The sequence below is a fragment of the Protopterus annectens genome, chromosome 2.part1, assembly GCF_019279795.1.
Source record: "Protopterus annectens isolate FY-2018-M chromosome 2.part1, PAN1.0, whole genome shotgun sequence".
Classification (NCBI taxonomy): Eukaryota; Metazoa; Chordata; order Ceratodontiformes; family Protopteridae; genus Protopterus; species Protopterus annectens.
The window spans coordinates 1,075,093,832-1,075,238,010 of record NC_056729.1 but is presented as its reverse complement, the minus strand read 5'-3'; positions in this window follow the sequence as shown (position 1 = coordinate 1,075,238,010).

The window sequence follows — 144,179 nt, the reverse complement described above, 5'->3', positions numbered from 1 at the left end:
GATCTAAATCCACTAAGGAGGTAACTCCATTATTATCAATGTCTGTTCCCTTCCCCAAAACAGGGGAGGCAAAGACTTTGTGGTCAATGACATAACCAAATATGTCATCAGTAAGTTACAATGGGTATTCTCTCTCTCCACTAGCATAGTCTTAGGATTTTCCAGCTACAACTTAAAAACTGAATCACTAGAAACCATTTGGGACAGTCTGATTGATTGACCTTTCATCAAACTGGGTTTTCGTTTGAAGGAATGATGGCTGATAAAATGTGAATAAGAGATGCTAAAAGTAAACTTCTTATACAGTGAGGAAGAAAAAAACATTTTCTTCAGCAATAACAACATCTAAGTAGTGATATAAGCTTTGTAAATGTAAATTTCTAAAAAGTTGGTGTTACTCCTAGATAACTAATAAATCATTTTGCCTTTTTATCTGGTCCAGACCACAGGATAGAAAAGTCTTCCAGGTAGTGTAAGTAAAGCTTACAATAAGGAACAAAAAGTTTGTCAGTAAATACAAATTTTTCTTCACATGCTTTCATCACTGAATTTGCAAAAATGGGGTGGGTCTTAGATCCTTGTGTTAAAGTAGTTTTAATGTGTTTTTTCTTTAAATTTGGTCATTTCCTAATGGCATGTTTTTTTTTTTTTTAACTGCCGTGAACAATTATTTTTTGTTATGAAGAAGTCCTTTAAGTTGTACTGGAAAAAAACATTCAACCTTTTTGTGGATCACTAAACAATATTTTACCTCATCTTCAACTGATTTGGTTTTCATTTTATCCACTGCACATTTTTTTGGTTACAATATGTTGTAATCAATTCCCATGCTATACACATAATGCTAGCAGCAGTGTACATATCCAGCTCTGAACTTTCATATAAAGGTTAAGCAGTTCTGGCTTGCTGAAATAGTTAAGGAAACATGAAAAATTAGGCCAGTATAAACAAATAGTATATAAATGACATTTAATATCTATTTAGCTGCACCAAATTTGCATTGCTAATACTACATGCCTAGAGGTGTCATTGGGATGATCCTATTGAAACACCTGGAAATGTTGCTAGTGTTTAATGAGTTTTAAACTAATAAGATATAATATGCAATTGTGGGCATAAAAAAACAGACTAATTAAGGTGTACATTAAAATGTTATCGATATAATATGTATAAATTGTGAAATAAGTCAAGTCACTGAACAAAATATGGAAGACCTACTGTGATTTCAGTACACTGAGTTACTACAATAGAAGAAAATAAAGTGAAAAAGCTCCTGCAGAGACCATACCAAGCAATAACTGTTTACTAATATAAAGATACATTTTTAAGAAAGACATTTTTTAAAAAAAGAATGTATTTTTCTTTGTTGGCTGAGTTAGTCCCAGTAGGCTCATAGCCTCTTTGAGACCCAAGATGGTATTTATGCTACTAAGGGAAATTTGGCCAGGAAATACAAGAATTTCCCTACTCTTTTTGATAGGCCTTTTACGTGCACCTGAGCTAACACCAACTCAAGCAGATGAGACCTTGATTTATTGTCTCATCAGAAGGACAACACACTCAGGAGTGCAGCACCACATCTTGTGCCATGCTGCAGTGTCAATAATCCACCTATCTAGTGAGTGAAGTAGACAAAATGAAGCACAGTAAATAAACCATCTTAAATAGGATAATATAAGTTGCATCACAGTTATAATTCAGTTTACTCTAGAGATAAGATTTTTGAAACTGCCTTAATTGTGTGTTTCTCAGAAATGCACACACGTTAGAATGGAATTTATTCCAATGCTTTTCTATGGCAGCCCAACATCTAGGATTACAAAATGTGCCTTTGGAAGGGCTAGCAGACTCTCACTTCGTTATGTGAGCTTACTTAGAAGGTCTCCATTTCTATGGTGTCAGACAAGGAATGACAATTCAACGATGGAGGAGTTTGCATCTGTGAGAACTGATGATCAAAACCTAAGCAGTGTAGATCAAGTAGGAAGGAATGATAATGGCTGTTCCACGGTGACATTGGGTGACACAGAAAATCTTGTAGTGCACTTCCTCTTCTCTCCGTTATGTTAAAGGGATGGCAATGACCCTGAAAACAGGTATAATTAAGGAATCCAAAATGGCTGCCACACTGTAAGAAGCTTCTGTTTTGGGATCTTCAAGTAGAACTCTGATAAATATATTCAGACAGGAAAATCATGCTAATTATGGTCAACTCCTCATGAAGTGTAAATAAACTCTTTCCCTAGTTCACAAAAACTTATGCCACCTAAGGTTATAAGAGAAAAGTGGGCTTTATTGAATAGAGATTCTATGATTAAGAGTATAAGAAATATGTTACCTAGAAGTAACTATTTCAGGACCATGTATAGTTCTTGATATTAAGAGTTTTGCTATAGTATTAAATTGTGTGTGAGTCTATCTGCATACATTGTGTATGAGCATGTGTCAATGTGATTGTGTTTTCATCTATTTCCATCTTGTTTTGAAATGAGAGCGAGAATATCAGGTTTTTGTAGATTTGATATTTGACATACAAAGAACATAACTAATTTTAATATTGATTGATTGATTTATTTATTTAATTATCTACTTATTGACATTTGATTACCAGGAAAGTCCAACTGGGTAGAAGCCCATTTTCAGTGGAGGCCCTGGGAGAAAAGCTCCAAATTATTACAAAACATTGTAAGAACAATATTTCTATGATCTTCAAAAAGTATTCCTGTTTTAGAAAAACAAAATGTCAGATGATTGCATTCAATAGTGGTAAACACCAATTTCACTATTTAATATGAACGTCTTTTTGTTTGTTGGGGTACTATTTGAGGTGACTGATATCTGAAATGGAATGTGATGTGGTTATTCAGGCTCTGTGCTTCGTTAAAGAGAAATTAAGGTAAATATGGCAGTAGCAGCACTCTTTGGAAGCCATTTGGAAAGAAGGTAGAATAAACCCATAACATCACTAATCGCTGGAATTTACTTAAAATAATAAGGCTTTAAACTAATATACATTTTAAAAGACAGGGTTTTACAAGATGTATAGACAAGATATAAATCTGAAACTTAGGATAAGAATTTATTGGGAAGCAGAATAAGGGCCAGATTCCAAAAATGTTGTTCTCATTGTAAGTCGGCCCTGATTATGAAGACCTTTTCACAGTATAAGTGATTCAGAGCCAGATCCAGCACTAGGTGACCAATCCAGTTGCCTAGGGCCCACTGGCTGGGAGGAGGCCCACACTGCCTGGGAAGGGATCCTCTGACCAGGGGATTAATTGTTTTAATTAAAACAAAAAACTTGCATCCATTCATACACACCTGTTGCATCTGTGAGACCTGTTTACATCTTTGTCTTTTCATTTGCATGACTTATTGCTTAAGTCTTCATCTTCCATGCATGTAGAATATGAATACGAGTTTGGACTGTGGAGCATGGATGGAAAGAAGAGGTGCGTGTGTGTGTGTGTGTGTGTGTGTGTGTGTGTGTGTGTGTGTGTGTGTGTGTGTGTGTGTTTGTGTGTGTGCGTGTGCTCACATGTGAGTGCGTGTGAGTATTTGAATACAAGAAGATGCTTCGACTGAGGAGCATGGACGGACAAGTAAGAGGCAGCAGTGTGTGTGTGTGTGTGTGTGTGTGTGTGTGTGTGTGTGTGTGTGTGTGTGTGTGTGTGTGTGTATGTGTGTGTGTGTGTGTGTGTGTGTGTGTGTGTGTGTGTGTGTGTGTGTGTGTGTGTGTGTGTAAGAGGTAGATAGGTAGGTGTATGTGTGTGTGTGTGTGTGTGTGTGTGTGTGTGTGTGTGTGTGTGTGTGTTTATGGGTGTGTGTGTGTGTGTGTGTGTGTGTGTGTGTGTGTGTGTGTGTGTGTGTGTGTGTGTATGTGTGTAAGAGGTAGGTAAGTAGCATACCTGTCAACTGTCCACATTTTTGCCTCATGTTTTTGGTCTGTCCCTCATAAATTTTGTGATTTTCTGGAAAATCATTGAGGAATGAAGTTACTAAATAATGACAGACATTTGAGCTTCATAGGATCATAGGAGGCTACTAGGCTAATGGCCCTGGGGCCCTTTCAAGCCTAGGCAAGAGTTTATCTCTGAAAAAGAAACTTCAGTCAGCACCTGTCGCCCCTGTTAGTGAGGGTAAAGGTGGAAGCCCTGGGACAAATTTATGGTTTCCCATCCATTCATTAAGATTGTGTTTGAAGAGGGTCAGTGAGGTACCCTGTTTGACATGTATGGGAAGTCTGTTCCTGGTATGGGACAGCCTTTGGGAAGCAAACCTTTTCTCTCCACCAGAGTTTATTGATGTTGCATATTAAATTTAGGCCTATCGAGCAGGTAATGTGCAAGAAGTTAGACTTACAGTTATGGAGCATCTCTAGTAGGGCAGGGTCCGATATTGCCTTGTATGAGTGACACAGATCACCTCTGAGCGTTCTGTAGGATACCAAGTAGAGTGATAGTGATTTAAGCCTGTCTGCATAGGATACGTGTTGGATGCCATGGATTCTCTTTGTGAGGTATTTCTTTGGCCTTTCCAGTTGGTTCAGGTGTTTGGAAAGGTACAAATCAAATGGGTCATTATACTCAATTATAAGTCTAATAAGGGAGGAGTACAGAGAGGTAATAACCTCCTTTTTTTGGATGCAATCCCAATACTTATAAGATGAAAGAAGTAAAAGGCTTTTCTGACACCGCCGCCACATGATGGTCGAATGTGGGATTGTTGTCAACCTGAGTACCTAAGTCTCTCACCACAGGTTGTGTGCTTACGAGGTTGCAGTTGATGTGGTAATCAGTAGGGGCTATGTTTTTGATGAATAGTACAACAATACATTTTTTTGCTTTTAACTTAAGGCCATGACTTTGGCATCAGTTATTTGTAGCTGTGAGACCCTCTTGCAGTATGTTAACATCAATTGGGGAGTCAATGACAGCACCCAACTGACAGTAATCTGCAAACTTGGTCAGCCACAGGCCCTTTGTCTTTGCCTGGACCACTGAGAAGTATATCCCAAACAGTAGGGGTCCCAGGACAGATTCCTGGGGAACACCACTATTGACAGGTCTGCTGACAGAGGTGGCAGAGCCTATTCTGACCTTGTGGGTCCTATCTGTGAGCCATTTGGCCACCCATCTGACTAGACAGGAATTAACACCAAGTTGTGTTAGCTTTTTGATGATGTCTGAGTGGGGGATTGTGTCAAACGCTTTGCCAGGTCAATGTAAGCTGCATGTACTAACATTCCATCATCCAGGGCCTTGGTGACAACCTCAAAGAAGTCAACTAGGTTCAATAGGCAAGATCTGCCCCTGACAAATCCTTGTTTATGAGCTCCATAATAATACGTTCCATGACTTTACAGATCAGACTTGTCAAACTGATGGGGCAGTAGTTCCCCGGGTCAGTATTAGCACCACCTTTGTGCAAAGGGATGACAATGGCAGTTCTCCACTCTAATGGAATGAAGCCTGTAATTAGGCTGTGGTTGAATAGGGTGCTTAATGGTGAAGCTAGTTCTTGCTGGAGATGGTGCGGAATATAGCCCAGGATACTATCAGGTCCCATGGAAGCTGTGTTCTTTGCCTTGGATAGGGCCTTTAGCACTTGATCTACAGAAATGTGAGGTATGGGATAAGTATCAAGGATGTCGACTGGGCCTTGGGGGGGTGATAAGGGGGTGAAGTTTGTGCTGAACTCTCAGCCAGCAGGTTGGCTAAGTCAGCAGGATCAGTGTAAGTTGTACCATTAAGTACTAGTTTGGAACAAACTTGGATTTTGCCATGGAGGTTCCTAACATAACGGAAGAAGGACTTGTGGTTTCCCTTTGTTTTGGAGGCTAGTTTCAACTCATAATTGGTTTTGGAGATTTTCAGTAGTGATCTAATTTGTTTGTTGAGGCAGGGGAGGGTGTTTTTCCAATTCAGACTTCATATCCTTGAGAAAAATGCATACTAACACAGATCTTGTTATTCTAACAACTTTCTAAGTTAATGAGCGAGATATTTAAAATCTGTCCCTATTTTTGGGCCTTTGTCCCCCATAATTTTAGTTTTTTGTCCTGGTTTCTTGCACTAAGAGGTCGAGAGGTACAGTAGGTAGGTATGTGTGTGCAATGCCATAGTTAGAGATAGCAGGAGGTTCGTTATTTGCTCAGGTTCAAACCCTGCACCTTAGTTACAGGACGGAAGAGCCTGAATCCTCTACCCCACCTACCAAGCTGTGTTTTCAAGCAATTGAGTTTCTAATGCATTTTTTAGTTCCAACTTTACCACCCCTCTCATTCCCAACCATCCCCAAAAAATACCCTGAAACATAACCACTTGAACTATAACTAGGGAGCATGTACTGGCTGTGCTCTCTAAAGCCAAGAACAAGGCCTCATTGGGTCCCAATAACATCCCAGGTTACTCCTGAACAGTCTAAAATGCAACTTATAAGGATCCTTGAAGTCATATCTAACTATAGTCTTAAAACAGGCTTTGTGCCACATGAATGGAAGACTGTGATGGTCATCCCGTCATTAAGGAACAACCTTCAACAGATCATGGAAACTACAGACCCATTAGTCTGACTAGTCTTGGAATGAATTATCATGAAAATTGCCACCAGGGAAGCAGGATACCTGCAGACACTAGATCCATCTTAGTTTGCCTTTGTCAAAGGAAGGTCAGACTTACTGAATCTGCTGGACTACATTGAAAAGGTCACTAAGGCAATGGATGAGGGGAAAATGGTGCATACCCCCTACCTAGATGTGGCTAAAGCATTCAATACAGTACCCCACTCAGGGATTGTCGACAAACGTATGGAACTAGGCATAAAACCCTTTATAATATACTGGATAGCAAGCTGATCCACTGAGAGTACTCAGGAGGTAAGAATCAGTGAGGTCACCTCCACAAAGAGGCCAGTCACCAGTGGAGTCCCCATGGCTCTGTGTTAGGCAACTGCTCTTTGGCATCTACTTCTCGGATGTGAAAGCCAATGTCAAAGGCCTCTGGCTAGCCAAGTTCACAGATAATTGCAAACTGGGAGTGATCACTGAGCACACTTGGTGCCAAAGAGATGACTTAGAACTGAATTACAAGAAGTATACTATAGTATATTATGGGGAGCTGCCGGCCATCTTGGGTAACCATATCATAAATAAAATACCTCTACAAGTTGATTTACTAGTCAGGAATCTGGGAACTCATGCGGATTGTAATTAGCCTTTCACCAACACGTGTCCAAAGTAGTAAGAAAACCCTTCTATGTTGCTCAACGTATAAGCAAAGGCATGGCATCTAAGTCCAGAGAGGTCATCATACCACTGAACCAGCCTTTATCAGACCCATCATAGAGTATAATGCTGCCTTTGGTATGTACCTTACCAGATATATGCAGCAAATGGAATGCACTCAAAAGTTCCTAATAAAAAGAATACAGGGAGTATATACAATGTCCTAAACTAATCTCCTCAAAGCTCTCTCTTTACTAAATATCACATAGACTTCTGGCATACAAAGCATTCCTCGATCCTGTTTTGATGAACCTTTTGCACATCCACAAAATGAACAGGATTAGAACTACTAGATTACAAGACTTAAGTTTTACTTGAGACATAAATATGACATAGATAGATCTGTTTCTCAGAGAATTTCCTATTCTCTGTAAAAGGCTTCCCCATCCATATGAAGCAGAGTTCCTTCCTATGCCTGTTTATTTACAACTTGGAACAATGGATGAGATAATGGAAATTTACTCCTGGTCTGACAGCTATGTCTCTGATGGACAGAGGTAGTCAGTAAATCACCCCCTATATTAATCAAATTTGTAGGTCACATTTAGGTTGCACGGCTAGTCTTATAAGGACCCTAATGGTTGTTAGCCTATTATATACCTATGAACCTATGAATAGAGAGTAGTCAATACTCCCTCAGAAATTCCACCAGCACTTCTCTGCCTAGGTCTACATTTTCTTTGACATTAAAATCCTTCTCAAAAAATACTACCACCTGCCATGAGTAATCTGATAGAACAGGTTAGAGACTTAACCACACTAGGAACTTTTAAGAAGCAAACAAAAATTGCTGATGAAATAAAAAAAGTCTAACTATTTTCATAAGGCAAAAACCTGTGTTTTCTAGCCTAACTTCTTTGCTTATGACATGAAGTAGCTCATGTTGTGACACTGCTTATGACTGGAAATCTTTACATTTAGTCTACTTCATTGTACATAAGCATGTAATTCCCTTATATTGTTTTATAACATCTGCTATTATACGTTGTCAACATTATATCTAACTCTAAACTGTCTAATCTAGATTTCTTTGGTGTGACTTTTAGCATTCTGTTTTGAATGTCATATAGAGTCCTCACACCAGCGTACCTTCTTAGTTAACAAATGAAAAATAAGACAAGTGAGTAGACAAACTGATCGATAAATAAATCTCCAAGTACAAGCCCGCCCACACAGAAACACACAGCATTACAGTGTCTCTACAATAACTCCTCACACACACATATTTTAGCAACAAGATACAATGCATCTCTCTCTCTCTCTCTCTTTTTTGTTTAGCTTTATCTCCCATAGCACATGTGCACCATTACCCCATCTTGGCCAAATAGACCATTTGTTCTCCCTTCACTGGAAGTGAGAAGCTTGAATGAAGCTGTCATTTAAGCAGCCATCAGAGGGTTTCTAATATTAGCCCTAATACCTTTGCACATATTCAGTAACGCACTCTAGGGTTTGTTGTATAATGGGCATATGCCATTCACTGACATAAGTAACCATAACCCCTCCAAATGGTCTAGCTCCACTCACAGAGGCAGAACTCCCATGTGGTCACTTGTCTTAGCCAGTGACTCTGTCATGAGCTCATGCACCCCAACACCCCTCACCCCTTCCAGAGAGACAAGCAGGGATGCAGCATACTTCCTCCTTTCCTAACACCAGCTTCAGTAGCTGCCAGGGCTACTAATCCAACTTTGGTCACCAGTATCATACTCAGAGAATTATCTTTCTCAGGCAGTACAGTTGCCAGGTGGAATGTAATTGTTTTGTCCGTATTCCCACTCCATCACAGTGCAGTCCGTTGGAGGCGATTAGTTTACAGTTTTGCCCACCCGTTATACTCAGTTCTGACACAAACATATGAATGCATAGCTCTACCCTACCCTGTTTTTCAGACCCAAGCACAACTTCATTAATATACATAATCCCCACCCACCCATTGTTGTTCTTGCAATGGGAAGTCTGTGAACAGCAATATGAAAGTGTCCCTGAAGTAATTATAATGTGGCTTGGATCGGGGCACAACCAAATTGATATGTATCTACATCTGTTTCTCTGAGCATCACCTTGCAAACACTACTGAGCTCCACAGTAACCTTCATCCACTCCACGAAAAGGAGCAAGTCATATGACAAATCACTTATCTGTATGAGTGATTAATAAAACTATAATTTAGCATACCACTATAACATTACTAGAGTTGCATGGTATATTGCATATCATAATTCTGCACAGGGGAGACTGAACCTGTTATCTTGTCTTCTTTACACAACAAGGAAAAGATGCATGATACCTTCAGTATTGCAGCATGACAGTTTCTGACACATAACATCCATTGCCCATCCCCCACAGTCACTGTTTGCAGGTAGAAGCTAAAATCACATTGGTGCTTGCAAACATTTGTTTTCAAGCAGTTGACTTCTCCCTGTGTCTGATACCATTTCTGTAAACTAAAAGGACCAATAGCAGAGGCATAATTTGCATTTCTGTGCTGATGGCTTCCATGTAATGACCAACTATGGCAAATAAGATTTGATTTGCAAATTCAAGACATACTGTGTATCTCAGTCAAAATCTCTCACTGTTTTTTTTTTTTTTTTTGATGTGCATGGTAAAACAGCTTATAACATTTGGAATACTAATGAATTCAGCCAAATTAAATACTGACTGAAGAATGTTAAAAACAAAGTTTGCTAAATCCATGCAACACACACAAATTCACATTCATCAATAAACATCTGTGAAAAGTTTGACATAGGCTTAAGCCTACTCACCTCCATCACTAACCACTGATTGAAAGCTGTCATAACACCAGTTTTCAGAAAGCTGCTGCATGCATTTTCTTTAACATTCATTTAAACCTTAATATCCGAACAGATACTGATGCAAATGATGATTTCCTAAAACATATGTACCTTGTATTTATGAGGCTAGGACCTTAGCCATTATGGCAACACACTCCTTGGCTCATGGGTCATTTGAAACTGCAGGGCTGCTATAGCTAAATATGTATGCAATAAACTAAACATTCAGTCTTTTTTCCCTATTCTGTGCTGAAGTCCTCCTTTTTTACCTCAAGCACTTCACCTGGGCCATTTATTTTGATGTCCCCCTACTTCTCTATTAACAATACTTCATAAGTTATACTCTTGGATTCTTCTAGGTAGCAGTATTGTCTGTACTTCTTCCCACATGTATCTTCTTAGACTCAGTGATGTACACCATGTCCATAACAATCTGAGTCTATATCATGAGCCTTTTTTTCTAATTCCTTCTCTTTTCCTTCCTTCCTGTCTTTCTTCCCTCCCTTTCCTCATTAAGTTCTTAGATTTCTCAGACTTCCCTCATAGTCTAAGCCTTTTTTGTCTTCTTGTCATTTTAGTTAGCCTTTTTTGTTCTCCTCCATTCAACCTAAATTAATCCCAGAACTGCACACAGTAGTCCAAGTGGGGCATTGCTGTGTTTAATGGAAAACTGGTCAATCCTTGCCTCTCTGTAATTTAATCATCTTGCTGTATAAAACAATATGCTCTGCCTTTATCACCATTTCTAAAAATTGTTCTCTGTGTTACATCCTGGGATAATGGGAACACCTGGACTCCTGTTATTCATTGTCTCAGACTGAGCCCTCCCAGTATTGATTCTTTGTTCCTATCTGCATTATCGTGTAGCTTGTAGCATTAAGTTGTAGGATCCATCTTCATACAGCATTGGATTCTTATCTAATTACTTCCTCAGATTCCCTTCATCTGACACCAGTGCGTCCATGTTTTGTTGTCTATGAATACGCTCATTTCATTTTCAGTGTATGTTGTAAATATAGAAATGATAAACCAAGTATGAAGACCACCACGATAATGCAGCAAACACTTTTCTTTATTTAAACAAGAACATAAAAAAGGATGAGCGCTTTCACGTACGAACTGTACGCTTCTTCAGATCTAATGAATTGTAAAAATCTTCATCCTTATATATCAAAACTAAGTGATAATTATTGCCATCAATTATTCACTTGATCAATTAAGTTTCAAAAACTAATTACAAAACCAAAATGTGATAGTGAAATGTGAACACAATTTTTAAAATAAAATAAACATGACAGTCTCAAAAGATATATGAATAGGAAATCTCAGCACTTATTTCAGAAGGCACATTACGTTATGATATACATCTATTACTATAAAAAGTAAGACATTCATGTATATCTGCTCTAACTAAAACTAAAGTGCATTGTTATAAAAACACATTCAAAGATCAAACTATCATGTTCAGTTGCATTTCGTAAAATAAAATAAAATCTTTCTGTAAGTTTCTATCTGTATTCAGACATTTATAACATACTACGAGTGAAACAAAATTGAAAAATATATATATACCACTTATCGAAACAGAAAACAAGCAAATGTGAACATTCATGAAAATATATTAATAAAGACAACTACCCATCTCTATAAAAAATGTGTACTGATAAAATCAACTCATCTAAAACGCATCTATGTCAGAGCGATGTATGTTAGGGACACTTAAAAATAGGACATGTAAGTATGGAGATCATTTAAGTAAAATATATATATAATGAAACTAATCTCATAATGATATAATTCAATATAGAAAATATTAAAATCAATCTTTGAAAAATCATTTTTAATATTATCATTCTTGTTAAAAATCTTAATGAAGGACGGAGGTCAAGGACTAAAATGTTATGTATCCTATTGTATATTGTGTTAGATTAGATGTCAAGAAATTCTTATGGTATTTCTGATACTTACTTTATGTCACAATTAATCAATGAAAAAATATATATATATGTGAAAATAAATATGGGGGTGTGAAATCAGAAGTACATAAATATGTATGTGTATATAAATATGAAAATATATTAGGAATAGATACAACGAATAACTTATGTGAATATTTATACTTTTTTAAAAAAACCTTGTGAAGGAATCTTGATATATCTCATCTGTTATGTCATTATATGAATGTGATCTTATAATAAATATAGGTATATAAATATGTATAAAATCTTTTTATAAAATTCTTGATTTATATATGTTATCTAATAAAATAAATAAAAAATATATATGTATATTAATTATTAAAAACTTTTTATAAAAACTTCCTCATATAATATATAGCAGTATTATCAAAAAATTTTATTTCATATATCTATAGTTTACTAAAAATAAAATCCGAAGACCAAAATCCCATTCCAATATGTATGGTATAGATAGCAGCAGTGTTTATATATGTATAACCTTATAAAAATGTTATGAAAGTTGTTATGTATAAACAACATATATATGTTATATAACAATTAATGAACAATAAAAAATTTGAAACATATGTATAATCAGAGGATATATATATATATATATATATATATATCTGTATGAAAAAGATGATATATTATGTTTATATCTCTCATGTAGCATATAGGAAAATCTAAAAGAGTCCAAAAACTCAAACTACTAACAAGATGTATATTATATATATATTATATTTCATTGTTAAAGTTAGAGTTAATGTAGGTGAACTATGATGTCTGAAAGCATTCAATTCTATTTTATTTCAAACTTCTCTTTTTAAGTGTTGATCTAATGCTGATATATTGATTCAGGCCTGGGGCATAGTGTGCTTTAAAACGAATAATCCATTCTAATTCTATATTTTCTAATTCATTAAACGTGTCTCCCTTCCTTTTATTTAAATGGACCAGCTGTAATGTTCTGAATTTAAAACCATGTCCAGGATTGTTAATGATATGTTTAGCTAAAGCATTCTTTTGGTCATTCTTCCTAATATCATATATGTGATTGTATATCCGTTCTTTCAAGGATCTAGTTGTCATTCCTATGTAGAATGCCTCACAATCCTGACAATTTGCTAAATATATCAGATTGGAGCTAGTGCAGCTGGATCTAAAATTCGGTTTAAATACAATTTAAATTTTTTATGTTCTCGTTTAAATAAAGAAAAGTGTTTGCTGCATTATCGTGGTGGTCTTCATACTTGGTTTATCTACTGCGTTTATCTGGTTTTAGTGGTGAAGACCTTTGGGAGCTAGCCGAGGTTGTGTATACTCAAATATAGAAATGAAACAGAAAAGCTGCTGGTGTTGACCCTGTGGGGACCTCATTAGTCAATGGCCTCATTTGAGATATTTGATGGCAGTATTTTCCACTAACTCTCTCTCCATCTTTACATTTTGTTCTCTACTCTGTTCTAGTGCTTACTGTCACAATTTACATTTCTCTTGCTAGTGTATTATATGTGACCACGGGATCTAATTTTGAGATACATGCCCCGGGATTCATGAAGCTCGGCGCAAGGCCGGCGTAAGGCCTGCGCCGGCGGTGCATGGAATATCCGGCGCAGTAGCGCCACATACATATTAATGAGAGTGCACCGGAATCACAGACACGTGCGTAGTGTACGTGAGCGAGCCCAGGTAGGATGCGTCTGGAGGCGTGTCTAAGCCGGCAGGAGGTGAGCAACCTAATGTGCTGACAGCCACGGTCCGCCCACAATAGTAATGGCAGCAGCCAGGTCCCGTGCAGAATGAAACGCACGTACAGTACGCAACATAGTCCACGTTCCAAATTAACGGAGAAGCAAATAGAAGCCACCAAGGCATAAGTGTACCCGTCAAGGAGCAAAGGATACGCATAAGACCGCCTCCGTCCGCAATGCACTGTCAGTGTTTACACTCAGAGAAGGTGTACAGCCGCATGTCAGCGCCGCACCGACATAGGAGCAGCGACTAAGGTCACCACCTGTCCCACTTTGTTTGGGGCAGTCTCTCCTTGGTCAGTTGTGTCCCGGAAAAACGTGTAAGAAATGGCTGATGTGCTACGGTGTAGGACACAATGATATCCCGTATGTAATGTAATGGTAGCATGAATTGTTTATTTCTGTAACAGAAATACCGAAATGACACAATAAACAGAATAAGCAAGGAAATTGCCACAATAATAAGCAAATTATTTAGGCAAACAAGTGAATTTCTATGCTATATAGTGACCGTTTGTATGTGTCGGCCTGTAAAGGCAGATGTGAGTCCCGGAAATATCCCAGATCGGAAAATGGAAAAGGTGGAAACCCCAGCAGCGACATGGGCATGGTCACCAGGGTTACCTGCTGTCCCAAAGTGCCATGGACAGTCCCTGATTGGACAGTCGTGTCCCTGCAACAATCGTAAAATGGAAAATGACCTGCGATCCTGCCACGCAAATTCCGCAATATACATGTAAATAGTAGCATAAAACATATACATTACGGTATGGAACACAGACATGGCATAAGAAAATAAATAAGGAACCCAAACGCTAACAGAATAGGCTCATAGTATGGCAAACAAGTGAAGTTCTGTCTACTGCACTAGCCCTGGGTATGTGTAGTCCTGCAAATTCCGAAGTGTCCACATAACATGCCCCACTATGGGCATTGGAAAAGGTGCCAACCATAATGGTCACAAGCAGTAGTGACAGTACATAGGCGGGTAGCTGTGCCGACATAACAACAGTAAGGAAGCAAGATACCCCAAACACAGGCAAACATGTGCATAGCAACATATCCCAGACCCAGCAACATCTCTGTTGCATACACTGGATGGTGTATGATGAAGTGTAATATCCAGAAGCAGAACCCATGCATTCGGATGTACTACACAATAGCCTCATTGTACATGTCAGTCACACCCATGTATACCCCAGCACCCAAACCTGCTAGCATCCGTGTGCAGCTATACAACCACACACAATGTGCATACCTGAACTGTGGTAAGATGTTTGTGTTAGGCAATGCCACGCAGGCAAATCATTACCCCACATGTCAGCAACCCACCGCAGGTACAGATATGTAAATGGCTGCATGTGAATGTGTCAGCAGAATGTGTACATCCGGCATGTAGTATGTACCGTCCAAACCATCTAGGTTTGCATACGACACGGTGCACATAAGTGTACACATGTGGACAAGTCGGGTCGTTGGACCACCGCGGCGATTATCATTGCAGTGAAGTCGATCACATATAGCGGAACAGGTGCCTAACACACAGGACATCCTAACAGGGTGCTACAGGCAAAGAAGGGGAAACTGGGACATCACATGTGGAGATTAGCGTGCCTGGACGGACAAATACACACGGTCAAGGTAAAGGATGGAACAACATGCATATGGCTGGATGGATGTTGTTCGTAAAATATATAGAAACACATATGAAGTTCCAGTTTACACTCGAAATACTATATAATGTATTGAATTGTACCGTACAATATGGCAGCAGAACTAAGCCTGCATGTAATTGGTGAAGCTAAGCTGTACTGTGATGGAATTCTGAACCTGGCAGTAAGCAGGACAGCAGGCTCATGTCTGTCAGCATTAATTATGTGCTGGGTTACAGAACAATAAATGTATGTACATGCATAACAGCACTCCTTCCCCAGAGGAGGATGGCCTTGTGAGCTCAATGGAAGATAGCAGTACAACTCCCTACCAGACAGACAAAGCAACGTATCAAGAAATTAACTGTCCACTGTATCGTAACAGTCTAGGGTCCTTGAAACAGCTACAATCACAAAAGGATACTGTAATGTACAAGGTGCCTTGCAAGGCTGTGTTATTCCCATGAGAAAACAATTTAAGTTCCCATGATGTACACAGTCTGGGGTTGTTGTTCGATAATAAAGTGGCAATACCTCCCAATCGTGACCTCTGGGTATGGTATGAAAGTGGTTGTTAACCTGCAACATTGGATGTATAGCATTGGTTTCTGGTGTCGGAAGACATGGTTCCTGTAGCACAACACAGTATGGGTAGTCAAGCACACATACACGATTGCTGAACACACAGCATCAGTGAAACCCAATGCTCACAAGGACACAGTCCGACAAGCTCTACACTTTACATATGCACAGTGGTGTCCAGTGTAGGACCCAAAAATTGTGGAAAGAACCAAATTATGTCTTATTTCAATGCGTACCTGAAATCAGTGTCGTCACAGGTACACATATGCACCAAGAGTGTTTAATGTTGCTGATAGCTATGCATGTAATGCAGCACAGATGCACAGCAATACCCAGGGTACCGGGTCCATAGAACTGCGCCCACATCACAGTCCCGCACACGACGGATGTGTAATGGGTACTGTCAATTGTTGCAGTCAAGGGATTCTGGGTATGTAGACTCTGTGCTCGGTGTTGTTCGCAGGCAATCCTTTCTCCGCCCGTGGGAGGGATGTGTCGTATCACCTGCCTTACTCTCCGCTAATAATGCAAACCATACTCCGGAGAATGCTAAATGTAGGTGTGTAATGTGTACAGCCCTATACTACTGTCCAGTAGGCAATTGTCATGGATGGACACCCGTATGGCCAGAATGGCACCCACAACTGCAAACCGGGTAAATGACATAGCCGCGGGAAGGCATAACACAGGAAATACACATAGGGACTACAGTTGACATTCCACATACAAAGCAGGACCGTCGTGCCAACACCGGCGTACAGCACTGAATCTGCCAGCAACAGACTGAGGAGCACCCGCTACCGTAGCGTAACAGATGTGCGACCTGTGGAACACATACTAATGGCACACACACAACGTCAAGTAGGATATGTAAACTATGGCTTTCCCACCTATGAAGACAACACAATTTTTAAAATAAAATAAACATGACAGTCTCAAAAGATATATGAATAGGAAATCTCAGCACTTATTTCAGAAGGCACATTACGTTATGATATACATCTATTACTATAAAAAGTAAGACATTCATGTATATCTGCTCTAACTAAAACTAAAGTGCATTGTTATAAAAACACATTCAAAGATCAAACTATCATGTTCAGTTGCATTTCGTAAAATAAAATAAAATCTTTCTGTAAGTTTCTATCTGTATTCAGACATTTATAACATACTACGAGTGAAACAAAATTGAAAAATATATATATACCACTTATCGAAACAGAAAACAAGCAAATGTGAACATTCATGAAAATATATTAATAAAGACAACTACCCATCTCTATAAAAAATGTGTACTGATAAAATCAACTCATCTAAAACGCATCTATGTCAGAGCGATGTATGTTAGGGACACTTAAAAATAGGACATGTAAGTATGGAGATCATTTAAGTAAAATATATATATAATGAAACTAATCTCATAATGATATAATTCAATATAGAAAATATTAAAATCAATCTTTGAAAATCATTTTAATATTATCATTCTTGTTAAAAATCTTAATGAAGGACGGAGGTCAAGGACTAAAATGTTATGTATCCTATTGTATATTGTGTTAGATTAGATGTCAAGAAATTCTTATGGTATTTCTGATACTTACTTTATGTCACAATTAATCAATGAAAAAATATATATATATGTGAAAATAAATATGGGGGTGTGAAATCAGAAGTACATAAATATGTATGTGTATATAAATATGAAAATATATTAGGAATAGATACAACGAATAACTTATGTGAATATTTATACTTTTTTAAAAAAACCTTGTGAAGGAATCTTGATATATCTCATCTGTTATGTCATTATATGAATGTGATCTTATAATAAATATAGGTATATAAATATGTATAAAATCTTTTTATAAAATTCTTGATTTATATATGTTATCTAATAAAATAAATAAAAAATATATATGTATATTAATTATTAAAAACTTTTTATAAAAACTTCCTCATATAATATATAGCAGTATTATCAAAAAATTTTATTTCATATATCTATAGTTTACTAAAAATAAAATCCGAAGACCAAAATCCCATTCCAATATGTATGGTATAGATAGCAGCAGTGTTTATATATGTATAACCTTATAAAAATGTTATGAAAGTTGTTATGTATAAACAACATATATATGTTATATAACAATTAATGAACAATAAAAAATTTGAAACATATGTATAATCAGAGGATATATATATATATATATATATATATATATATATCTGTATGAAAAAGATGATATATTATGTTTATATCTCTCATGTAGCATATAGGAAAATCTAAAGAGTCCAAAAAACTCAAACTACTAACAAGATGTATATTATATATATATTATATTTCATTGTTAAAGTTAGAGTTAATGTAGGTGAACTATGATGTCTGAAAGCATTCAATTCTATTTTATTTCAAACTTCTCTTTTTAAGTGTTGATCTAATGCTGATATATTGATTCAGGCCTGGGGCATAGTGTGCTTTAAAACGAATAATCCATTCTAATTCTATATTTTCTAATTCATTAAACGTGTCTCCCTTCCTTTTATTTAAATGGACCAGCTGTAATGTTCTGAATTTAAAACCATGTCCAGGATTGTTAATGATATGTTTAGCTAAAGCATTCTTTTGGTCATTCTTCCTAATATCATATATGTGATTGTATATCCGTTCTTTCAAGGATCTAGTTGTCATTCCTATGTAGAATGCCTCACAATCCTGACAATTTGCTAAATATATCAGATTGGAGCTAGTGCAGCTGGATCTAAAATTCGGTTTAAATACAATTTAAATTTTTTATGTTCTCGCTTAAATAAAGAAAAGTGTTTGCTGCATTATCGTGGTGGTCTTCATACTTGGTTTATCTACTGCTTATCTGGTTTTAGTGGTGAAGACCTTTGGGGGCTAGCCGAGGTTGTGTATACTCAAATATAGAAATGAAACAGAAAAGCTGCTGGTGTTGACCCTGTGGGGACCTCATTAGTCAATGGCCTCATTTGAGATATTTGATGGCAGTATTTTCCACTAACTCTCTCTCCATCTTTACATTTTGTTCTCTACTCTGTTCTAGTGCTTACTGTCACAATTTACATTTCTCTTGCTAGTGTATTATATGTGACCACGGATCTAATTTTGAGATACATGCCCCGGGATTCATGAAGCTCGGCGCAAGGCCGGCGTAAGGCCTGCGCCCGGTGCATGGAATATCCGCCAGTAGCGCCACATACATATTAATGAGAGTGCACCGAATCACAGACACGTGCGTAGTGTACGTGAGCGAGCCCAGGTAGGATGCGCCTGGAGGCGGTCTAAGCCGGCAGGAGGTGAGCAACCTAATGTGCTGACAGCCACGGTCCGCCCACAATAGTAATGGCAGCAGCCAGGTCCGTGCAGAATGAAACGCACGCAGTACGCAACATAGTCCCCGTTCCAAATTAACGGAGAAGCAAATAGAAGCCACCAAGGCATAAGTGTACCCGTTCAAGGAGCAAAGGATACGCATAAGACCGCCTCCGTCCCGCAATGCACTGTCAGTGTTTACACTCAGAGAAGGTGTACAGCCGCATGTCAGCGCGCCGCACCGACATAGGAGCAGCGACTAAGGTCACCACCTGTCCCACTTTGTTTGGGGCAGTCTCTCCATGGACAGTTGTGTCCCGAAAAAACGTATTAGAAATGGCTGATGTGCTACGAGTGTAGGACACAATGATATCCCGTATGTAATGTAATGGTAGCATGAATTGTTTATTTCTGTAACAGAAATACCGAAATGACACAATAAACAGAATAAGCAAGGAAATTGCCACAATAATAAGCAAATTATTTAGGCAAACAAGTGAATTTCTATGCTATATAGTGACCGCATGTATGTGTCGGCCTGTAAAGGCAGATGTGAGTCCCGGAAATATCCCAGATCGGAAAATGGAAAAGGTGGAAACCCCAGCAGCGACATGGGCATGGTCACCAGGGTTACCTGCTGTCCCAAAGTGCCATGGACAGTCCCTGATTGGACAGTCGTGTCCCTGCAACAATCGTAAAATGGAAAATGACCTGCGATCCCCTGACGCAAATTCCCGCAATATACATGTAAATAGTAGCATAAAACATATACATTACGGTATGGAACACAGACATGGCATAAGAAAATAAATAAGGAACCCAAACGCTAACAGAATAGGCTCATAGTATGGCAAACAAGTGAAGTTCTGTCTACTGCACTAGCCCTGGGTATGTGTAGTCCTGCAAATTTCGAAGTGTCCACATAACATGCCCCACTATGGGCATTGGAAAAGGTGCCAACCATAATGGTCACAAGCAGTAGTGACAGTACATAGGCGGGTAGCTGTGCCGACATAACAACAGTAAGGAAGCAAGATACCCCAAACACAGGCAAACATGTGCATAGCAACATATCCCAGACCCAGCAACATCTCTGTTGCATACACTGGATGGTGTATGATGAAGTGTAATATCCAGAAGCAGAACCCATGCATTCGGATGTACTACACAATAGCCTCATTGTACATGTCAGTCACACCCATGTATACCCCAGCACCCAAACCTGCTAGCATCCGTGTGCAGCTATACAACCACACACAATGTGCATACCTGAACTGTGGTAAGATGTTTGTGTTAGGCAATGCCACGCAGGCAAATACGTACCCACATGTCAGCAACCCACCGCAGGTACAGATATGTAAATGGCTGCATGTGAATGTGTCAGCAGAATGTGTACATCCGCATGTAGTATGTACCCGTCCAAACCATCTAGGTTTGCATACGACACGGTGCACATAAGTGTACACATGTGGACAAGTCGGGTCGTTGGACCACCGCAGCGACGATTATCATTGCAGTGAAGTCGATCACATATAGCGGAACAGGTGCCTAACACACAGGACATCCTAACAGGGTGCTACAGGCAAAGAAGGGGAAACTGGGACATCACATGTGGAGATTAGCGTGCCTGGACGGACAAATACACACGGTCAAGGTAAAGGATGGAACAACATGCATATGGCTGGATGGATGTTGTTCGTAAAATATATAGAAACACATATGAAGTTCCAGTTTACACTCGAAATACTATATAATGTATTGAATTGTACCGTACAATATGGCAGCAGAACTAAGCCTGCATGTAATTGGTGAAGCTAAGCTGTACTGTGATGGAATTCTGAACCTGGCAGTAAGCAGGACAGCAGGCTCATGTCTGTCAGCATTAATTATGTGCTGGGTTACAGAACAATAAATGTATGTACATGCATAACAGCACTCCTTCCCAGAGGAGGATGGCCTTGTGAGCTCAATGGAAGATAGCAGTACAACTCCCTACCAGACAGACAAAGCAACGTATCAAGAAATTAACTGTCCACTGTATCGTAACAGTCTAGGGTCCTTGAAACAGCTACAATCACAAAAGGATACTGTAATGTACAAGGTGCCTTGCAAGGCTGTGTTATTCCCATGAGAAAACAATTTAAGTTCCCATGATGTACACAGTCTGGGGTTGTTGTTCCGATAATAAAGTGGCAATACCTCCCAATCGTGACCTCTGGGTATGGTATGAAAGTGGTTGTTAACCTGCAACATTGGATGTATAGCATTGGTTTCTGGTGTCGGAAGACATGGTTCCTGTAGCACAACACAGTATGGGTAGTCAAGCACACATACACGATTGCTGAACACACAGCATCAGTGAAACCCAATGCTCACAAGGACACAGTCCGACAAGCTCTACACTTTACATATGCACAGTGGTGTCCAGTGTAGGACCCAAAAATTGTGGAAAGAACCCAATTATGTCTTATTTCAATGCGTACCTGAAATCACTGTCGTGAGAGGTACACATATGCACCGCAAGAGTGTTTAATGTTGCTGATATCTGTGCATGTAATGCAGCACAGATGCACAGCAATACCCAGGGTACCGGTCCATAGAACTGCCCACATCACAGTCCCGCACACATGACGGATGTGTAATGGGTACTGTCAATTGTTGCAGTCAAGGGATTCTGGGTATGTAGACTCTGTGCTCGGTGTTGTTTCGCAGGCAATCCTTTCTCCGCCCGTGGGAGGGATGTGCGTATCACCTGCCTTACTCTCCGCTAATAATGCAAACCATACTCCGGAGAATGCTAAATGTAGGTGTGTAATGTGTACAGCCCTATACTACTGTCCAGTAGGCAATTGTCATGGATGGACACCATGGCCAGAATGGCACCCACAACTGCAAACCCGGTAAATGACATAGCCGGGAAGGCATAACACAGGAAATACACATAGGGACTACAGTTGACATTCCACATACAAAGCAGGACCGTGCCAACACCGCGTACACAGCACTGAATCTGCCAGCAACAGACTGAGGAGCACCCGCCACCGACAGCGGAACAGATGCGACCTGTGGAACACATACTAATGGCACACACACAACGTCAAGTAGGATATGTAAACTATGGCTTTCCCACCTATGAAGACAACATGGTGAAATGAATGCATAGGTAAGCAACATGTTCTGGTGGTGTTATAGTGGAAATACAGTGACGGATATGTCCCATTGGGACGTCTGCGGTTTAAATGGAGCATTTGCTAACCAGCATCTTTGGATGTATGTAATTTGTCCACAGTAGTAAATCACCTGGTTATGTAGCACCATGTGGAATGGGTAGTCCAACAGACATCCGCGATTTCTGAACACACAGTATCAGTGAAACCCACTGCTCACAAGGACACAGTCCGACAAGCTCTACACTTTACATATGCACAGTGGTGTCCAATGTAGGACCCAAAATTTGTCTAAAGACAAATGCTGCCTTATTTCAACACTTAAGTGAACTCATTGTCGCCACAGGTACACATATGCACCGCAAGCGTGTTTAATGTTGCTGATAGCTGTCCATGTAATGCAGCACAGATGCACAGAAATACCCAGGGTACCGGGTCCATAGAACTGCATCCACATCACACTTCCGCACACATGACGGATGTGTAATGGGTACTGTCAATTGTTGCAGTCAAGGGATTCTGGGTATGTAGACTCTGTGCTCGGTGTTGTTTCGCAGGCAATCCTTTCTCCGCCCTGTGGGAGGGATGTGCGTAGCACCTGCCTTACTCTCCGCTAATAATGCAAACCATACTCCGGAGAATGCTAAATGTAGGTGTGGAATGTGTACAGCCCTATACTAGTGTCCAGTAGGCAATTGTCATGGATGGACACCCGTATGGCCAGGATGGCACCCACAACTGCAAACCCGGGTAAATGACATAGCCGCTGTAAGGCATAACACAGGAAATACACATAGGGACTACAGTTGACATTCCACATACAAAGCCGGACTGTCGTGCCAACACCGGCGTACACAGCACTCAGTCTGCCAGCAACAGACTGAGGAGCACCCGCTACCGTACAGCGTAACAGATGTGCGACCTGTGGAACACATACTAATGGCACACACACAACGTCAAGTAGGATATGTAAACTATGGCTTTCCCACCTATGAAGACAACATGGTGAAATGAATGCATAGGTAAGCAACATGTTCTGGTGGTGTTATAGTGGAAATACAGTGACGGATATGTCCCATTGGGACGTCTGCGGTTTAAATGGAGCATTTGCTAACCAGCATCTTTGGATGTATGTAATTTGTCCACAGTAGTAAATCACCTGGTTATGTAGCACCATGTGGAATGGGTAGTCCAACAGACATCCGCGATTTCTGAACACACAGTATCAGTGAAACCCACTGCTCACAAGGACACAGTCCGACAAGCTCTACACTTTACATATGCACAGTGGTGTCCAATGTAGGACCCAAAATTTGTCTAAAGACAGGAATGCTGCCTTCTTTCAACACTTAAGTGAACTCATTGTCGTCACAGGTACACATATGCACCGCAAGCGTGTTTAATGTTGCTGATAGCTGTCCATGTAATGCAGCACAGATGCACAGAAATACCCAGGGTACCGGGTCCATAGCACTGCATCCACATCACACTTCCGCACACATGACGGATGTGTAATGGGTACTGTCAATTGTTGCGTCAAGGGATTCTGGGTATGTAGACTCTGTGCTCGGTGTTGTTTCGCAGGCAATCCTTCCCCCGCCCTGTGGGAGGGATGTGTGCGTAGCACCTGCCTTACTCTCCGCTAATAATGCAAACCATACTCCGGAGAATGCTAAATGTAGGTGTGGAATGTGTACAGCCCTATACTAGTGTCCAGTAGGCAATTGTCATGGATGGACACCCGTATGGCCAGGATGGCACCCACAACTGCAAACCCGGTAAATGACATAGCCGCGGTAAGGCATGACACAGGAAATACACATAGGGACCACAGTTGACATTCCACATACAGAGCCGGACTGTCGTGCCAACACCGGCGACACAGCACTCAGTCTGCCAGCAACAGACTGAGGAGCACCCGCTACGTGCAAGCGGAACAGATGTACGACCTGTGGAACACATACTAATGGCACACACACAACGTCAAGTAGGATATGTAAGCTATGGCATTCCCACCTATGAAGACAACATGGTTAAATGAATGCATAGGTAAGCAACATGTTCCGGTGGTGTTATATTGGAAATACAGTGACGGATATGTCCCATTGGGATGTCTGCGGTTTATATGAAGCAGTTGGTAACCAGCATCTTTGGATGTATGTCATTTGTTCACAGTACTAAATCAGCTGGTTATGTAGCACCATGTGGAATGGGTAGTCAAACAGACATCCGCGATTGCTGAACACACAGCATCAGTGAAACCCAATGCTCACAAGGACACAGTCCGACAAGCTCTACACTTTACATATGCACAGTGGTGTCCAGTGTAGGACCCAAAAATTGTGGAAAGAACCAAATTATGTCTTATTTCAATGCGTACCTGAAATCAGTGTCGTCACAGGTACACATATGCACCGCAAGAGTGTTTAATGTTGCTGATAGCTGTGCATGTAATGCAGCACAGATGCACAGCAATACCCAGGGTACCGGGTCCATAGAACTGCATCCACATCACAGTCCCGCACACATGACGGATGTGTAATGGGTACTGTCAATTGTTGCAGTCAAGGGATTCTGGGTATGTAGACTCTGTGCTCGGTGTTGTTTCGCAGGCAATCCTTTCTCCCGCCCTGTGGGAGGGATGCGTATCACCTGCCTTACTCTCCGCTAATAATGCAAACCATACTCCGGAGAATGCTAAATGTAGGTGTGTAATGTGTACAGCCCTATACTACTGTCCAGTAGGCAATTGTCATGGATGGACACCCGTATGGCCAGAATGGCACCCACAACTGCAAACCCGGGTAAATGACATAGCCGGGAAGGCATAACACAGGAAATACACATAGGGACTACAGTTGACATTCCACATACAAAGCAGGACCGTCGTGCCAACACCGGCGTACACAGCACTGAATCTGCCAGCAACAGACTGAGGAGCACCCGCTACCGTACAGCGTAACAGATGTGCGACCTGTGGAACACATACTAATGGCACACACACAACGTCAAGTAGGATATGTAAACTATGGCTTTCCCACCTATGAAGACAACATGGTGAAATGAATGCATAGGTAAGCAACATGTTCTGGTGGTGTTATAGTGGAAATACAGTGACGGATATGTCCCATTGGGACGTCTGCGGTTTAAATGGAGCATTTGCTAACCAGCATCTTTGGATGTATGTAATTTGTCCACAGTAGTAAATCACCTGGTTATGTAGCACCATGTGGAATGGGTAGTCCAACAGACATCCGCGATTTCTGAACACACAGTATCAGTGAAACCCACTGCTCACAAGGACACAGTCCGACAAGCTCTACACTTTACATATGCACAGTGGTGTCCAATGTAGGACCCAAAAATTTGTCTAAAGACAGGAATGCTGCCTTCTTTCAACACTTAAGTGAACTCATTGTCGTCACAGGTACACATATGCACCGCAAGCGTGTTTAATGTTGCTGATAGCTGTCCATGTAATGCAGCACAGATGCACAGAAATACCCAGGGTACCGGGTCCATAGCACTGCATCCACATCACACTTCCGCACACATGACGGATGTGTAATGGGTACTGTCAATTGTTGCGGTCAAGGGATTCTGGGTATGTAGACTCTGTGCTCGGTGTTGTTTCGCAGGCAATCCTTCCTCCTGCCCTGTGGGAGGGATGTGCGTAGCACCTGCCTTACTCTCCGCTAATAATGCAAACCATACTCCGGAGAATGCTAAATGTAGGTGTGGAATGTGTACAGCCCTATACTAGTGTCCAGTAGGCAATTGTCATGGATGGACACACGTATGGCCAGGATGGCACCCACAACTGCAAACCCGGCTAAATGACATAGCCGCGGTAAGGCATGACACAGGAAATACACATAGGGACCACAGTTGACATTCCACATACAGAGCCGGACTGTCGTGCCAACACCGGCGTACAGCACTCAGTCTGCCAGCAACAGACTGAGGAGCACCCGCCACCGACAGCGGAACAGATGTACGACCTGTGGAACACATACTAATGGCACACACACAACGCCAAGTAGGATATGTAAGCTATGGCATTCCCACCTATGAAGACAACATGGTTAAATGAATGCATAGGTAAGCAACATGTTCCGTGGTGTTATATTGGAAATACAGTGACGGATATGTCCCATTGGGATGTCTGCGGTTTATATGAAGCAGTTGGTAACCAGCATCTTTGGATGTATGTCATTTGTTCACAGTACTAAATCAGCTGGTTATGTAGCACCATGTGGAATGGGTAGTCAAACAGACATCCGCGATTCCTGAACACACAGTATCAGTGAAATCCACTGCTCACAAGGACACAGTCCGACAAGCTCTACACTTTACATATGCACAGTGGTGTCCATTGTAGGACCCAAAAATTGTCTAAAGACAGCTCTTCCGCCTTATTTAATCACCTAACGGAACTCATTGTAGTCACAGGTACACATATGCACCGCAAGCGTGTTTAATGTTGCTGATAGCTGTCCATGTAATGCAGCACAGATGCACAGAAATACCCAGGGTACCGGTCCATAGAACTGCATCCACATCACACTTCCGCACACATGACGGATGTGTAATGGGTACTGTCAATTGTTGCGGTCAAGGGATTCTGGGTATGTAGACTCTGTGCTCGGTGTTGTTTCGCAGGCAATCCTTCCTCCCGCCCTGTGGGAGGGATGTGCGTAGCACCTGCCTTACTCTCCGCTAATAATGCAAACCATACTCCGGAGAATGCTAAATGTAGGTGTGGAATGTGTACAGCCCTATACTAGTGTCCAGTAGGCAATTGTCATGGATGGACACCCGTATGGCCAGGATGGCACCCACAACTGCAAACCCGGTAAATGACATAGCCGCGTAAGGCATGACACAGGAAATACACATAGGGACCACAGTTGACATTCCACATACAAAGCCGGACTGTCGTGCCAACACCGGCGTACAGCACTCAGTCTGCCAGCAACAGACTGAGGAGCACCCGCCACCGCACAGCGGAACAGATGTGCGACCTGTGGAACACATACTAATGGCACACACACGTCACGTAGGATGTGTAAACTATGGCATTCCCACCTACGAAGACAACATGGTTAAATGAATGCATAGGTAAGCAACATGTTCCGTGGTGTTATATTGGAAATATAGTGACGGATATGTCCCATTGGGATGTCTGAGGTTTATATGAAGCAGTTGGTAACCAGCATCTTTGGATGTATGTCATTTGTTCACAGTACTAACTCAGCTGGTTATGTAGCACCATGTGGAATGGGTAGTCAAACAGACATCCGCGATTGGGGAACATACACCAGCAGTGAAAAGCACTGGGCAGGTGGAAACAGTCCAGCAACATCTAACTTGACATATGCACATCGGTGTCCATTGTAGGACCCAAAAATTCTGTTCAGAGAATGCCTGCTAGCTTCCTGCATTACTCATGTGACCTAATTGTCGTCACCACGTCACAGGTACACATAGGCATGCAAGCGTGTTCAATGTTGATGATAGCTGTCCATGAACTGCAGCACACATGCACAGAAATACCCAGGGTATCGGGTCCATTCAGCTGCCTCTACATCACACTGCAGCACACATGAAGGATGTGTAATGGGTACTGTCCACTGTTGCAGTCAAGGGAGTCTGGGTATGTAGAATCTGGCCTCGGTGTTGTTTCGCAGGCAATCCTTTGTCCCGCCCGTGGAGGGACGTGCGTAGCACATGCGTCACTCTCCGCTAATAATGCACACCATACTCCGGGAATGCAAATGCAGGTGTGAAATGTGTACAGCCCTATACCAGTGTATAGTAGGCAATTCACATGGATGGACATGCGTATGACTAAGATGGCACACATAAATGCAGACCCGTGGAATTACACTGCCGTAGTAAGGCATTACACAAGTCATACACATAGGGACTACAGTTGACATTCCCCATACAAGAAACACAGACAACCAGCCGATGAAGTCCAAAGCAAAGACGAGGTACTGTAGGGACCGTCAGTGACCAACCAGAGCACACCAAGAATTAAAGGCAGTCACCATAGTCTATTGAGCCCACTTCGTCTGCTTCATAAGCAGACTTATTCAGACTACATACAATGCAGTCCAACCTACTACATTTACAAGCATTAATTGGTTGGTACATTAGATGTGCTAGGTACTAATTACATGCCTTAAAGGCAGACAAGCGAACAAACCTTACTTGGGTTACACATCCCACACAGTGAGGACATCAGACATTGCTTGAAGGTACAGTCTTCATCGGAAAATGGAAATATATGTACATATATGTAACATGAACCAACATAAAATGTTTTCCAAATGTCTGACTGTGTAAGCTACATATATATGTCCTACGGATTGTGCCAATATATTAACAGAACTGCAGACACCTAGTAATATGAATGAACCATAATATATACACATAAACCGTATGATTATGACTACTGTAAAATAGACCAACGAAATGTAAAGATTCACAATGTGCTAATGTAACATTCATTTAGAAGGTTACTTAAATAAATCAATCCAGACATCCATGTGTAAATACTAACAGAAGGCCAGCGAGGTGCTTGCCCTCACATGTACTGGGATGTCGTTCCACAGCATAGTGAGTGTCTGGGTGATGAATCCGTCCCAACAACACGCTCGATTAATGACAGTGTCAAGGTGTACGCCAGCTGCCCTTGTGGTTCTGAGGATCTACCTTATTTACGTGAAGCATAGTCATCAGATCTGGTTCGACCTAGCCGTGCATGCCAGGCACGGGTCACCTCTGGGCAAGTGGTATGCAACTGTATACAGCTGGAATTCTTTCAGTCGGTCAGTATAACACATATACCTGAGACCCTGCATCCGCTTGTCGAAGAACTGTTGGTGCCTTTCCAGCTGCTGCAGGTGTTGGGTCAGATACATTCTGAACGGGCATTGTACCCAATCATAGGTCTATTGAGTGATGAGTACAAGGGGACAATGACCTCCCTGATCTAGATGTGAATCCCTTCATGATGATGTGGGCAATGTGGAAGGTCTACCTAACTATGTTAGCAACATGTGTGTCTAACGAACGGTTAACAACAACACGTGTCCCCAGATCACTGGTAACCCCTCCGTGCTCAGTGGACTGCCACCTATATGGTAGCTCGGGTAACCTTGTTCATCCCGAAGGGTATGCCTATGCATTTCCTGGCATTTAGCTGTAGGACATGTCTCTGGTACCACTTATCCACATCTGTGAGGCACTCCTGAAGGATATCTGTGTCAGATGTGTGTCTGACTTTGGCATCCGGTTTGCAGTCGATGCAAACATTGTCACCCATAACCCCTGTGTATGCGTGTACATTGGAAACGTAGATGCTGGAAATAGTGGACCCAGGACTGAGCCCCATGGGACACCACCTGTGACTGGCTGTGAGTATGACATGGCGCCAGCAACTATGGCCATGTGTGTTCTGTGACTTAGCCCGCTTGCAACCCATATGGCGATGTATGGATTTACATTCAAGATGACGGGTTTATCAAGTATACCCGAGGGGGTATTGTGTCAAGGCCTCTGCCGGGTTGAGGTAGGCTGTATGGACTGCTTTACCCTCAGCAATGGCCTTGGTGACTGATTCTACAAAGTGAAACACATGTAAAGGGCATGATCTGACTATGACCAAGCTAAACTGGGTTGTATCCAAAGTATGCGGGTCCCCTATGTCTTTATCTCTGTGTCCCATTATGATCCATCTCCATGGCTTTGCAGATAAGGCTTGTCAAACTAATGGTATGGTAATAACCAGGGTCAGTGGAGGCACCATCTATGTGGAGTGTGACTACAGTCGCCCTGTGCTACTACTCAGGTACGTATCCTGAGGTGAGGCTAGGATTACACAGCTGTCCAAGTGTGGGTTAAATTCCCCATAGAGTTCCTGGAGTGCACAGCTGGGACACCATGTGGACCCATGGATGCTGTGTTGACTGCCTTGGGGCTGGATGTGGGTAATGCTGGACATACCCACGGCAGACGCGTGCCGTTCGAGTCCGATGCCCAAGGGACCACACACATAGCCGCCTTAGGCATAGGCCAAGTAGGTAGCCGCCTAGGGTGTTGCTCTACCGGGCACCTTTCCAGACTCTATTTGGTGTAGGTAGACCAGGAGGGGGTAGCGGTGACGATCGGTGGCAACTTCTGCCTAGGTCACCACTCACCCTAAGGCCACTCTTCCCGTGGGTAATACAGCAGTACCCACACCCAGACGCGGGTCATCGCTAGGGTCATTGCTAGTATGGCACATCATCTACGTAAGGAAGGAAGCCATATATCCCCAGACATAATGGCACAGCATAATGCCTGTTCGCCGGCCAAAGGCAGACATACGCCACCCGCCGGTGCGGACGCATCGCGCGAGATGTCCGTTAACAATGCCGACAATGTGTCACTTTGTGAAACAAACTCCACAGAGACATTCAATAATAGACAATGACGGACAACCCGATGTCCTCGTGTCGAGCTGTTCAACCTGTTACGCCATGTTAAATGTGTGTAGCACAGCGGAACCGGGCCAAACAAAGCAACGGACATGTCTGTGGCTCAGTGAAAGTCGTCACGCAATGTTAAACCCTTGTAATATTGCGACACAGGCCATACATACGGAGGGTTAGTAATGGAAGTAGGATAGTTCGATCAGACCGTGTGCAATTAGTATAACGAGATCTACAACGGATACACCGCCAATCGAGCACACGGTTAAGACTAATTGGGGCCGTGACATGGTACCATGGACACGGACAAACGTGCCCATGTGACTCATCTAACATTCAGACAGGGTCAGGGCGGTCCCGCACAGTGGGCTGCCAAGACCAAACCCAAAGCACCACAGCAACACCCTGACAATCAAGGCCTGTATGCATATGGGATATAAGCAGCTGTCATCTGAACAGCCCTGTGGTGACGACATATGCATCCTGGGCCATGAGCGAGGGGAATTAGGAATGTTCAACATGCAGTACCGCACCTTTCCCAGCAGGAGAATGGATGCCTGTGACGTATGCGTGTGCGGGGGTGATATGTAAATGTACATAGGTACCAAGGGTATGCATATTAATGACAACGAACAGCTAACGTGCACTGGTCACAGTAGAGTCAAACGTGACTGCAGTCACGCTGGAATTATGACTATAGAACATATAGATGTGCACGCACGTAAAGCGCCCATGCTGCAAAGACTGTTACATATATAAAGCTGTAAGTGCTTTCTGCACACCTCCGTCAACCGCATCAGACATATGCTACCCGAATAGTCACAAGTAACGCAAAACACGTAACCACACAGACACTGTAAACCTATATAAACGGACTACGTATATGCATGTGCGCTGCGCGTAACCCACAATCCGGACATGCGAGTGTATGCGTGTGTGATCCAGTGGAACCAGGGAAGGTTACGGATGTCTCCTCCACACGTTTACATTCATAATTGTCAAATATATGCTTAAATAGTACTTATTGATTCCATGCTTTGTTATCGTAATGCTACTATTATACACATCGATATACAATAACCTGATCAACACACTACATTCTAAGGTGCACTCTCACCAATTATCAACTATGTGTCCGGATACTGATTGTATTTACCAATATTGTAGATATATTAACACATTGTTGCCGTATTATTGTTTCCATGAAGTAAGGCATGCAACACTGATATGTATATGTCACGTTATAATCAAGACTTGGAGCACTGTCCACCTAACTATGAGCAGGTTTATTGATTATTTCGCTTTAAACCGACTCTGAAGGAAGTGTATTAGGGACGGCTATGTCATGAACTGCATCCGACGGTGCCCCATGTTAGTAGTTGAGAGAGCTCAGTATCCTTTCACTGTGGAGTCTATCGTTTGACAGTGTCTGTTTCTGCCGATATATGTTCCATAATGTCGTTTATGAAGATGGGCAGGACGCAAGGTTTGCTGTATTTACGCATACTGGCACGTGGATATAGATAGGCCATGTCATACAAACGATGGGTAGTCAAGCAGACATCCACGACTGGGGAACATACAGCGGCAGTCAATACCACTGGCCAGATGGGGACAGTCAAACACGTTCTACACTTTACAAATGCACATCGGTGTCCATTGTAGGACTCCAAAAATTCTGACTGTTTTGCCAGTATGCGCCAAGATCAGCCAATCCGAGTACAAACCGTGACTACGGCACAGCTAGACATATGCACCACCAGCGTGTTCAAGGTTGATGATACCTGCCCATGACATGCAGGACATATGAACAGAGGTCCCCAGACTGCCGTGTCCATACATGTGCGCCCATATCCCAGTTCCGCACACATGAAGGATGTGTCATGCGTACCGTGGGGGGTTGCAGCCCTGGTATCCTGGGTATGCAAAATGGGGCTCGGTGTTGTTTGGCTGATAATCCGTTGTCCCGCCCCGTGGGAGGGCTGCGGGTACAGGACGTGCCTTAGTCCCCAGTAAGGATGCAAAGCACCCATAGGGTAATGCTAAAGGCATGTGTGAAATGTGTTCAGCCCTACATCAGTGTCCAGTAGGCATTTCCCAAGGATGGACAAACGTACGGACAAGATGGCACCCATAATAGCAAGCCTGGTGGAATCACACAGCCGTAGTAGGGCATGACACAGGACATAAAGATGGAAACAGCAGTACATACACCCCGTAGACATCCATCCTGCCATGCGAATCCCAGCGTAGACAGCAGCGAAGGTGCTATGCAGTATGTGGGGATCACCCGCCCACTCTGCGGAACATACCTGCGACCTGTGGAACACATATTAATGGCACACCAACAACGCCAACTAGGAAGGTCATACTATCGCTAAAATATGGAGTTCACACACATAACCGACATACTGTCATGAATAAATAGGTTCTACATGTACCGGCTGTGTTATACTGACAATACAGTGGCGGATAGTTCACAATGGTACCTGTGAGGATTATGTAAAGCAGTTGCCAACCTGCAGGACTACAGTAACACCCTATGGGTAAATTGTGGAAGGACACGGGTTACGTAGCACTACATAATATGGGTAGGCGGACAGACATCCGGGAATGGGGAACATACGGCGGCAGTCAAACCCACTGGCCGAATGGACACAGTCCAACATGTCCTAAACTTTACATATGCACATCGGTGTCCATTGCAGGACCCAAAAATTACTCCTTAAGTGAGTGTGAGCAACATAGTGTGAACCGGAAGAGGTGACAGCCGTGACTACGGCACAGGTAGATATATGCACCACAGGTGTCTTCAAGGGTGATGACAGCCGTCCATGAAATGCAGGACATATGAATAGGACTCCCCAGGCTGCTGCATCCATACACGTATGTCCACATCCCATTTCCGCACACATGAAGGGTGTGCAAGGGGTACTGTCGACGGTTGCAGACATGGGATCGTGGGTATGCAAATATGGGTGTCGGTGTGGATTGGCAGATGATTCATCGCCCGCCCCTGCAGCGGACGTGGCCATGGCATATGCGTTACTCCGCAATACTAATACCGATCATCCACCGGAAATGGAGAATGCAGCTGTGAAATGTTGACAGCCCGATACTAGTGTCCAGTAGGCAGTTCCCATGGATGGACAAACGTACGACCAAGATGGCACCCATAGCTGCAAACCTGGGGGAATCCCACAGCTGTTGCAAGGCATAACCCAGGGAATACAGATACGGTGTACAGTACACACTCCCCATTCAAAGAAACACCGCTGGGCAGATACCGGCGTACACAACACTCCATGTGCCAGCACATCTATGGGGATCACACGCCCATACAGTGGAGCAGATGGGTCACCTGTGTAAAGATACCAATGGCACAATCTCCACGTCTGCTGGGAATGACATAGGATGGTCAAACTATGGCGTTGACACCAAAGAAAGTGAATTAATAGGATTGATGTCAATACACCATGGCAAACACCCAATGAACAGGGAAGACTTGTTGGCACCCTATGGCCACAAACCATGTCACACATAGGTAGATGGAACAGTCAACATAAACATTTCGTCCACGACAGGTCGCATATGGTATCCAAAGGTACTTCATAGACATGTATGCGCTATCACCCGTTGGCCCCGTGAGACTTACACATAACATGGAAGTATCCAGGCTTTAAATGTCCACCCTTACACTTCCATTTGTCACTTTCTATGCGAGCAATGGAGATGTAGCCACAGCATAGAAAGCAGAGACGTACTGCTAACGAAATACACACATGTCAACATCACTGAAAGCATACTATGAACACACGTATTACATGATATTGTACTATGAAACACAAACAAACCGGAAACCTGCAGCAAGAATAGTCCCCGTAGTTCGACACAACACAAGTCTTCGTAACATTTGAACAGTTCATTAAAACATGCAACGTTTTCGTTGTTTCCACAACGTGTGCAGGAAATATGCTGTCTAAGAATGTTCACAAACAACAATGTGAGTCTTAACATGATTTTAAATATCACACTGTTGATTGTGAACACTTTAACAATTTGCTTATTCAGTTGTATGGTCGAAAGCAACGGAAACACACACACACACACGGAAGGGACGGGAGATGAACCTACACCTATTTACATGAACTCAGTACAGTATGAATCATTTACACAACGCGCTACCGAGTTAACTGACGTGAGCGCTGTCAGAGGCATACATGTAGGCTGCTGACGCCACCCGCAAGACAATATTTGGAAATAGCCAAGGCATGTGTTGCGGAGCGTCTAAAAGCATAATCAGTCGCAGAGGCAGCTGGAAACACACACACACACACACACGGAAGGGACGGGGAACGAACCTACGACTATCTACATGAACACACTACTGTATGAAGCATTTACAGAACGCGCTACCGAGTTTGCTAAACAGAGCGCTGTCACAGGCATACTTGTAGGCTGCTGACGTCACCCGCAAGACAATAGTTGGCAATAGCCAAGGCATGTGTTGCGGAGCGTCTAAAAGCATAATCAGTCGCAGAGGCAGCTGGAAACACACACACACACACACACACACGGAAGGGACGGGGGACGAACCTACGACTATCTACATGAACACACTACTGTATGAAGCATTTACAGAACGCGCTACCGAAGTTTGCTAAACAGAGCGCTGTCACAGGCATACTTGTAGGCTGCTGACATCACCCACAAGACAATAGTTGGCAATAGCCAAGGCATGTGTTGCGGAGCGTCTAAAAGCATAATCAGTCGCAGAGGCAGCTGGAAACACACACACACACACACGGAAGGGACGGGGGACGAACCTACGACTATCTACATGAACACACTACTGTATGAAGCATTTACAGAACGCTACCGAAGTTTGCTAAACAGAGCGCTGTCACAGGCATACTTGTAGGCTGCTGACACCCGCAAGACAATAGTTGGCAATAGCCAAGGCATGTGTTGCGGAGCGCCTACAAGCATAATCAGTCGCAGAGGCAGCTGGAAACACACACACACACACACACACGGAAGGGACGGGGACGAACCTACGACTATCTACATGAACACACTACTGTATGAAGCATTTACAGAACGCGCTACCGAAGTTTGCTAAACAGACCGCTGCCACAGCCATACTTGTAGGCTGCTGACATCACCAAGACAATAGTTGGCAATAGCCAAGGCATGTGTTGCGGAGCGTCTAAAAGCATAATCAGTCGCAGAGGCAGCTGGAAACACACACACACACGGAAGGGACGGGGGACGAACCTACGACTATCTACATGAACACACTACTGTATGAAGCATTTACAGAATGCGCTACCGAGTTTGCTAAACAGAGCGCTGTCACAGGCATACTTGTAGGCTGCTGACGTCACCCGCAAGACAATAGTTGGAAATAGCCAAGGCATGTGTTGCGGAGCGTCTAAAAGCATAATCAGTCGCAGAGGCAGCTGGAAACACACACACAGACACACACAGAAAGAACGGGGGACGAACCTACGACTATCTACATGAACACACTACTGTATGAAGCATTTACAGAACGCTGCCACCGAAGTTTGCTAAACAGAGCGCTGTCACAGGCATACTTGTAGGCTGCTGACATCACCCGCAAGACAATAGTTGGCAATAGCCAAGGCATGTGTTGCGGAGCATCTAAAAGCATAATCAGTCGCAGAGGCAGCTGGAAACACACACACACACAGACACACGGAAGGGACGGGGACGAACCTACGACTATCTACATGAACACACTACTGTATGAAGTATTTACAGAACGCTACCGAAGTTTGCTAAACAGAGCGCTGTCACAGGCATACTTGTAGGCTGCTGACGCCAGCCGAAGACAATAGTTGGCAATAGCCAAGGCATGTGTTTGAGAGCGCCTAAAAGCATAATCAGTCGCAGACGCAGCTGGAAACACACAGACACACAGAGACACACACACGGAAGGGACGGGGAACGAACCTACGACTATCTACATGAACACACTACTGTATGAATCATTTACAGAATGCGCTACCGAGTTTGCTAAACAGAGCGCTGTCACAGGCATACTTGTAGGCTGCTGACGCCAGCCGAAGACAATAGTTGGCAATAGCCAAGGCATGTGTTGCGGAGCGTCTAAAAGCATAATCAGTCGCAGACGCAGCTGGAAACACACACACACACAGAGACACACACACACGGAAGGGACGGGGAACGAACCTACGACTATCTACATGAACACACTACTGTATGAAGCATTTACAGAACGCGCTACCGAGTTTGCTGAACAGAGCGCTGTCACAGGCATACTTGTAGGCTGCTGACGTCACCCGCAAGACAATAGTTGGCAATAGCCAAGGCATGTGTTGCGGAGCGTCTAAAAGCATAATCAGTCGCAGAGGCAGCTGGAAACACACACACACACACACACACACACACACACACACACACGGAAGGGACGGGGGACGAACCTACGCCTATCTACATGAACACACTACAGTATGAAGCATTTACAGAACGCGCTACCGAAGTTTACTGAGCAGAGCGCTGTCAGGAGGCATACCCCACGTGAGTGGTATCATTTGCAGAGGCAATGCGCCCGATCGGGTGTTCGACAGAGTGCAGTCACGCAGTCTGTTACCATCCTGTCGCCGTACACTAACACGTTAGTGCTGCAGTCGAGAATAACAAGTAACTACTGATCAGTACATCACTGCATACTGGGCATGCTCAGACACTTAGACTCGCACAGGGCAGACATGCATACACATGTTGCGACGGCATGGGTGGCGAATGTCGACCGTCGTGTGTGTCCAGCCACACAACAGAAACCTGGCCATGCCACAGACGTGGCGCTCGTAGGGGATACAGGCATGCACCCGGGTATAACTGCAGACGGCGGTGTGCACTGTGCTGTGTGTCTATCTACACAGCTGCCTACTGGGCATGCTCAGACACTTAGAGTCGGCACAGATCAGACATGCATACACATGGTGCGACGGCATGGGTGGCGGAATGCGGACCATCCTGTGTGTCCAGCCACACAACAGTAACCCGGTCATGCCACAGACGTTGTTGTTGCTGCGGGGAATATTTAGGTGCAATTAACCATGTGTAGGACTGGCCTACAGTTTGTTGCATGCTACAGACAACCCTCCCAAACACAAGATACCTTCACAGATGTCCTGAGGACACTGGTGAGTGGGCATGCTCTCACAACAGCACCGTATTGGGTGACATGAACCACCCATACATAGCCTGGGAACATTACCCATGGCACAACACAGTACGCCAGCAGTCCCAGGTGTTCACACACCTGGCCACTGTTAAACAGCCATGCACCATACATACCAGGGGGAGGATGTCTGACAGTTCTGCCCATCACGCATGGTGAGGATATGCCCCACACAGGATGTACAGCCCTCAATGGTGATGCAAGACCGTATAGTGGATCCACTGGTCATCCACTCACTGTAACCAACACCAGCATGGGGGACCTCAGTGATGACCTCTCCACAGAAAAACACACACATCATATGACCAGTGTGGTACCCTACAAGTCCTCCATGCCAATGTTGAACAGAGGCCAGACCGGCAAACGCCTAACGAATGCCTTCCCGACCACTCCACATGCATGTCTGCAACAGGCAAACATGATGACATCAGGACCTTGTCCACCACAGGTAGGCACATGGTGTGGTGGACCGCAGCCACTGACTACCTGTACATCAACAGTTGGAGCTACTACATGGCAGGGCAATGACAGTACCAGGGAAACCATCACCCATTCATACTGGCGTCACCATACGGCCCCACATACCATCATCCAGGTCCGCTCGTGGGAGTGGTACTGCAGAGGGCACATGAGACAACCACAGGGCCTTCCCTAACTGTGGTAAGGACATGGTTGGGGGCACACAGACTTGCCTGGAAATGGTCCAGAATGGTACAACAGTCACTGCACCCACAGACATTGTCTGCATACCACAGGACATGTTCCATGCATACATCCCCCCCCCAACAGGGAACATATCCATCCCACCAGAGTGTATCCTCCCAAACATGTCATATGGCCTGGAGTGATCCCATATCTCTATGGCGCTTGACACGTCAGCACTGGGCACCGATGGTGTCCCTGGCTGTGTGCTACCCATCCACTTTGAGGCCCACAGCCCACACATGCGGCCACTGTGTCATGTTAGCCTTACTATGGGCTATGTCCCCAATGGATGCCATATGGCATCTGTGGTCCCACTATGCCAGGGTAGTGCTCCTATGGACTGTCAACAGCCACACCCTATACGCTTGACAAGTGTTGTCTGCAAAGCTGTGTGGAGGTCCATACAGGTGGTCATGGTTACAGATAGCGTGTACAGCCAATACCGAACATACCCACAACTACATAGTCAAGGGCGGATCCTGCCTCCCGAACCTGCTCGTCCAGTCTGGAGTGTTCACCAAGGCCATTGATGGGGATACGTGGGTTTGCACACAGTACCATGACCTGGTGGGAGCGATCAGAGCACACTACACATGGGACCCATGGAAAGGCTCGCCAGCATACATGTGGGGACATATGTCACCCGATGCTTCTCACACAGGTTGGAGGTCACACCACACAGGGTTGGTGCTCAAGGTGCCTTGTCACACTCATATCTGGACCCAGTGGAGGCCCACAGGGCTCACTCCTGTGCCCCTGCCATATGGCATCCGACCTTCCAATGTGCATGCAATCATAGGGGATTGTAGCAGACAAGGTATGCAGATGACTACGCACCGCCAACATACCCAACACCCCATGTTACACCTAACATCCACCTAGGGCGCCATAGACATGGATGACTGGTGCCAGAGCCATGGCCTGCTACCAAATGCCAGAGAAGGTGCAGCCCTACCCAGTGTGAAGAACATGTTCGTCCCAATGTCACATGTAGGTGGTACGCCATTAAAGATGGTGGACATGTTCAGGGAAATGGCTACCACACCTGTCGGCAACCTCTGTCAACACACACAATGGCAATGTGGGTGTGAAGACATTCCATTGTGGCCTCCTGGTCTGGATGGAATGGCAACCACATCAGGGGTGTTCATTGTACCCTGTACACATCACACACCAGTGCAATGACTGCGCATAATGGCACATGTGGCCTGTAGCTAACCTGACGCCTGCAGCACTCGGAAGGACCGCAAACGCTCCACAAGACGGGATGACGGTGCTAGGACATGTGTCACAAGGTGCACGCCAAGGGGACACCGGCTGTGGATCTTCACAGCACAGCTGCTCCGTGGTGATCTGTGCCTGACATACACGGCCATGTCTGACCTGGGTGACATGGGCACATTCCACCTCCCAGGCCCCATGCAAACACGGGCCCAGAAGCGACTGTCAGACACCTCAACTCAAAGATGAGTGGGACGTGCTGGGGGAACAGGGTAACGGCCAGACACACCCTACAACACGGGAAGGAGTGCCAGGCCATGTGAAGGAAAGGCCCTGACTGCCTTTGTCCAGGACTGCTAATGACGTGTGGATGTGTGACGATAGTTATGCGCCAGTCAACCTCTGTGTGTCACTGCTAGACCAGGGACTGGGGACTGATGGATATGGCATCCCCATCCTGAGGGGTGTTAGATGCCACACACAGTCATGCTAGGTCCAGACATGTCGCAGGGCACATAACCTGTCACGTTCATGGGCGCCTATGTACCTATGTAGGGTCCATGCCGGATGTGGGTAACTGTGCTATGCTGATTTTGCCAGACATGCCTGTGGGTACCCACGACTACACGGGGAACTAATTACAGTGCTCCCAGTAGGCACGTGCAAGTACAGCATCAGTATCATACGGGTTAACTGCACCGACATGGTGCTACACATGTAACCACCACACATACTGTGTACACATATCGATGAATGCTGCACCTGTCCTGCATGGTATGTCTGCTGCATGATGTCCGTGCACAACACACATCACATACACACCTGTCACCAGCCATACACACACACCACAACATACACAGCACGCATCTATGCGCATACAGGTATCACATACACCTCTCACTATCGTGTCCACCCTGTGCATCATAATATGTTAGCTTAACCGCATTGCTGGTGTGGCTCACAGTTATGCGGCAGAGACTTAATCATATGCACAGGGTGATATGTGCCACATGCATGGGCTGTACCAATGGATGACATCATGTGTGTGTGTAAGGGCCAGTGCATTGAGTGGGCATGACTATGTAGATTGCATGTGGGTGTGGTGGAGCCCTACAGTTGTGTCTGCTGTGTGTGGGTGTGTGTGTACACAGTTCAGTCATCTGTGATGCCTACACGGGTATGCTTGGCAGCCCCTGACTGTACAGTGCAGGTGTTACGGCTCACTGTGTCTGCCGGGCGGCGACCCGCGCCTGCCTGGGGTCGCACGGGCACGACCGGGTGGAGGTACAGACTGTCCACTCTCCGATGTCACATGTCCGCTGGAAACGTGCCCACGACGGGGCCGTCCAGGGCCACGTCCACGTGGCCTGCTCTGTCCTGGTGTGGATGGTGTAGTAGCAGCTGCAGTGCTACTGCTACCATCACTGTCTGTGTGGGCATGGGAGGTGGCACGCACACGCTGACCTGCAGCAGGTGGTGTTGCTGGCACACGCCCACGTGCCCTATGCCTTGCCCCTACCTGGTGTTCCTGCACGGACTGCGCACGCTCAAGGATGGCCAAGCCTCAGTCGATGAGACCAGCCATATCACCCAATCTCCTATCCAGAACATTGGCAAGATGCTGTTGTGCATTTGCCAATGCCTGGATGCTGTCATTTAGGGTACGGATTGCGGACCTCTGCAGCCTCTGCCCGTCCTGGTTCTGCCGTTCGGCATGTGCCTGCGCCGCCATTACAGTCTGGAACATGCGTCTGGTTATAGCAGCTGCTGCACCCTGTACGGCAGGTGTATGTCTAGCGGTGCTCCCCCTACGGGCAGCACCTGCCACATGCCTGCGTGGCACTGCACCAGTCCTTACACTGGCAACATCGTGTGTACCCACACCTTCTGCAGCCACCACACATTCCTGCTCGGGGACAACAGACGCTGTCTGACCGTCATCTATGGGCAACGGTGTTGGGGTATGTGTCGGCATCTGAACCGTGTGCAGGGATGAAAGGGACGTATGTGTGATGTTCTCCAGTGGCACAGACTCTGCCTGTGACGACCCTGCCTGTGCCTCATGCACATGCTCATCACCACTAGTATCTGTGGGGACACTAGCATCAGATTGACTGCAGGAGGGGAACGCACCTACAGCACCTGTCAATACAAAGACATACCATCGGTTACAATACAGACACACACAGACACACACACACACACACACACACACACACACACACACACACACACACACACACACACACACACACACACACACACACACACACACACACACACACACACACAGCATGCATGTGATAATGCAGGTGGCATGCAGCATTCACACAACACAGACCAGTGAATGCAGACCAGACATTCATAGTGGCAGTATGTACACTGCCCTGGTGGGGACAGTACAACAGGCAGGTGTCATTTAGTAGGCATGCAGTACACACATTCATGGTAGTTTGCATGCATCAGCGTGATACACCGTGTGGCCGCGGGCACGTTGAGAGTACACATGGCTGCCAACACTATGTAATGTACACCGCAAACATGTGCGGTATCATGTGGACATGTGAAGATGGTGTCCCACCGCATGCACCACATCACGATGGCTGTCATGGTGCAGTGTTATGTGTACAGTGTACAGATACAATGTATGTGTAACAGTGATGTCTGTGCAGGTACGTTTGCTGTGAGCTGTGTGCATAGCTGTACGGTGTGTGGTGCGGGCTCTGTGCAACTGCACAGTAGCAGGACACAGCTATGTGTCTGTGCGATGCGTGACCTGGACGCATTACATTGCCATGTCTGTAAGTCAGTTCAGCTGCTCAGCAGTACATATATGGTGGACATTGGAGGCACCTGTAGTAGCTGTGGAGAGGAATTTCATGTCACTGGTGTACTACATCAGATGTCCAGGGGGTCCACTACATTGATGAACCCACTATGTGTGTACAGGGTGCAATGGTGAGTACCCACTGTGGATGTGCTGTGTGGCAACATGCCTGTAGGTATCAACCATGGCCTTGTCTGTCTGACTCATTGACAATTGTGTGTGGTAGACATTGTGCACACGGCCCTGTGGTGGCCCATGTGACATACACCCATACTAGTGTGACGTGTCACATTCTCTACGGATATGCTGACAGTGTGTATGTCTACTATGTTGTGCATAGGTCATATCATGGTGTGGCAATGCTGCAGCCAGACATCCAGGAGCATGGGACATGGCATGCGCCATGTCACAACGTGTGCACCCGATGCAGGGGCATGGGTCACATTGGTAACACCTGTGCTCTGGCCAGATCACAGCTCACTCTGTGGTACTGTGTCCATACTGCACTGGCATACCAATGCATACTACACATGCAGCCATTGTGTAACACCTACACCATTGTATGCATAGCTGAATGCACGTAACACACCAATTGGTTGTGTGGTGTCATACCACTCTACGGTAACGGGTGTATCTACTGTACATGGGTGTGTATGTCGGGTGGTGCGAGCTGTATACCGTGACGGGGGCACACACAGGTGAGCATGTCATGCCTAGACACATGGGGAATATCAATACAGCAGAACATGCGCTTGACTGGCAACAGACTTACCTGCAACAGACCCTTGTCCTTGCGACACGCCAGACGTACCTGTAAAGGCATTACACAAAGGTATACACATTAGCCATTACTATCTCCACGGTCAGCACTGTGCATGACACATCATGCATGTGTGGTTGCATGTGCTATGCACATGTCTGCTAACACAACATAGCATACAATGGTTTGCATCTTGTGTGGCCATATACCTGGCATGTATTGCTATATCATGTGTTGTACTATGACACCCACACCCACGACGCCTATCATACAAACATGCAACACTGACTTACCATGCGGCTCCAGGCTCATAGCGCGGGAGACACCCACCTCCACGATGGACGCAAGTGGTTCTGCGTGTTGTTCTGTGGGTGTCCCCAGACTGGCCAGGAGCTCCTCCGTAGCTGTGAGTGGGGGCTGTGTTGGTGGCCCACCACCTGTCCCACGTTGTTGCCTGGCGATTGCAGCAGCACGCTGTCTTGCATGCCGGATCAGGTCTGTGCAGTGCCTGCGGATTTGTTGGTAGCTGCGGTTGGTTCCGCCCACGCTGTTCACCCTCCTGCACAACTCCTCCCACATCTCCTGCCGTTCTTGTGCCTGCTGTGGCACATGGCTAAACAGGGCGTTGTAGTTACTCTGGAGGTATGGTATGATGACCTCCTCCTCCTGTCGGCTAAATGGTGGAAGCCGGAAACGTGGCATTATCTGGAAGACATGATGATGGTGGCAGGTCACATTCACACTGCTGTGCTGGCATACTGTTGGAAATACATTGCTATGACATGTACGACATCTGCACAGTGATCTGTGAAGGGCATCGTGGCGGTGACACAGCCGATGTTGTGGCTTCACACCATTGAGCACTGGGTGTCACATCATATCTGTGTGCCACCCCATCACACTGTGCACGCACCATGTAGATGTTAGCCTGCCATGGACATGTGTACCTGGCTGCACCTATGTCCATATCAGTTGGCATATGTCCCCATGTGACGCCTGTGCTACTGTTCACCTGTACGCTGTGTATATGTCAGTACACATCACGCCTGTGTCCATTGTGAACGCCAGCAGCGGCACTGTACACATACACATGGACACCTGCACATGCATGTGTTGTGCCATGTACTTCCACACAGCACTGTACCGGTGCTGGACAACTTGCCCCAGCTCACCTGTGTTACGTATGTGATCGACATGGAGCAATGTGTAACCATGACACATTAGCAGGAAAGGCCATGCATAGCATGTACACACACATTGTGCAGAGCATCACACAGCACCTGTAACATGACAGGGTGCATCGCCACCACATTACTACTGTGTATGGTTGATAGTGAGAGTGCCTTTTGTCCATTGCACCATGTGGGACTGTGATAGCTCATGCAGCCTTGCTGGTCATCTCTGCATGATATGGCAGGGTATGCCACATACATGGCAATGGGTGTGACCCACCCAGGGGCTGACGGTATTGGCAGGGTGGCTGTCCATTGCTTTTGTCATAGCTGTGTGAATATGGACATTCAACATGTTTATCACCATGGTGTGGACACTGTCCTCCAGCGAGGTATGCTGTACGCTGCTTGTTGAGGGTGTGTGTGGTGCATGCAGGTATCACACATCCATGCATACACTGTAGCCCTGGCAGGTGCTATGTGCTGGGATGTTGATCGACACAGTGCTGTATGTGTACACACACCGCTATCCCATGCACATGGATATCTGCCTGAACTGATGTGGGTAACACATATGTGTACATACATTGCCGCTGCCACCCACATGTCTGCTGCTGCACTACACCACCATCCCTCCCTGTGTGAATGTGGTGTTGGCCTCAGCAGAGGTATCCATGTATGGGGACATGGATGTTCACATAGCAGGCCCACTGATGGTATCGTCGATCTGACCATACACATATGATGCACCCCTCACACATACAACCCATTCATATTGTTGTTCACAATGGTGACACAGCTATATTGCTATGCCTGGAGCCATTCACAGACATACATACACAGAGGCATGCACGTCCATCTGTGTCATTGGCTGGACTATTGGTGTGGTTTGGCACCTAACGTGTTTGACTGCAGGTGGCGCAGACCTACTGTGCACATGTCTACATGGTAGGCCTGTTCTACGGTAGGCATCTGTGATGTGCTGTGCACATCTCATACCTGCACATTTGCTTGTTGTCCATCGGTCCACAGGCCAGTGGTGGGACATACAGGGATGTTGCTGAACATATGTACATGCGACCCTGTACAACTGTGACGCTTAGCCTCTCAGATGCTCATGTGTCGTGGACGTGAACACCGTACACACACATGTGGTGCTGTCAGGCAGTCCATACCCATCTCCACCTGTGGGTTGCTATCATCCCACACTCCTTGTACTGTATGTTCAGGCTATGCAGCTATGTGGGGCTTGTGTGCATACAATACGATACTATGTGCCTTTGCACCCATCACAGACATTGTCACACAGGTACACCGGCAGCCATACACATCGCAGATTGTTGTCAGCATGTCACATGTGGTACACACCTAACACATCTCCTGCGGGACATGGTAATCTGTATGGGCATGTCCAGTAGTGACATACCACAGCTACCCCTACATGACGGCTATGCAGGACATGTCTGTGTACATCTACTGTGACATATACACAAGCAATGCCCCCTACCTACATCACATGGTACTACCTGTGGAGTATGTGTGTCTGCATCCATGCTATGGCCATAGATGACAATTGTACATCTATATGTGCAACATACCTCAGTGGGGTTGTCATGAGCACATGTTCCATGTGTCAATGCATTGTTTGTGTCTGTTGGGCAGTCATTGTTGTGCATGGTTTACATGGCTGACATAGTGTACTGTGTCTGATTCCAGGTACTTCATTGGGCTACCAGCATTGTACATTTCTACAGCACATTCCAGCCATCATGTAGCCAGCTTAGATGACAGTGGGAGGTGTTCCGCCATGTGCACATATGTCACACGGTACAAGGGTGACTGACACACATTGTCGGGACTGGGTTCTGACTGCTGTGGATGTGTGTACCGGTGTTGACAACCATGACTGCACCAGATGGTGTCTTCTGGATGTGTGACATTCACAACAAACACCCACATTCACATAGCAGCACATCGTCCATGACAATTGACATTCCTGCCTGCACACTGTGTACGGTATGTTTGTATAACCACTGCATATATCACTGGTGGCCACCAGCATGGCTGCCTACAACAGCAGTGTGTATCCTGTGCAAACATGGGTTACACCAGTCACACCACACCTGTGCCAGCTGGCCCTGTAGTGGGTGACAGTGCAGTTCCATTCATCATGTAACAGTATACATCGTGCACCAGTATGTTGCAGACATGTGAACGGCTGTGCTACTCAACATATGCACACATGACACATCACCTGGTACACCGTGTCTGCCTTGCCACCTGCTATTGTGACCACCCTGTGATGACATTGTACGGCCCACATGGACGTGGACATGTGATGGCTCAATGGTGAATTAACCGCCCAGGTGTGTGTCTAGCCAGGTGTCCAGTAGCCACTGGTCTGCATGCAGGGATAGTCTACATTGGCCTACTCTGTCACTGGGACTGTTGACTATGGTCATACTGTTGTTATGCAGGCATGTGCTGTTTGTCCAGTCTGATAGTCGTGTTGAACCACACTAATGTGGCACACATGACGTGTGGATATCTGGCTAAGGTGTGCAGCCCACATGTACATCTTCTCATGCTATGCTGCCTGTGCAGCGGTGTCACATGTCTGTCTCTGGCAGGGCTGTCACAGGTAGGCACAGCATGCAGTGATGTGTGACAATGCTTACACCCTCCACTGTGCTGTACACTAGCACTGCACACACAGTACAGCACACATGTCATTTATCTACGGTGCCTGGGACCTGCCTCCATGCCCTACACGGCACACCTGCCAGTCCAGATTGTACACAGATCATACCTCCCAGTCACATACCTGGACTGCAACACACACAGGTGGGTGGTTCCCACACCACACCGTGATTTACACACATACTGTATTTTCCCATGACACATTGCATCATAGGTAGTCCATGTTCAGATACCCATGTTTGTGGCCACTCACATTGTGACACGCGACAGTGCAGACACTGTACACCACAGGTTACATGCCAGTCGGGTTGGCATGCTGTACATTGCACCTGGGACAGTTGCTACTGCTATGTATTGCCAGCAACACGACCTTCCCTAGTATGGACTCCCACGCACACACATGCTTGGCCATGCAGTACACATAGCTGGGTGACACATTACACGACACATACCATACCTACACTACCCTCAGCATGCACCAAACCTCCATGTGTCTGTATGCTAGGCCTACACACCTCCCCTCTGTTTGCTGAACATCCATGCTTACCATCCCTGCTAGCCACACCCTAAGCACACAACCATAGCAGCATGCATGGTACATACACACTACAGCCGGTATTACTGACATCCACTGACAGAGGTAGTTGAGGGCATGGCACCCGTCCGATGGACAGTCTATGTGCCTATGCCAACAGTGATCACAGTGCACTTCTGCTACATTTACACACTGGTAGGGACCATGCTATTCCACACTGAGACATGGTGGTGCTGGCATTTTCACAGACGCCACAGTGGTATTCCTGTTCCATGCACACGTGCTGTATGGGCACATGTGCAGGCTGTTGCACGGTAGTTTTGTTCACCTGTGTGTTGTGTGTCACTTGACAGTCATGGTGTGTCCTGCTGGTGCATGACATACTCCACAGCTAGCTACCTACACATGACTGCCAGACATTGCAGTGTGGGCCCTCACGCAGTGTGGTGGTATGTCTCTGCTGTTTGACTACATCCACATTCAATGCAGCATACCACGGTCATGCAGGCATTGACGACACAGATGTTGCTGGCATCCTGCCTGCCAATGGGGTACCTACCAACAATACACACTCTCACTCACTACAGGGTTCCAATCCTTGGCTGGACATTGTATTAACCCTGTGGACACATACATAGTACTGGCATGCACATGTTATGTCTGGGAACACAGTCCCAATGTCACCTCCAACCCAGTAGTTGTTGTATCCGCCAACCTGGCTGTTACATGTCTCTTCAGCAGCCCACGCCAGTGACTGCTAGCCCATTCATGTACGTTGTGCACCCTGACCACCACACTACCACATCTATCACACTACACATGGATGGTACTGCATTGCACGTATGGGGCTGCATCTCTACACCCATGACTGGGCCATTCAGTATGGCACTGGGCCACATCTTGACATACATGCTTCACACACTCATTGACTACCTGCATGCCTTTCCTGGCACCCTTGTTGGGCTTCTGTGCGCACAGCACACCACATCCCATGCTGGCCACCTGTCATATTATTGCATGGGTGGTTGGGGTGGTACAGAGGGTATCACATCAGACATGATCCGCTCTTTGCCCTTCAGCACCATTCCACTTTATGCTATTGACAGTGTACACATCCAGCATCACATCGCACCCTATGTATCGGCATGTTACGCCATGTGCCTTCTGTACAGTTCACACAGTGGTGCAGGCATATCATGCTGACTACAACATTTCAGGGACGTGTGGCATTGCACGCCTCAGACATGTGGCCCCTCATGCTCAGTATTTGCATACGTACACTACCTGCTGTCACACAGTACTGTACATGCCTACATATACCACTTCTACATACCTGGCAGCATTCTAGCTCATCCTACTCATGTTGCTGACACCCATACAGGTGTCAGTGTGGCAGATATATCATGTAGATATCATTGCATCAGTTACATCACACATAGTGCATACACATCACCTTTGCATACTGACAGTCATGCGTGTGTATCACATGGATACTGTCCCTATACAGGCATATCACGTTGTACATGGTTGATGTACACACATGGCCCACATGGTGCTGTGGTTGCCATATTACACCATAGCGTGGGTACACATGTGCAGGACTACACATTTCTGGACCGTATGTCTAGCTGATACCTTGGGTGCCCTTGTACCTGTGCCATACACACATGTACACGCAGGCGTGTTACAATAACACATGTGTGGTGTACCTTACACAATGGATACAACGTTACATGTCTCAGTATAGTCATGCTGTGCTCTCTACCCAGCTCAGACAGTTTACATATGCAAATGACAGTCATGTAACACATCTGTGCTCACCTGCATGCCACTAACACAGGGGTGTAATGTACTCTGCCATGGGCCATGTTCTCCACAGTACTGATGCATGTAGTACTCCTACATGGCGTTTGCTGTGGGCAGGGGGGGAGGAGCAGTCCTGCATGTGTGCACACATGCCACATTGCTCAGCCCGGGCGTCTGTGTGACATCCACAGACTGGACACACACCATGCTGTGGGACATAGGTCCTGTGCACATCCCACAGGGGCACACTGTGTCACTAGTCATGTGATAGCTGCCTTGCTGGTAGGGTGACACAGACCCATGGTACCACCACAGCGGACGTACTGTATAGACATGACAGTTGACATCCAGTTCTGCCGCTCAGTGGACACTACCATGGGGGGGGGTGTCAGTACTGTGTACATTGCACATGTGTTTACACACGGCCCAGCTGGACATCATTGTGGCACACATTGCACCTGCTATGGAACGTTTGGACATGGTCACTTGCTGTTACCTCCATTTCGGGTACCTATTCTGCTACTACATTGTCCCATATGTGCAGGCCATACATATCTTGTGTATGTATATAACATTAGCCCATCGCTCCATCATGCATGCTATGCCTGTGATACTGTCTATGATTTGTGAACATATCCATCATGCCAGCTTTGCATTACACATAATTGACATAGTCGCCGGTACTGCGTGGGATAGGTGCGTCGTCGCACATTCCGTATGACATCGACGGTATATGCCCATGCACATGTGTGCTGTGACACTATACATAGATGTCCTATCCCCTGCTGTGGCACTTCAGTGTTGGATATCCACTGCCAGCATCGGCGTGGGTGGTGGTATTGTTCTGTGTTTGCAACCCCTATGGCAGACCTGGGGTAGGGTTACCACCTGTGCCACTTTGCAAGGGACAGTCCCTCCTTGGGCAGTTGTGTCCTGACAAAATTTATCACAAATGGCAAATGTCCTGAGATTGTGGGACATCACTATATACCATTCTTATGTAAGAGTTGCATAACATACTTATTTATGTATGTACATTCCTAACTGTTACAAGACAGACAATAAGCAACTGAACTGCTACAAGACTACACTTTTCTTTATGCAAAAGAGTAGAGTTCTAACCTTTGTACTGACCATGGGTATGTGTCCACCTGTAACATCTGAAGTGTGTCCCGACGATTTCCCACTTTGGCCTTTTGAAAGGGTGGCAAGCCGGCCCTGGGGTTATCCCGGGTGTTTACATGTTGTCCCACTGCTGTGCACACGTTGTCCACAGTTGTTGGTATGCTGCGCGTTTTAGCATTACATATCCAACCTTCGCCACTCTCTGCCTGATGGACAGGTATCTTTACCTACACACACTGTTCACATACTGTACAGATTCGTCATACGTATCGTGCGTTACACACCAGTACATGTCGTGGGTTCGACATACCTTTCCGGCCTTTTGTTCCGAGTTCGTCTCTATTCCCTTGTTTCTCTTTCTCTAGTTTGTATGAGTTCGGTATGAACATACGGTTTGAATATCCAGGGAGTCTTCCTTATATTCGTCGTCGCCTGATGCATGTGGGTTAATCAGGCCAATAGCTGTTCCTCGGTGTGTACTTCTGCGCATATCAGCGGTGATCCCCCTTCCTTTCGTTCGTTACGCGTCGGCACTAGGCCATGGTTCTTTCCTCGTGTGGCCGTTGGTTATTTGCAATACCTTCGTGAGGATGGTATGTATTGTATCATGTTTGTGTGACTGCATCCGCTATGTGTGGTGTCGGGTACATTTCGCTGTGGTGTTAGCCGTGGATTGTGTGTGTTGGGTATGGTATTGTGTTCGCATGTGGGTCCCCGTGTCCTGGCGGCATCTGTCGATGGCGTTGTGCATTCAAATGTGTTACATGGCTGTTATTTTCCTGTACATAGCGAATGCATGGATGCATGAGCGCTGCTAGTGTTTCCCAGGAGCTTGTTGTGGGTATGCCGCTGTCATTCACTGCCTGTATGTGTTTGCTACGGTTTTAGCTGTTATCCCTTTGATATGTGCAATGGGGTATATCTGCGGATGTGGGTGGGGGGTACGGGGTGTGAGTCTTGCATTTATAGATACCACATATCCTTGTGTGTGTGCTCCATCCGTGCTTGGGGGGCTGCCGGTTACCTGTCTGTTGTTCGGGAATGTTTGTTTTGTTGATGTCGTCTGCTGTCGGTATCGCCTGCATGTGTGCTTCCTGCACGTATTCCTCCTTCACATCGGTTATATATCTGCGGATGTTCGTCCGTGCCTACCATCCATTGGCATTTTGTCGCTGATAGTTACGGTGATTGTGGTCCTATACTTGGGGCGGACTGTATGCTACCGGTAGCCTCCTATTCGTGTACCGCTTGCTTACGTCACGGTCGTGGAACACACCGCGGTATTTACCGGACCGTAAGTGTTCACGATCGGTGCCAGGATGGCACATTCGTATTTTCGCCGTACATGCCTGATGCTGTGTAACGTTGCCGACGGACCGTGTGGAGTGTACGTTATGGGCGCCATACCTACGGTCGTGGTTTGTACATGCGTCCTTTGCATCTCCTGTTTGCTATGGCCCTGTGGTACACTTTGGGACATTTGCGCTTTGCATCATTTTACGTCGCCACGTGCATAGCCACTGAGGAGATGTCAGTACTACTTTGTGGGTACTGCTGTACATACGCCTATGGTTCCTGTACTGTATGCCTCGCCTGTTATTACACTCCGCCTGTGACATGTCACCTTCATACACAGTTTACACTGGCACACACATTACACACACACAGCGGAACACACGACAACCTCACCTCACACATACACATATTGCCGCCATGGCTGTCAACCTTCTATTTCCGGAGTGGGAACACACACAGTAGTAATGTGAAACACATGGGCATAATGTGGAACACATAGTAATGGCATAGTGACAACTTCAGCTAAGTAGGTCATAGGTTGATTATGATATGCTGATTTACTTACAGTGAAGAACCTTTACTAACTTACTATGAGTACATTCTATTTACCAGGATGTCATTTATATACATTCCTAACAATGGATGTTTGAGAGACATTTTCAATGTGGAACTTGAAGGAACTGCGAGGAACATGAACTGTTTTACACCCCAGATGAGGCGTTCCTCATAATGTCGTACACTTCACTGGTATGCTTTCCGCTTCGCACCGACGGTTGAACACAATACCTCGTTGGCGCATCGCCGGTGGCGGCGTGTATCTCCGCACTCATGTCCTATGGATATGACATATGTAGGGTTGCCACCTTTTCAAATGGCCAAAGTGGGACATTTTTAGTAGGTATGTCAGATTTTGCATGCCAACACATACCCACGGCCAGTACAAAGGACAGCGATTCACTTTTTTGACGGAATACAAAGCTGTAGCATTACAGTTGCTTATTCTGTTTATTATCATATTTAGATGTTTCTTCTACAAAATAACTGTTTTCTGCAACTAATAAAGTAATTATGGGAAATGGTTTTGTCCTACAATCTCAGGACATTTGCCATTTTGTCAATGTTTTGCAGGACACAACTGCCCAAAGGTGGACTGTCCCTCACAACGTGGGACAGGTGGTGACCCTACACATATCCCGTTACTGTACCATGGACGGTGACCATCCCGACACGCGGATATGTATTGATGCAGGTTAACATTTCCATGGCTGGCGTTACCTGCCCTGCCCACCCTCCAGGATGATCGGGTTGTCGGTCACTATGTTTAATATGTGGTGATTTCGCGTCTTACTTATCTGTGAACTTGCATCCCTGGGTTCCATATTACCCTGTTGTCCTTTCTATCTGTGTATGCGTACATATATTTCTACATGTGTACTGATATGTATTCCGTATCTGTGTATGCACATGCGTACATGTGTGGTCGACTTGCGGCGATAGTGGCAGCATATGGCTACGCCGTGTGCTGTTGAACCGGCGTGCGTTGAGGTGTTGGCGTTCCATGCTCTGCTGGCTATTGGGTGTGCAGTGTTTGGCCGGTGCCTTTGTTGGAGTCACACATACGTCCGCACATACGGTACACATTACGGGCGGACATGTTTGTGTGGCGTCCATTTTACTGTGTGTGCAGGTCAGGAGGTGTCAGTCCATGGGGCCTACACTGTCAAAGTATGTGCTATGCGTTCCCTCTTTGCCAGGGCATAGGCATATTGGGTACGCCTCTGTCTACCTACTGGGGCTGGCTCAGTGTGTCCGTGGCGCCATGCGCCCTGTGCCTGTGCATGCCCCGGCAGTTGTGGCGGGGCTGGTGGCCCCCCCGCATTATGTCCCTGCAGCAGCTGTTTCCGCAGAATCATATTGTGTAGCATACAACATACTATGAATATGTGGGCACTTGTGCCTGGAGAGTACTGCAAGGCTCCACCGGATGTATCCAAGCACCGGAACCGTGATTTCAAGATCCCGAACACACGCTCTATGATTATTCGTTTGCGTGTGCCTCATTATGGCGTTCTTGCATGTGTGTGTGTGCATTTCTGATGGGTGTCATCAACCACGGCTCCAGTGCGTAGCCAGCATCCCCACAAGGTGACCTTGTGTGATGTCCCCACTGGCGAATACCTGATACAGCTGTGAGGCATGCCAGATATGGGAGTCGTGGTAGCTTCCAGGGCTGCCAGCACACACATCCATGATAATGCCCTGCGCATTGCACACGACCTGGCAATTGATGGAGGGGTATCCCTTGCGGTTTATGTAGCGTCTACCCTGCTCCCCAGGTGGTGACTTGATTTCTATGTGCGTACAGTCTATCGCACCCAGGACCTCCGGTATTGTGCCACATGGTGGAAGCGGCATATTGCTAGCCAACTCCTCCTGAGATGTGGGGAACTTTATGTGCTCATGGGCATGTGGTAACATGGCATCCAGGAACTGGTGTAGTACCCTGGATGCTGATGCCTGTGAGATGCCCATTATGTCCCGGTGGGCCTTTGAAAGGTACCTGTAGCCAGTATTCGCAAGCTCACACATACCTTTGTGTCCACTGGGATGGGCTCCCCTCTGTTGTCTCTTGTTCTCAGGCGCGGCCGGCACAGCTCCACTATTTGCTGTAACGTGTCCCTGTCCACCCTGTAGCTCTACTATCTCCAGGTCTCGCAGCCCCTGGTAGGTCACCCTTGGTCTGAACACTCTCCTTCTCCTGTGAGGCCTACGGTAGTTGTCGGCACCACCCTCCGCAACTCCGTCTGTCTCTGCCACATACCTATGCATCACGGCCACGGCGGCACCCAGCATATACATGTTAAAGGTTCCCCGTCTGTTTACACCCTACGGTGCGGCGTTTGGGAAATCGCTGTGTGTTGTGCATTCACATTTATTACTGTTGTGCTGTATACCCGGTGATGTCATTGGGTGTGTCTGTGCGGCCCTATCCATGGATTATTTCCGTGGTTTTACGCTTGCAGCTGCAACGGTACTGCCTGTAGTGTTACATTACAGTTGCCTGCATTGCCTTCGCCTGGCATCTTACATTACTGCATCCTGCAGGCACATGGCATATGATGCATTTTATCTGCAGCCGCAGTTATGCTACCTCTGTACTTGGCTGTGCTATTTCGGTTCTTTGCTCTTTGCATTTCTACTACATCCCCTATTATCTTTGCTCTCATATGCCTCCCCTTTCCCGTTCTGCAGGAGTCTGCATGCAGACTTATCAGCTGCCGGCGTTTGCCCTTCCTGCATTGATTGGTGTTAATTGCTCGTTACGGATACATTTACACTGCTTCCGCATTTCCTCGTATTCTCCGCATTACCTTCCTATATCCCTGGTTGTTGCCGGTGAGGCCGTCACATGACTGGTTTCGGGAACGTAGTCATCCTCGTGCACATGCATTTGTACGCGCATTCTGTACTGTCAGTGCATCTATTTCCTAACACGCCAGTCATGATGCTGTGATGTGCATTGTACAGCCCAGATTTGCTGTCCTCCAATATCCTTCCTCCTACAGTGGCACACCCTGTGTGGTTGACATGTATCTCGTGTAGGCCACTCCTCGGTGTCGCATCGCTCGCGTTTGCTCCATCCTTACGCTGGCGCTTTTGCGATTCACTATTATCTGCCTCATTTGCATGGAATTGACTACTAATACCTGGTTACGGCACCGGACACCGCCTCCACTCCTTGACAACCATTGCGCTGGGGTTGCAGCTTTACATACATACTATGGTGTGTGGTGGCTGTGCAGCTGATTTGTGTTCTAATGCTCTTTTCGGACATTATCATATTATTTCATTGCTTTACAACTTCTGTGCACACATCCCGGGAGTCTGCTGTTCTTTCTACGTACGTGCCATTTATGTCATTTTTTACATTTTGTGCATATTTTCTTTGGACATTCTCGGTGCCTTTCCACATTGGCATATTGCACCTATATGATACCTGACTTTGACAGCCTTCCGTTACTCCTCCGGTATGTTTGGGTAAATGTAAACCGCTTTTTGGTTTACATTGCCGCGTCTTATACGCTACGCCTGCGCCGCCGTGGATCGCTATTTGCCCTCATTTGCATGGTGCAATACCGCACACAGTGTGTTTTGCATACCTCGCCGGGCAAGGGACGGTCCGCGACGCCGGTAGTGCACGTGGAATTCATTCATACCTGAATCGCTAAGCAGCCATATTTGGCGTTATAACGCCGACGCTATGCTGGCGCCTGGCGCAAGGTTCATGAATCCCGGGGATGATATCCATAAGGTAACTTTTCTGCAGTTAATATCGCTTAGTCAATGAATTCTTTGAGGCTTATTTGGAATGGATTTCTTTATGCTAAGCCATTCTGACAAATATTTATCCGACAACATTAAGAAAGCCCAATAACCTGTCCCCGGAATTGTTTATTTAAAACTGCCAGACACAAAATGTGAGGCTAATTTTTCTGGGTATTTCCACACCTTGCTTTGTCAAGGTGACCATTTTGTTACAGGACCTAAACCGACACTTAAGCTGCAACCTGTTTATAGAAAAAAAGAAAGAAAGAAAAAAGTCTTTCATGCTAAATGAAGACCGGCATGCTCCCAAAACCTAAATGCAATCATCTAGAATAAATGGAAATCATCTTCATCCCTATAATCCTTTCCTAGTTAGTCATGCATCTCAACATTCTGCTGGATGCCAGGATTGGTACCAACACATATGACATGATTAGTCAAAACATTTAATAAACTCAAGTTGTAAAGAGCAGTGAAACTGTGCAGTTGTGGTGCCAAGACAGTTTTGACTTGCCTGAAGGCTGTGCAGTCTCACATGTACTTTATTTGTAACTGTGATGGAGTTGGGATGCAGGACAGAGACTGTCCCCTCATGGAAAATAACATTTGACATTGTGTGGTGTTATCCTTACTTTTCTTGTCTACTGTTTTCCCACACATGGAATTACTGTTAATCCACATTCTGTTGATCTTTTATACCGCTTTCTCACTATACAAAATGGTTAAGCCTAAATATAAAATGTAGACATTTTTCCCCTGCATTCACCATTGGGGAACTTCTAATATACAAAATGCCTCCGAATTCAACACAAAGTGTACTGCCTTTGTCTTATTTAACTCACTCACTCCAATGGAGGTCAGGAAGTTTGCACTGTAACTTCCAATGAGTGGAGCCTAAGCCTTTTGACAGAATCAAATTATGTCCTCACATTTCAAACAAATGTTTATATCTCTGGAACCAAAGGGATTATGAAAGTAGTATAAACGGCAAACTCTTCAGCGCAAACTATTTTTATAGTGTTAGTATTCTTTAGATTTCAGGTCTTAAACCAAATGTTATAAGTCACAGTAAACAGTATTTTGTAAACAACTTACAATATCTCGAAAATAAAACCCAACTGAACAGAGAGCAAGTTCAGTAAACCAGAAACAGCAAAACCCAGTGGCAGAAGACAACAATAATATTCTAAACAGCTTCAGTAAAACCCAGAAATGTGTAATGTAAGCGCCGTGATACACATTACTTCATCAGACAATCCTAACAGCCCCAACAATACCTTATATATTAAATAGTTACTAAAATCTGCCAATCTAACTCAGTAAATTCTGTCCAAAACGTTCAATTAATTACAAATCAATTAAAACAGTAATTTCAAAGCTACTAGCAGCTAGCATTCCTAATATCAACAAACACCATTCAATAAACTGTGGGACATAATTTAAAAACCTACATTCATTTAAAATATACTGAACCCTTTCATATTATTTCCTTAGCGTTCTAGCCTTTAAAATAGGTTTAAGAGGGACACAATCATTCAGGCCAGACCCCCGATGTGCCCCCAATCTTAGGATCCACTGAAGCTCGACATATTCAGTGTCATTCACTATGTCACCCAATCTCTTGTTCTCCATCTGCACATGTAACACCTGAAATAAAAGTGAGTGGCTCCCCTTCTGTTAAAGTATGCTTTAAGAGGCATATGTTATATAAGAGAGGGCATGATTATAGTGCCATAGCAAAGCATACTTTAACAGAAGGGGAGCCACACACTTTCTTATTTCCAGTGTTACATGTGCAGATGGAGAACAAGAGATTGGGAGACATAGTGAATGACACTGAAAATGTCGAGCTTCAGTGGAATCTGAGATTGGGGGCTCATCAGGGGTCTGGCCTGAATGATTGTGTCCCTCTTAAACCTGTTTTAAAGGCTAGGAAACTAAGGAAATAATATGAAAGGGTTCAGTATATTTTTAAAGTAATGTATGTTTCTTTAAATTCTTTCCCACAGTTTATTGAAAGGTGTTGGCTGCTATAGGAATGTTAGCTGCTAGTAGTGTTTTGAAATTACTGTTTTTTAATTGATTTGTAATTAATTCAACATTTTGGACAGAATTTACTGAGTTAGGATTGGCAGATTTTAGTAATTATTTAATATATAAGGTATTGTTGGGACTGTTATGACTGTCTGATGAAGTAATGTGTAACATTACGAAAGCACTTACATTAAACATTTCTGGATTTTACTGAAGCCATTTGGAATATTATTGTAGTCTTATGCCACTGGGTTTTGCTGTTTTTGGTTTATTGGACTTGCTCTGTTCCATTTGGTTTTTATTTTTCAAGTTTGTTGGAACTGTGAGTATGGCGGAAAACATTAATGTTGCTGTGATTGTGGAAAAGAACTTATCTACAGGTATGTCTTCATGTACGAGACTGTATGATTTTATGGCAGTACAACAGAATACACTGCTAGATAATGATTTACTTACTGAGTACAATGATGGTTCAATGCATAATTAAAATGTGGACATTAGAAGCGATGAGTTGAGAAGGAACTTGGAGAATGATATCTTCAGGTTTAAGAGGCTCGAGTGCCAAAGGTTTCACTTGAAAGCATGTCTCAGTAAGGCAGTTGTACCGGGAGGACTTAGGATCCTAAACATGGCTACCTATGGGAATACGTATCCCTCTTTGCTAGCAGAGTGGCAGAAGCTCAATATAGGGACTAGCAATGCTTATTTGAGACTGCTTATAAACTTTTTCAAGCCTATAGAGAAAGAGCTGAGCGGTAAAGTTGTCAAATAGCACTGTGAGTATGCGAGCATTGTTGGAGATGAGCGAGCGGATGTTTATTTTAATGAATTTATAGAGAAAGTGTCATGTTATCAGAACAGATTGTTGCAGCAAAAGAGAAAGAAAATTGGCCAGGGATCTGCACAATTTTTCCAATCATCATGTTTTTACCTGGCCAAAGAATCGCATGAGTCCTAATGAAGATAGAACCAATCAGTGCCATACTGTGAGTGAGAGCATGAACCAGCAGGAAGGTACGTCAGAATTGACTAATGGAATGCAAGGGGAGGCTTCTTGCATGAAATCTTTGCAATCTCAGCAGGTGACATCACTGACACATCCTCCATCGGTATACTCTACTTCATTGGTGGAGCCGCCTTTTGCAATTGAAGTGGGGACCGCCTCCCTGGTTCCAGACAATGCAATGGTGGTGAAACGGAAAATCATACCTACTATGAAGGAGCATTTTTTTTCAACTTTTCCCTTGCCGTTTTGGAATCACAGGAAGAAGTCCTTCGATCGAGGAATGCAGCAAGGTGGCCAGAAAAGGAAGGAACCTCCGACATCGCTCCAGGTGAGGACACTCAAGAAAATGTGGGGTTCGAAGGGCAGGACTAGCATGGAATATTTCCAAGTATTGCCTTACTGATGCGGAAACAGCTTTACTTTCAAAAGTTCTGACATTTATACCTTCTGGTGATGTTGATATTGATGAACTGTTAACACAGATACATTTGTTTGCTCATAATGTTTCATTAAAACAAATGTTTAATGATAATTCTGTGTATAATATCTGTAGAAAACCCAATTGTTTTGTGCCTGTTTTTCCACCTAATGTAGACATTTTTGTTCAAGCATGTGAGAAGGAAATATATGACAATTTTGACTGTAGAGGGAATGTGAGATGCAATAATTTAACTACAGATGAGCGGGCAGCTCTTAGTGATTCTGAAAAGAATAAGAGTATAGTAATCTGCCCCTCTGATAAGGGAGGACCAGTGGTGATTATGGACTCTTGAGTACTATTGGACTGAAATGGAGAATATGTTGTCTGATAGGAATGTTTATAAAATTGTATCATTGAATATTGTATATACAATGCAGCAAGGTATTATTAACACTTTGTTTGAATGTCATTGTTTAGGCATTTTATGCCATGAATTGTTTGAATATTTTAAAGTAGATAAACCTCTTGTTCCCCAGATGCACAGGCTCCCCAAGATACATAAACATCTGACTAAGCCCAAGTTTAGACCTATTATAGCAGGGCTGGATGGCTCACAGAGCCTATCTCCTGTATTTAGAGAAGCAATTAAGAATGATTTTGGATAATAACCCTGTAGTATTGAAAGATACTGAACATTTTCTGAAAGATTTGTACAAAGCAACCATGGGTCCACAGGGGGAGGTGTTTGACATTTTAGTATCCCTAGATGTGACATCGTTCTTCACATGTATCCTGAATCAGGAGGGAATTGCCATGGCAAAATCTTGTCTGGTGAAAGACGGTAAGCATAGGATGCAAGAAATAGATTTTATTTGTATGCTTCTAGAAATAGTACTTGAGCATAATGTTTTGTTGTTTAATGGTGTATGCTATTGGCAAATAGCGGGTGTAGCAATGGGCATGAGTTGTGCTAATTCCTACCCGAATCTTGTGATGATGCAATGGGAACAACAATGGATACATGAAGGGGCAACTCTCCAGTTCGGTTTTACTGACGTTTGTTGACAACCTTTTATTGGATGGAGAGGGAATAAAGCTGAATTAAGTGATTTTGTTAATGTCGTAAATACTAGCAATCATTTTTTAAAGTTTACTCTGAATAAGTCCTCATCTTCTGTTGATTTTTTAGATGTGACATTCATGAGGTGGAGGAGGTATCTCCACGAAGTTCCACAGGAAAGAGTGCTGTTGTCCTTCTTTCTTGTTTAGAACAAGTATGCACCCCCGCATATATTTATTCATATAGTGGAGGGTCAGACTTTGAGAGCCTCCATATTTTCGTGTGAGAATGTTGACTTTGTGAAAGAGTTAAACTTTTGGAGGAAGCTTTTGTTGAGCGGGCTATAAGCAATAAGATATAGAAAAAGTGTATGGAAAAGTGAAGAATGAAAGGAGAGGTCATGGTACTCCTTATTTGTTGGACCTTAATAGAGTTAGAAAAGGGTTTATTCTATTGATGAGACAGTCCCTGTGGTGTTAACCTACACCATGGATGTGGTGAAATTAAGAAAATAATTAGTAGGAATTGGCACATCCTGACTGTGGGATAGGATGAGTGAATTAGTAGGAAATAAACCTAGATTTAGTTTTAAAAAGAGGAAAAACCTTAAACAGCAACTTTGCTACCCAGATTTTTCATAGTAGGTGTCCGTTGGAAGTAGGAACACAAAGTGTCGAGTATACTCCTACTGTGCATATATTGATGAATCTAGGTTCTTTAGACATCCCGATAGTGGGCATTTATAGCATCTAAAGGTGGGAACTAACTGTAATTCACAGAATATTGTATATGTTGCACATTGTGTCTGCTGTTTTAAGTTTTACATAGGTAAGACCAACAGATGTGTTAGGGAAAGAATTAAGGATCACTTATATTGTTATAAGAGGGGGCATGATTATAGTGCCATAGCAAAGCATACTTTAACAGAAGGGGAGCCACACACTTTTTTATTTCAGGTGTTACATGTGCAGATGGAGAACAAGAGATTGGGTGACATAGTGAATGACACTGAAAATGTCGAGCTTCAGTGGATCCAGATTGGGGCATTGGGGTCTGGCCTGAACAATTGTGTCCTCTTAAACCTGTTTTAAAGGATAGGAAACTAAGAAAATAAGATGAAAGGGTTCAGTATGCTTTTAAATTAATCTGTGTTTCTTTAAATTATGATCCGCAGTTTATTGAATGGTGTTGGTTGCTATAGGAATGTTAGCTGCTAGTAGCATTTTGAAATTACTGTTTTTTAATTGATTTGTAATTAAATGAACATTTTGGACAGTGGTGGCTCTTGCCATCGGACCGCAGGACTGCAGCCCTCCAAGCAAAAAAGTTTGAACATTTATTTTATATTCACTAAAACAGTGAGTTTAAATATTTTATTTATATTTGTGCTCCACGGCTCTATTGACTGTGAGTCTGACCGACTCGCATGCTTGTTGAGTTCCAGTTTTTTTTTTTTATTTAGTGTTTACTTTTTTATTTAAATGTGCTGGACTGTGGGCAAAGCAGTCTAGAGTAACGAGAAGGCATCAGTGTGATGCCCAAAAGTCTAGGTGGTTTAACCGCACAAACATTAGAAGGGGGTCGAACTGCCATGTCCGCAGTCACGCACGTGACGGACGGCTTGATGACTACTGATTGGTTCTCACCTCTTCTCAAAAAAGAGAGCGAGAAACAATCAGATCAGTATTAATAGTTTGTAGGCTGTAGCACAGCATTTTGATTAACTGTGTTACAGAGCTCGGACCGGTTAGTAAAACTAATTAAAAAAAACAAAACAAACAACTTTGTTATTTTCAGCTTGCCTGCAGTGTTTGTGTTGCCTTGCCTTGCTGGTGGTTTGCTTAGCAAGTTAGAAGCAGTCACTGAGTAACAGAGAGAGAGAGAGAGAGAGAGACTTAACTTTCTTTGAAAGAGACCGAATTAAACTGACTGAGGTAGGCACTAGGCAGATGCCTACAGTACGTAGTTGCTGCTATGAGAGTATCGTCATCTGAATTTCTTGCTGTATTGTTGTATTCTATCAGTTTTGTTTAACCAGTTTGTTGCAGTTTTCTAAATCACATTTTATCTGTTGTTTCCTAACCAATGTAAACATATTTTCCAAATTACCTTAAGAATTATTATCACGATGTGTGTGTCACCTTGGCTACCATCACATTGATGTAATATACAAATATTGTGTGGCAACTATTCCTATTTTTCATCAATGTAAACACTATATTTCATTTGTACCAGTGCCTGTTGATGGACTGCTGATTTAAATCTGTGCTTGCTTTTTTATATTTGAAACAATGAAATATAAAGTTGTTTGCTAGCAGCAATCTCTTCATTAGTTACAGATCTCTTTAATATGGAATTATTTAGATGACTTTACTTCTTCAGAGATTGTGCATATTTACTGATACTAGTGGACTGTAAAAGTTGGAGTAGACGTTTATGATGGAAATGTTCTGAATTGGGTAGTTTTGTCATTATCGGTGCATGCATTTTGTTTCATTGTTTACTGGAAGAAATTTCAAAACAATAAATTTAAAATGCCCTCTAAAACTGTACTTTATTGTACAAGGAATATAATTTAATGTTTGAAAGACATGAATGGGCATGCCTTCGTTGAAGGTTGAATGTCGAGCTGGCACCTGGCGTTCATGAAAATCTACTGCCAATCATTAGCAGACTGGAGTTCCGCTGTGGCGATTAACTGGGAAAAGCCGAAAGACAACAACAATCAGGAAGGTGTATCAAAGAGCATGTGTATGTTTCGTGTGCAAGGGGCCTGTGATTTGAAAACAGCCCAAAGTTAATCTTTATCTGCAACTGGCAAAATGTATTTTCTTTAAATGTGGGTTTCGATGCTGTTTCAATGAATGTGAGTTTCAAGGGCAGAGAAGTTTTAATGCTAAGTCTATTTTCATTGTGAGATTGCATTGCTTTGTTTAGCAGATATCTGTTAGTGTTTGTGCTGTAAAATGCAAAATGAAACTTTCAAATGAAATCTAAATCATTGCAGAAGTAAAGCAGTATGCACATTACATTGTTTATGGTAAATTGGGCAAAATAACCAAGGAATGGGACATTGGAATGGCTGCAATTGGGAGGCTCCATTCGACCATAATTTTGTGAGGGGGGAAGGGCAGCAAACTTAGACAGCCCTGGCTGAACTATAACTCTGAAATGTTCAGATTTTTGCAGAATTAATAGATTTTTGCTTCTTATTTTTGGTTTGTTCCTCATAAAATTTGTGGTTTTCTGGCAAATCATTTAGGAATGAAGTCACTAAATAATGACAGACATTGAGTTTCAGACTTCATACTCCTCAGACAAATGCATGCTAAAGCAAGACATGTTGTTCTATCAACTGTCTAAGTTTATACAAGAGCAATTTTTAGTACTGTTTGTATGTTCCCCAATATATTTGGCCAATTTCCTGCATTAAGAGGTTGAGAGGTATGTGCAAATAAATCGCTTTTATAGAATTAGGAATATTTGCCCTCATTTGCATGGTGCAATACCGCACACAGTGTGTTTTGCATACCCTCGCCGGGCGGGGACGGTCCGGCGACGCCGGTAGTGCCGCGTGGAATTCATTCATACCTGAATCGCTAAGCAGCCATATTTGGCGTTATAACGCCGACGCTATGCTGGCGCCTGGCGCAAGGTTCATGAATCCCGGGGATGATATCCATAAGGTAACTTTTCTGCAGTTAATATCGCTTAGTCAATGAATTCTTTGAGGCTTATTTGGAATGGATTTCTTTATGCTAAGCCATTCTGACAAATATTTATCCGACAACATTAAGAAAGCCCAATAACCTGTCCCCGGAATTGTTTATTTAAAACTGCCAGACACAAAATGTGAGGCTAATTTTTCTGGGTATTTCCACACCTTGCTTTGTCAAGGTGACCATTTTGTTACAGGACCTAAACCGGGACACTTAAGCTGCAACCTGTTTATAGAAAAAAAAGAAAGAAAGAAAAAAGTCTTTCATGCTAAATGAAGACCGGCATGCTCCCAAAACCTAAATGCAATCATCTAGAATAAATGGAAATCATCTTCATCCCTATAATCCTTTCCCTAGTTAGTCATGCATCTCAACATTCTGCTGGATGCCAGGATTGGTACCAACACATATGACATGATTAGTCAAAACATTTAATAAACTCAAGTTGTAAAGAGCAGTGAAACTGTGCAGTTGTGGTGCCAAGACAGTTTTGACTTGCCTGAAGGCTGTGCAGTCTCACATGTACTTTATTTGTAACTGTGATGGAGTTGGGATGCAGGACAGAGACTGTCCCCTCATGGAAAATAACATTTGACATTGTGTGGTGTTATCCTTACTTTTCTTGTCTACTGTTTTCCCACACATGGAATTACTGTTAATCCACATTCTGTTGATCTTTTATACCGCTTTCTCACTATACAAAATGGTTAAGCCTAAATATAAAATGTAGACATTTTTCCCCTGCATTCACCATTGGGGAACTTCTAATATACAAAATGCCTCCGAATTCAACACAAAGTGTACTGCCTTTGTCTTATTTAACTCACTCACTCCAATGGAGGTCAGGAAGTTTGCACTGTAACTTCCAATGAGTGGAGCCTAAGCCTTTTGACAGAATCAAATTATGTCCTCACATTTCAAACAAATGTTTATATCTCTGGAACCAAAGGGATTATGAAAGTAGTATAAACGGCAAACTCTTCAGCGCAAACTATTTTTATAGTGTTAGTATTCTTTAGATTTCAGGTCTTAAACCAAATGTTATAAGTCACAGTAAACAGTATTTTGTAAACAACTTACAATATCTCGAAAAATAAAAACCCAACTGAACAGAGAGCAAGTTCAGTAAACCAGAAACAGCAAAACCCAGTGGCAGAAGACAACAATAATATTCTAAACAGCTTCAGTAAAACCCAGAAATGTGTAATGTAAGCGCTTTCGTAATGATACACATTACTTCATCAGACAATCCTAACAGCCCCAACAATACCTTATATATTAAATAGTTACTAAAATCTGCCAATCCTAACTCAGTAAATTCTGTCCAAAACGTTCAATTAATTACAAATCAATTAAAAAACAGTAATTTCAAAACGCTACTAGCAGCTAGCATTCCTAATATCAACAAACACCATTCAATAAACTGTGGGACATAATTTAAAGAAACCTACATTCATTTAAAAATATACTGAACCCTTTCATATTATTTCCTTAGCGTTCCTAGCCTTTAAAATAGGTTTAAGAGGGACACAATCATTCAGGCCAGACCCCCGATGTGCCCCCAATCTTAGGATCCACTGAAGCTCGACATATTCAGTGTCATTCACTATGTCACCCAATCTCTTGTTCTCCATCTGCACATGTAACACCTGAAATAAAAAAGTGAGTGGCTCCCCTTCTGTTAAAGTATGCTTTAAGAGGCATATGTTATATAAGAGAGGGCATGATTATAGTGCCATAGCAAAGCATACTTTAACAGAAGGGGAGCCACACACTTTCTTATTTCCAGTGTTACATGTGCAGATGGAGAACAAGAGATTGGGAGACATAGTGAATGACACTGAAAATGTCGAGCTTCAGTGGAATCTGAGATTGGGGGCTCATCAGGGGTCTGGCCTGAATGATTGTGTCCCTCTTAAACCTGTTTTAAAGGCTAGGAAACTAAGGAAATAATATGAAAGGGTTCAGTATATTTTTAAAGTAATGTATGTTTCTTTAAATTCTTTCCCACAGTTTATTGAAAGGTGTTGGCTGCTATAGGAATGTTAGCTGCTAGTAGTGTTTTGAAATTACTGTTTTTTAATTGATTTGTAATTAATTCAACATTTTGGACAGAATTTACTGAGTTAGGATTGGCAGATTTTAGTAATTATTTAATATATAAGGTATTGTTGGGACTGTTATGACTGTCTGATGAAGTAATGTGTAACATTACGAAAGCCCTAAACATTTCTGGATTTTACTGAAGCCATTTGGAATATTATTGTAGTCTTATGCCACTGGGTTTTGCTGTTTTTGGTTTATTGGACTTGCTCTCTGTTCCATTTGGTTTTTATTTTTCAAGTTTGTTGGAACTGTGAGTATGGCGGAAAACATTAATGTTGCTGTGATTGTGGAAAAGAACTTATCTACAGGTATGTCTTCATGTACGAGACTGTATGATTTTATGGCAGTACAACAGAATACACTGCTAGATAATGATTTACTTACTGAGTACAATGATGGTTCAATGCATAATTAAAATGTGGACATTAGAAGCGATGAGTTGAGAAGGAACTTGGAGAATGATATCTTCAGGTTTAAGAGGCTCGAGTGCCAAAGGTTTCACTTGAAAGCATGTCTCAGTAAGGCAGTTGTACCGGGAGGACTTAGGATCCTAAACATGGCTACCTATGGGAATACGTATCCCTCTTTGCTAGCAGAGTGGCAGAAGCTCAATATAGGGACTAGCAATGCTTATTTGAGACTGCTTATAAACTTTTTCAAGCCTATAGAGAAAGAGCTGAGCGGTAAAGTTGTCAAATAGCACTGTGAGTATGCGAGCATTGTTGGAGATGAGCGAGCGGATGTTTATTTTAATGAATTTATAGAGAAAGTGTCATGTTATCAGAACAGATTGTTGCAGCAAAAGAGAAAGAAAATTGGCCAGGGATCTGCACAATTTTTCCAATCATCATGTTTTTACCTGGCCAAAGAATCGCATGAGTCCTAATGAAGATAGAACCAATCAGTGCCATACTGTGAGTGAGAGCATGAACCAGCAGGAAGGTACGTCAGAATTGACTAATGGAATGCAAGGGGAGGCTTCTTGCATGAAATCTTTGCAATCTCAGCAGGTGACATCACTGACACATCCTCCATCGGTATACTCTACTTCATTGGTGGAGCCGCCTTTTGCAATTGAAGTGGGGACCGCCTCCCTGGTTCCAGACAATGCAATGGTGGTGAAACGGAAAATCATACCTACTATGAAGGAGCATTTTTTTTCAACTTTTCCCTTGCCGTTTTGGAATCACAGGAAGAAGTCCTTCGATCGAGGAATGCAGCAAGGTGGCCAGAAAAGGAAGGAACCTCCGACATCGTTCCAGGTGAGGACACTCAAGAAAATGTGGGGTTCCGAAAGGGCAGGACTAGCATGGAATATTTCCAAGTATTGCCTTACTGATGCGGAAACAGCTTTACTTTCAAAAGTTCTGACATTTATACCTTCTGGTGATGTTGATATTGATGAACTGTTAACACAGATACATTTGTTTGCTCATAATGTTTCATTAAAACAAATGTTTAATGATAATTCTGTGTATAATATCTGTAGAAAACCCAATTGTTTTGTGCCTGTTTTTCCACCTAATGTAGACATTTTTGTTCAAGCATGTGAGAAGGAAATATATGACAATTTTGACTGTAGAGGGAATGTGAGATGCAATAATTTAACTACAGATGAGCGGGCAGCTCTTAGTGATTTACGAAAGAATAAGAGTATAGTAATCTGCCCCTCTGATAAGGGAGGACCAGTGGTGATTATGGACTCTTGAGTACTATTGGACTGAAATGGAGAATATGTTGTCTGATAGGAATGTTTATAAAATTGTATCATTGAATATTGTATATACAATGCAGCAAGGTATTATTAACACTTTGTTTGAATGTCATTGTTTAGGCATTTTATGCCATGAATTGTTTGAATATTTTAAAGTAGATAAACCTCTTGTTCCCCAGATGCACAGGCTCCCCAAGATACATAAACATCTGACTAAGCCCAAGTTTAGACCTATTATAGCAGGGGCTGGATGGCTCACAGAGCCTATCTCCCTGTATTTAGAGAAGCAATTAAGAATGATTTTGGATAATAACCCTGTAGTATTGAAAGATACTGAACATTTTCTGAAAGATTTGTACAAAGCAACCATGGGTCCACAGGGGGAGGTGTTTGACATTTTAGTATCCCTAGATGTGACATCGTTCTTCACATGTATCCTGAATCAGGAGGGAATTGCCATGGCAAAATCTTGTCTGGTGAAAGACGGTAAGCATAGGATGCAAGAAATAGATTTTATTTGTATGCTTCTAGAAATAGTACTTGAGCATAATGTTTTGTTGTTTAATGGTGTATGCTATTGGCAAATAGCGGGTGTAGCAATGGGCATGAGTTGTGCTAATTCCTACCCGAATCTTGTGATGATGCAATGGGAACAACAATGGATACATGAAGGGGGCAACTCTCCAGTTCGGTTTTACTGACGTTTTGTTGACAACCTTTTTATTGGATGGAGAGGGAATAAAGCTGAATTAAGTGATTTTGTTAATGTCGTAAATACTAGCAATCATTTTTTTAAAGTTTACTCTGAATAAGTCCTCATCTTCTGTTGATTTTTTTAGATGTGACATTCATGAGAGGTGGAGGAGGTATCTCCACGAAGTTCCACAGGAAAGAGTGCTGTTGTCCTTCTTTCTTGTTTAGAACAAGTATGCACCCCCGCATATATTTATTCATATAGTGGAGGGTCAGACTTTGAGAGCCTCCATATTTTCGTGTGAGAATGTTGACTTTGTGAAAGAGTTAAACTTTTTGGAGGAAGCTTTTGTTGAGCGGGGCTATAAGCAATAAGATATAGAAAAAGTGTATGGAAAAGTGAAGAATGAAAGGAGAGGTCATGGTACTCCTTATTTGTTGGACCTTAATAGAGTTAGAAAAGGGGTTTATTCTATTGATGAGACAGTCCCTGTGGTGTTAACCTACACCATGGATGTGGGCGAAATTAAGAAAATAATTAGTAGGAATTGGCACATCCTGACTGTGGGATAGGATGAGTGAATTAGTAGGAAATAAACCTAGATTTAGTTTTAAAAAGAGGAAAAACCTTAAACAGCAACTTTGCTACCCCAGATTTTTTCATAGTAGGTGTCCGTTGGAAGTAGGAACACAAAAGTGTCGAGCATACTCCTACTGTGCATATATTGATGAATCTAGGTTCTTTAGACATCCCGATAGTGGGCATTTATAGCATCTAAAGGTGGGAACTAACTGTAATTCACAGAATATTGTATATGTTGCACATTGTGTCTGCTGTTTTAAGTTTTACATAGGTAAGACCAACAGATGTGTTAGGGAAAGAATTAAGGATCACTTATATTGTTATAAGAGGGGGCATGATTATAGTGCCATAGCAAAGCATACTTTAACAGAAGGGGAGCCACACACTTTTTTATTTCAGGTGTTACATGTGCAGATGGAGAACAAGAGATTGGGTGACATAGTGAATGACACTGAAAATGTCGAGCTTCAGTGGATCCCGAGATTGGGGGCACATTGGGGGTCTGGCCTGAACAATTGTGTCCCTCTTAAACCTGTTTTAAAGGATAGGAAACTAAGAAAATAAGATGAAAGGGTTCAGTATGCTTTTAAATTAATCTGTGTTTCTTTAAATTATGATCCGCAGTTTATTGAATGGTGTTGGTTGCTATAGGAATGTTAGCTGCTAGTAGCATTTTGAAATTACTGTTTTTTAATTGATTTGTAATTAAATGAACATTTTGGACAGTGGTGGCTCTTGCCATCGGACCGCAGGACTGCAGCCCTCCAAGCAAAAAAGTTTGAACATTTATTTTATATTCACTAAAACAGTGAGTTTAAATATTTTATTTATATTTGTGCTCCACGGCTCTATTGACTGTGAGTCCGACCGACTCGCATGCTTGTTGAGTTCCAGTTTTTTTTTTTTATTTAGTGTTTACTTTTTTATTTAAATGTGCTGGACTGTGGGCAAAGCAGTCTAGAGTAACGAGAAGGCATCAGTGTGATGCCCAAAAGTCTAGGTGGTTTAACCGCACAAAACATTAGAAGGGGGGGTCGAACTGCCATGTCCGCAGTCACGTACGTGACGCGGACGGCTTGATGACTACTGATTGGTTCTCACTCTCTTCTCAAAAAAGAGAGCGAGAAACAATCAGATCAGTATTAATAGTTTGTAGGCTGTAGCACAGCATTTTGATTAACTGTGTTACAGAGCTCGGACCGGTTAGTAAAACTAATTAAAAAAAACAAAACAAACAACTTTGTTATTTTCAGCTTGCCTGCAGTGTTTGTGTTGCCTTGCCTTGCTGGTGGTTTGCTTAGCAAGTTAGAAGCAGTCACTGAGTAACAGAGAGAGAGAGAGAGAGAGAGAGACTTAACTTTCTTCGTGAAAGAGACCGAATTAAACTGACTGAGGTAGGCACTAGGCAGATGCCTACAGTACGTAGTTGCTGCTATGAGAGTATCGTCATCTGAATTTCTTGCTGTATTGTTGTATTCTATCAGTTTTGTTTAACCAGTTTAAGTTGCAGTTTTCTAAATCACATTTTATCTGTTGTTTCCTAACCAATGTAAACATATTTTCCAAATTACCTTAAGAATTATTATCACGATGTGTGTGTCACCTTGGCCTACCATCACATTGATGTAATATACAAATATTGTGTGGCAACTATTCCTATTTTTTCATCAATGTAAACACTATATTTCATTTGTACCAGTGCCTGTTGATGGACTGCTGATTTAAATCTGTGCTTGCTTTTTTATATTTGAAACAATGAAATATAAAGTTGTTTGCTAGCAGCAATCTCTTCATTAGTTACAGATCTCTTTAATATGGAATTATTTAGATGACTTTTACTTCTTCAGAGATTGTGCATATTTACTGATACTAGTGGACTGTAAAAGTTGGAGTAGACGTTTATGATGGAAATGTTCTGAATTGGGTAGTTTTGTCATTATCGGTGCATGCATTTTGTTTCATTGTTTACTGGAAGAAATTTCAAAACAATAAATTTAAAATGCCCTCTAAAACTGTACTTTATTGTACAAGGAATATAATTTAATGTTTGAAAGACATGCGTAAATGGGCATGCCTTCGTTGAAGGTTGAATGTCGAGCTGGCACCTCGGCGTTCATGAAAATCTACTGCCAATCATTAGCAGACTGGAGTTCCGCTGTGGCGACCCCTAACTGGGAAAAGCCGAAAGACAACAACAATCAGGAAGGTGTATCAAAGAGCATGTGTATGTTTCGTGTGCAAGGGGCCTGTGATTTGAAAACAGCCCAAAGTTAATCTTTATCTGCAACTGGCAAAATGTATTTTCTTTAAATGTGGGTTTCGATGCTGTTTCAATGAATGTGAGTTTCAAGGGCAGAGAAGTTTTAATGCTAAGTCTATTTTCATTGTGAGATTGCATTGCTTTGTTTAGCAGATATCTGTTAGTGTTTGTGCTGTAAAATGCAAAATGAAACTTTCAAATGAAACCTAAATCATTGCAGAAGTAAAGCAGTATGCACATTACATTGTTTATGGTAAATTGGGCAAAATAACCAAGGAATGGGACATTGGAATGGCTGCAATTGGGAGGCTCCATTCGACCATAATTTTGTGAGGGGGGAAGGGCAGCAAACTTAGACAGCCCTGGCTGAACTATAACTCTGAAATGTTCAGATTTTTGCAGAATTAATAGATTTTTGCTTCTTATTTTTTGGTTTGTTCCTCATAAAATTTGTGGTTTTCTGGCAAATCATTTAGGAATGAAGTCACTAAATAATGACAGACATTGAGTTTCAGACTTCATACTCCTCAGACAAATGCATGCTAAAGCAAGACATGTTGTTCTATCAACTGTCTAAGTTTATACAAGAGCAATTTTTAGTACTGTTTGTATGTTCCCCAATATATTTGGCCAATTTCCTGCATTAAGAGGTTGAGAGGTATGTGCAAATAAATCGCTTTATAGAATTAGGAATATTCAAACCTCTCAACTGTCTCCAATTTTGGCTCAAAATGTTGCTCTCCACCTAATAATCCCTCCACAAAATGGCAATTTTGGAAGAAAATGTAGAGGGTTTACAATTATGAATAACTGTAATGATCAGAGTTATAGATTACTTCTATTTCAGAAATGCATGTAGATTCTCTTATTTTGTCAGCTGCTCAAGTTAACAGTACTAATATTAAAAAAAGTGTCCCTTATTTGACAGTTTCCCAGCTGTACTGTGTGGCAATTTTATATTTTTGCATCACATTTTTGGTCCATTTTCCATAAAATTGTGGTTTTCTGGCAAATTAGTGGCAAGTCATTAAAGATTGAAGTTAGAAAATAATGGCAGACATTCGAGTTTCAGATTTCATACCCTTCAAAAAAAATCATACCAATGCAAGACCTACTACTATTCTATTATCTTTCTAAGTTTATAAGAACAATATTTAAAAAGTGTCTTTATTTTTGGGCCTTTGTCCCACTTCTATGTATGGATTTGTCCAGATTTCTTGCTCTGAGGTTGAGAGGTATGAGTGTCAGAGCCATCACTGTCAGCCAGAGACATTTCAAATTGTGACATACTTGTTGAACCCCACAACCCATGTAGTGACTCTGGATATGTCCAAGCAAGGCAAGGAGCAGTTATGCAGTGTAAGTGTGCTGAGTATTCCCCCATCCAAGGTAGACACAAGTACAACAGTGGCTTTTCATCTGTCCTTGATTTTGCAGAATGTTCTGGTTTTCTGTCATATTTTTATACTTTTGATTTATGCTTATTATTATTCCAAAAATGCATGCTGTCGCAGTGCCCTGTTGCTCTGTGTTTAAGTAGCAAAGCTTAAATGACCATCAGGTAAGCTTGTTGGAGATTGTAAGATGCAAGTAAGGTTAATAAGCATACTGTTAAAGAATTATCAACATTGAAAGCCTTTTTGTTGTTGCCATGCAGAGAATATTTACATAACTAGATAATGTATAAGCCATAGGTACTGAAATATATATGACAGTATTTGTAATAAAGGACAGGATTACAGTATTTTCAGAATCTCATTACATTTGTTGGAGATTTGCATTCATCTTTGTAGGCTCTACCCGTAAACTAAACAGAATGCCAATCTATCATGTGTGGTCCATAACCTGTGCAGTAATCCTTTAAGCAATTTATCTCAAGCTTGTTTCTTGTTTGCTGTTCATCTTTTACTTTCATCATGTTTTCCCCATGAAACAAGTATATTTTTTGGATAAGAAATATTTTTACAAGTGGGGGTATCAGGTACTTTCAGCATGTTACTTGGTACTTTTATAAAGCTGAATATAAATTATAATTAGAACTGCAATGCAAGAAACGGTTTGAGTTGAGTGCTGCTTGTTTTATTTTTGTACTTGATTTTGACTGGCATTCCAGTAATGTATTTAAAAAGTAATTTTTTTCATGCCTCACAACCTTTTTGTTTCCATCTAGATATTAAATAAACTGTCATGTAGTCAATGCATTGAAATATCTTTTTCTTCTACACTTCATTTTGTCTTGATTGGACTCTCGTAATGATGGTTTGGTACCCAGGGCAGTGTATTTAATTAAAGTTCCAGTTGTGGTTTTGAGCATAGCTCCACTCCTTTCTAATTGGACACACCCTTCCCATTGGCCCCAGCCATTCAGCTGTCTCCTGCAACCCCTCCCCTTTAATTTGAAGTCACCAGCCGCCACTGATTTTGGATGGAATTTACTGAGTTAGGATTGGCAGATTTTAGTAATTATTTAATATAAAGCATACTTTAACAGAAGGGGAGCCACATACGGTATTGCTGGGAATGCTATGATTGTCTGATGAAGTAATGTGTAAGATTAGGAAAGCACTTACATTAAACATTTCTGGATTTTACTGAAGCCGTTTGGAATATTATTGTTGTCTTCTGCCACTGGGTTTTGCTGTTTCAAACTTACAATATCTCAGCAACCATTTGGGTTACACACATACTGCCTGCAGCATTTTATTCATTTAGCTGAGAGCTTTCATATGATGCTAAGGAGTTCTGTCTATGTTACTTGGTTGTTGAGATATTTAGAAAAATGTGGAAATTATATCAGTATAAATTAATATCATAAAAACAATAGTTAATGTCTATTTACCTGCACTAGATAAAGGTCAAATATTAATACAGTTGAATTTCCCATTGTGTAAGCTATATGATGAAAACTTTTAAAACCTTGCACATAGCATGGTTTGGGAATTATTAATGTAAATATGAACAAGCAATATTTGATGTCTAGATGTGTCAGTAGGAGTTAATTGCAGATGCACCTGGAGGCATCACTCGGATGTAATGAGTTAACTGAACTCAAGCATTCACTTGCCTACCAATTTTGCAAACAGTGACACTTATCACTCCAATCTTAAAATCAGTCAACAGACTGGACTTGCACAGAAATATCAGTGATCAATTCTAAATTGAAACCACAGAAAATCACACAGACATAGCTACAGAGTTCCCCCTCCACAATTCTAACCACTGTCATTGGCCTCTTATCAGCTCTTTTCTGGCCTCTTAGTTTTCTAAGCACTTCACCAGTCTGATTCCTACATCCTACTACCTTGCACTAAGGCACTCTATCAAAAGCCTTAATGAAGTCTGTATACACTGCATCCACTAGACTTTCCAAGTAGTTTCATACTGTGCCACTTAGCAATACATAATGTTACTTTTTATTAAAATGAAATAAGTTTACATTTAATAACACTTTGTTAAAATAAAATATCAACACAGAAAAGTGCTAGATGAAAAAAAAACATTGTTATAAAGGATGCTACAGCTATAGTACAATAGATCTGCATTCTTAACACATCTCAAAAGATCAACATAGCAAAACAAATGTTGCTGCACATACATCTGAAAATCTCTCAGTTACTACCTCTTTATCTAACATGTCAGCTTTTCAAATACAAATATAAACCTTATCCAGTTGAGGCCAATAACTTCACAGCTGTGGACATCCCCAAACATTAAGGTGACAGCTAAGTTTCTTACACATTGAAAATCCCCACTTTACAGAGCCTGGAAGAGAGCAATGACTAACCGCTCTGCTACCACAACGGGCATGCACCAGAAGCCGAGCAGTCACATGGGAAATGTAGTTGCCGTGCCAAGGCAGTTGTCATCTTTCCACAACTCATGTTCCAATTTTTTTTACACATGGGGTTGGTGTCTAAACCAGGACATTTCTGCATCCCAAAGGTATGTTTTTAAACTTGGCCGTTGGTCCCTTTTATGCTGTCGTGACCCATTTAGAAGCACTAGAGGTAGCCTAATGATTGCCAGATGTTGATGCTTCAACACTTCACCCAACTTTCCCCTTTCCCTAATGACCACTTGTAGCTGTCTATGTTTCAGCTCCTTTCAACCCTCTATCTCATACTCCCTCTATCTCATTTACCTCTGTTTTCCTCAGTGATTGCCAATCTGAAGTACACAGAATGAAATTTTGCCTCTTCTATTCTGTCTTCTTTTTTTTTAATTAATTTTTTTTGATCCTCTCAGATTTCATTTATAACAGCCCAATCCCCAGTGTCACACGTCCACTTCAGGTATGCCAGTAACTCCCCCCCCGGACTTCCTCAGGTGTTGCTGGGCCGGTCAAGGATCTTAAAGGCATCCTGACAGTTCAGTCATCTGTGCTTCCATGTGGTGTTGTTTTTCTTTTCTTTCTTTTTTTTTTTTCATATTCCCTAAAAACGTTTCTCTTTCTCTGCCCTCCAGAGTCATTTGTTGCATCTGAGGGCAACTCTTTGCTTTAGAGAGTGCCAGCAGTGAGTACCTTCCCTCCAGGGTAGGCAAGCCCATCTTTGCCTGCGACTCCATCAGTCACCTGAGCAGCTGGGCCATAGTTAGGATTTTATTCCCTAGGCCACCAGAGTGGCTATTTCTGTTCTTTCATTTGATCACCACCGTTATCCTTTTCTGTCCTTTTCCTCTGTCCTGTGTACCTGAAAAAACATTCTGTTTACCAAAGCCTTTCTCCATTTCTATCTGTCCTTTGCCCTTCCACTTCTGATTGATTTTCATACTTTTGTTTATAACTTTACTTCCTGCCACGTACTGGTTTCTTACCTCCACTACCCTTAACCTCCAAAACTCTTTCCCCTTTATAATGTTTTTCACCTTTCACAATCATGAGTTAATTTCAGTTTTGTCTTTGCTATTCTCCATAAGCAGTCCTTTACTAAAATTTCAATGATACTTAAAGAGATGCCAGAGATCCTCCACCCACTATTTTTTAACCAAACATCCAGAACATTTTTACACTACCCACTGCCATTTTGTACAGTTAACTTGCTGGGCTCTCAGAACTGAGTCTTTATGAATATCTAGATTGTGATTACCCCACCTGAAAAGTTTAGAAAAGTCAAAAAGTCAATTAATATAGACGTGTGCAGGTGTCAAAACTGATTCCAAACTGTGTAAAAGAATAAGCATGAGGGGTGTTAGGTATGTGTGTTTTAAAAGATGCACGGTATGGTTCAATGGAAGTATTTTGCATAAGGATTCTGTGAAGAAGGAGCAAGTGATGGATTTGTTGTGGTATGTGTTGTGTGTCTGTGAAATGACATGAGCTGCCATGCTCCTTCTTTTTTGGCAGTTCCAAAACTTGGAATTAAAATGACATCATAGCAGTGTTTTGACTCAACCTACACAAAGAAGTTCTGAAAATATTTGTCCGTGTGTTTCTGTGTATATTACTTACTGCTTCCTGTATGTATCCTTTCACATATTGCATGATATGGACTGTTTTTTTTTTAATTCAAAGTATTCATAAACTGACATTTGTGTTTCACATTTACACTCTGCACTTAATATGAACATGCCATTTACTTGATAATGACATGTACATATTGTCACTACTCAAGGAATTATTGCAGCATTATTATTATTTCATCCAGTCTTTCAGAGTTTGCACAGATAGCCCCCAACATGAACACATTCTTTACAACAGTGTACAGTATACATCTTCTCTTATAGTCCTGCTTTCTAAGACTTCCACACGCTTTCCTTCTCTCTGTAATAGGATAAATTGTCCATTCTATACCTTGTGATTGTCATTTCACCATAATCCTATCCTCTACTTCCTCCGATATTCCCTAGACTCTTGCTCAGCTTCTCATAGGTTCAAAGGTTCATAGGTAGGTACTAGGCTATTGGCTCAAGGGCGTATGTAAGACTAGCCAACAAGGTTCCCTGGCTTACTCCACCCAAGAAAGTTATTTTCCTGTGCCACTGTCGAGCAGAGACACAGAAGTGATCCCCAGGGTGTAGTTCCTATTTCCCATCCACTCATCAAGATTTTTCTTGAAGAGTGCTAATGAAGAACTTTGCTTTTCATAGAAGAGTAGCCTGTTCCAGAGCATGGGAAGTCTCTGGGACAGGAATCTATCCCTCCAGCATGTCCTGTTTATTGTGGCGACAAGGTTTAGGTCCCTAGAGCGTGTAGCTCGGTGGGATTGGGATTTATTTAGGTGTAGCATGTCCAACAGCTCTGGGTTTGACATAGCTTTATATGTTAGGCAGAGATCACCTCAAAGTAGGCGATATGCTACGGAGTAAAGCTGGAGTTTTTTGAGGTGGCCAATGTAAGGCATTTGTTTGAGGCCAGTAATCCTATTTGTGAGGTACTTTTGTGGCGTTTCCAGCTGCTGCAGATGTCTTGTGAGGTACATTCCAAAAGGGGAGTTGTACTCTATAATGGGTCTAATGAGTGTCGAGTAGAGGGGAACAATGACCTCTTTTTTCCTGGATGAGAAACCTTTTATGATGAGGTGTGCTATGTAGAAGGACTTCCTGACTACTGTGGCGATGTGACTATCAAAGGAGAGACTACTGTCCTCCTGGGTCCCAAAGTCTCTTATCACACATTCGGTGTTAAGTAGATTGCTGCCTATGTGGTAGTTCATGGGTACAGAGTTTTTACCAAACGGGATGACACTGCACTTTTTGGCATTGAGCTTGAGGCCTCCTCCAGTGATCCGGCACTAGCTGGCTTATATCCTGAAGTCAAGTGCCAGAATTTGCATCATCAATCCACTTAGACTGCTGATGTATCATGGCTTCTTATGCTTCTTATTAAGCCCACTTTTGCCTCCTGCTTTGTGCCCATTGCCATCCTCCACACACATTATTTTACCTTGACATAAATGGCTAATCCACCCCTTGATCTTCCCACTGTATTCACTGTATATATCCTGCACCCTGTACGCCATCACATTACTACATCTCTATTAACTTTTATCCACATATCTGATTCCCCTATATCTACACTGTCTCAGGGATAGCCTAATGGTCTGCCCTTGTTTCTTGACATTGTGTAGCATTACCTCTATCATTTGCCTATATTCTGTATCTGTCTTTTCTCTTCCCTTCCATATTTCTCCCTAATTGCTGTTTATGTCTTTCCCTCTTGAAATCGCCTTTACCTATCTCCATTTCCCATTACAATTTAAATGGATTCTGGTTATTGGCTAGTGCTACAAACATTTTTCACCAACTGTATTCTCTGAGGACTTAGATGAAGCCTGTCTTTAAATGTTTCCTTCATGGGTCATGATTTCCCTTCTCCCATAAATATCCCTACACCCTATACCATTTCCCTAGCTGTATATTGTCCTGTTCCATCAAGTTGGTATGAGCTTAACTTACTGTTGGTGATGACAGTTCCCATAAGTATATTACTGGCATATTCATACCTTACCACACATTCCCAATACTATGACCCTCCTTTTTGTTCCCTTCCACACAATTAGTAAATCTACTAGGTTCTACATGGACAGTAAAGTGGACAGTGTTACTTCCACTTTTAGTTTTTGTCACTTTCACATGGTCTGACTTTTCAAGGGAGAGCCCTAAACATGTCTGATATAGAATTTTGAGCCATATCTCAAAATGCTGTTCTTTCTCCATTTTCTCTTCATAGGTTCATAGGTGTGTACTAGGCTAATGGCCCTGGAGCCTTTACAAGCCTAGCCCATAGGATTACCCTGGCAACATGCCACCCGACCTTAGTTCCCAGTGCCTCGAGTAGAGCTACTGGAGTGATCCCTGGGGTGAATTTAATATTTCCCATCCACTCATTAAGATTTCTCTTGAAGAGGGCCAGTGAGGTGCTCTGTTTGACATGTATGGGAAGCCTGTTCCATAGCATGGGCAGTCTCTGGGTTATGAACCTGTCCCTCCAGCTTGTTCTGTTGATTGTGTTTATGAGGCTGAGGTCTCTGGAGAGTGTGGTGCAGAGGGATTGGGATTTCTTTAGATGTAGCATTTCTAACAGAGCTGGGTCAGACATGGCTTTGTAAGTCAAGCAGACATCGCCTCTAAGTAAGTGATATGAGACAGAGAATAGTTGGAGTTTTTTGAGTCTGTCCATGTAGGACAAGGGTTTAAGGCCTGTGAGGTACTTTTGCAGCCTCTACAGCTGTTGTAGGTGTCTAGTGAAGTACATGCAAAATGGGGCACTGTACTCGATGATTGGCCAAATGAGGGAAGAGTAGAGGGAGACAATGAACTCTTTCTTCTTGGATGCAAAACCCTTAGTAATGAGTTGTGCTATATAGAAGGACTTTCTGACCACAGTGGCAATGTGGTGGACAAAAGAGAGGTTCCTGTCAACTCATGATCGCAGATCTCTTATAACATCTTCTGTGTTCAGTGGACTACCATCAATGTGGTAATTCATGGGAAATGTTTTTTTCCCAAATGGGATGACGACACACTTTTTGCCATTGAGCTTAAGGCCATGGTTCTGACACCAGTCGTTGGTCTCAGTGAGGCCTTTCTGCACTTGGAGAGTTAATAATAATTTTTGATCTTCTCCTGGTGCTGGATCTCTTTTTTGGATTATGATATTTATGGTTTAATCCATGCACCTTGTCTCCCCTACATGTATTTGGTTGGGTCTAAAATTAATAATAGCTCCCAACTTGCAATCGTCTGCACACTTTGTCAGTCAGAGTCCCTTCATGTTGGCCTGAACTTCAGAGAAGTAGATACCAAACAGGAGAGGACCCAGGACCGAACCCTGTGGGGCTCCATTCGTGACTGGTCAGCAGTCTGACTTGGAGTCAGCTACTTTTACACTGTGGCTTTTATCTGTGAGCAGTTTGCAACCCATCTAGTGATATAGGGTTTGATGCCTAGCTTAGTGAGTTTTCCTATGATTCCTGAGTGGGGAATGGTATTAAAGGCTTTGGCCAGATCAAGGTAGGCTGTATAAACCACCTTGCCGTCATCCAGAGCTCTGGTTACTGTCTCAAAGAAGTTGACCAGGTTGAGCAGGCATGATCAATCTACCCTTCACAAAACCAAACTGTGTTGGATCCAGAGATTGGAAATTCCCTATATCCTTGCTTATCAGGTCCATGATGATGCATTTCATAGCTTTGCATATCAGACTTGTTAGGCTAATGGGGCGATATTTCCTGGGGTCTGTAGTCGCTCCTCCTTTGTGGAGAGGGATGACTATAGCAGTGCGCCATTCAGTAGGGACAAAGCCTGAGGTGAGGCTGTGATTGAATAGGGCATACAGGTGCAGTGCCAGTTCACTCTGTAGATCATGTAGAACACAGCCAGAGATATTGTCAGGTCTCATAGAAGCTGTATTCTTGGCCCTGGACAGTGCTGTTTCAACCTGTGCAGCAGTAATAGTGGGTGCCTAGCAATCTACTGGTATTGTAATTGGTCCTTTGGTGGGGGAGAGAGGGGTAATGTGGCACGGAATCTGTTGGCCAGTATATTGGCAATATCTGTTGGCTTGGTATAGGAGGTACCATTGTGCAGTAGCTCAGAGCAAATCTGGGCATTGCCGTGAAGATTCTTTACATAACATTAGAAGGCCTTGTACTTGTCTTTAATATCTGCTGCAGTTCTGTTTTCATAGCTAGCTTTAGAGGATTTGATGAGGGATCTCAACTTTTTGTTGAGGCTGATAAGGGAGTCTTTCCCATCTTGTTTAACCTCATCTTCTGGAGATAAAGTCCACTGGAAATGACTTTCATTCTAGTTCCCAGTTCTCCACATCTCCTACCACTGCCATCTCCCTCTGACTATTTCTGAGTCTACCAGCCTTTCTTGTCTTCTGGTTCAGTTCTTTCATTCTTGTTAAGTAGTCTGGGTACTTTTAATTAAAGGAAATGCTACTTTTCTACAGCTACTATGTTATAACTTCAGTTAAATAAAGTGTTATCTGCCCACAATACAGACTGAACTACTGTTACCTTCACATTAGATACACTGTTTAACAACCTATTGCCAGGGATAGCATCCACCAAAGCTGTAGGAACAAAAACTGGTTAACAGTGGCTATCAGTAACATTTCTGTAATAGTAAAGAAAAATATTCAATGTAGCCGCAAGGTGAACTGCAACTTTTTGTTTTGTTACGTAATATCAACTTGAATGAAAGCAATTGACCATCATAGTGAACAGGAACCTATGCAAACACACTATAGTATGTAGAGTGTCAACAGACAGCCACATGTAAATATTTCATGTGATGCCAATTCATTTGGAAGCATTTGCTAACATTAAAGACTTCAGTGCAAGTATTTGCTTCTGAACGAAAAAAAAAAATACAGAGCCAATAACTGCAATAGATGATTGTGCAGCAATAAAAGTTCATGGTAGAAAATAAATAATGTGATAGGAAAAGTAGAATTAGTCATACAGCAAATAGTAAATAATAGTAATACAACAGCAACAACTGAATTAAGCGGATGGAAACGAGTGACTAGACAAAGCTATGTAGAATTGGGTAGCAGACAGTGTGATAATTAAAGTAAGAAAACAGGGAAGACAGTGTTTATCTTTAATTCAGAAGTCATATCAGACTTGTCAGGCTAATGGGGCGATAGTTCCCGGGGTCTGTAGTCGCTCCTATAACTACAGTGTGCTTATCTTTTGCTGGGAAAAAGTTTATCCCAGGGTTAATGTTAATGAAAAGAATGCTTATCTTTGTTCATTTTGAAAATGATTGGGGGTTGGGGTTGGCATAATAGTTAAAGTGTTTACTTCACACAAGATACAGGGTTTGATTTTCATCTTTGAATGGGGAAATTGGCTAGGCTTAAAATGGCCACAAGAGCAGATAGCCTAGTACTTACCTATGAACCTAGTACACTTGGAGGAGTTCACTGGGAGGTGTATAATTAGAATATCGTGCACCTGGCAGTGTGGCCATCCTGTTTTCTGAAAAATAGGTGACAGACAGTCAGGATTATGCTTCACAGGCAAGACCTAGTAAGTCTCGAAGAGACAGTAAGGTTACTGCTCCTTTCCTCAGAAACAGCAAGTCAAAACTGTTGCTACACAAAAAAGCCAAGCTGGTCCCAGAGGTCTTAACCAGAGGCTTATATGTGAATTCCTCCTCTGTCTTCCTCCTTCTGGCATAAGGAATGTGCAGCTACAGTAGCAAAGTAAAACAGATCCAAATATGTTTCAACAGATTTCCAGAAAGTTAAAAAGAGAAAAACTAGCAAGGTATTCACTTTTGTCATTTAAAATAATTGTGCTTGCTTTGTAACCTGGGCAGCCATAGCTTAAAAAGCTAGTGATCTATCTCAAGTATAACGGTCAGGTTTTAATAGCAAACATAACATTTGTCATATATTTAAAGTGAAATAGTAGAGGCAGATAAACATTTGTTTACCTCATTGTCATTCTCTGAACCACTTTAAAATATTTATTTTATTTTATTTTATTTTACATTTGTTGACCGGGCTAGTCTAGCTGGATATATGTCCATTTTCAGTAGAGGCCCGGGGAGAAAAGCTACACACAATTTAAACAAAGTTCACATTTACAGAAGTACATATTTAGAATGCATATACATTTTCTTGAACAGAGAAGGCTGCAAGTTTTCAAGTACATAACGAAGGTTACACATATTTGAATAGACTTAGTATAGTTAATAAGAAGTTACATTTAAATGTTACTAAAGAGTACTAGTTAATAAGAAGTTGCATTTAAATGTTACTAAAGAGTACTAGTTAATAAGAACTTACATTTAAGTGTTACTAAAGAGTACTAGTTAATAAGAAGTTACATTTAAGTGTTATTAAAGAGTACTAGTTAATAAGAACTTTCATTTAAGCGTTACTAAAGAGTACTAGTTAATAAGAAGTTACATTTAAATGTTACTAAAGAGTACTAGTTAATAAGAAGTTACATTTAAGTGTTATTAAAGAGTACTAGTTAATAAGAAGTTACATTTAAATGTTACTAAAGAGTACTAGTTAAGAAGTTGCATTTAAATGTTACTAAAGAGTACTAGTTAATAAGAAGTTACATATAAATGTTACTAAAGAGTACTAGTTAAGAGAAGAAAAGAAAGCAATAGTGTAGATGTAGGTAATAAAGGAAGATAAGGAAAATTAAATGGAGAAGCTGTTAGGTAATAAATCTAGAAGTAATATGAGTCACTTTAAAGAATCCAGTACTAGCAAGGACTGTGATAGAGAGGAAGCATAGTAGTATTTAATATGAAACAGATTTAGAGAATAGAGGCAAAATTAGTTAGAAAGAAGAAGTAGATTCAGAGATGAGCATCTTGACTGATTCAGGTAAAAATGGATAAGTTGGTCAGTCCGGTTTAGAAAATAAAAATCAAAATATTATATTCGTCTGTAACAAAAATGTCTACTTTTTCCTTCTGATTAACAAACTGCCTCCCTTCATTCCTTCTTTTTCTTTCAGCTGTTCTCATTAGGGGTCACCACAGTGGATCATCTGTTTCCATTTCTTCCTGTCCTTTGCATCTTGCTCTTTCACACCAACCACCTGCATGTCCTCTCTCATCACATCCATAAACCTTATCTTAGGCCTTCCTCTTTTCCTCTTACCTGGCAGCTTCATCCTTAGCATCCTTTTCCCAATATACCCGGCACCCCTCCTCAGCACATGTCCAAACCAATGCATTCTGGCCTCTCTGGCTTTGTCTCCAAACTGTCCAACCTGGACTGACCATCTAATATACTTATTCCTAATCATGTCTACCCTCGTCACATCCAGTGCTCATTCCACTGTTCAGCAAATAAATATGTCATGTCTTATTTGCTGCAGGTTATTTGACCCTCTGTATGTACATGTGTGTCTTTAGTTTGTGGAATTATTGAACTGAAAGATGATCTACTGAAATGGCAAGAATGGCACATGTATAATAGTCACAGTCATAGTCATAGAAACTATTGCATTTAGAACTACACAGCAGTGTAGCTGAACACAATTACAATGCTTCATTCTCAATGCAGGAAACAGTTGCACATATAGACAGAGCAAAATTAATTAAATATGGCAGTAAAATTTTAATAAGTAGCAATTTGTAGGTAAAGTAAGACAGCAGTGACCCACACCCATCCCAGAACAGGAGACAAGGGAGACAAGGAACAATATGAAAGTAATATTGTCAAAGTAAAATTTAAACAATAGCAGCATATCTATGAATAGACTGAATTTATGCACAGTTTGTATATTGCACTTTACAGTCCTTCAGTGTGTAGGTGGGATAATAGAAGGGAGAGTGGTGCTGCCCTCTGCAAGAAGGGCCAGTTTGGAACTGATTATAGTCTACTGCAGTGCAATTAATCTTTAAGGAATCTTTGTATGCAGAGTTCTTAGCTATGTTCAATGAAATGGTCACAGAGAATAAAAATTTGTGGTGAACTTAGAAAAGCATCTCCTGTGCAGCCATTTGATAATAATCATTCAGCTAAAGAGAAAGACCAAAGCACAAAAATGAAGAGATATAGAAAATTCCAGTGGCATAGTGGGATAAAACCCTATTACCCAGGCATCTGGAGTTGAGAAGCTCAGGTCAATATTGGAGCAAAAGGTAGGAAACGAATGGTTAGGTATTCATCTGCTTCTTTCTCATGGGTAGGGTTTGAGAGAGGCATGTTATCAAGGCACAGTACTTGATCTTTACTGTGGTGGATGTCAGAAAAAGTAGAAGGAATGAGGTGGGTTGGGTTGTAGGTCGGTTAGGAGCATTCCTGCTTCTGAGCTCACATTATGTTCATCTCCAGTTAGGTACACCTCATTGCAATAACCCAACTTGCAAAACACATCAACCTACAGAGGGATTACAGCCTCTTACTTGCAACCTAAGACCTAAGCGATTGTTAGAAACAGTGTCTCTCTTGCTTTATTCCACTTCCATGCAGATCGTATAATGACCTGGCAACCAGCAGGATGATGCATTATATAAGTTCCAGACAAGCCTGCTTTAATACAGACACACACTGAGTGGAGAGGTATTTAAGGGAAACATCATGTTGCCACAGAAAAAAATGAAGAGAAAAACTGAAAAGTCTGAGTTACTTAAGGTGATGGAATGTCTATAAACAAGCAATAATGCCTAACATGGTGTGTGTGTGTGTGTGTGTGTGTGTGTGTGTGTGTGTGTGTGTGTGTGTGTACTGTTAATGTGTAGTTAACACCCACCCACACCCCTGAAAGGGTGTTAATTACACATTAATACACACCCTGGAGGAAATTATTGTTCTTAGAGAATGGGCTCTCTGTGAAATTATTGTGTTTGACTTAGTTATTTTTTTAATATATTTTTATGTAAAATAGTTCCTCCGCTTAATGTTTCAGACTTGCTTTGGTATATGTTAATGGTGTTGGAGGAAGTATTTTACATCCAAAATATCACACTTTAAAAATAACCAGTTACTTACTTTAATTTTTGGTTCCTTACTCTTAAATCATTTAGTTCATTGGCAGTCATTGGGGATTGTACTAAATAATGATATACATTTGAGTTTCAGACTTTTATTTCCTTTAGAAAATTCATGCTAACACAAATCCTTTATTTAGGCAACTTTGTAATTTTATAGTAGCGATAATTAAAATCTGTTTCTATTTTAGAGCCTTTGTTCTCCCTTTATTTTTGGTTTTTTGGCTTTATTTAGATTTCTTCAGCTGAAAGGTCCAAAGGTATGCAAAACTCTTTACTGTTGCTGTTGCAGTAGTCATCCCACTCACTCGCTCTCTCTCAGACACACCCTCTGCTTCAGAAAATACATGCTAATAGAAACCTTGATATTCTAGCAACTTTCTAAGTTTTTAAGAGCAATATTTAAAATCCTTCCATATTTTCGGTCCTTTGTTCCCCTGTTATTTGTGCCTCTCCAGATTTCTTGTGCTCAGAGGTTGAGAGGTATGGTCTTAACTGATGCTGCAGCTGCCAGTGGACAGCGTGATTGCTTTCACTCTCTCTCCTTCTCTCTCTCTCTCACACACACACACACACACTCCCATACACTTTTTTCCTATTTCATTAATTTTCTAACATTCAGTAAACAGCAAAAGCGCTGATTAGCAAGTGTAAAATAATAGCTCAATCGATCTCTCTCTCTTACTCTCATAGACACATACAGTCTCACACACAGCGATAAACACACACACAAACATTTTTATTTATATTTTTTTCTTTTTTTCTTTTACACTCGCTAGACAGCTAATAATAATAATAATAATAATAATAATAATAATAATAAGCTAGTGCTGCTTAGTGAGCAGAAAATAATGGCGGCCATAAGTTTTATTCTGTCTGAGCTCCACGGCAGCTTGATATGCTGTCATAAAGTGGTGGACTAGTTTTTCAGCTGGCATTACTTATACATTAATACCCTACTGGAGAACTTTCATTCTCCAGTCAGGGTGCTGATGTACAGTTTGCCTATTCTCTAAAACACATTAACATAGACAAATGAAGTTGAGATGTGTGCATTATTGTTGGCACAAACATGCAGTACACACACACACACACACAGCGAGGACTAACACTTCAATCATCAGAAAGGCACAAGTGTAGTCACAGAACTATTGGAAAATATATAGAAATTCTGATGTTGCTGTATCTTAGACTATTCACCTTCCTTTGAGGTATGGCAATCTCAGAGCTCATATAAAGTGCTGGGATGGTGGTGCTGAAGCATTTCTACAAAAAAAAAAAAACACTTTCAATATGGAGTTCAACATTTAAGAGTTCATTGTTATGTGCTAGAAATGCAGATTATTTTTGAAATGTGAGCAAAGGATGAAATCTCATACTTGTGATAAAGAACCCACACACCCATACATGCACAAATACAGGCAAACTGGAAAATCACAAAATAACTTAGTTTGTTTGGGATGTAAAAGGAAACTGGAGGAGATGCTAGCAAACACTCATACATAAAGAGGAAGACTAGTTACTGAATCATTGCCAAAGAAATAATTTAAGAACTAGTAGCACAGCCATCAGTATCTAAAACAAGCCTCATTGTTGCTAGCTCTCCATCCAGTACAACTGCCCTTTATCCTACAGCATTTAATACATATGTGCTTAAAGATATAAAGCATACACTAATATTCTCTGACTAGAAAACTAAACTGAATGGTTAGTGGCATAAAGAGAATTTCTCAGCATGGATGCAAATACTTCCACTTCTGTGATCATTTGTGGAAGTTTTATCATTTATGTGTTTAGTTTTGAGACAGTTGGCACCATCAATTTAATAAAAATGATGCCCCTGACCCCCAAAAATGATATGCCAGACACCAGCTTATATGGTGTAGTCATGACTGCTTTCAAAGGTTCATAGATTAGTACTAGGCTAACTGCCCTTGCGAGCCATTTTAAGCCTAGACAATTATCCCCTGTGAGATTCAAACCCTGTACCTTGTGTTTGTAAAGCAAGCACCTTAACCATTAGGTGGTCAGAACATCTGAAAGCCTGTGAATCTCATGTCCTCACATAACATAATCTTACAATAGTAAACAAATCTGAGTTATTGTATAAAATAACCAAGAAGTTAAATTAGAAAGAAACATAGTACTCACATTTTTAGCAAGATATCTGACTGCCACAACACCAAAAAGTGATAATGACATCTGGGTGTGAATGACCTGAGACGTACCTCCCTGGACTACATGAAAAGAGACATGGAGGAGCTCTCGGATTATATAGCCCAGACAGTTATGAACCTGGCCCTGAGCATCATCTTCACATCACCCAGAATGATACCACAGTACAAGCAGAAAATTATTGATTTCAACAATTGGTTAAGTTTCTGGTGTCATTCTAAGGGGATCCATTATCTGCCTGGCTGGGATGACATAATTGACAGACCTCAATGCTTTGTCAGAGATGGCCTGCATCTGTCATCCCTGAGCTTCCGGATATTGACCAAGGTTCTTGCCACCCCTATAGTGCATTTTTTAGGCAGTGTGCAAAAGAGCAAATTACCACCGTAACAGCTACAAACAAATGCAGTCTGTGAGTCATGCTGCTCAACGCTAGAAGTCTAAATTTCAAAATCCACTCACTCAAAGCACTCCTTAAAATGGAGAACATTGACATTTCTGCTGTAACAGAGACCTGGTTCAAGGGAGCAGAAAGTACCCCTGTACTACCAGGCTATAACTCATTCCAGACCTTTCGGCCCCAGAATTTGGACCGAAGCTAAAAAGGTGGTGGTGTTTCCATATTCATAAAGGATGACACACCTTCAAACTGGTAGCCCAACATAACGCATCTGAGATACTTCAGGAGCAGCTAACATTGGGTAAGACAGCGATTCAGGTCGTAGTCTGCTATAGGTCCCCAACCATGTCCCAAGACTCACACTCCACGTTCCTAAGCACCCTGGAGAATGTTAGGCTCCAATCTAACACTCTCATACTGGGCAACTTCAACTACCCCTCCATTAACTGGGAAAATTACTCATTTGCCAATACACTTGCCCAACATTTCCTGGAATTCATTAATTCACCAGCTCATTCTTATCCCCACTAGAGGTAGCAACATCCTTGTCCTGGTCATTACTAACATGGGCGACCGTTGCTCTATACCAATAGTCAATTCCTCCATGGTTAGATCCAACCACAAGCTAATTATTTTGGAAATCCATATCTCTCCCACCACTCCCCCACAAAGATAACCGCCATGAAAAACTTCTCCAAAGTTAACTTTGGGCTCCTAAAAACAGAGGTGGCTAACCTCATGGCACCCATGCAAATGGAGAATAGTTGCATGACAGCCAAATCATAGATGAATGCACTGTACGAACATGTACACAAATGCATGGATCTCGCCATACCCACTAGAACCAAGATACACTCTTCCAAAAATAGGAAGCCAATTTGGTGGTCCTCTGCCATAAACAAAGTCTACAACAGAAGGAGGAAACTGATGCGGAATAAGGTTAAGTCCCAAAACTGGAAAAACTCCCTTATCAGCCTCAACAAAAAGTTGAGATCCCTCATCAAATCCTCTAAAGCTAGCTATGAAAACAGAATTGCGGCAGATAGTAAAGACAACCACAAGGCCTTCTATAGTTATGTAAAGAATCTCCATGGCAATTCCCAGATTTGTTCTGAGCTACTGCACAATGGTACCTCCTATACCGAGCCAACAGATATTGCCAATATACTGACCGACAGATTCAGTGCCAACTTTGCCCCTCTCTCCCCTCCCAAAGGACCTATCACATTAAAAGTAGATTGTCAGGCACCCAGTATTACTGCTGCACAGGTTAAAACAGCACTGTCCAAAGCCAAGAATACAGCTTCTATGAGACCTGAGAATATCCCTGACTCTGTGCTACATGAACTACAGATTGAACTGGAACCTTGCCTGTGTACCCTGTTCAATCACAGCCTCACCTCAGGCTTTGTCCCTACCAAATGGTGCACTGCTACAGTCCAGCCCTCTCCACAAAGGAGGAGTGACTGCAGACCCTGGGAACTATCACCCCATTAGCCTAACAAGTCTGATATGCAAAGCTATGGAACGCATCATCATGGACCTAATAAACAAGGATATAGAGAATCTCTAAACTCTGGGTCCCACACAGTTTGGTTTTGTGAAGGGTAGATTATGACCGATCAACTAGGTCGACTTCTTTGAGTCAGTCACCAGAGCTGTGGATGAAGGCAAGGTGGTTCACACAGCCTACCTTGATCTGGCCAAGGCCTTTGATGCCATTCCCCACTCAGGAATCATAGAAAACCTGAGTAAGCTAGGCATCAGCCCCTATATCCCTAGGTGGGTTGCAAACTAGCTCACAGATAGAACTCACAGTGTGAAAGTAGCTGACTCCAAGTCAGGCTGCCGAACAGTCACGAGTGGAGTCCCACAGGGTTCATCCTGGGTCCTCTCCTGTTTGGAATCTACTTCTCTGAAGTCCAGGCCAACATGAAGGGAATCTTGCTGACAAAGTTCACAGACGATTGCAAATTGGAAGCTATTATTTACTCCCCAAGTGATGTTGACATCCTACAGAAAGGCCTCACTTAGACCAAGTCTGTTGTTAAAACCATGGCCTTAAGCTCAATGCCAAAAAATGTGTTGTCATTCCCTTTGGAAAAAACCCAGTTCCCATGAATTACCACATCAGTGGTAGTCTGCTGAATACAGAAGGGGTTATAAGAGATCTGGGAACACAGGTTGACAGCAACCTCTCTTTCGACCACCACATTGCCACTATAGTCAGAAAGTCCTTCTATGTGGCACATCTCATTACTAAGGGTTTTGCATCCAGGAAGAAAGAGGTCATTGTCTCCCTTTACTCTTCCCTCATTAGGCCAGTCATTGAGTACAATGTCCCATTTGGCATGTACATCACTAGTCACCTGCAACAACTGGCGAGGCTGCAAAAGTACCTCACAAAGAGGATTCTAGGCCTTAAACACTTGTCCTATATGGACAGACAAAAAACTCCAACTATTCTCTGTCTCATATCACCTACTTAGAGGCAAGCTCTGCTTGACTTACAAAGCCATGTCTGACCCAGCTCTGTTAGAAATGCTACATTTAAAGAAATCCCAATCCCTCCTCACCACACCCTTCGGAGACCTCAACCTCATTACCAACAGAATGTGTGGGAGGGACAGGTTCATAACTCAGAGACTCCCCATGCTATGGAATAGACTTCCCATACATGTCAAACAGAGCATCTCACTGGCTCTCTTCAAGAGAAATCTTGATGAGCGGATGGGAAATAGAAAATTCACCGCGGGGATCACTCAATGGCTCTACTTGACAGAGACACTGGGAACTGAGGTCGGGTGACACGATGCCAGGGTAATCCTATGGGCTAGGCTTGTAAAGGCTCCGGGGCCATTAGCCTAGTACACACCTATGAACCTATAAGATATAGAGGGAACGTCTGCGGATTAGCTGAAACTGATGCTTTTCCAGTAAGTAGTTGCAAGTCTATGACTGCCATGAGGCCTTAATTTCTATCAGAGTCTATTCTTGTATCTTATCATAAATTATAGTGAAATATCCATATAGGAAGGACATTTTTTAACTACTCTACTCCCCTTTAAGGTATATTCCTGTACTAATGACTATGTGAAGACCATTGTACAAGACCAATCAGAGCAAACAATGTTGTCATAAAATCGTAAGTGCATACTTGTAAATTCATGTAAAATGCAGAACAAGATGTTATTACTTTATATAAAGAATTCCTGCAACTGCATTTCTGTTGATCTTCAGAGCCTTGACCGTCTCACTGTTCAAGACTGTAGCCAGTGCAAATGCTGTTCTTATAGTTTTAATTTGAATTTACACCAGCTGACAGTCACTTAACCCTTATCTTGTTTTTCATCATTGTGTTGTTAAACATAGCTCTTAGTCCTTGAATGTTATCAAAAGGGAGAATAAACAAACTTCTTTAGCATCTAGTTCACTGTTCAGTACTATGAACCTATAAGTGTTTTCTGTGTTTACGTTAAAGCAAAGCTTAAAACCTGGATTAAGAAACCTTAAAAGCTGGATTAAGCATAGTGAAGACATCCAGACAGTTCAGTAGATGACAAAAGTTCCAAAATCAAACACTGGCTGGAATTTATAGACAGGACACATAGTATGCAATAAACATTTGCACAGTTCTTGGCAGTCTGTCGAGCATTTTCAGTCATAGGCCTTAGCTGTACATCTACACAACAGCTTGCCTAATGCAGTTTGCAACACTTGAAAATAAGTGAGTAAATACATAAAATGATAACTCAAGTGAACTGAGGACATACCGATAGGTAAATGAAGTACATTAAAAAGTCACAGTCCATAGTCATCAGCACAGATGTTGTGCAGCTTGATTCCAATGTAGCTGGCATTCATGTTTGCAGTTACACAGGTTTATGCTGAACAGTGCTACGTTGCTTTAGCCTCCTCTTCTACTGAGCATGTTGCATGACCTTACAGATGTAAGGTCAATGAATGATAGCAGCAGCACCTGACCTACCATACCTTCAAAATGACCCGAAATGGGAGCATTGTAGAATAAATGGAGGTATCCCCTGGAGGATGGGCAACATATTTTACCCACTTGCCAAATGAAGAAATGCATGATTTTCCTATACATGTGAATACCAAAGTGCATGTTGCTATTACTATCACAGCTGCAGGAAACATTCTGCAAGCAAACAATTAGAGACACAATGGGTATTCCAAACGCTTTTCCTTCACAGATATTAAATATTTTCACAATGTTACGCTACTTTATGTTAAATAGAATGTATGATTCCCCAGGAATTCTGACAAGAAAACCAATAGTATCAATAGCCTCTACAACTTCACACATCTTGATAATGTAATTGGTGCCATAGGCTGTACCCATGAAATAGACTTGAGATGACCAAACCATTTGAAAAAACATCAATCTAGTGTTTACTGTGAATGTTAAATAATAATACTAATAATAATAATAATAATAATAATAATAATAGTAATAATAGCTACTAGAAATGGAGAATGATGTTAGAAAAGTCTGTGATACTTTACATTTTTCTATTTTTGCCTTTTTTCCCTCACTTACTACACATTTCTATATTACTGGCCATAAACAATCTAGAATAATATCAAGGTGGCTCATTTATTGGAACCATTTTCTTTATGTTCTTCTGTATTTTACAAAAAAAAGTCACTGAGCAGGATGAAGGAACAATATTAGTATGTCGCTATTAGGGCTTTGCTGAGAATCCATAATAGCAATGTAATTCAGAGTTGAGAAAGAGATACATTTAACAAAATCTCATTAGCATGTCTCCGAACTTAACACTGCATAGTTAGAGGTAACCTTACTCTTGTTCCCCTTAACAACCCACTTAATGCTGTTCCACAGGGGCAATTACAAATATGTACACACAGACACACACACAGTCCCAGGTGTACAGACACAGACCCATATGCACATAACCATATATATAGACACACACATGCAGACACACACAAAGACAGCTCCGTAGTATATCACAATATGTGGTTGTTCAGTTCCTATATATAGAAGAAGCACAATGTCTTCCTAATTACTTTTTTATGAAATGTTGCATATTGTGTTATAAATATTCAGTCTGCCATGAACCAGAGTACTGAATTAATTTCTGACACTGAAACCTTAGAGTGAGAACAAGTAAATAGCAGGGGTATGAATAGTGCATGGGTTGATGCTGTGTGACATATAAACAGTTGGGCAGAATGTATTTTTCACAAGCCTATTTTCAGGCTCAGACTGAGCATCTTTCAGCTTATTGTGTTTTGGTTAATTTCAGTTTCTGGATTTTACCCTGTGAAGTGTTAAAATGAATTCTATCAGTTTCCTAAAATGGCATCTAAATGTATATTTGTTATAGGAACAGAAATATAATGTTTAAACATTTTTGTTGTAAATTAAATTGTTCTTCCAGTGATATACAATTAGTAAAATATATCTCTTTATATTTCAGCAGTAGAGTGAAGATGATACTCCTCCAGTTGACTGCGCTATACTTGCTGACATGTCTTTCTCCCTCTGACTGTTTTTGGGGTTCTGGTATATATAATCATTTCACTAACCATGAGGTGAGATACTTGTTTTTTTAATTGTCTTATATGAATTAGAAAGTGCACATTGCAATATGATTTCAGTTGTCAGACGAGACCTCCCTTCCTCAATAAAGACCAATAGGACCATAGAGAGTTGTAACCATTTATTGAAGAAGAACAACAGATAAATACAGCAACCAGTTGTTTGTAATAATTAGCATTCAAATATCAAACTGCAAACTGTAAAATTAACACCAAATGAACTGTTTTTGTTAATGCCGGTTGTTGTTTCCATCACCTGTTCTGGCCAACTCCTCCATACAACTTGGTGGTGTCCATAGTGCTTCCTCCACTCCAACATGACTTCAAACTTTGCCTGTCCAGATTCTCCACCATTTGTGGGGTGTAACAGCTATCTAAGATGTGGCAATGAAAGGGGGAAAAATAAGGAGGGGGGAAGAGGCTGCAATGTTCTCTGCTCACCAAGATGTTCCCCCCTTTTATGAACCAAATGCATCTAGAGTACTCATATGTGTGAATAATTGTGACAAACTTCAAATTATATCATGAACGTGAAAGGCAAGCAAGTTCCAGCCCAGGTCATTCAAGAGAATGCTGACACTAATATAGAAACAGGATTTGCAATTTCTGCAAGTAAATCTGGTAACCACCACCACATTGGTGTGTTTTAGATTTCCTTAACCAAATTAATTCATGCAGATTTGTTACCACCACATCAGACCAATTTAGGGACATCAGTAATTGATAGGTTCATAGGTTCTTTGGTTAATAGGTTTATAGGTATCATTATCAACTCCCTTTTTTCCCAGTTTCTACATGGGGTTGGGATGTCGTGTTAACTGTCACCATCTGTTTTGATTCATTGAATGCTACACTCCTACCTTCTTTGACACTCATGCCTGAATGTCACAGATCTTCACTCACAAAATCTATATGCCTCTTTGCTGGACACCCTTGTTTCCTCGTATCATCTTCATATCTTCTTCACCAGATTGTCTTCGGCTTTTCTCATCATGTGACCAAACCACCATAATCTGTTCTCTTTGATCTTTTCTGCAATTCGAGCTACTGTGGCTTCTGCTCTTATGTCCTCATTTCTTCATCTGTCCTACAATGTGCAGCCTACCACCCTTCTCAAGCACTTCATTTTCATCACCTCCATCTCCCTTATCTACTCTGGCTTTACTTCCCAGGTTTCTGTATCATACAGTAGTAGTCGCACCACTGTTTTATACACCTTAGTTTTCAGCTTCTTTGGCATTCTTTTGTCACACACTACCTCTGACACTCTATGCCAGTTAGCTGCAGCCCCTATGGTTTTAGCTTTGACCTCTTCATTCAGACTTCCCTTCTCCTCAACCACCCTTCCCAGGTAAGCTCTACAAAAAAAAAAAAGATAGCACAAACTGGATAAATGACAAAACAGCCCAAGAAAGCCAAAACGTAGGAAAAATCCAAGAATAATCCAGTAATTATTCAAAAAATACTTTATGTAAAAACACATAAGCACTTTCGTTCAAGCAGTATGAACTTCTTCAGACAATAAAACTACTCCTTTTCAACATTTAAATAATGAATTCAATTAAGCCTATTAAAACAATTGCCCTATTAAAGTCGTTAAACATGTTAAGCCCTACAACCGGCATTCTCAATTATAGCCTATTGCTAAACAAAAATAGCACCAAATACAATACAATTTTCCTCTTCTGAATATTTTCTAAAAATGTAATGTTGAAGCTTCAAGAACCATTATTATAAAATAATATATATACTTCATATTAAATATTAAAAACATATTAACCAGATAAAATGTTGTTCAACAAATACACGTGTATGTGTATTAATGTCACTATTAGCCCTTATACACATATGTATATATATATATATATATATATATATATATATATATATATATATATATATATATATATATATATATATATACACGCACACATTTGGGTCTATATCACAATGTCGAATCACAGAACATCGAACGCTAAAATGAGTGAATTTTCACATCACCGAAGTTCCTGAATTTATGTCACACTACAATGCAGATCAGGAGTTTTGCCCTTTCCTCACTGTAGTGTGACCTCGGAGTAGGAATATATATTTAGCAGGTGGTGTTGGGGGCACAGCCCCCCACAATACAGTATTCAATTATGTGAACATTCACTTATTTGAGCGTTCAATGTTCTGTGATTTGATTATGTGATATAAAACCTTTTATAACTTCAACATTCTATCTATCCAAAGCCTTGGCACATATTTGTTCAAACCTGGCCATGCTGAGGCATTCAATTTTAACTTCCATAATAGCTCTTTCCTTTCTAAATAAAGTCCAAAAGGGCCTCCCCTTGTATCCTATTGTGTTTGATCAATTGTCATATATTATTATGGCCCAGGAATTCCATTAAATGCTTGGCCAGTGCATTGGTATCTTTCATTTTCCTAATACTGTATTCATGTTCATATATTCTGTCCCTGAATCCACATTCGAAGATACCTGGAGATGTTAACCTATTCCTCTATCTTCCCTTCTACCTAAATTCTCAGCTTCTTCTAATCTCCCCAGTTAGCTGCCATTACCACTGTATTGTCTGTACTTAGTTTCATCCCAGGTGCCTTCAGGTTTGCATTCCATTCCCCTATCCTTTGCTGAAGGTCTTGCTCAGACTCTGCCTGTAATGCCACATCGTCTGCATACAGCAACTTTGTTGATCTGTCCCCGTTGAGCTGTTTGCTAATGTAATCCATCACAAGTATGAACAACAGTGGCCTCAGAGCTGAACCCTGATGCAAACCCACTCCCACTGGGAACCCCTCTGTGAGACCGAATACTGTTTGTACATGAGACATTGGGTCCTTATACCTAGCCTGCACAAATTCTAACAATGTTTCTATGACTTTGAATCACTCCTGTATTGCCCAAATCAGCTTTCTCGAGACCTTGTCATATGCTTTTTCAAAGTCTAGGAATGCACAGTTGGACTCTCTCCTCATCTCTAGCTTCTTCTCATCTATCTGTCTCATTGCAAACATTGGGACAGTTGTGCTGTATCCTGATCTGAATCCAAACTGCTCATCTCCCATCTTACTTTCTACTACTCTGCATATGCATTTATCAGTCACCCTCTCCAGAACTTTCATGCAATGGGACAGTAGTTTGATACCTCTGTACTGCCCACAGTTGTGGATGTCCCCTTTGTTCTTGTACACTGGTATGAGTATGCTTATTCTCCAGTCATGTGGGGTATGCCTTTCTATCCACACTGCTATGAGTACCTTCAAGAGCCATTTCTCCCCAATCGCACCTAGCATCTTCATCATATCTGCTGTGACCTCATCTGAGCCTGTTGCTTTCCCTGATTTAATTTTCCTTAGTGCTATTCTGACTTCTTCTAGGGTGGGCTTCTCTTCTTCTCCTCTCATCATAGGCTGTGTCTGGGGCAGTACTGCTTCTATGGGGTTTTCCTCACTCAGAAGCTGCTGGAATATTCCTTCCATCTGCCTTTGATGTCCTGTTGACTGGTGAACAGGTTGTTGCTGATATCCTGTATGAAGGATGTCTGACTATTTACATTATCTTTCTGTCTTTGACTTGCAACCCGATATAGTTTCTTTGCGCCATCTTGTGAGTTACTTTCCAGAGTCTGATAGAGTGACTCCAATACTCTGTTCTTTGCTACTGCAACTCCTTTCTTAGCCTTTTTGTTAGCCAACCAGTATTCCTTCCTAACTTGGTCTATCTTTTCTATCTCCCACTTTTTCCTGTACTCCTTCATTCTTTTTATGACTTCCTGGACTTTTGCATTCCACCACCAGCTTTTTTTATGTACCTTATTTCCATACCTGGCTTGGCCATGTATCTGTACTGTAGTACTCACATGTGCTGTTTTGAGGCCCTCCCATTCTTCTTCATCTCCCCCTATTTCCTCATTTTCTTGGGGTACTAGACCCCTGAGTGATTTCTTAAACTCTTGTACTTTGTCACCAGTCAACTTCCAGCTCTTCAGTCCAGTCTCTGTTGACCTTATAGCCATCTATTTCCATTGCTTTCATCTGACTGTAGCAACCAGTGATTTATGCTGTGGATGACTGATTCAATGGGGATAACTTTGCAATTACCGATTCTAACCTATTGCCTTTTCCTTACTAGGAGGAAGTCTACCTGAGTTGCATTTTGGCCAGACTTATATGTGATCTTGTGACTGTTTCTCTTCCTAAACCATAGGCTAGCTACTATTACACTATTTGCCAGACAGATGCCTAGAATGGCCTATCCTTCTTTATTCCTGTTGCCACACCCTATGGACCCGGGCAATCCCTATACCGTGTTCTGTCTGTCCTGATATGTACATTCAAGTCATCCATTATCAATACCAATTAATGTTATCCTGCTTTATCTAGCAGGTCCCACAACTGCTGTCTGAATGCACTCTTTTCTTCACTATCACAACCCTGCAGTGGAGCATAGGCTGAGATTATGAACACTGTCCTATCATTACACTGGAGTCTGACTGGCATGAGCCTGTCACTAATTCTGATGACATCTCTCACTGCCTTCTGAAGCTTCTCTCTCACCACAATTCCCATACCATTTTTAGCCTGTTCTCCTCCAGAGTAGTAGACTCTATATCCCAAGCCTTTTCATCTTGTCTCTTGGGATGTCTATCCTCCTCATCATGTCATCCACCTCTAACCTACGTCCTGTCAGTGGACCTACACTGAGTGTAGAAATTTATAGTTCATAGTTGGCAGACTGACTGGTTTACATCCAACTTTTGATCAACAGTGCTATCCCTGGTAACGGAGGTTGGGCAACTGGACACCAGCCAGCCAGTATAGCATGGGTCTCTGACCAACCCACTGTTAGCATGGGTCCCTGACTTAGGTCAGAGTAGGCCTGGTCGTCAACCCACTTATCATTTGCAAATACCGATGCCTATTTGGTGACAATAGTCAACATGACCCAGCCACCTAGAACCATAATTTTCACTGTTGAGTGACTAGATCCATGTTCTCATATTTAGATGATACTGCACACCACAGTAGATACCGAAAGCAGGTCTGTAGAACTCTTCCCCCTATAAGGCACCGTGTGGAGTTTGTGCTGCTGCCCCCAGCTGCATTCATTGGAGAGTTTGAGATGGAAACACTTAGCATGTTATTTAGAGGTAGGAGGAAACACTTACAGACAAAGGAAGAACATGCAAACTCCAAACAGGCATTGGCTGGAGGTCAGAATCGAACCTTGCACCTTGTTCATGAGAGGTAAAGACCTTAACCATTATGCAAGCTGGTCTCAAGTATATACTAGACTAAATCACCACCAGGGCATTTATAAACCTAGCCATGCAACACAACCTAGTTGTGTGCCTATGTATCATTGGCATTTATTAGGAGGGGGCATGTTAGTCAGGAAGTTTCAAGAGATTATATGGTGGAGGTATGTTAGTCTGGGCATAATTATCAGCCTCTGTCTTTCAGAAACCAGGGGACCAGAAATGGGTTGAATTGGTCAAGGTTTCTATTAAACAGGGTTAGGGATGGACACTACTTCACATGGATAGGGAGCTTGTTCCAGAGCATGGGATCCTCTAGGACACATATGTGTCTCACCAACATGTTTTATTTATGTCATAAGCAATATTTAAATCCTTGGATCTAGTGGTTATGATGCTGTCATTTTTTAGCTGTGTAAAAAGTTCAGCAGAGCTAGATCTGAGGAAGCTTTGTATGTCAGGCATAGACTGGTGGACAGGTCAAGGTTTTAGCTTTAGAGTCTTAAGGTACAATGTTTAAATCCAACACTTAAGAATGTTATTGACACACATTCTTTAAACCAGTTAAGCAGTTGTATAGAACAGGCTGTACCTGACCAGATTAAAAATAGGTCTTGATGAAAAACAAGCCACCCTGGTGAACCCCTAGTATAAACAGGCTATACAACAAGACAAATAAACTAATGTCCAAGAATGAGAGGAAACTGGCTCAACAGAGTAAGAAATCTCCCTCTAGCTTAAACAAATTAGAGATCTTGTCAAGTCCTACAAAGTTAATTACAAAGTAAAAATAACCTCCCTTGCTAAGGTTAATCACAGAGCATTCTTTAACTATACCCAAAATCTAAAGGGGAATACCCAGCTATGCACTCATCCCATCAAGCAGTGCTCTACTAATGTTAGTGCCCGACCTCAGTACTACTACTTAATGTCTGTACTCATCAGCAGTGCTCTACTAATAGTGCCCGACCTCAGTCCTCCTGCTTAATGCCTATACCCTTCAGAGCTGCTCTGCTAATGTTATTGCTTAACCTGAATTTATGGCTTAATACTGTTACCCATAAGCAATGTTTTACTAATGTTACTGCCTGCTTCAGTCCTACTGATTAATTCCTGCACCCATCAGTACCACTGTATTAATGTTACAGTCTGACCTCAAGTTTTACTGCTTAATGTTTATACCCATCATCACTGTTCTACTAATGTTCCTGCCTGATCTCACTCCTACTGCTTCATGCCTACACCCTTCACCACCTCACTACTAATTTTACTCTCTCACTTCATTCCTACCAATTCATGTCTACCCCCATCAGCACTGCCCTACTATTGTTACTACCTGACCTCAGCCATACTATTTAAAGTATATACCCATAAGAATTGATCTACTAATATTACTGCCTCATCTCTGTCTTACTACTTAATGCCTATGCCCTCCAGCATGGCCCCACTAAGGTTAGTGCCAGAGCTCAGCCCTACTACTTAGGATCATAGAATCATAGGGAGTTACTAGGCTATTGGCACTGAAGGCCCTTCCTAGCCTAGCCTAAATTTAGCTCATGTTGCAACAAGTCAGCACCCAATGCCCCTGTCCAGCAGGGACACAGGTGGAATCCCAGGGGTCTATTTTCTGTTCCCCATCCAGTTATCCAGGTTGCATTTAAAAAGGGTTAATGAGGTACTCTGCTTCATGTGAAGAGGGAGTCTATTTCACAGAAGGGGGAGTCTATGGGACACAAATCTGTTCTGCCAACAAGTCCTATTGATGTCACAAACCAGGTTGAGGTCGCACAGGTGGGTTACTCGAGTGGAGCTTAACTTGCGGATATACAGCAGCCCTGTCAATTGCAGGGTCTGAGAAAGCTTTGCATGCCAGACAGAGGTCACCTCTGAGGGGTCTGTATGAGACTGAGTAGAGGTAGATGTTTGAGGCCCTGGATTTTCCTGGTGAGGAACCTCTGGGATATCTCCAACTACTGCATGTGCTTTGTGAGGTACATGCCGAAAGGGGAATTGTACTCAGTAATGGATCTTATAAAGGAAGAATACAGGGATGTTATGACTTTTTTGTTCCTGAATGAGATACCTTTACTAATGAAGTGGGCCATGTAGAAAGCTTTCTGTACAACAGAAGTAATATGGTGGTCAAAAGTCAGTTTGCTATCAACCTGGATGCCCAAGTCCCTCACAACTGTTTGCATGCTTAGGATCTTGTTATTAATGTGATAATCTGTGGGGATGTCACTCTCCCAAAAGGGGATGATGATGCATGTTTTGGCATTCAGTTTGTGGCCATGTTTTTGGCACCAGTCATTTATTTAGGTGAGACTCTCTTGGAGGATATCAATGTCACTAGGGGAACTGATGGCAGCACCCAGTTTGGAGCTATCTGGTTTTGGCCTGCACCTCAGAAAAGTATATTCCAAACAACAAAGGCCCCAAGTCCAATCCCTGGGGTACACCAATCATTCTGGGTATACTGCTTGAAGTGGCTTCCCCTGTTTTGACTAGGTGGATTCTGTCAGTGAGCCAATTTGCTACCCATGTGGTAATATATGAATTGATGCCCAGTTGAGAGAGTTTGTCTATTATACCTGAATGGAGAATAGTATTGAAGGTCAAGGTAGGAGTTGTGCACTGTCTTCCTCTCATCCATGGCTTTGGTGACAGTCTGAAAGAAGTCAACTAAATTTAACAGGCATGACCTCCCTTTGATGAAACCAAACTGTGTGGGATTGAGTGTTTGTAGGTTGTCAATATCCTTGTTGATGAGGTCCATGAAAATCCATTCCATGGCCTTGCAAATCAGGCTAGTTAGGCTGATGTGTCTATAATTTCCTAGATTACACATACATGATAAAAAAAATACAAAATATATGTAGGTTTTAAGTTAAAAAAAGTTAAAAGTTATAATACATAACAAAGACAGTAATAATGTAATGAAAGAACTTAAAAGATAAAAACTTTTAAAATAAAAATATATGCGGTTTAGTTTTAAGTTAAAAATGTAAATAATACACAAAGTAAAAGACAGTAATAAAAGGGGATCTGATCTGTAAGGTCTGTAGGAAGTTGGTTCCAGATTTTACCAACTGAGTTGGAAAAAATAGAATCTCCTGCTGTATTCTTTGATAGAGATGTTTTAATCATAATTTTATTGGAAGACCGTAGGGCTTTTAAGTGCCATCTTTGAGCAAAGGGATGACAGTGGCTGCCCTCCACTTGGCCAGGGCAAAGCCAGTGCTTAGGGTTTGGTTGAATAGGGTGCCTAATGGTGCTGTAAGTTCCTCCCTGAGTTCATGTAGGATGCATCCTTGAATGTTATCAAGTCCCATGGTGGCTGTATTTTTTGCCTTTGAGAGGGCAGTGGTGACTTGCTCTCTAGCGATAAGGGGAGGGGGCAGGTACTGGGGATGTCCTTTTTTACTGATTGGGGGGATACAGATGGGTGAAGTTTTCACTGAACCTGTCTGCCAGCAGGCTGGCTATATGTACGGTGCTTGTATATGTGGTGTCCTTGACCACCAGTTCTGAGCAGATCTGAGTGCTTCCTTTGAGATTGTGGGCATATGTGAAGAATGCCTTATGATTGTCTTTAGTAGATGAGGCCAGTTTCAACTTGAAGTTATTTGCATCTAGCAAATTCTAAGCCTACTGCATCTAACTACTTATTCTTAATCCTACTAGAGCAATGTTCCCCTCAAAAAAAAAAAATCCCTTCTATTTTTGACTGTAACCTCAGAATTGTTAAAAGGTTAATCACTGTAATCTTTTTGTAATCTGTGTGTGGAACTTTTCTCCCCAGGACTCCATTGAAAATGGGTTCTTTTGGCCCAATGGACTATCCTGGTTAAACAACTGCAAATAAAATAAATAAATAAATAAATAAATACAAGTTTGCTTTGGTGGATTTCAGTAGTGCTCTTATTTGTTTGTTTAGGCTAAGGGGCTCCTTCTTGGTCGTGGACAGCATTTTTTTCCTTTTATTATAGAATTTATTTATTGCAGATGCCCACCAGACAGGTTTACTCTTCCTTGAGGAGGAGGATTTTGTCCTGTCTGGTATTCCTGATTCCATGCAGTTATATAAATACTAGTATAGTACTTTGGTGTAGGTTTGGACATATCTGCCAGTTACTATGAAGAGGGAGGGGGCTGTGAAACTGTTTATACCTCCCCTCAGGAGGTTGTAATCAGCTTTGGAGAAGTTTTTTTGTTTGACCCTAGCTGGGGGAGGCGGGGGTTCGGGGGAGATGGTGACTTTGAAAGTGACCACTTTGTGGTTTGATCTTACCAGGGAGGATGACCCTGTAGGGATGCTGCAGTGGTTACTCATGTTGGCTAATACCAAGTCCAAGATATTATCACCTCTTATGGGGGTATCAACCAGCTGGTCCAAGGCATTTGCATGATGAAATCAAGGAATCTCTGGGCATTTGCATTTTTGGCATAAGTAGTTCTTCCAGTCTATGGTTAGATAGTTAAAGTTGCCCAGAATCAGGGTAAATTGTTGAATCTTGATAGATTCAAAGATGTCCAGATATGTAGAGTGAGCATCTTGAGTCAAAGTAGGGGGGCTGTAGCTAGCTATGATTTGAATTGGGGTCTTGTCAATGGTTAACTGCACCTGGGGTGTCTATTGTGTGATCAGCCTGGAGGTGTGTATGTCTTTAATACATATTGCAACTCCACCTCCTTTTGCTTTTCTGCCCACAGTTTGGAGTCTGAATGTATAATAGGATGAGTAAACTGGTATGGCTGGGGCAGCTTTGAACCAGGTTTCTGTGACTGCACAAATGTCAACATCTACCAGGATTAAGAATGCTTGCAATGAGTGCAGTTTCATTTTTAGACTCCTAGCTTTTCACCTTTAATTTGCCTTTTGATGAAATTTTCATGTTGGTAGTTTTGACCTCATGGCATTGCCTAAAAAAGGCACTATGGGATAGGCAAGAGCCTTTGCCAGAAGCCTGAAGCCCAAGGGAGACAGATGCAGGCCATCTCTGGCAAAGCATCATGGTCTGATGATCATGTCTTCTCAGGCTGTCAGGTACTGGATCCCCTTGAAATGACACCAGAAGCTAATCCAATTTTTGAAGTTAATCATTTTCTGCTTGTATTGAGGCATCATTCTGGGTGATGGTAAAATGCTGCTTAAGGCTAGGGCCATACTTGCCTGGGACACATATTCAGTGAGCTCCATCATGTCTCTCTTCATATAGTCCAGAAAGGTATGTCTGAAGTCATTCACACCAAAGTGGACAATGACAGAGTCATAGCAGTACTTGTTGAGAGACTGAGTGCATGTATAATGTGGAAGATTTTAGCGCCAGACAGGCAACTCACTGTGACTTTCTCCTTATCCAACCTGATGAGGGGCACATCTGTGTGTCTCACAATCGAGTCACCTATGACTAATATGTTGGGTTTATTGTTTGGCCTTGAATGCTGTGAGACGCTGGTGCCTGTATTATATGAGTTGTGCAGAGTGGTGTTCTGAGGTGTGTGCTTGTGATTTTGTTTGAGAGATTTCTTGTGTTTGGGTATGTTTCTTGTGAGAACCTCCGCGTATGTGGTGTGTGTGTGGTATTGGTGGATGTGGTGTATGAGGTGCAATGTTTGTGCAGACAACCTTCTCTGTGCTAAATATACTCGCATTTGAATGACAGACCTTAGATTCCAGGTTCTTAATGTAATTGCATCTCTCACAAATTGCATTCATGAGTGATATGAGCAGACGGTTGTTTGTGTACATTAGGCAGTTGCTGCACTGCCACAAAATGCTCGTATCGACCAGGCTGGATGGAGAAAATGTAGGTGGCTGCCCATTATATTTGACAGAAGCTGGGTTCAGTGGAGTAAGGATGGAAGGTATTATCATGACAGAAATGCGTTTAAAATGTAGTTCATTCAAGTTTCGTGCGTGAAGACAAGTGACGGTTTCAAATATCACTCATCACTGAGGCTGTAACTAGTTGATTGTTGAAGATATTTACTTATTGTTGTGTTTCACATTGTCTTCTGAGTTCTTCGCAAGTGTAGTGTTATGGTACATTAACCTGATTGTACTGAATTTGTAGTTTACAGTAGTTCTATATCTTTGCGTGTTGTTTTTCCTCAAGTGATGCGTTGGTGAAACAGTTGCACTATAGTAATTTGCTGGATGCAGGAGTTTGCAAATGAATTAAGAATGAGCACCTTCTTGACTGCAACCCTATGTGTATGAACAAGTTGAGAAAAAGGCCACTGTCATTTTTATGTGGAAATTGATTTGTTGATTGGAAATATTTTTGAGGTAGTCTGCACAACAGTGTAAGTTGTGAAGATGTCCCGTGCTTAAATTAAAAGCTTTCTGCCCCCCCCCTCTAAAGTTTCAGAATATGTACAGACAAATTGTGCCCTCATCTGTCAAGCTTCATGAGGTAGCCAATCATTTTAGTAAGAAAGGTAATTTACACACTGTTCAGTACTTTTTTAATCCTAGGAATGCATGATGCTTTACAACTGAACAGTATAACATGAATGCATTTCTTTCTACCGTGGTTTACATTCTGACTTTCATATGCATCACTTCCACTTGTCACATACTCTTTAACACATTTTGCTGAAGAATAGCTGAGAGTTTTGTAGATCCAGAAGTACAAATGTGTTTTAGAATTTTATATAGAGGAAACAGGACCATGTGTATCTGGGATGCAGGATTTAGACAGTGCCAATGTTGGCTTCTCTTCCATCTCCAACATGTTGTCATTGTCAGTCTCTTCTTCCTCTAACTGACATGCCAGCCACGGAGTTCCTTTGGTCCCTGGGATTCATGGCCTCTTCTATTTCAATGTTTCCATTTGCCAGACTGCATATGCAAAAGCTTCAGTGGTACCTCTAGTTACTTTTTGTGCAGCATTGTCACCCTCGGGATTTCAATGTCCCTGTCCTTCCCTGTCTAAAGAAGGAATCTGAGTGGTGGATTCAACAGTTTGCTGTCAACCCAGGCCAGCCCTTCCAGCCTGCATTCTTTTCTCAAGAACTGTTCACCGATGCCTCAGACATGGGGTAGGGGGCTTCTTTGCTCACCTGAAAGTTCAGAGTCTCTGGCCTCCCCATCAGCAGTCAAACCATATCAGCATTAAAGAGATGAGAGCTGTGATTCATGCCTTTCAACTTTTCACCTCATGTTCTCTCCAGGCCCCTTGAAGGTGTACACAGACAGCACTACAATGATGTGGAATGTCAACAAGCAGGAAAGTATAAAATCTTATGTCCTCTGCAGCATCGCTCTTCAGGCTTAGGAAGTGTCGCTCTGTTATCCGTTAACTCTTCAGGCAATATATATTCCTTCAGAGATCAATATGGCGGCAGACTCTCTGAGCAGGTCTGAAACACAGGGTCAGTGAGTCACACATAGGTAGGGTATTCCTCAGGTAGATCTTTTTGCTTCCCCTCTGAACAGGTAGCATCCTCTCTTCTGTTCCAAAGTGCCATGCTATTTGATATGGAAGAGGGACGTCCTTTCTTTTCCATGGAAGAGAATATGTCGTTATGCTTTCCCTCCTTTTCCTTTACTTCCAAGAGTCCTGCAGAAAATTTATTTATCTATTTATTTAACATTTGTTAACCAGGAAAATCCAACTTGGAATGAGCCAATTTTCAGCAGAGGCCCAGGGAGAAACGCTTTACGCTATTTAGCTGAACTCCGTGAAAATCCTGCTAGTGACTCCCTTTTAGCCAAGACATCACCGGTTTCTCCTAATGCATCAGGCCAGAGGCAATTACCACAAGTTACCTCATCAGTTTGATTACCTCACACAGGACAAGGGATCTGTCATCCATCTTCCCTTTTCCACTCTTCAGCTGACAATGTGGGTGACAGCATTTTGATCAGGGATTTAAAGAAGGCAAGGAAACCCTCAAGCTGGAAATCTGATATGTAAAATGGAAAAGCTTTTCTTTCCAGTGCCATACTTGTAGCCAGGACCCTTTTTCAGTGGCAATCCCTCTGGTCCTCTCTTATTTCTGTGAGTTGTTCCAGTCTGGCCTGGCTTCTTCTGTGAAGGCCCATTTGTCAGCCATTTTTGTTTGTCTGCCCTTGAATCTTCCTTTGACTTCTTGTTTTGAGGTCAGATAATTTCTTAACAGTGTCCTGCATATTAAGCCTCCAAGGAAAGCTATTCTTTCTCCTCCTTGGGACCTTAATTTTGTTTAGGAAAAATTGACTCAGAACTGAATTGCCCCAGAACAGAACAATCTCCATAGGACAAAGGATTCCATGTACATCCAGAAGTAAAACAATGCAGAAGAAAAGGAGGGAAACCTCAGCAAGAAGACCAGACACAAGTCACCTCTCAGCAGCCTATAAGATACAGAGAACAGTGACTGGGCTTTCAGTCTATCCATGTAGGTCATATTTTGAAGGCTTTGTATTTTCTTGGTGAGAAACCTCTGTGGTCTCTCCAGCTGTTACAGGTGTCTGGTGAGGTACATACAGAAAGGACCATTACACTCCATTAGTAGTCTGATGAGGGTTGAGTACAGACAAGTTATAACATCCTTAGACCTGGATCTTATGCCCTTGTTTATTAAGTGTGCAATGTAGAAGGTATTCCTTACCACTGGGGACACATGGTGATTGAAGTTTATGTTGCTATCAACCTGTGTTCCCAAGTCTTGCACAACTGGGTTAGAGCTTGGGGGGTACTGTTTATATTGTAATTGGCAGGGACATCACCTTTGACAAAGGGGATAATACTGCACTTTTTTGCATTTGGTTTGAGTATGTGGCTTTGGAACTATTCGTTTGTCTGTGATAGGCCCTTTTGTAATATGTTAACATTGTTAGGGGACTCAGTGATTGCGCTCAGTTTGCAGTCACCATGAACATAGTAAGCCACAGGCCATCTAATTTCTGGACTTTCGAGAAATAGATTCCAAACAGTAGTGGACCCAGCACAGATCCTTGTGGTACACCACTGGTAACTGGTTTACCGGTAGAGATGGAATCCCTAACTTTGACTGTATGCATGCTGTTACTGAGACAGTTTGCTACCCATCTAGCAATGTATGGGTTAATCCCCAGTTTTTTTTTTAATTTCTCCAAATCATTTGGGTTTCTAATACTATAATGTGAATGGACCCCATTCCTAAGTCAAAGTATGATTCAAATTCATGAAATTAACATTGTTTCAATCTTTAATGTTATCCAGAAATACTCTGCACAGCACCCACAATGTGCCAGTAATGACTCCTTCTGCAATTCATACGGAGTTGCGTGTACTGGTAACATGCCCATGTGCAACTGTAAATTCATTTTTATAAGACCCATTGCTCCTGCTACTATTGGAACTGCCTGGGTAGCCTTCTTCCACATTGCTCTCATTTATGCCTGCAAATCCTGATATTTTCTGACTTTGTGTCTCTCTGTACATAGGTTCATATGTTCATAGGTTAGTACTAGGGTAACTGTCCTTGTGGGTCATTTAAGCATAGCCAATTACCACATGTGAGACTCAAACCCTGTGCCTTGTGTCTATAAGTTAAAACCTTAACCACTATGCCTACCTCCCAACATGACATAAGACACTGTAGTCACAGTTTCAATGACTAATGCGACTTTTGTCTTCTTTTCATGGACTACTCTATCTGGTTTTCCTGCATCTGTTTTTTGAAGTGTTGTTAATGGGTGATCCCATCTGGTAAAAACTTCATAATTTTCTATAATGCTTTGTGGCTCATGTTTCCCGCATTTTTCAGCTACTTCAATATTATAATGTTTGCACAAACCCCATTGCGGGTCTATATTATTCTAGCAAAAGTGCATATGTGCGATTACATAAAAGTCGACACATAATGCACGAAAGCTGGAAATCGTGAACAAACGCTGTTAGAAAAATGCATAATAGCAATATGCATGCTTAGTGCATTCAAGGCTTAAATGGGTTAATACATTTATTCTGTTCATGTTGTATGAATCTGCACAGCTATTAGAAACTTTAATAAGAGACACTTTATTTTGCTTATGCCATGAAAATATGTACAGCTACTAGAAATTTGATAAGAGACATTTTATTCTGCTTATGCCATGTGAAAATGTGCAGCTACTAGAAACCTTGATAAAGAAAACAATGGACGTTTGAAAGTTTAAACCATAGTCAGCATTACTTTTACCAAAGCTAGAAATGTACCTTGAATCTAGACAAAATGTAACACATGTATTAGAGCTGTACAATTGAAGTACTGAAGAACCAAGGAGGGCTAAAATAAGCAAAAGGCCAGGTTGTTTTTCTCAAATGTTTTTGCAAGACAGCAATAATCTGACCATGTCAGCAATAAGTCTGGTAACATTTTCTGTGTAACATACAGAAAGCTGTGTCCAACTACGTCAGCAGTAAATTTAGTAACATTTTCTGTGTGACATGAAGAGAACTGTATAAGAATAACATACTGAACTCCAGAAAATCAGACAGACCTTGTACCTACATGCTTTGTCTCCTTGCTGCAAGTAATAAAGGGTGCCTTGCTTGAACCTAACGTGCATTGGTCTTTGAAGTTTTTCTTTTACAGACTCGAAATTGAATTTTTTCCTAGGGAAAAAATGCATGTGGCCATTCGCGAAAAAAAACTAAATTAAAAGCATACACCCCCACATCCCCCCAACTAAATATACCAACTCCGAGATTGCACTATAGCAACAAAAAAGGCAACTCCAGGTAGTTGGCCAACTACCTTTTTGCCCTATGAAAAATACATAGAAACGCTCAAATGCATTTCAATGTATTTTTGTCACTCTTTTTGCATTCACACAAAAGCACTTTCGTGCTTGTAATATAGACCTCCCCAATGCAGCAGCTTTGCCACATTATTATGCCTTTCAGTATACAGTTCTTTTTAGTATATTACAACCAGCATCAAGATGTGTGACTATTTTTAATTCTGTTTTACAATACCTACTTTTGTGTGTTTCTCCCATATGTTCAATAGACTTTGTAAACCAACATGTATGTAGTCCACTCAAACACAATGAGGCCAGGTACCTGAAACAACCAAGATACTAGTACAGCAAACAGTGGCACCAAGTGGAGGTGACCAAACACAAAGCACGAACCACGAGTCAAAGTGGAAACACCAGCAGTTTATTCAGTACATTAACACAAATCTCTCCACAGCGTTTTCGTCCACAGGACTTCTTCAGATGTAACAAAGAAAAACTGACTGTAGCATCTTTTATATACCCCACCCTTGCAAATCATATTAATTGTTTAATAGTTAAAACACATGACAATTAATGCAAATACTTTGCTTTCTGTAACATTTTGAAAATTCTTTAAAAACATATCACTAAAAGTGCAGGGTGAAAGAATAAGCAGATTTATTAGCAGCAAAGATTTCTAAAAACATATAAATTGATTGAATTAAAATAAAATAAAATAGACTAAAAAGTACATAAAAATATGTATGTAGTCCACTCTCTTGGCCTGCCAATATTAACCTTTCATGTTTTGGTTTAAATTCACTTCTCCTTAATGATTCCTGTGTTTGATCCTGATCAACATGAGGTTGTTGCCACTGTATTTATGCATTTTCCACATTTCATGCCTTCTCATCTGATCCTTCACATTATATACGTTCTCTTGTTTTTTGGCACATTCAGTTGCTGCCTGATTTTTATCTACTTCTGGTTTTATATCCATTGCCACTTGACATCAATATATTTCTGCTAATTAACAGGGGTGTCATCTTAGACTTATTCCCGCATGTTTAAAACTTTCACTACACTTGGGTCTTGTGAGGTCAGCACTCCCACAATTGCAAATCTATACATGTAATCAATTTTGAAGAGGCCCATACTGCCATCAGAATGGGGAATATGTAGTCTTGATATACACTGATTTTTTTTATAAATCATTTGATGAGCATGAAGTATCCTTCTTGTTTTCCTGTCCAACTGATCCAAGACCTTTTGGGGCCAGTCAGTCACTCAAAAACTGTAAGTTATGACAGGAAGAGCAAATCGGTTTATAACTTGAACTTTCTTCTTAGATGTCAGCCATGTTTTCAGTATTAATTTTAGTCTTCTAAAATATTCCTTACTAAGTTTTATTTGCATTCGTTCATGTTTTATTGTTGATCCTTCATTAATTCCCAAATATTAATACACTCGTTCTTGCTCAAGTTCTTTTATATCACATTCCTGTCCCAAACTGATGTTTTCTTGGTGCTACATCTTTCCTGCTTTAAAAGTTGCTTTTGCACATTTATCAAGACCAAATAACATTCTTATATCATCGAAAAAAGTTTTTCCCACTCGCAGCTGTCAGTGCCAGTGGTAAGGAATGCCTTCTACATTGCACACTTAATAAGCAAGGGCATGAGATCCAGGACTAAGGATGTTATAACTTGTCTGTACTCAACCCTCATCAGACTACTAATGGAGTGTAATGGTCCTTTCTGTATGTACCTCACCAGACACCTGCAACAGCTGGAGAGACCATAGAGGTTCTCACCAAGAAAATACAAGGCCTTCAAAATATGACCTACATGGATAGACTGAAAGCCCAGTCACTGTTCTCTGTATCTTATAGGCTGCTGAGAGGTGACTTGTGTCTGGTCTTCTTGCTGAGGTTTCCCCCCTTTTCTTCTGCATTGTTTTACTTCTGGATGTACATGGAATCCTTTGTCCTATGGAGACTGTTCTTTTCTGGGGCAATTCAGTTCTGGATAGTTAAGCTTGTACTGACATTTTATGCCCTACATTCTGTAAAGGGAGCTTTTGTATACTGGCTGAGCACTGGGCTGCCCTTGGCAGGAGATCCCTTCTGTTTTAGATACTGCAACTGTGAAGAGAAGGACAGCTACTGTTATGGTAAGATTTTACACAACTGTACTGCTTGAAAGATGAAGCATTTATAAGCAGGGGCCTTGGAAATTAGACATTTATAGGTTGCTATGTCCATTAGAGACATAGGTACCAAATCGAGGATGAATTTCCTGTTCTCCATCCAATTGTCCAAGTTGCACTTGAATTGGATTAGGGTGCAAGTCTTATTTATGTGGATGGGGAGCATATTCCAGAGAAGGATTAGTATTTGGGATACATACCTGTCTGTCCAGCAACTCGTATTTGTTTCATGAGCAAGGTTTAAGTCTTTAGAGCAGATACTGGTAGTGCTGTTTGTTTTGAGGATATGCAGGAGTTCCACCAGGCATGGGTCTGAAAATGCATTGTATGTCAGGTGTAGATCTCCCCTCAACAGTTTATAGAGGACAGAATACAGGGATAAAGTCCTGAGATGGTTTGCAGAGGACATGTTACTTAGACCCTGCACTCTATTTGTGAGGAACCTTTGCAGATGTTCCATTTGTTGGATGTGCCTGGTTAGGCACATACCAAAGGGCTTTTGTACTCAATGATAGGTCTGGTGGATGCTAAATCCAGTGGAACAATGAACTCCTTGGACCTAGATGCCATAACTTTGTTTATAGGTTGCGCAAGATAAATGAATTCCTAACTACTGTAGACCAATCAGCACTGCTGTACTAATGTTACTGCCTGAGCTCAGTCCTGCTGCTTCATGCCAATACCTGTCAGCACTACTCTACTGATGTTATTGCCTGACCTCAGTCCTACTGTTTAATGCTTGTAACCATCAGCACTGCTCTTTTAATGTTACTGCCTGATCTCAGTCATACTACTTAATGTTTATAGCCTCTACCACTGCTCTGCTAATGTAACTGCCTGACCTCAGTCCTACTACTTAATGCTTATACCCATCAGCACTGCTCTACTAATGTAACTGCCTGACCTCAGTCCTACTACTTAATGCTTATACCCATGAGCACTGCTCTACTAATGTTACTGCCTGACCTCAGTCCTACTACTTAATGCTTATACCCATCAGCACTGCTCTACTAACATTACTGCTGACCTCAGTCTCACTGCTTAATGTCTATACCCATCAACACTGCTGTACTTATGTTACTGCCTCACCTCAGTCCTACTGCTTAATGTATATACACATCAGCACTGGTCTTCTACATTTCAATCCCAGAAATTCTCTTTTATTAAGGAATGCAAGTGAGGAACTCATCTTCTTTCAGCAGATTTATTCTTATCTGAATGTTCAGCTTCCACTTCAACAAAATGATACATTTTGCCTTCTGATTTTTATCAAGAGCATCAAGAGAGATAATAAAGAAGATGTTTTTTAGTCACCTTCCTCTTTTCTGCAAAGAGCAGGATGCATTAAAGTGCCAAAGTAAGATAAAAACTGACAATGAATCTAAGTAAGAATTAGCATATACATATTTAAGCAGTAAAACCAGTAAGGTTTGATGTTGTAATTAAAGAAAATAAAGCATACACATTTACTGTTTATTCCACTATGCAAAACATCTAAGGAAAGTGAATGCCTTATTAATCAAGCTTGTTTCCCATACAGTTTATATAAGTATTATCACTGACTCATTAAAAATACTGATAATTATTTGCTTTGCTTTCCTTTTTGAATGGAAAAAAATAAATAAATAACAAGTGAAAGCAGGAATGAGGTTGAGCCACGAAGCCCACATGTTCCTGAAGAACCACAGACAACTGAAACTACTATCTACATATTCTGTAGCAAAAAAGAAAAAAATGTTTTGAAGTTAATATTCAGATTAGGATGGCATGGCCTTGAACAATTCTAGATGTTTATTCTTCTTATATTTCTTACTTATAAGAATCAGAAAACAACAATTAGATGTAGAATGTTGAATTCACCCTCGATAAATGCCATTAAAAAATCTCAAACAGGATAAGGCTCAACTCTTCCTTAAAGACCAGAGGAAATATGAGTAGAGAAACCTTCTTTTAAAGAGACTCTTCATAGTTAATTGTCTGTATCTCCATGTTTGTCACTTACCTACAAGTAAACCTAATCAAAACTCTGTCCTGCTCAGGTTAATGTGCTGGAGCACATTCCAAAAATGAGCCCCTTGCACAATGCTATATAAAGTTGTGTATAATGTGCACTGTACAGATGTATTGTGTTTTGAGAATTAATTACTGTAGCCATACCTGGCTTCCTCAACTGCTTAAGAGTTGGCGGCCTCCATCTGTTTCAAAGTATATATATATATATATCTGATATTTAGAACAAGTCCCTAAATCTAATTAAATCTAATGCATACCCGGTCACTGCCTGTATCAATTTTGATGGGGCAAGCCTTTCTGAATTAAGCGTGACTTTTGGATTATTTATGATTAGTTGACAGAGTGGAACTTTACAGATTTATAGGTTAGTACTAGGGTAATTCTTTTGGGTAATTTTCACCCTAGCCAATTACCCCATGTGATTGCCAAACCCTGCACCTTGTGTTTGTATGGTATTATGCCAACTTCCCACCCCAAAAGCGTTTGTTTCATAGGTAAGTACTAGACTAGCTGCCCTTGTAAGCCATGTTAAACCTAACCAATTTCACTTTCAATGGTAAGAATCAAACCCTGAACCTTGTGAATGTGAGGTAAACACCTTAACCATTATTTCAACCCTATTTTGCAATTAATGCAATAAGGGCTCATTTTGATTCAAAACCATGCATACTGATTGCATAAGCCAATCAGCATGCACATTGCAAATCCACAATATCCCAACAGAAACCACTCTGTTGTGTGAGCTGATGGACAGATTGCACACACCTTTCCCCAAAGCTACAGAATGTCACAAAACATTTCATCAAATAAACTGAAACCAACAGCACTATGGAAAAACTGCTTTTCTTTCCATTGCTTTAAAAACTTTAATATTTAAAAACATGCATGTTGATTGCTCAGTCCAGTCAGTGCGCTCTTTGTAAATTTAATTCACCATAGAAACTATGGGATAAAAGAGAGTTTTCATGCCAATAAACTGCACAGCAGAGCAGAAAAAAAAAATAAACAAAATAAAGTTCGGTTCTCATGCCTCCTATCTGAATAACTTAACAGAAAGAATTATACGGCAATGTGTTGCTCATCTACAGTACATATCTTCAGTGCCCCAGACTAAAAGAAACTGGTGAAAGAGCACTACAGTCCATGTATACAATTACATTATTTAGAAAAGGTAAAGCCTTTTATTAAATAATGTCATTGTATAATAGCAATAATCCACTCCTGTGCTTGGATATATCAGAACTCACCAACAATTTACCTTCTGTGGGTAAATAATGAAATACTAACACACAGTTCTGGATCATTGCTTAATGATTCATTCTTCAAATATTATCTGACTAACTTTTTCCTCAAACTAAACAAAGTCTTAAGAAACTTATATTCTATTATAAAGTAAGGATTTTAGAAAGAGAGAAACTTAGGATTTTTCCATATCTTACAATACTTGCCCTTAATATAGATGCCTATGTTGGCATTCAATTTACTTTCACCCTTACAACACCCACAGACTTCTAACAGTTTTATAAACCTGCCTATTATGTTATAATGGGTTATACAATAGTTCAGATAACTAAAGAAAAGCAATAACTTTACTTATTGAATCTCTTGCAAAAATATTCAGTTATCTTCTAGAAAAACTCTCTGTATCTCTTTTCACCAGATGTGAAGTGAAATCTAGATCATTAAATGTGAAATCCTTCTTTTCTAGTGTTTATTTGTTACCTAAATATTCAATATATGAAGCATTAATATTCTATACCTTATACAAGTCTGTACAGTTAAATGTTGGATTCATTTATATTAGATCTTATTTGACTAAATGCAATTTATACTTACAGATTATACTGAAATCTTTACTTTTTAGAATGGCTTTAGTGAAATGTACATATTACAAGGATAAGATAGCATGTTAAATGGATATGCATTGATTAATACTGATGCTGAATTGATATGAATACCCTTAAGCCTTGGATGTTATGTAACTGAATAACGTAAAGGTTCCAAATACAAACAGAAAATATGTGGAAATAGCAGGCCTCCTTTATGTATTCTAATATGTAAATTTTTTCAATATATTGCCTTACATAGATAGAGTACAACAATATCAATATAATTTAGCATTGGTTTGAGTAAATGAAGAAGTACATTTTAGGATAATACCTTTGAGAAAAAAGAATGAGGATCAAGCAACTTCAGTTGATCAGTCTGTGGTTTCAACCTGAATTGTTTTATGAGACAACATAACACCGAATAAATGTTTTCTCTGAACAACAGTTTACACACATGAGGTGTATTGAAGGGTAGCAAATGTTTTTTACTCTATTAATGCATGATTTTATCACCAGTTTACCATGAATCCAGACTACTGACAATCTCAGAAAGTTAACAGTAACTGTAAGATTATTGGGGGGTATGTTTTGGTACCTGTATTTTATTAATGATGAGTGAGTAATTATTATCACATAAGGTAACATTCAAGTTATAACAATACGTAACCATAAGCTTAACAATCACTAAAGCCTTTATATTCAGACAGTTTTAACTGTATAACAAAACTTTGTTCGGTACTGTTAATCTTCATAACTATCTGCCAGAACCATAGCCTAACATATAATATTTTTTTCTTTCTCTAGCTTTCTTTGCTTATCTAAACCACAGCTTTTATAGTTTGCTGTCTTATCCTCTTGCTAATCTCTTCCTTTTTCATAATACATAATTTCACCATGAACAGGACATTATTGCATGTTCACAATTTCTTTTAATCAAAATAGCTATCTTCTAGACACTGCTTGTTTACACAAGATAGCTAATTACAAATTATAACTTATTATTTATTTTCCCTACAGATAGATTGCATTGTATTATATTTCCAAGTGTCATAGCAGTTTATGGAGCTGTTTGTTACCTGCTCTACAAACGAAAATTGACTGTAATGTAACCTGCAGGGAGACATTTTAGTTTTATGGTAGGCCATAACTTGGTCTTCTAAAGTTTCAGGTGCACACACATACACACACACACACACACACACACACACACACACACACACACACACACACACACACACACACTCAAACACACAGACACTGTGTCTGCCTCTGAAGTGTTGTTAAAAAAGATAAAAAATAAAGTGGTTAGGGCACACTGGATCAGGCTGCACAATAAAACTTTTATTAACTTAAGACACAAGCGCTTTCGTCTTGCCTGCGCATATGTCCTAAGTTAATAAAAGTTTTACTGTGCAGCCTGATCCAGTGTGCCCTCTTCTTTCTTCTTCTTTCGGCTTTTTCCCGGTTAGGGGCCGCCACAGCGGATCACCTGTTTGCTCATGATTGGCAGTGGAGTTTTACGTTGTCGAGTTGCCAGCCCGGCGCCCAACCTTCCACAGAAGGCACACACACACACACACACACACACTCACACCTAGGGCCAATTTAGCGTGTCCAATCCACCTACAGCATGTCTTTTCCAGTGTGCCCTAACCACTTTATTTTTTATCAGTTTTACTTTTGTGGTTATTTCCTTTTTTTTGTTATTCTGAGGTGTTGTTATACTAAGCATCTGAGCTACATACTTTTTTCTACTGTGACATTTTGCAGGTGTCTTTTTTAGCAGTTAGAAAGCAATTATGCACTTCTTTTTCTAGGCATAAGTGGATAGTTCTGGACTGTATTTAACATCAGTAACTTAATAATTCATGATGAAGGGTCTGTGCTAACTCGACAACTTGAGTAATTGCAAAACCTATGTTGGTATAATAAAAGGTATTACATCGCATCTGTGTTCCACTGTATTTATTTTTTTGTTAGGGTACCAACATGCCATTTCTTATTTATGTATTTATTCATTTATTTATTTATTTTATTCCTGCCTAGAAGATGATGAATTCTACTCCTTTGTTCATTTGTTTTCTAAAAACAATACCATACAAAAATGATGCTTTAAAATAAATAGCCACATCTGTAGTGTTCTGGACTTATCTGTACCAACACTGCTAGTTGTTCCTTTTTACCTAGGTCATATAGCTCTTTTACAAGAATTTAACTCTGCACTTAAACAGTACCTTTACAAAATTTATAAACCACATTTTTAACAAATCCTCAGTTAATTTTTACATAATTTCAGAAGTGTGGACTTCATTCCATATAGATCAAAATATACCTTATCAAAACCTCAGCTGAACTGATTCTTTACAACTGCTTGCAGTAAGGCAGCAGTTGTTTCTGATTCAACAATATGAAAGTGGTTGTGTAACTGATATTTTATTGGTTTCTTTTTTATCATTTCATTTACTGCCTTGTCTTATAAACTGCTATGAAGTTATATGAAGTTATATAACTTCAACCCCTATGATCAGACCTCTTTTTGTCAGTTCGCAAGAAAAGACATTTGGATATCTTAGTTTTGGGAAGGATAAATGCTATCTATCTATCTGCCTGTCTGTCTGTCTCTCTCTCTCTAGTCAATCTGAACATTAAACTCTTGTGTGTGTAGTACCAATACGTGGAGAGCAGCATCAGGCATTTGGATTATGGCCAGTTCACCCACATTGTCAGAAATATCTCTTTCCTACCAATGTCATCAAACATGTACCATTGTTATACCTTTATCAGAAATGACCATTCCTTGTTTACAGTAACCTAAAAAGCCCTTCACTCTATTAGTAACTGTAACACCAACAATAATCACAAGGACTACACATACCTTAACCTTTTCCTGAATACAAAATAGAAGATAAAGTCTCCCTGGTGGTACATTAAAAATAGCATTACAAATAAAAACATGCATTAAACAAGTGTAAACAACAATCTCTGTATGACTCCCTCAAAAGATAAGGAAACACATCCGTAGGATAGTGCACTTAATAGACATCATACACATAAAAGAACAACATTTAAACCTTTATGAAACATTAAATAAAAAATACTTGTATGATCTCCATAAAATATTCTATGAAATACAACCATAATGATTTTTAAACCTGAAAGATGTCCTATCCAGCAGAGAAAAGATGTTACTCAAAATTCAAAATAAGACAGATACACTGTAAAGATAATATCATTTTTAAAAACATAAAAACAATTTATAACTCCTGGAAGAAAAGCATTACATATGGAAACCTGAAATCAGGAACAGCTCTAAGTACTGCTCTGTAGAAAGATAACAGTTTTTACACATTACGATTATATTACAATCAAATATTTCTTCTCAGACATTCCCCATCTGCTGCCAGTACTATTTATGGCACATAAGAAGCTCTCTGCATATATAGATTTCACGTAATTAACACATCAAGTATTCTGCATCCATCTTCTAGAAACATCACACAAATCCAGGATCCATCTCTCTTCACAAAGAGTTCTCAAACAGAGTGACCGCCACTGTGGGCACCTAAGTGGTACCTAAATGACTGCACTTTATGGGGACAATCACTAACAATCACTTCCACACGCTGTTTTATGCACAGAATTCAAAACTACATCCCTTTAGAGATTACCACACAAATGGTAATCCATAAACTGACTGAACCCAAATGTAAAATAATACAGTAAATGTAAAACAAAGCAAGAAGTAAAGTGCATGCAAACTAATAAAAATGACAAAGTGCACAAAACCTTGATGTTAAGAACATGAATTCATATTTGTGCAGACTTAGTATTTCAGTTCCTCCAGTACAGCTCTTCTGAGTGTGTACTTTCAAGTCCCGGTGGGTGTGGCTTGAGCCTTTAAAAATGAAGTTATCACCTTACAGTTCAAACAAATATTCATATCTCAAGAACCCTAAGTGTCACTAGAAAACTGTAAATGGCAAACTATTCAGGGTAAATTAATATTTGCATTAGTGGCATTTATTAAATTTGATACTTTAATCTGGATTTTATAAAGCAAAGTAAAGGCAGTGAATATTAATTTTGTAATGTTGTGCAAGCAGCCTATGATATCTGTGTAACCATTCAAACAAGGTACATACTGCCAACAGGATTTTCTTCCTAAAGCTATAAGCTTTCATATGAGGCTATGCAAGTCCATCTGAGTTAACCTGAATGTTGAGATACTTAGAGAAATATGAATTTATTTGCAATACAAATAATATGCAAATAATATTCAATATCTCTTTAGCTGTATTAGAGGTCAAATATCAATACAATTGTGTTTTCCATCAAGTATGCTTTAAGATGAAATATTCTGATACATTGTATGTAGCATGGCTTTGGAATTATTAATGCAAATATGAATGAGCAATATTTGATGCCTAGATGCATCAGTAGGAGGTAACTGCACAAAATCCTGGAGGCACACTGAGCTGTAGTGAGATATTTTATATTAGGAACAAGCCTTCCAAGGCTCCCATGTTAAAGAGTATATCCTCCATATTTCCTGCTATTTATTGTAATTACCACCATGGTCCTCATTACTCCATGTGAAGTCAGTATCATTTTTTTTCGCATAAAAAATAAGTATTTCACTTTTTTTCAGTTCTTTGGCAAAATAATAGATGTGTCATTTGTGAAACTCATTTCTTGAATTTAAGCAAGAAGGGTCTTAAATTGCTGGTTAAACTAGCCCAACTACACAAAACATAATTAAAAATGACCAATCAAAGGGAAAACAGAACAAGAAATAAAAGAGAATGCAGGGCTGATAGTAAGTTTATGAACGTATCATCAAGATGAGGACCAATACAGAGAGTGTTTTGAGCATACTTTGAAGATACAATGAACTGCAAGTTTGTAAGTGCCCGGTGAACCAAAAATGGTGCTTTGATATACTTTCTAAGCAGTAGTAGGTGGCGATGAACAAGGATTGCCTGCATTATTTCCTAAAGTTATAAGTTATGCCACATTAGTTGTATAAAAGAGTCTTGATGCAAGGTGTTAAGGCATATTTTTATGGAAACTATTTCCTAAGAAATGTTCTTCAGCTATTTTAGACAACAGTTTTCATTATTTCCTTCTCTCCTTAGTTTAATTATTTTATCCTCAATGTATTTTAACTTATCTTCAGCTGCATATTGTTCTCTTCATAGAAAAATCTTTCCTCCACGCTTATTTCCTCCAACATGTCTTCACTCACTGTTACTTCAAGCATTCTTTTCACCTCTAATTCCACCTTTTCTGTCATTGGTATATACATTCCCCAGACAAGATTGTCTCACTCTGTTTCTTGCTTTGCATTCTTCTACCAAAACTGTTTATTTTGCTTGCATGTACAGTAGCTTTTTAAAATGTCATAATTGTTATATATCATAAATACTTGGAATTGTATTTCTTTATACTTTTTCTGACACATTAGCTGAGCTAGGCTTTTACTATTATTTACTCCCAGTCTTTTCCTGTCACCTACGTCATGGCCGAAAGGATCTTTGACTGGCCCTGTTACCCAGTCAATAGATGTTAAATTTATAATCTCTAGTATATCTAGAACAGACATAATAAAGTCAGAGTTGTAAAACCATGTTGCGGTACTGCATCTATTCGAGTAAGATAAAACAAACCAAATACTCCAGTGAGACTTTTTGTTTAAATGTACATTATAACAGAATGCAGTATAAATGTATTAAATTAGATTTGATGTGATTTATTGAATATATGACAATATCCAAAACATGTAAATGAGTGAGAGCGAATTTTTGTTATTAGTGCATTCTCACAATTATTTTTTTTTAATTTTTTTATTTTTACAGCTGCTAGAGCCACACAACATAAGAATGAAAAGATCATTATCTGGTAAGTAAACGTTTTAAGGCAATTCTAGTTTAACTAAAAGGAAGTAAAATTATTGGACTGGTAACAACACAGGTATAGTCTGTTAGTTTGTGTGTGTGTGTGTGTGTGTGTGTGTGTGTGTGTGTGTGTGTGTGTGTGTGTGTGTGTGTACATATACACTTATTTATATAAAAATATATATCAACAGAGAAAAATAAGGAGTAGGTATGTTGGTGTTAGCCATGGAAGGTTTAATGGTTTACCCACAAACTACACATTAAACAGAGAAATACTGTTTTTTCTTAGACATCAGAAGAAGTTAGATAAGAAATGTTTTCAAGTGTACATAAAAAATGAAAAGTCAGTGCCACTCGGCTCCTGAAATGCTTTATGAACTACCTGTTTACATGGAAATTAGGGCAGATCAAGGTAGTTTACTGGATTTGCTTTGAAAAGGGAAGAAAAGGCATAAGTGCTATTAGGCACTTGACTGAGCAGGGAATGGGGTGTATAGTTATATAGACAGCATACCTTTCAACTTCTTAGTGCAAGAAATCTGGACAAAGCCATAAATAACAAAGGCTCCATAATAGGGACAATTTTTAAATATTGCTGTTATAAACTTAGAATGTTCTTAGAATAACAGGTTTTGCATTAGCATGAATTTTCTGACTCATATAAAGTCTGAAACTCAAATGTTTGCCATTATTTTTTAACTTCAGTCCTCAATTATTTGCCAGAAAACCAAATATTTTACCAGGAAAAGACCAACAATATGAGGCAAAATTCTGGACATTCTGGAAAAATCTGTACAGTTGAGAGATATGATAGACAGCCATGATTGTTGCAAAAATGTTTCAGCTTGCTTTGAGTTTGAAGAAAAAACTGTCATTGTGGAACTTAGTTCATGTAATGTTGTCTTTGGAAATCTGTCACTATATTCAGAATGCTGGAGTGCCTTTTGTAATCACATGCTAATAGATATTCTTAAGAGACTGGCTAGTCCCATTCTATGATTTTTCTCCTGGTTTTGACTTGTGAAAGAAAGAAAAAAGTGACTATAAATATTTTTTCACAAAGCTGTCCTTTAAGGCTACTAATTTTGAGGAAACATTTTTCTAAATAAAAATGTGGCATCTAAAAATAAAAAGCAATAATTACTGCTTTTCTATGACCTGCAAATATGTAGAGAGGTCAACAGATCACTGTCATCAAGATGGATGGACATGGATAAGCATATATCAGAACTAGGAACAAGATTGTTAACAAGACGAATTAGTAGAAATGAGATATACACTCCATATCCACCCCACTGTCAGAGATATACATTATACACACACTCACACACACACACACACACACACATATATATATCTATATATATATATATATATATATATATATATATATATATATATATATATATCATACCTCTCAGCCTGGAAACATCAAAAATCTGGACAAGGCCCATGAAAAATAAGCACAAATCTGTATGTTGATAAACATAGAATTTGCATACATGATTATGGAATTGTGGGGTACCAACTTTCAAACCCAAACTGAAGAACAAACAACCAAAATATGGCACCAGAGTCCCCCTGCAGCCATTCCAATGTCCCATTACCCGGCTTAGGCTATTTTCCTCCATTTACCACAAACACAAATGTGCATGCTGCTTTACATCTACAATGATTTGGATTTTATTTTTACATTTTATAGCACAATGCACAAACTATAATAGACATCTGCTAAACAAAGTAATACTGTCTCACAATGAAAATAGACTTAGCATTAAAACTTCTCTGCCCTTGAAACTTGCATTCATCGAATGAAACAAAATGCATGAACCAATAATGACAAAACTGCCCAATTCAGAACATTTCCATCATACGTCTACATACACACATATACATATATATATATATATATATATATATATATATATATATATATATATATATATATATATATACACACACACACACACACACATATACACACACACATTATATATATATATATATATATATATATATATATATATATATATATATATATATATATATATATCTAAATAGAAAATAAATGATAACACAAAAACTTTTATTCTAGCAATTTTCTAAGTTTATAAGCTCAGTATTTGAAGTCTGAAATTCAATTGCCTGTCATTATTTAGTGATTTTTATTCAATCCTTCAGTGATTTGCCACACATATCTAGAAAACCACAACAAAAATATGAGGCATACACACTGCTTGCATAAATATACCTCCACAGTCTGCAACATCATCCTATTCACACCAAAATAACTTATTACCAAGAAATCCCTCTTCACTCTAACTTGCATAAACATAAAATTGAATTGGTATCAAATACACCCACTAAGAGGCTAGATGCATTAACCGATAAGAATTTGAAATCTAACTATCAAGTAAAAGATGTAATTAAGAAACAAACTCAAAATATTGGCACCCTGTATGGGATACAGTCTTAATTAAAACCACTTTGTGTCAAAAACTGCACTAGAGGAAAATTAAATTAAGTGCTTTTATTTTTTTAATCTTTAAAATGAGACAATAATAACAAGACCTTCTTAAGTAAAGTTTTAGGAAAGATACTTTTGTAAGTAATTACTTACATAAAACATCAACATCCACTATAAATTAAATGAAATGTGATAAAAGGAAATATACTAGTTTGAATAGGCTGACCAGTGATGATATTTATTTGGCAGAAGCAGATATTGGAAGGAGCTTTTTCTAGAAAGATGTTATGACAGTCACTTCCTTATAAAAGTTATACAGGACAACAACACCAAAAACAAACTTTTCTCCTGGTGACTGAAGAGTTCTAAAGGCAGAAAAACATACAACAAATGTCAGTAACTACTAGGAACTCAACATCTGGCATATTTATTAGCAGAATAAAAATGAAAGAGTAAAAACACCAATGCAAATGGCAAAACTTTCATGCTATTCAGACCTGGTGGCATATCTGTTCTCACACACACACACACACACACACACACACACACACACACACACACACACACACACACACACACACACACACACACACACACACACCTCTGCATAATAAATACAATGGCAGCTCTGTCTGTATAATAAATACAGCTTGTCCTCATAGCAGTTCGGCATAATAAATACAATGGCAGCTCTGCTCTGTATAATAAATACAGCCTGTGCCAGTAGCAGTTCTGAAGAAATATCTCACACACAGCAGCTCTACATAATTTATTTATTTTTATTTATTTTACATTTGTTGACCGGGCTAATCTAACTGGATATATGTCCATTTTCAGTAGAGGACCAGGGAGATAAGCTCCAAGACACAATACAATACAAAAATATAAGTACAAACAACAAAAAAATCAAATATTATAATAAAAATAGCAATTATCATAGTAAGAAAAATCATCAACAATGGTAACATGTGTATTACACCATAAAGGTTGTAACAGGATGTAGCACTGAGGTCCAGAGTCATAAACAGTGCAAACTGAAAGTACGGAGACATAATACAGGTTAAGTCAGAAGTAGATAAAGGAAGTTAGATGTGTAGTAATGTTGCAATGGATTTACTTAACAAAAATTATATAAAGAGGATAGAAATAATGAAAAAAGGTAGATAAGAAAAATATAATAAGATGGAAAATATAACAGAGGATAGTAAGCACTGGATAGGTAAGTCAATTTTGTAGAGGTAGATGACTAGTCTGGTTTGGAACAGGGGCATAGCCAGTATGATTTGAGGAGAAGTTTGTCTGTTTTTAAAGAGAGATAAAGAGGTGAGTGAGGAGAGGCCATTAGGGAGAGGATTCTAGGATTTACCTACAGTATTAGAGAAGAGAGATTCCCCAGCCCTGTTATTAGGTTTAGAGGTGTAAACAAGAAGTTTGTGTGATGAGCGTAAGGACTTCAGATTTTTATAGGGGGTGATGAGGCTGGATAAACTTGGAGTATTAGAAGGTTTATAAAGAATGTTGTGGCCAATGGTTAGTTGGTGAAATTTAATCAGGTGTTGTAGTTCTAACCATCCTAGCTGGTTTAAATTTATACAATGGTGGGTTCGGAATGGGTTGCCTGTAGCAAATTGTGCAATATTACTATAGGACATTTCCAATTTGCTGAGGTTATTCTTGGAGAGATTAGTAAAAATGAGTGAGGCATAAAGGAGTGTAGAGATCAAATGGGTGTGAGCGATAGTAGTTTTAGCAGTAGGGGAAAGGAAGGGTTTAATCCTATAGAGAGTGCCATTTTTTTTGTTGACAGTCTTTATAGTATTATTGATGTGGATGTCGAAGTTCAGATTATTGTCGATGGTGACACCTAGTAGTTTGGTGGTAGAGTCAAGAGATAGTATAGTACCATTGGTAGATGTCACAGAGAATTGAAGAGGAGAGAACTTTTGAGTTGGAGTGAAGAGGAGGAGTTTGGTTATCTTTGGGTTCAAAACAAGGCAATGCTGAGTGAACCATTGTTCAACTATGTTGAATACTTTTTGGGTGAGAGAGTGAAGGTAATGGGAGGATATAGCTGAACATAATAGTCTGGAGTCATCAGGATATTGTATGCAAGTGGCTTGTGGGATAGCTAGATGAAGGTCATTAATAAATATAGAGAAGAGAAGAGGTCCAAGTATGGACCCCTGAGGGACACCTAAGGTAATGGGTAGATGGGTGGATAAAGTATTATGCCAAAGTACTGCTTGCTGTCATTTGTCAAGGTAGGATTGGAACCATTTTATGGAAGGTGGGTCTAATGACAGAGATTTTGGTATGTTTATGAGAATCTGGTGGTTTACCATGTCAAATGTTTTAGACAGGTCGATAAATAGAGCAGAAGAAAGATTATTCAGGTTTCGGTGCCTGTTAATGTAGTCAGTATAGGACAGGAGAGCAGTGGTAGTGCTGTGTGAGGGTCTGAAACCATGCTGACAGTTGGAAAGTAAATTGTTTTTGATTAAATGGTGGACTAGTTGCTTATGGATACATTTCTCAATAATTTTAGCTAGGGGAGAAAGTAGGGCAATGGGGAGATAGTTTGATATTTCAGTGGAATGTCCACCTTTATGTAGGGGGATAATATGGGAGACTTTCCATAAGGTGGGGATGTAACCTTCAGTAATAGTTCTGTTGACCAGTATGGAAATAGGATAGGCTACAGCCTTGGATGATAGCTGTAGATATTCAGAAAGCAGTAGGTCTGCAGAAGGAGAGCATGGTTTCAGTTTATTCAAAAGGGTTTGACTAAATGTGGTTGAGACAGGTTTGAAATGAAAAGGGGGGAGGTTTGAGGAGTATGAAGGTAATGTGAAGGTATTAGGTAATAGTTGACTAGCTAGTGTTTGGATAGCATCTGTAAAGAAGGTATTGAAGGTATTAACTGTATGGATGGGATTTTTCTGGTCTGTATTTTGAGGGTTTGGTGTGGTGGATTGACCTGGGTGGAGTAACTGTTTAATGCTAGCCCAGAATGTCTATGGGTTATTGTGATTAGGTTGTTGATATTGTAAGTAGTAGTTTTGTTTATCAGAAAGTATGGCCTTTTTAGTGTCATTTCATAGCTGTCTAAAGGTTAGTTGGTCAGCAGAGTTTTTTGTCACTCTCCATTTGGCCCAATATTTATTTCTGAGATGAATTTTATGTTTGGTTTTGTTAGAAAGCCATGGGGCAGACTTGGCCTTAATGCTAATATATCTGGTTGGAGCATGGTGATTAAGAATGGCAAGGAAGGTAGAATTAAAGAAATTAATGGCTTCATCTAAAGGAAGTTGTTTTAAGGGAACCCAATTGCATGCCCTTAGTTCCATTTGGAATAGATCAGGGTTACATTTCTTTTTGGATCTAATATGTCTAATAGAGGTTGGAGTGGGGTGTTGGCTTTATGTCTGATGATGTAGGTAAGTGAGTGGTCACTTATATCATCAGGGAGGGTTCCAGAATTATAGTAGTGAGTATGATTGTTTGTGAGAATCCAGTCTAATATGCTTGCTTTCTTGTTAGCTTTATTTATTCTGGTGGGGGAGGTAATGGTTTGAGAGAATCCATATATGTTTTTGTGGGTGGTAGGAAGGCTACTACAGTAGGAATTCCAGTCTAAATTTGTATCGCCTAGGATTATGGTTTCTTGCGGCAGGTGTTGGGATAGCCAGCACAGAATATTTTCCAAGGTAGCTATGTTATTTCCAGGGGGCAGATACATACAGATAATATAGATTGATTTAGCATTGTAAAGTTGAAGTTTAGAGATGAGAATTTCAGTGTCGGCGTCCAGAGGTAGATTAAAGTTGTAAGTGGTTAATTGAAAGCCAGATTTAAATAGAATAGCAACCCCACCACCTTTCTTAGCTACTCTGTCAACTGGATATTATATCCAGGTGGGATAATTTCATGTTTCAGTTAGGCAGATAATGTCAAAGGAGTACACTTATAGGAGAGCATGGAGTTGAATCACTTTGTTGTTAATGCTACATATATTAAGATGAGTTAGTAGGAGAAATTTGGAAGGTTTAGCAAGGGGAGAATTGATAGATTGATTATGGTTATGAAGAGAGATAGGGGTTGCTGTTGGGCCAGGGTTAGGATGAATATCACCGTACTTTACTGTGAGGAGTTGTAGTAGATAGCTTGGGTTAGGGAATTTGCTGTACAGAAGTAACACTTTTTTGAAATATCGTGTATTATATTTAATGTGTAGTGTTCTATGATACTTTGCAATTAGGTAGCTAGGTAAGCATGTTATGTTTGCATGGTTATGCAGGTGTGGTAAGGGTTGAGAGTTGGTTTGTTGGTTGGGGTAGTTAGTTTGTGGATATATTGGGTGCTCATACGAGGAGAATAAATATGCAAAGTTTAGAAGTGGTAGTGCTAAAACAGTGAAGCAGAGTAGAGTTTGAAAAGGGATAGTTGAATAAGCCATTGGAAAGGATTAGCTATTTGTTGTATATATGTGGGGATGGAAGTATATAAAGTGAGAGTATGTAAAGATAGGAGGGAGTGGTGAGTATGAAGGGGAGTGGTTAGAGATGGGAGATGAAAGAGAAGTTGGCCAATTGGAAATGTGTAGAGGGTAATGGGAAGAGGAAGAGGTGTAGTTAGAAAGTATACGAGTAGGACCCCTGGGAGTGGGTGGGAATTGGGGGTAGGGAGGGGAGTGGAGTGAGCCCGCAGGGCGAACGGAGCGGGTAGACACAGAGATTGGAGCAGTTGTAGAGGAAACAGTCAGCAGGACTTATATGTGAAGGTAAGTTTTAAAAGTCAGATGTGGTAAAGGCCAGTGAGAAGTGATCCTAGGAAAGGTAGTAGTAGACAAGTAGTAGTAAAGAGTAAGGTGGGAGAACAGGATAGCAATGCAGGTACAATAGGAGAAATAGGGTAAGTGGCTATGTCATAGGAGGATGAAAAGGGGATGAGGCTGGATAAAGGATGCCACCTAGTGGACAGGCCTAAAAATGCAGGCAGATGTAAGGTGGAGTCAGATGGAGTAAACCAGGGAAAGGTGGGAGCTTAGTCAAAAAAGAGAGATTCTAAAGGTAATGGGAGAGAGAGAGAGTGATTTATGTATAGAATGGGGGGGGGGGGTGCTGCTGAAAGCTGCTGGCTGCCCTAGCTCAAGACGTAAATTACCATCTGTAGCAGTGGTACACTAGTAGAATGACAATTCATGCAATAATTATTTAATACACATACTTTTCCTGTATCCTTGATGTAGGGTTTGTAGGGCAGATAGGCTGTGAGGTGTATCGCAGGTAGTTGCAGGGGTTCCTTTAGTTTCTGACAGATTAGTGCTGGAAGCACAGGCAGAGCAGGGTAACTTAAGGAGGCAAGAGAGACAAGGTAGTTATAAGAAACAGGAGTTAGCACATAGCAAGATTAAGAGTGGATATAATATTCTAACATTAACCTATACCTATATGTAGATAGCAAATATACAGTGCAATAATCCTTGTATTACAGATACAGCTAGTCATAAATAAATAAATCTGGAGCATTTCTCCCTGGGCCTCTGCTGAAAACAGGCTCTGTGGAACCTAGTCGGACTTTCCCAGTCAACAAAATGATAAATAAAAAAAAAAAAAAAAAATAACTATTAATAACTAGTAATAAATAGTTATAATAAATACAATGACAGCTCTGCTCTGTAAATACAACTTGTCCTCGTAGCAGCTCTGCATAATAAATATAATGGCAACTCTGCATAATAAATGCAACTGCAGCTCTGCTCTGTATAATAAATACAGCCTGTGCTCGTAGCAGCTCTGAATAAATATCTCACACACACAGCAGCTCTACATAATAAATACAATGGCAGCTCTGCTCTGTAAATGCAGCTTGTCCAAGTAGCAGCTCTGCATAATAAATACAACGGCATCTCTGTTCTGTATAATAAATACAGCCTGTGCTCGTAGAAGCTCTGAATAAATATAATCTCACACACAGCAGTTCTACATAATAAATACAATGGCAGCTCTGCTCCATAAATACAGCGTGTCCTCATAGCAGCTTTACATAATAAATACACACACAGCAACCACTCTGCTCATTTGTATAATAAATAGAAGGATTCTGAATGGCAACTCATTAAATAGTATGGCAGCTCTGCATAATAAATACAACTACCTTGCAGCCTTGACATCTCAGAACAGCAGCTCTGCTCTGTCCACTAACAGTTGGTCCCGGAAATAGATGCATGTTGGGCCCTTAAGCTCAATTCTGACAGGCTGGGAGGCCATTTCACAGAGTTGACATTATCGCACATGTGATGACATCTGCTGAAAAGGCCTGAAAAATTTTTTAAACTGAAGATGCCGGGAAATTTGGAAATTAAGGAGTGCCACTCGGGAATCGTGGCACCCCATTATTTGAACCCCAAAACTCGGTAAAAAGTGAGTAATTCTGCACAGTTAGGAGGTCTGATATATATATATATATATATATATATATATATATATATATATATATATATATATATATATATATATATACACACACACACATGGGTCCTGTTTAAGTGATCAAAGTTTAGAACTTTGAATTTCATATGGCCGAAACAATATGATCAACGTTTTAAAACTTTGAACACTTAAACAGAAATCTCCATAGAGCGTGGAATGGGAATATTCCCTTTTCGTTGCTGTAGTGCTATCTCAGAGTTGCTATATTTTAATAGCGGGGAATGTGGGGGGTACAGAGTGGCTCACCCCCCCCCCTGCATATATGTGTTTTAATTTTTTTTCTTCTTTCTTTAATGTTTGAAATTACAAAACTTCGATTATATGGTCCTGACCAAATTTCGATCATTCAACGTATATAGGTCTACTTCATATGACAGAAAGCTCATATGATCGACAACCATTTGACTGACACCAAAACATTGAAAGCTCAAAACAGCTAAAGCTCATATGATCTACACTCATAACATCCACACATGAAATCCAAAGCATTATGCCCTTTCCCTACTGTAGTGCGACCCTGGAGTAGGAATACATAGTTAGGGGGCATGTGGGGGGTACAGTCCCCCCACATATGTCATAAATTTTAAACATGCATATGGATACTTTTAATGGAAGTGACTATATTCGTGCCCCCCCCCCCACACACTACCTAACTATTTATTCCTACTCCAGGGCTGCGCTACAGTGGGGAAAGGGCATAATGCTTTGGATTTCATGTGCCGATGTTATGAATGTCGATCATATGAGCTTTAGGTGTTTTGAGCTTTCGGTGTTTTGGTGTCAGTGTTATGGTTGTCGATCATATCAGCTGTTGATCATATGAAGTAGACCTATATATATATATATATATATATATATATATATATATATATATATATATATATATATATCTATATCTATATATATATATATATATATATAAATATATATATATATATATATATATATATCAGTCTACTTCAGAAGACTGACAAACCTACAAACCTAAAGACTAAATTCCAAAAGACCGAAAATTCAAAATACTGAACACATTTTTAATGCAGGGGGCAACCCCCCCCATCCCTCATGTGGGGGTCTCTGCCCCACACAACCCCTGCTAACTATATATACCAACTCCAAGATCACACAACAGTGGAGATGGAGCAAATTCCATCATTCAGTTTTTTGAATTTTCAGTCTTTTGGGATTCAGCCTTTTGGTTTTTCAGTCTTCTGAAGTAGACCCATACACATACTTATATATATATATATATATATATATATATATATATATATATATATATATATATTTGTGTGTACATTCAAACAAGAGGTGGCTCAGTGAGAATTTTGTATACATACACACACCACCCACACACACACACACACACACACACACACACACACACACCATATGCATTTATATATAGATATAAATATAGATATAGCTATAGATATAAATATAGATATAGATATGGCTATGTATGCCCCTGGAACTTTATCAAAGCTGCTGAAATTCCTCTACACATACCATATTTATACTGCTCCTTTTTCTTCTTCTTCTTTTGGCTTTTTCCAGTTAGGGGTCACCACAGCAGATCACCTGTCCACTCATGATTGGCAGTGGAGTTTTACGGTGATGAGTTGCCAGCCCAGCGCCCAACCTTCCACAGAAGGTACACGTACATGCATGCACTCATACCTAGGGCCAATTTAGAGTGTCCAATCCACCTACAGCATGAAAAAGTAAAATAAAATCCACACACTGCACAAGCAAAACACAAACACATATATCCTCCAAGTACCACAGCCCGTTTACACTAGCTCCATGCTCCAAAGTCTACAGATACTTTTATAAAATAAGTTAAAAATATAAATAAATAAAAATAATGTAAAACTGATGTCACATGGCAAACTCAGATCGATGCATATGTGCATACACACATGCATGCATGCATAAATCCATCTCCACCAAATGGCCAGTCACTACTGGAGTCCCTCAGGGCTTAGTACTGGGCCTGCTCCTTTTTATCATCTAATTTTCTGAAGTGGAAGCAAATACTGAAGGTTTATGCTTAACTAAGTTTGCAGATTATTACAAGCTTGGAGTTGTCATCAACTCTCCTGCAGACGCTAGCATTCTTCAAGGAGCTCTATCTGTGACTAACAAATGGTACCAAAGCCATGGTCTTAAACTCAGTGCTAAGAAATGTATAATTGTACCCTTTGGAAAGTCATCAATACTGGCCAATTACAATGTCAATAATACACCCCTAAGAGTCAGTCCAGTGGTCAGTGATCTGGGCACGCATGTAGACAGTAGCCTAACCTTCAACCACCACTTGGCCAAAGTAGTGAGAAAATCCTTTTATGTTGTACAACTTATTAAGTAAGGGCATGGCATCTAGTTCCAAATCTTACTGTACTCTGCTCTTATTAGACCAATCATTGAATACAATGCTCCTTTTGGTATGCACCTGGCCAGGCATATGCAGCAACTAGAGCTACCTCAAAAGTTCCTTACAAAAAGAATACAATACATGGCAAACCTGCATGTTTTCAAAACTCTGCTGAGTTAACGCTCTTGCTAGAATGGCAGTATAGTAACAATGCTTCACATTAATTTTCTATTATTTTATACCCCTATTGATATGGAATGCTTATTCTTTCATAACATAATAAATCATGATTTGAAATAAAGGCTTTCCTAATCTTCATCCCAACTATGTCAACTGTCAAAATGGTATTAAACCAAATCTGAAAAAGGGGTATTTGCTTTATCACAGGTTCATAAGTCAGTACCAGGCTAGCTGCCTTGTGATTTTAAGCATAGATAGTTTCCCTATTTGTGCTCAAAATAACCTTTCCCATTTAGTTGCAGATTGGCCTTACCAATCCCATGGTCTACTCAATAATTATATACAACCCCTAAAGAAAATAAATGGCATCATACCATAGATAATTTAAGGGGGACCCATGCATAGGATAAAGCATTTAGGAGCTGTAACTGTATATTAGTAGCACAGGAGACAGTTCTGGGGTACTTTCTGTTTCTTATCCATAGATCTAAGTTGCACTTGAAAATGAACAAGGATAACCTTTGTTTTATGTGGATGGGGAGACAGTTCTACAACAGTGGTATCTTCTTTGAAATATACCTGTTCCTCCAAACCATTCTGTTGATGTTATAGAAAAGGTTTAGATCCCTAGACCACATATTTCTGATGCCTTTTGATTTTCTGATGTGCATTAAATCCACCAGTATTGGGTCAGTGGATGCCGTGCATGCCACAGACACAGATCAACTCTTAACAGTCTGTAGAAAACAGTGCATAGTGGCAGAGCTTTGAATCATTCCATATAGGACATGTTGTTTAGGCCTTGTATCCTTTCATTAAGGTACCACTGTGGGCATTCCAGTTGTTGCATGTGTCTGGACAAATACATGCTAAAGGGGGCAATTATATTCAATGACTGGCCTAATAAGGACTGAGTAAAAAGGGACAATGACTTCCATAGATATATACACAATCCCTTCATTTATAAGCTGTGCAATATAGAATGACTTTCTTACAACAATCAATACATGTTGGTCAAAAGTTAGGTCAATGATAATGATTAACAAATACAAAATAAATAAGTAAATTAATGCATATTGTATTCATAATTGCATGCATACACACATATATGCATATATGCATGCATACATAAATAAATAAATGTTTCATGGCAGTATGTTTATGCCACCATGGGAAACTATTCACAAGACCATCAATTAAAGGGGATGATGCAGGTACCACCATGTCTTTCTAGAGTTTTGAACTACTAGGATGAGGGAGGACAGAAACCCCATGGCCCTTCTAAAAATCTTTACAGGCAGCTGTTTATTCTTTGAAACATGATGAAACAAAAAAGCCTATCAACAGTCATACCTTGCATAGCTCCTAAAAACTGTTGCCTAAAGTATATCTGATTTCTGGGGACTGGAAAATATACCAGGAGTCCTGGATCATTGCAGAATTTGTTTGTTTTTTAACTCATGTTTGACTGAAAATAATATATAGTATAGCTATATATTATAATATATAGCCAGTGCCCTTCATTCCTCCATCCTGGAACTTTTGGAGGTTCTTAGGGCTTGCTTGGAGATCTATGAAATTTAGACTTGTAGTTACCAGGCATCCTAAAACATTTTACCACAATGTAGAAGCTGTGTTCACTTATTTGAAATTCTCACAAAACACACTTACTTGAGATACAGTATAGTGTTATTTGATTAATTTTAATTTTTGCTGCTCCATTTCCAATAATATCATTAGACTAATTTTACCTGTTTATCTTTTTTATTGCTTAATTTGTTGTGTTTTATCAGTTTTAGTTTTATATATCTTTCTATATTGTTTTTTTAAATCCTTGCATGTAATAGTTTTGGTAGACTAATGCCTAAATAGATTTTTACGTGAACTTAAAAGTGTAACCAATTTCTTACTACATATTAAAAATATATAGAAAAATCCACATTGATGCTAATTTATTTGGAGTCAAGTAAGTATTATGTGATAATATAAACTCCAGATGAATACATTTTAAGTATAGTAATGATTTATACATATGCTGCTAATTTGTTCCCAATTTGTAAATATATTTATTTCATTTAGAAAAGAATCCCAATAATTTGGCAAAGGAACTATTTGATTAATTCTTAGAAATGACAATGAAGTTATAAAGCTATAAAATATTTTTTTTTTCCTACTGCAGTTCATTCAAGATGAGCTAAGTTTCAATGTACCATAATAACGCTTAAGCTGTTTTATTAATTTTGGTGAGGCAGTCCATGTCAAAGTCATAAGGTGGTAAGCTAACGTTTTCAGGTTACACTTCAAAAACAAAATACTGTCAGAATCTATCTTATTTTCTGTTAAATGGGAGAGGTGCATATTGACTAGCCTAGGCAGTTATTCAACTAGAAATAGCACACTATTCTTTTAAAGAGGCTGCAAAAAATACTTTAAATATATTCATGTTATTTAGCTCTGAATGAAAGCTTAGAATAACTATTTTAATGAAGAGGTCATAAGATATATTTTTGAATGTTTGCAAAGAAAAGGACAGATTAAGCTGAGTACCCAATTTTTTTCAAATATGAGATCTTGCAGTTTGAATCCATAAATGGGAATTACATGGGTTATTGGTTATGGTCAAGGTGAGGCAAAGTAGATAAGAGCTTAATAATTCTATATTAAAGTGAACAATTGGTTAACTTTATGCAATCTTTAATTTTGTGTTTCATCAAGATCATTCTTGGTGTTTTATTATTCTACATAAACTGTATTAGTTTATTGACTAGTTTAAGGCATCCTGGTGAGCTGCATGAAAATGTATTGTAATAAGAGAAAACAAAAATGGAGAAAGCGTTCATTCGAATTATTAAGGATTGTATCGATAGGTTGTATGTTAATTTGAACTACAATAGCAAAATGTGATCTTTATTCACTAACTGACTTAAACAGAGATGGGCGAGTCTCAAGTTTGATTTCGATTTGTCCCTTATCTGTTTAAGTTTATCAAGAGATATGCTTATTTTAGAAACTAATTCCCCATACTCTAAAATATCTGGTGAAATATGTCAAGAGAATGTTGATTTGTTTATATTAATTTTGTAGTTAGAAGCAGTACCTATATGACTGGATGGGAGATAGGAAATTCACCCTGGGGATCATGTCAGTCGCCCTGCTTGACAAGGGCCCAGAGAAGTAAATATTGTGGAAAGAAATATTCAGGGAATTGGGAATTGTTATGGCTAGGCTTGCATAGGCCCTAGGGCCAATAGCCTAGTACCAACCTATGAACCTATGTACTATATTACATTGCAATTTTAACAATCATATGGAGAGTTTGCTGTCAAGTAAAACAAAATAACATCTGAAAATGAAATATTAGTCTCTTTTATTCAAGTACATGTATCTGTATAGTTTACATTTTGAATAAAACAATAAAAAAGAGTTACAAGAGATAATATTAATATATAAGATAATAAGGGACAGCATTGCTTAGTCCTTGTTAAGATCTTAACTAGATGAAAGTTTTAACCATTGATTGCCAGACAGGTAGAAGTGGAATCATAAACAGTTCTAATAGCCTTTACATGTGTCAGGAAAGGTGATTTTCCAAATACTTCATAGAGAAAGGAAACATATTCTTGGTCACATGACTTATGTCATCTAAAGAAAGTGCCCACATCAGTGTATTAGATTTTTGTTATGATGTAGAATTAGCTTTAACATAATATTTTCAGTTTGCCACCTTTCATGAATCCTGAATGAAATCTTGAAGTAATTATATTGACTAATACCCTAGCATGTTCTGCAGTGCAGACTTTAGTATCTAAATTAATTGAGTAGCTTGGGTAATAATGTTAGTAAATAGACTATCCCTATTGGATCTTAATATATTGGTCTGAAAACACATTATTTTAATGTCATTTAAATAACTTCCACAGAATAGGAAATGACTGTGTTTTGTATTTTCTATAAAAAGAAACATGTAATTCCTTCTGATCCAAGGGTTTTACCTGGTTTTAAGGATCAAAATGCTTCAGAAACTGCACAGAGAGAGAGAGAGAAAGAGAGAGAGAGAGAGAGGGAGATCAACCCACACAGCTTCCAGAATATTTTCTGTGACTGTATTAGAATTAAAGTTAGTCACACTCTTCCATATTAGATGACTTAATGAGAGTGTCTCAATTCATAAATTGTATTACAAGTATATATAAAAAGTAAGATTTTTCATGGATTACTAAAAAAATATTCATTTTCTTTAATGTAAATAATGTTATTGGAATTAAGTATATGATAGCAAGATGCTGGTAGAAAGCATTGCCCATTCAGCATATTTTCAGAACGTTCTGATTCAATAACTGCTTGGTTATTATGTCTTAATGTTTTAATTCAATTCCGTCTGAATTTACTGCTGAATCTTATGAATCATTATTTTCTATAAATCATTATGTTGTTTATTCATCAATAGCCCTAACTTAGTTATTTTCTTACTTTTATATTTCTGTATATAAGATGATTTACAAAACAGGGACATACATTTAAATGCTGTCTTTCTATTACTGAATGGTATATTATTAATCATGGTATTCTAAAAATGGTGATCAAATCAAATTCTAAAAGTGAAGGACAACTAGGTCTTTATTAACCTATCAAAAACCGACCTAAATAAACTAGACTCCTGCTATAACAGAATAGCTATTTTTGTCACCAACCAACCCCAAAGAACACATCACTGCACTGCTCTCTGCAGCTCAACTGGCTAGAACTTCCCAAACTATTACTAAAACAACTTTCACTTGCCCATAAAATCGTATTCAACCCTACCGACTGCCCAGCTCTGTCAATACTAGTCCAGCCAAACACATACTGTAGAGTCCTCAGGTCATCCAACAAACTAATGCTAAAAGTAAACCAGTCTCATAAGTATTGGGGAGACTCCCTCTACTCCCATAAAATCACCAAAGATTCCAACACCCTTCCTCAACAGATAACTAAAAATCCCAACCTGTCCACATTTAAAACTACCCTGAAAGACTATATAAATGATAACTGGCTATGCCCCTGTATTGTTCCCAATCGATATTCTTCCTATTTTTCCCACTCTTCTCACAAATTAGCCCAAATAGTGCTCATCCCGCATAGGGCTACCCCACTATCTGTCTTACCTTTATTAATCTTTGTTCCTTCAGATGACCTAACTTGTAAGACTACATGACCAATTTTGGTCTTTCAGAAGTGACACCTTGTAAATATACATAACTTATGCACCTCATCTATATTGTAAACAAACAAAAAAAATAGTATTCCTATATGCCTGAAACATGCATGTTTATATTGCATTTCTGTTATTATATTGTGCTATAATATTTTTGTTAAGCTCATTTACATATTGTTAGGAATGTACTACTTAAACTAAGTTTACTGCTTGTACCTTAATAATGCTCTTTTTGTTGTGGAGCTTTTCTCTTCGGGTCTCCGCTGAAAACGTGTATTTTGTCAACCCAGGCAGACACTACCTGGTTAACAAATGTAAATAAATAAATAAAATAAATAAATAACCATTAACTGTCATTGTGAATATGTTTAGCTTTTAGTAAACATGGGCTGTGTCCCCACTTAGATTTGGGACTATGGACATATGGAGTATAATACAGTGATTTATCAGGGATTGCTCAGACAATGAGTGCAGTTCAGATTCGTAATCCAAATCATATTTACTCCTGGATTTTGACCGAAAAATTAAATCAACTCTTGATCGCATTTTATGTGGGAAAGAGGATGAAGTAAAAATGTTGCTGTTAGGATACAGTTATGTATGTAGGTCAAACTAGACATTTATATTCATTATTTTTTAAGTAATTAGTGTTTTAATGGAACTTCAGATCCTTTGCTATCATATTCATAGAACATGTGTATGTGTCAGTCCCCAGTTCATATCTAGACATGATTGTCAAAAGTCAGTAAAGCATTAAATAAGATACCTTAAAACGTCTTGATCATTAGCATGTAGTGCATAAACTGATGTCACTACTAGTATTCGTGTAATGCTGGTGCTGTTGCAGTCAGTTATAATAAACCTCCATTCTGGTTTATCCATTACTTTGATAATTCCAATTGGGAAATTTATCTTGATTAGTATTATCACAATTTTTTCTATCAGTAGACTTTTAAATGTAAACATGTGGGGAAGACATTTACATTTATATTTGTCAAATTGTTTAACTTGCATTTGAGTCTCCTGTACTATGAAAACATTGCATTCCATTTGATAAAGTAAATGTTAAATAAGTTTCGATTTGAAAAGTCTTGATATCATTGACATGATGTGATATAATTTTTCCCTGTGTGATATCTTATTATGATCAAGTGACCCAGCAGGGAATGAGTAACTTTGACAGTAAAAAAGTCATGAGGAATTTATCCACATACTAGGTAAAAAATAGTGTAGCTTTATGACTGAATAAGTGTTGCATGAGCTTGTACTGTAAAAGAACTGCCCTGAATAAAGGCTGAGTGAACCTGTACATTAGCGAAGCTGCCAGTGAGCATTTGATAGCAATAATACAAATCTACACAGTAAGCCAAAAAGCTAACAAGGATTCCTTGCAACTAGTTCCAATACACTTTGGCCAAATTTAAATAATGCTCCCCAGAGATAGTTTGAAAAATCTAATGACTAGAGCAAATGACACCAGAATTAAAAATCCTATGACATTTGCATCCTCTAGAAGAAAAACATTACCTCATATAAAATATTTCCAACTATGACTTCATGATCAATATGAATTGGCATGATCTGAATATGCCAGACCACCCTGCATATCACACAAATATAATGTAAAATAAGCATTTGACATAATGTAGCAACATACTAAAAACAAATTGTGATTATAAGAGTCAGTATCAGACTTGTAATTGTATCATCAAGTAGGGGTCATTACTCTAACCTTAAGAGTAATCAGATGTCTAAACCAGTGAAGTCAGCTGGAGTCTGTGCCAAAAGTCATCATCATCATCTTTCGGCTGTTCCCATTAGGGGTCGCCACAGCAGATCATCTGTTTCCATTTATTCCTGTCCTCTGCATCTTGCTCTGTCACACCAGCCACCTGCATGTCCTCTCTCACCGCATCCATAAACCTTATCTTAGGCCTCCCACTTTTTCTGTTACCTGGTAGGTTCATCCTTAGCATCTTTTTCCCAATATACTCAGCATCCCTCCTCAGCACATGTCCAAACCAACGTAATCTTGCCTCTCTGGCTTTGTCTCCAAACCTTCCAACCTGGAATGACCCTCTAATATTCTTATTCCTAATCCTGTCCACGCTCGTCACACCCAGTGCAAATCTTAACATCTTTAGCTCTGCCACATCCAGCTCTAATTCCTGCCTTTTTGTCAGTGCCACTGTCTCCAACCCATATAACATAGCTGGTCACACTACCCTCTTGTAGACCTTCCCTTTCACTCTTACTGGTACTCGTCTGTCACAAATCACTCCTGACACTCTTCTCCACCCACTCCATCCTGCCTGTACTCTCTTCTTCACCTCTCAGAGTCTGTGCCAAAAGTAAAAGGCTGAATCTGCCAAGTCTATGCTGTTGACAGGCTGCCAGGTGATCAGACTAGCGTTTGGAAACATAACATTGCAACTCAATAAATATTCATTACCAATGCTTTGCAGAAAACATACAATGTCTACTCAAAACCCATTTTTTTTAGAAATAAAAAGGCTCTCTCTTTTACAACACCAATGGAGGTTTTGTTGAATTCCAGAATTTAAGCTCATACAAGATGAAACTATATAATAACTCGTGGAATCACAGTGACAACTGGACATAATGAACTAAAGTTTATTCTTTAGTCCACATCAGATTGATATGCATCATAGACAGTGCTGCACAGCACATTTTTGATCCTGGTTAATCCTATAGTCTTGTCAGATTAGCGTAAGTCCTTTTGAACCAACATAGAAGTGGGATAAAGTTTGCATTTTCAAAAATAGATATCAATGCTTTGGTCACCATCTACTGTCATTATTAAGTAATGGTTATATGATGGTCAGGAAAAAGTTTATCAGTGTGGGCAATTGTATACATTTACTATATCCACTAACAATGGTTGTATACCTATTCTAAAAATAAACAATCATACAAATTTTAGAATGTTTCAAATCATTCATAAATTCACACACTAAAATAATTTGCCTACATTCAGAAAGTTATTTAACAAAAATCAACATGGCTATCTTAATACAGAATAACCCTATCATAGATGAACGTTCATATAATCAATGTGCAAGGGAGCTTGGTCACCCCACTAGAGGCTGAGAATAGAACATCACACAATATATCATGGTTTCAATATCTTAGTGAGTGAATACAATAACCACATCTGGCATGATGCTCCAAGTGAAAAGTAGTCCATCATCCTTCTACAAAATTTAGACTCAGTAAAGCATTCTTCAGGATGGTGAATCATTCATTAAGTTCCATTCAATTATTTTGAATATCACAAATCAATGTATAAACATTTATATTATTTTGTGGGGGGGCTGCATGCATCTTTTATTAACTAAGGCAAAATATGAGGTATACTCTGTGATTGTATTTCAACACTACTAAAATATTCTCCATCAGAAATTAAACTTCTTTTCATGTGAACATTAATAAGGCACTCTACTTCAGAGTATATTAAGAGAGTACATTGGGAACCTTGGTTCCTTGGTTGCTCCTATTTTTTAACTTTTCAGATTTCAGCAGTGACAACTTCTTTTTTGTTTTTTGAGATTCTTAGTTAAAGAGCAATTTGTGATTCTTTTGTGTAAGGAAAGGATACTTCTAGAAGAAAATAACAAGTTGCCTGATAATAGCATAAAAAGGCTTGATAAGTATCTTCTGCAACATTATCACTCCAGTAAAGTAACTCAAGATTAGTCTCAAATGAGGTAGTTACAAAAATTGCAGAAATGGATTGCTACCATACCTCTCAACTGTCCAGATTTTCATAGAATGTCCAGATTTTTGCCTCATATTTTGGTCTGTTTCTCAGAAAATTGTAGTTTTCTGGAAAATCACTGGCAAATCATTGAGGACTGAAATCAGAAAATAATGACACGCATTTGAGTTTCACACTTATTATCCTTCAGAAATCCTGTTATTCTGTCAACATTCTAAGCATGTTAAAGCAATATTTAAAAAGTGTTCCTATTTTTGGGCCTTTTCCTCCACATTATTGATGCCTTTGTCCAGATTTCTTGCTCTAAGAGGTTGAGAAGTATGATTTCTACTACAGCATATCACACAAACAGAGCATTTTTATGTTGAGTATAGTCCTTGTTAAATGTTCTTCACCAGAATAACCATGTTTTCATGCTCCAACGGTAATACTATTACTACAGCATTTTGTTTAGCTCTGATAGTAATATAACATTAAAATGTAGTGCTCCTTTATAACTACATTACATAAACATTATTCAGCAGCTTTTAATATTATCTTATGAATGAAAAGCAAACCTACACAAGCCTGTAGAATCTCTTCCCAAGAAAAAAAAAAAAACAATGACCTATAAAGGTACTTGTGGAACTGTTAAAATCAGTGTTGTTCTCCTGCTAAAGTTATTTCTATCTTCTTTCATCACTTTATCACCCTGGAGGATGATTAAACCATTTTTCAGGCCAGAGACTCAGATAGCATAAGCTAAATGGGGCTGTGACTTAGTGTCAACAGATGTCACAGAACTTTGATTTCCTACACTTCCATGATTTAATCCAAATACACCAGGAGATCTAAATCACTACACTGTGTGCACGTGTGTGTGTATGATATATTAGTAGAGAAAAAGTGATTTTGGAAGGGCATCATCACTGTTTATTGGCTTTGCAGGCCTCATCCTACTG